Below are 144179 nucleotides of genomic sequence, written 5' to 3' on the forward strand. Positions count from 1 at the left end.
AGTATTTTCAAACTACTTTTCCTAGTAAGTTGTGAATTTTAAAACCTACTTCCCAGTCATAAGTAAAAAAATCAGCTATCAATAGGAATGAATAATGATATACATACTTGCAATTTTTGACAAGGCTAATTATTAAGACCACATAGTCACAAGGAAAATATTTACATCAGTGTCAATTTTTAAGCATGGGATTCAAAAGTGTGTGTGCAATACAATTATAACTATGCAAAGTAGATATTCATATGGAAAAGAACTGGAAGAGAATATTAATAAAACCATATGGGTAACATTATTTTAGTGATTTTGGTTTTCTGAATTTCTCTTAATGTTGTTATTGCATTATTTACACAAAGAAAATTACTCAAGTTAAAATTAGTCAAATGCACCCCTAAAAATGAGATATTAAGTATAAATATAACAAAATATGTACAAGATCTATATGAAGAAATTTACAAAACTCTGATGAAATAAATAAAAGGAAAACTAAATAAATGGAGAGATATTCCATGTTCTTTCATAGGAAGACTGAATACTGTTAAGATGTTAGTTCTTCCCAACTACTAATGTATAGATTCAAAGCAGTCTCAGTCAAATCCCAGCAAGTTATTGTGTGGATATCAACAAACTGATTTTAAAATTTATATGGAGAGGCAGAAGACCCAGCATAGTCTACACAATACTGAAAGAGAAGAACAAAGTTAGAGGACTGGTATTACTTAACTTCAAGACTTATTGTAAAATTATAGTAATCCACAGGGTGTGGTACTGGTGAAAAATGCAGTAGAACAGAATGAAGAGTCCAGAAGTAGACCCACATAAATATAGTAAACTGATCTTTTTTTTTTTTTTTTTTTTTCTTGTGGTACGCGGGCCTCTCACTGTTGTGGCCTCTCCTGTTGCGGAGCACAGGCTCTGGACGTGCAGGCTCAGCAGCCATGGCTCACGGGCCCAGCTGCTCTGCGGCAAGTGGGATATTCCCAGACCGGGGCACGAACCTGCATCCCCTGCATCGGCAGGCGGACTCCCAACCACTGCGCCACCGGGGAAGCCCAGTAAACTGATCTTTGACAAAGGCAACACAATGGATAAAACTTGGTCGTTTCAACAAACAGTGCTGGAACTGGATATGTGCATGCAAAAAAAAAAAAATATATATATATATATAAACATAGACCTTCTACCCTTCAAAAAAATTAATTTAAAGTGAATCACAGACCTGAATGCAAAATACAAAACTGTAAAATTCCTAGAAGATAATATAAGAGAAAAACTGAAATAAACTTGGGTATGGTAATGACTTTTTAGATATAACACCAAAGGCATAATATCCATGAAAGAAAGAATTGATGAGCTGGACTTTATTAAAATTTTAAAAATTACAGTCTGTGAAAGACATTGTCAAGGGAAAAACAAAACAAACAACATGTTGGGAGAAAATATTTGCAAGACATATCTGATAAAGAACTTATCCAAAATATAGAAAGAACTGTTAAACCTTAACAATACGAAGACAAACAACCCAATTTAAAAATGGGCAAAATAACTGAACAGTTGGCAAATAAGCACAAGAAAAGATGATCCACATCAAATGTCATCAGGGAAATTCAAATTAAAACAATGAGATAGCACTACACAACTATTAGAATGTCCAAAATCAGAACACTGACAACATCAAACACTGACAGCTGGCAAGGGTGTGGAGCGACAGTAACTGCCATTCATTTCTGGTGGGAATGTAAAATGGTACACCACTTTGGAAGAAAGTTTGGTGATTTCTTAGAAAACTAAACACACTATTACCTATTACCATATAATCCAGAAATTTCACTCCTTTGTATTTACTCAAAGGAATTGAAAACTTAGGTTGACACAAAATCCTGCACATTGATGATGTTTATAGCAGCTTTATTCATAATTGCCAAAACTTGGAAGCAACAAAGATGTTCTTCAGTAGGTGAATGAATAAAAATAAATTGCAGTACATCTGGAAAATGGAATATTATTCAGTGCTGAAAAGAAATGAGTTATCGAGACATGAAAAGACATGGGGAAATCTCAAATGCATATTACTAAGTGAAAAAAGCCAATCTGAGAAAGCTATATACTGTATGATTCCAAATATATGACACTCTGGAAAGTAAAAGTATGGAGACAGTTAAAAGATTAATGGTTGCCAGGTTTTAGGGGAGAGGGAGGAATAAATAAATAAAACACAGAGGGATTTCAGGGCATTTGAAATACTCTGTATGATACTATAGTGGTAAATACATGTCATTATAAATTTGTCCAAACCCATAGAATGTACAAGACCAAGAGTGAACCCCATTTAAACTATGGACTCTGGGTGATAATGATGTGTCAATGTAAGTTAATCAATTGTAATCAGTGTACCACTCTAGTAAAAGATGTTGATAATGGAAGAGGCTATGCCTGTGTGGGAGCATGGAAGTATATGGGGAATCTCTTCACCTCCCACTCAATCTTGCTCTGAAACTAAAACTTCTGTAAAACTGAAATCTATTTAAAAAATTACTCCAGTGAACAACTTTACAGTTGTTTTCATATGATTCAAATTGTTTTATATATACACACATATATATTTAAATGTGTGTGTGTGTGTGTGTGTGTGGGTAGATACATACACTTTGGACTCAACTGTGTTCCTCCCAAAATTCAAATGTCAAAGTCTTAACTCCCAATGAGATGATATTTGGAGATGGAAACATTTAGAATGTTGTTAGGGCAAAATTAGATGATGGGGGTGCTCCCTCATGATGAGATTTGTGACTTTATTAAAGGAAGGGAGGGGCTTCCCTGGTGGCACCGTGGTTGAGAGTCTGCCTGCCGATGCAGGGGATGCGGGTTCGTGCCCCGGTCTGGGAAGATCCCACATGCCGTGGAGCGGCTAGGCCTGTGAGCCATGGCCGCTGAGCCTGCGCTCCGCAATGGGAGAGGCCACAACAGTGAGAGGCCCGCGTACCGCAAAAAAAAAAAAAGGAAGGGAGAGTGCTCTCTCTCCACTCCTTAGGGACACAGTGAGAGGTAGCTATCTACAAGGCAGGAAGACAATCTTTGCCAGGAATCAGAATGGCTGGCATCTTGATCTTACACTTCAGAATCTCCAGAACCATGAAAAATAAATGTCTTAAATATCTGTCTTTTAATGTACTCAGCCTATGGTATTTTGTTATAGCATCCTGACCAGAACAGTATTACACACGCACACACAGACACACATGCTCTGAAAGGACGCACAACAAACTGTTAAAAGTTGCTACTTCTGAGGAGTGTTAATGGAAGTGTTGGAGGGAGGAAGGAAACATTGCATTTTATGTCAAACTTGTGTAATGTTTGAAATTTTAATAAAGTTGTTACCGAACTCAGGTTCAGCTGCTTGCCATTCAAAAAATGATAATTTGAGAGGCAAGTGTCAATAGAAAGGAAAGTTGCTTTAGTTAGAATAGCCAGCAATCTGGGAAGAAGATGGACTCATGCCTGGAGACCAACTCCAAAGATTCTGCTCAACCGTGACAGTTTTTAAAGGGAAAAAAGGGGGGAAAGAATTTCAGTGAGTCATCGAGGCAGGAGGTTGGGTTCTGCATCATTCTCCATTGAGTGCAGACCGGCCGACTCTCACTTCAGATGTTACCTTACCTGTGTGATCTTGCCTGCAGGATTGCTAAGGGTGCTGTTTGGGGTAGAGAACTAGTCGTTTCTCAACTGCTTAATTCTTCATTCTTACTAGGAAAATAGTCAACAAGTTAGACAAGACATGGTGTGCATTCAGGAGAGCATAAGTCAGGAGTTAGGTTAAATTGCCTAGTGGTTCATTCCTACAATTAGGTTCTTTCAAGGTTAGAGGGAAACAGGAGCTGGCAAACAGGAAAGGGGCAAAAGAGCTGCTTTCAAAGGATCAGGGAGGAAGAAATTTTTCTCTACCCTTCTAGGTTGTTCTGGCTGGTCTAAGACTTGAATTGACATGAGACAGATAAATGGGAGAAAAATCAAATAAGAAAAATCAAATAAGAGTTTAATAACGTGTATATGGGAGAGACCCAGGAAAAATGAGTAACTCGAGCCAATGTGCAAAAACCTCACTTTATTATTATTATTATTTTTTGCGGTACGTGGGCCTCTCACTGTTGTGGCCTCTCCCATTGCGGAGCACAGGCTCCGGACACGCAGGCTCAGCGGCCATGGCTCACGGGCCTAGCCGCTCCGTGGCATGTGGGATCCTCCCAGACCGGGGCACGAACCCGTGTCCCCTGCATTGGCAGGCGGACTCTCAACCACTGCGCCACCAGGGAAGCCCAAAACCTCACTTTAAATACGATCTTCAGCTAATGACATAAAAGCCGTTGTTGGGATAGTGGTTGTGGACTTCAGAGGGGAGGAAGGCAATGCACGTGGAGAAGCAAATGTTTGGTAAACAAGCATTTGCTGGGCCAGGCAGAGACCATGGGACACAGAGCTGTCTCTGACCGCTAGGCCCCGCTGAGGTTCCCCAACCGCAGGTAGCCCGTGTTCGTTGCAGACATCGCTGGAGAGGAGCACCAGGACACAGAGGGATAGTTAAGGGGAAAGGCAGTCCTGCTGGAAGAGAACGATGTTGGTTCAAGTCATGCCATGAAAGGGGCTTCTTGCTGTATAATTTTACGCTTATGGCCACATATGACTCAATACAAGTAGTATTCCTTAACTAAAAATATAACAAAAAAGGAAGATTAAAAGGAGAAGGAAGACTACAGTTTACGTGTGTATGAATGTATGAGCAAGAGTACATTATATAAAAACTCAAAAGTTCTTAACAAATACATGCATATATATATATATACATATATATACATATATATATTTCAAATTCAGAGACACACAGTCACTTAGCAAATGAATATGGCACAAAGACTAGTGTCTGATTGCACACTCCATGACAGACAGAGTGCACTGTGTACAAAGTGGTAGATTTTAGTCACAGTCACTCTACACCTCTTAAAGCTTCCCAAGCTGTCTGTGGTACAGTAATAATGGTGTCTGGATAGTAATATCAACTTTACCCATTTTCTTTACAAAATACCTAATAACTTTTCTCAAAATAAGCTGGATCTGTTTTCTAGATTTGATAATATAGAAAAAATAATAATATTTGATACCAGCATAAACCTTGTTAGGCTTGAAAAGTGTTTTCATTTACATCTTCCCATTTGGTGATCGCAACAATCTTCTGAAGTTTTTTAGAGACCAAAACCAACAACAACAACAAATCTAAGGGAAGTTAAATGATACTATTTTTTGCACAAAAGGTCAGTAGCAGGGCTGTGATATAAATGCAGATATCCTGATTTCAAATCCAGCCTTTTAAAATTGTTATGGTGGAAATTCCATAACTGTTTTAGAAAACTAGAGAGCAAAAATATTCCAGGAAGGAGAGTATTTCCTGAGTCTTTTGTCGCTTTATTTATTTACTATCTCAAGAGTTAGCCAACTGAAACTGTGAATAGCTTTATCTTTTTCTATAAAAGCAGCATTTTATCTATTTGCCCCTCTATACTGCATGTACTTGGTAATTATAAACTTCATATTTGAGCTAATTAACTTAATAAAAAGCATTTCAGCCCTAGTTTAAACTTTAGAAGCCTCAGGATAGGGTGCTAACATCATTTTGCATATTTAAAGGTTCACAGAATTGACTTTAAACTACCCAAATGAACCTCTTAGCACATAGAGAACTAGAAGAGTTCATTAGAGCAGGCACATATAAGAGTTACTGAAACAACATTTTTAATAGCTGAAGCTTATATGATTACAAGTCACTTTCTTTTATTAAAATGACCAATTAGGAGTCAGCAATCTATTTTATCAAGGTGGAAATGTAGGCTGGATTTTTCTTTTTAATGAAAAGGACAAGATGATGCTTAAATTTAAGTTTAATGGTCTGAAAATTTCCACCCTCATTTTGCATCACAGTAATTTAGTCCAAGAAAGGAGAGGTGTATTTATAAAAACTGGTTTCACTCCCTCACACAACCAGGAGGCCCAAGGAGGATGGACAATAATAGCAGTTCTCCAAAGAAGATTAAAATACACTACACCGTCTCTTTATTTATTTATTTATTTATTTAAGCAGATGTGCAATGAATTTTTTGTGTATGTGTATGTGTTTTTTTAACATCTTTATTGGAGTATAATTGCTTTGCATTGTTGTGTTAGCTTCGGCTGTATAACAAAGTGAATCAGCTAAATGTATACATATATTCTCATATCCCCTCCCTCTTGCATCTCCCTCCCACCCTCCCCACCCCACCCCTCTAGGTGGTCACAAAGCACCGAGCTGTTCTCCCTGTGCTATGCAGTTGCTTCCCACTAGCTATCTATTTTACATTTGGTAGTGTATATATGTCCATGCCACTCTCTTACTTCGTCCTAGCTTACCCTTCCCCCTCCCTGTGTCCTCAAGTCCATTCTCTATGTCCGCGTTTTTATTCCTGTGCTGTCCCTGGGTCCTTCAGAACCATTTTTTTGTTTGTTTGTTTTTTAGATTCCATATATATGTGTTAGCATATGGTATTTGTTTTTCTCTTTCTGACGTACTTCACTCTGTATGACAGACTCTAGGTCCATCTACCTCACTACAAATAACTCAATTTCATTTCTTTTTATGGCTGAGTAATATTCCATTGTATATATATGCCACATCTTCTTTATCCATTCATCTGTCGATGGACACTTAGGTTGCTTCCATGTCCTGGCTGTTGTAAATAGTGCTTCAGTGAACATTGTGGTACATGTCTGTTTTTGAATTATGATTTTCTCTAGGTATATGCCCAGTAGTGGGATTGCTGGATCATATGGTAGTTCTATTTTTGGTTTATTAAGGAACCTCCGTACTGTTCTCCATAGTGGCTGTATCAATTTACATTCCCACCAACAGCATAGGAGGGTTCTCTTTTCTCCACACCCTCTGCAGCATTTATTGTTTGTAGATTTTTAGATGATGGCCATTCTGACCAGTGTGAGGTGATACTTCATTGTAATTTTGATTTGCATTTCTCTCATGATTAGTGATGTTGAGCATCCTTTCATGTGTTTGCTGGCAATCTGTATATCTTCTTTGGAGAAATGTCTATTTAGGTCTTCTGCCCATTTTTGGATTGGGTTGTTTGTTTTTTTGATACTGAGCTGCATGAGCTGCTTGTAAATTTTGGAGATTAATCCTTTGTCAATTGCTTCATTTGGAAATATTTTTTCCCATTTTGAGGCTTGTCTTTTTGTCTTGTTTATGGTTTCCTTTGCTATGCAAAAGCTTATAAGTTTCATGAGGTCCCATTTGTTTATTTTTGTTTTTATTTCCATTTCTCTAGGAGGTGGGTCCAAAAGGATCTTGCTGTGATTTATGTCATAGAGTCTTCTGCCTATGTTTTCCTCTAAGAGTTTGATAGTGTCTGGCCTTACATTTAGGTCTTTAATCCATTTTGAGTTTATTTCTGTGTATGGTGTTAGGGAGTGTTCTAATTTCATTCTTTTACATGTAGCTGTCCAGTTTTCCCAGCACCACTTATTGAAGAGGCTGTTTTTTCTCCATTGCCTGATAAAAACTCTCCAGAATGTAGGCATAGAGGGAACTTACCTCAACATAATAAAGGCCGTATATAACAAACCCACAGCCAATATCGTTCTCAATGGTGAAAAACTGAAACCATTTCCACTAAGATCAGGAACAAGACAAGGTTGCACAGTATCACCACTATTATTCAACATAGTTTTGGAAGTTTTAGACACAGCAATCAGTGAAGAAAAAGAAATAAAAGGAATCCAAATCGGAAAAGAAAAATAAAACTGTCACTGTTTGCAGATGACATGATACTATACATAGAGAATCCTAAAGATGCTACCACAAAACTACTAGAGCTAATCAATGAATTTGGTAAAGTAGCAGGATACAAAATTAATGCACAGAAATCTCTGGCATTCCTGTACACTAATGATGAAACATCTGAAAGTGAAATTAAGGAAACACTCTTATTTACCATTGCCATAAAAAGAATAGAATACCTAGGAATAAACCTACTTAAGGAGACAAAAGACCTGTATGCAGAAAACTATGACACTGATGAAATAAATTAAAGAAGGTACAAACAGATGGAGAGATATATCATGTTCTTGGATTAGAAGAATCAACATTGTGAATATGACTATACTACCCAAAGCAATCTACAGATTCAGTGTAATCCCTTTCAAACTACCAATGGCATTTTTCACTGAACTAGAACAAAAAATTTCACAACTTGTATGGAAACACAAAAGACCCCGAATAGCCAAAGCTATCTTGAGGAAGAAAAACAGAGCTGGAGGAATCAGGCTCCTTGACTTTAGACTATACTACAGAGCTACAGTAATCAAGGCAGTATGGTACTGGAACATAAACAGAAATATAGATCAATGGAACAGGATAGAAAGCCCAGAGATAAACCCATGGACATATGATCACCTTATCTTTGATAAAGGAGGCAAGAGTATACATCTTCTCTTTAATCCCTACATTTCTAGTGAGAAGTTGGAGATCAGAATGAAAAGCGAAAGTGGAAGGTGAACTTTATACTCTACTACGGCAGTTGGAGTCTGACTTCAGGAAGCAGATGTTGAGACAGAGTTAGGAGGACAGAAAGTTCTTTAGGGAGTGACACCTGAAAGCAAAAGAGCAGAAGCAGGATCAGTCCAGGGAGCCATGATACAGCAGTACAGATCTGACAGAGTCTGTGCTTCCCCAAGGGGGCACCGGAGCAGAGGTTACCCCTGTAAAGGATTACACTGGGGTGGAAATGGCTAAGCTCTGGTTCCACAGACTTGCTTGATCATTGACTGGCTCACCTCAAAAATAGTGTGACCTTGACTCAACAACTGAGGAGGATCTGAAGGGGTTGACAACAGGAGGCTCTCAGCTGGCTGCTCTCTTTTGAAGGGGATCTCTGGGGCACAGGGGCACATCCTCATGCTTCCACACATGGTATACATCTATTGGTTACACATATGGATAGGGATATGGTATGGTTGATATCAGTTATATATTTATTATGTATAATACAAGGACAAAAGCCCTCATGACTTGAATAAAGACAAGTATTCATTCAATTTATCATAAGAAATCACTTAATTTTCTTATAATCATAGAAGATTATAAACGTAAACTCACATGCACCTTACCCTGAATCGTCAAACTGCTTAAGAATGAAAGTATCAAAGAAAAAAAGGACTGGAATGCATATATTCAGTACTATGCTTAAATGTATTCAATAAGTTATAAAGAAAATTAGCATTAAGCCTATATAAAGAATTGCACAGGGGCTTCCCTGGTGGCGCAGTGGTTGAGAGTCTGCCTGCCAACGCAGGGGACACGGGTTTGTGCCCCGGTCCGGGAAGATCCCACATGCCGCGGAGCGGCTGGGCCCGTGAGCCACGGCTGCTGAGCCTCTGCATCCGGAGCCTGTGCTCTCCAACGGGAGAGGCCACAACAGTGAGAGGCCCGCGAACCGCGCAAAAAAAAAAAAAAAGAATTGCACAGCTAACAGCCTTGCAGGGCAGGAAGCCTGACCCTTCTGAAAGCCTGCTTCAGTGGTGGCATTTAACTTGTTCACACACTGTGTAGATGACCCTGTTCCATGCACAGGACAAGACAAAGCAAATTACTCAAACTAGCCTCTGATACAAAGATTATTCTAGCATTGGTCATTGTCAGTTGCAAAGGACTGTATAGAAGCCATTGCTCAGCTGCTTCAGTATAGTTTGTAGTTTGTGTCTATAATACTCATTTTTCAAATGTGCAAAATAATTTAATCATTAACACTTGGTAGCTATTTAATGAGCTGACCTGAAAAGAAATCTTGGTATAAATGGTATTTCAAGATGGGGATTCATCCATTTCCTACTGGGAAGCTAAAAAAACAAAGATTTTTAATCTAAGCATCAATCAACAAAGAATTAAAGAGGGTAGCAAAAAAGTAAATGACTATCAGGGAAATTCAGGGGCAAGAGAAACATTGTTTGGGTTTAGGATATGTGAAAATACCTAAGGTAGTTAAAGATATGGCTTACAGCACGGACCTCCTGGAATTCAGCTGAGAACAGAGTTTGTGTGGTGAAATATTGAAACAAGCATCATATATGCTCCCCTTTTTGTTCTTTGTCTGCAGCCCTTCTTCTAACCGTCCCACCACGGCAGACACAGCGTCTCCAAGCCTCATACGTCAACACCCTCGCACTCAAATCTGAACTGCCTACCTCTCCCTGACCGCCCCTTCTCCCACTGCCTCCGTGACCGCACACCAGTGTATTAACACGAGGGAACAACTAGCTGTTTGGTAGCAGAAGAACCGGAGTTTAAATTGCCCCTTCAATTATAACTGCAGAGAGTTGCCTAGACTGAGGATATCGTATGATAGTTGCAGGCAATGTTCTTGGCTGAGTCCACTTCCCAGGTAAGTTCATAGAACTTCACATGAAATCATCTTTTCACAGCTGGCCCTGACCCCTGGGCACCAGTTCTGCTCATATCTCAATAAAATGCAGAATGTTCCCACATCCCTTCTTGATCCACCCTTTTAATTCCAATTAATTGACATTACAATATGTTCCAGGTATCCCTGACTTTTCCAAAGTTCATTTTGGCATTTCGCTTTTTTGAAAGGCTTACATTAGTACCCGTTTTTGTTAACTGAATAAAAATCCGAAGGAGATTTTCACTTTTAAGAATAAAGGTAAAAATCAAAAATAGTGTTCAGCATTTGCTCTGCAGTGAGCTGAGCCATTATAGAGGCAGCTCGCAGCCCGAGCAGGGAGAGTGGCGCCACCAAGCTCCTTTCCAGGAACTATACTCAGCATCTAGCCGCCATAGCTCTGAGCTGTGTCTGGCTGCGTATCTGCTTTTTCTCAATTTATTTTGTGTATCCGTTAGTGGCATGTGTCCTTCTCTTTATTCGATTTCAACTTACAAAAGGTTTCATAGGAACTCTCTACTTTCAGAAAGCGTGGGAAACCTGTAGATGGATCATTTGTTTTAAACAAGACATTTAATTGAAATTGGATTAGTAATGTATTTGGATTAAAAATAAATTTGCCTGGTTCATTATTCTATTCCAGAGTTAGGCACACTGGAGTAATCTTAACTCAAGCAGATGTATGTCTATGTCACTTTGAATTTAAAAAAGATACCAATACACTACACCCACACACAAAAATATTATTTTTATAATCAAGTAAAATAGATTAATACCCAAATACAGCACTATCAGGAAATATGTGTGTGTATACTCGTGTATATATATATAGGACAATATATGAAAGGTCTAAAAATAAAAGAATAATGTAATCACTTATCTAATCAGTATAAAATACTTAGAAATAACCAGTTGTTTTACTAAATATTCAGTTTTCATCCAGGTATTTGGTTTATGTACCTCCATCCACAATCTGACAATTTTGAAAAGTATAATGTTTCAAAGGAAAATCAGAAAATAAAAGTACATAAGAAATTTATATATAAGCATTCAAAGTGGAATCAAAATGATAATCAACTTAAATTGTTCTAGAGTTTACTTTTCTTTAAAAGGGACAAAATAGCCATAGTAAGACTAACAAGACTAACATGGTTCTGATCTCAGCTCCTCCGCTTCCTAGTTATGGAAACTTGGGCAAGTTGTAAGATGGAAATATAAATGTGTTAATGTGTAAGGTTGTTGTGAGGATTAGATAGGTTAATACATGTAAAGCACTCAATAATCAATCATTATTTATTCAGGAAAATAAGCAAACTGCACAGTGTAGATGTAGGAAATGGCCTATTTATTGCTATATATGAATAGAGTTAATTATGCATGGTTTATTAGAGACTGGACATGTTATAACGTATGTGTTTAAAGCTTCTCTGAAATCAGTTTTCTAAAAGTACCTGGGCAATTTGACTTGTTTGGTGGGAATAGTACCCATACTGTTTCAGTACATAATTTGTATACTTTAATACACGTGGAGGGGATTATTTTGTAATAAGACAGAAGGAGGAAGTAGCTTCGTTAGGTCAAGTTTAGTGAAGGAGAAAGGAAAAAGGATAGTTAAAAGAATTTATTGTATCTGTTACCCATCAGGCTCCTTCAGACCAGTTTGAATCATATTGATTAGAAAAGTAAAGGCTAGAAGCTGATGGAACTGTATTCATAAAATATTTGATGAAATTTTATGTGAAGAATGAATGCCAGAAATTAACCTATTTTAAGAGAGACTTTGGGAGAAACCCAAGCGTATTCTCCCTACCTCTGCACAGAAACCAACAGGACGTGACCACTCTAGCAGTCATGAACTAATGTCCTTGGCAAGAACTGTGATATTTTCACCATGAGTGCCATCCACCTTGTCAGAGGGTTTGTGGAGTGAGTTTATACACAGTGGGTGTCAAAAATGCTGGATGCTATATGATGAACTGCAGGTGACTCACTGGCATAAGACTGGTTTATAGGCATATATGAGATATGCCTTTGGGGCTTCCCAGAAATAGCTGAGAAGTGCTTTGAGACACTGCTTGACTATGAAGGGTATTGTTGAGAATCATCAGAATTCTGATAATTCAGAAAATAAATGTAATTTCACTTGTGCCCCAAACCTAGTATTCCTGGAGAAATTTAGGATTACATATGGTTACACATAGATCCAAGCATCTTGTTTAGAGAATAAAACTATATACTGTCAACTAAATGATAAATCAATTATTTTAGTGGTTTAAGATATAAGGAATTTTTTTTTTTTTTTTTTGCGGTACGCGGGCCTCTCACTGTTGTGGTCTCTCCTGTTGTGGAGCACAGGCTCCAGACGCGCAGGCTCAGCAAACATGGCTCACGGGCCCAGCCGCTCTGCGGCACATGGGATCCTCCCAGACCAGGGCACAAACCCGTGTCCCCTGCATCGGCAGGCGGACTTTCAACCACTGCACCACCAGGGAAGCCCTTAATTTTACTTTTGAAGGAAATTGCATTATTGTACAATCTTATTTCGTGTCCTAGATATAAAATCATATCACAGGAAAATCTCCTCCCACATGCCATTAAAACCCCTGCCCCAGAATTTCTACTTTCATCCATTAAGTAGTAACAGGAAATAGATTTGCCTCCTCCCACCTAAAATACTAAAAGGCTAGACAAAATACATGAAACAACAGCTTTCCAACATTATACAACAAGCAGTGTTGAGAGGAACGAAAGAAGAAAGGTGAGGCCTAAAAATGTCTGGGTTTACTGCCTAGAGAGGTTCTCAAGCTGCAGTGCAGGGAGGGGGAATACAAATCAAGCCCATTGGTTTCCTTGAGCTGAGAAGACAGAGTTCAGGGTTCAGGAAGACCAAGATGGCCAGAATTGTTAAGGCAGAGAACTGAAAAGGAGAGGGCTGCCCAGACAGAGATGTGGAGATATGCATAGGGTCTTCCTTGAGGCTTCACCTGATCTGTGCATGCCATAAAAAAACCAAAAATTCTGGAGAAAGAAATACTTTGAGGGAGTAGAAATCCCCAGAGCTTAAAAAAAACCAGGAATAGTTCATGTTCTAACCAGCCAAGTGTGTAGACTTTCTAACACATAAGTCATCACATAGAATCTTCAGAAGAATGTGGTGCCACTGTAAGCCTAAGACTAAAGACTGTCCTGGGTCATCTAACAGAGCTTATAAGTAAGCCTTGACAGGGTCATACTGCTTCCAAATAACTTTGTTTCACCCCAGAACGAAGCCAAAATATATTTAAGAAATACAAAATAAAAACTCTGGCACCCAAAAAGGTAAAATTTGCAGGATCTAGTTTAGCATACAAATAGAAAATAACAGATATGCAAAGAAGCAGAAAAAATGCAATCTACTATAGTTTATGTACTCATTGTATATTGCATTTTTTTGTAGGACACACAAAAATGATACATATGATAGGCTTAGTAGACAAGGATGCTGAAGCAGCTATTATAAATATACTCCATATGGTTCAAGAAGGTAGAGGAAAACATGAGCATAATAAGAGACATTGAAAACATCGCAAAGAGTTGAAAGACCCAGATTAAACTTCTGTAAAAAAAAAAAAAAAAAGTAGGTGAAGAAAAATATACTTGATGAGGTTAATAGATTAAACACTGTATAAGAAATGATTAAGGGCTTCCCTGGTGGCGCAGTGGTTGAGAGTCCGCCTGCCGATGCAGGGGACATGGGTACGTGCCCCAGTCTGGGAAGATCCCACATGCCGCGGAGCGGCTGGGCCCGTGAGCCATGGCCACTGAGCCTGCGCGTCCGGAGCCTGTGCTCCGCAATGGGAGAGGCCACAACAGTGAGAGGCCCGCGTACCACAAAAAAAAAAAAAAAAAAAAAAGAAATGATTAATTATTATGAAGACATTGCAGTAGAATCTATCCAAAATGAAACATGGAAAGAAATGACTAAGAAAAAAAATGAACTGTGGCATGAACTATGGAATGAGAAAAAAATGAGCTGTGAAATTTGAATGGGGGCAGATAGAAAAAAATGGAAGAAATAATGGCTGAAATCTTCCCAAATTCGATAAAAATTGTAAGCTCTCAGATCCAGGAACCTAAATAAACCTCAAGCATAAGTTATATGAAAAAAAGTTGCATCAAGACACATCATAAACAAATCTCTTAAAATCAGGGATAAAGAAAAGTAACTCCAGAAGTACCCTCTCTGACCCCCAAAAGACACATTACATAGAAAGGAATAAAGATAAGTATGACAGCTGAATTTTTGTCAGAAACAATGACCATCAAAACAAAATGTTGTGCCATCTTTAAACCATTGAAAGAAAAAAAATCAACCCCAAGTTCTAGGCACAAGTAATAAGTCTTTTAAGAGAACAGGAAATAAAAACTTCACACATATAAAAGCCAAGAGAATTCATCACCAGCTGATTAATACTATAAGAAATGTAAAAGAAAGTCCTTCTGGTAGAAGAAAAATGATACCAGATGGAAATTTGGATCCACACAAAGGAATGAAAAGCCCTAGAAATGCACCTAAAATATTGTCTGGAAAAGAGTAAGCCCTCAATAATTATTTGGTGAATGAATAAATCAAATTTCTCAACAGCAGTACCAGAGGCAAAATACAATAGAAAAATAACTTCTAAATTCTGAGGGGAAATTATTTTCAACCTTGAGTACTATATGAAGCCTAGAAGTCAATCTAAGATAAAGAGACAATAAAGGCATTTTTAGACATACAAAGTATGAAAATTTGTACCTCACCTTTACCTTTTCCAGTGTGACACTGGAGGCATATTTTCTCCAAAGAGTGATTAATCCAAGAAAGATAAATACAGAGGGTCCAGATGCAGGAGAGTCAATCCAGGAAAAGAACCAAGGGCAAGTGGAAAAAACAACTATACACCAACAAATGGATAACCTAGAAGAAATGGATAAATTCCTGGAAACATACAACCTACCAAGACTGAATCATGAAGAAATAGAAAATTTGAACAGACCAATAATGAGTAAGGAGATTGAATCAAAAACCTCCCAACTAAGACCAGAACTAGAGAGTTTCCCTCATGAATTCTACCAATCATTTAAAGAGAATTAATGCCAATCATCCTCAACCTCTTCCAAAAAAATGAAGAGGAGAGAACACTCCCAAACTCATTTTACAGGCCAGCATTACCCTGATACCAAAACCAGAAAAGGACACTGCAAGAAAAGAAAACAAGTCAATATCCCTGATGAATATAGATGCAAAAATTCTCAACAAAAATACTAACAATGTAGGGCCACAAAACAAGTCTCAAGAAATTTAAGCAGATTGAACTCACATCAAGCATATTTTCTGACCACAACTGTATAAAACTAGAAATCAGTTTCAAGGAAAAAAGTGGAAGAAACATAACACGATGTGGTGGCTAAACAATATCCTACTAAAAACCAATGGGTCACTGAATAAATCACAGAGAAAATAAACTACTTGGAGACAAATAAAAAATGAATACAATGATCCAAAATCTATGGTACTCAGCAAAAGCAGTCCTAAGAGGGAAGTGTAGAGCAATACAGGCCTACTTTAGGAAACAAACAAACAAAAAATTCAAATAAACAACCTAACCTTACACTTAAAGTAGCTAGAAAAAGAGGAACAAACAAAACCCAAAGATAGTCGAAGAAAGGAAATACTAAAGATCAGGGCAGAAATAAATGAAATAGAGACTTGAGAAAACAGTAGATAAGATCAATGAAACTAAGAGCTGATTATTTGAAAGGATTTAAAAAATGGATACACCTTTAGCCAGACTCATCAAGATACAAAGAGAAAGGGCCCAAATAAATAAAATTAGAAATGAAAAAGAAGTTACAACTGACACCACAGAAATGCATAAGATCATAAGAGATTACTACAAACAATTATTAATATGCCAGCAAGTTGAACAGCCTAGAAGAAACGGATTAATTCCTAGAAACACAAAATCTCCCAAGACTGAATGAGGAAGAAATAGAAATTCTGAACAGACTGATCACTAGTAATGAAACTGAATCAGTAATCAAAAACAACAACAAATAAAAGTCCAGAAACAGATGGCTTCACAGGTAAATAATGCCAAACATTTAAAGAAGAGTTAATACCTATGCTTCTCAAACTATACTAAAAATTGAAGAGGAAGGAACACTTTCAAACTCATTCCATAGGTCAGCCTTACCCTTATACCAAAACCAGATAAAGACACTCAAAATTTTTCTAAAAATAGAAAATTATAGGCCAATATCCCTGATGAACACAAATACAAATGTCTTCAACGAAATATTAGTAAACTTAATTCAATGTTTAATTAGTAAACATTGAAAGGATTGTACAGCACGATAAATCATTCCAGGCATACAAGGATGTTGCAATATTTGAAAATCAATCAACATGATATACCATATGAATAAAACAAAGAATTAAAAAATCACATGATCATCTCAACAGATACAGAGAAAACATTTGACAAAATTAAACAGTTTTTCAGGATAAAAAAAAAAACTCAACAAGCTGGGTATAGAAAGAATGTATTTCAACATAATAAAGGCCATATTTGACAAGCCCGTGGCTAGCATCATGCACAACAGTGAAAAGCTGAATGCTTTTCTTCTAACATCTGGAACAAGGATGACCACCCTTGTCACTTCTATTCAATGGAGTAGTGGAAATCCTAGCCAGAGCAATACATCAATAAAAATAAATGTATGGCATCCAAATAAAAAAGGGAGTAGTAAAATCATCTCTGTTTTCAGGTGACATAATCTTATATAGAGAAAGTCCTAAAGACTTCATCAAAACACTGTTAGAACTAATAAATGCATTTAGTAAAGTTACAGGACAGAAAATCAAAATACAATAATGAGTTGTATTTCTAAACACTAAAAATGATCACTCCAAAAAAGAAGTTAAGAAAACAACCTCATTGATAATAAGATCAGATCAAATTGAATCAAATACAATATTTAAGAATAGATTTTCAGCAAAGAGGTGAAAAATCTGTACACTGAAAACTATAAAGCATTCATGAAAGTAACTGAACAAGACACAAATAAATGCAAAGACATCAAGTGTTAGTAGATTGGAAGACTTAAGTCTTGTTAAAATGTCCATACTGCCCCCAAGCAACCTGCAGATTCAATGTAATCCCTATCAAAATTCTTATTCCTATCAAATTTTCACTGAAATAGAAAAAAAAATATTAAACTTCATGTGGAACCACAGAAGACTGTGGATAGCCATAACAATCCTGAACAGAAAGAATAAAGTTGGAAGCATCACTGTATCTGTTTTCAAAATATACTACAAAGCTTTAGTAATCCAACAGCATGGTACCAGCATAAAAACAGACATATACACCGAAGGAAAAGAATTGAGAGTTCAGAAATAAATCCATTGAACAATTTATGGTCAGTTGATCTTCAACAAGGGTATACAACAGTTATAATAATCTTATTTAAGCTGTCAAGCATATTGGTCCTATTATTATCATCATACCCTACCACCCCCTTCTTAATCCTAACACCTCCCTAGCTCTGATCAGTCTACTTGTCATGTAAGTTATAAAACACAAATATAGTGTATCTACAATAGAAACACTCATAGCACTGTTCCCTAAACAGAGACTAAAAGCCAAATGAAATAGTAATAAAACCAGCATGTAGAATATGTCAACATTTTCTATTTGATATTAGGATTTTTGGTTTGCTTTTGTTGTTTTGCAGACTGATTGGTTTTCCTCAACCAACTTTGTCGACCAATGCTTATTTACCCAGTAGTGTTATAATTTTTTTTCCTATTTGCTTTTTTTTAACGTTTATATTGGAGTATAATTGCTTTACAATGCTGTGTTAGTTTCTGATTTATAACAAAGTGAATCAGTTATACATATACATATATCACCATATCTCTTCTCTCTTCCATCTCCCTGCCCCCACCTTCCCTATCCCACCCTTCTAGCTGGTCACAAAGCACCGAGATAGCTGATCTCCCTGTGCTATGCGACTGCTTCCCACTAGCTATCTATTTTACATTTGGTAGTGTTTATATGACCGTATATACACTACCACTCTCTCACTTTGTCCCAGCTTACCCTTTCCTCTCCCCATATCCCCAAGTCCATTCTCTAGTAGGTCTGCGTCTTTATTCCCTTCTTGCCCCTAAGCTCTTCATGACCATTTTATTTTTTTTTTAGATTCCATATATACGTGTTAGCATACAGTATTTGTTTTTCTCTTTCAGACTTACTTCACTCTGTATGACAGACTCTAGGTCCATCCACCTCACTACAAATAACTCAATTTCCTTTCTTTTAATGGCTGAATAATATTCCGTTTTATATATGTGCCACATCTTCTTTATCCCCTCATCTGTTGATGGACACTTCGGTTCCTTCCATGTCCTGGCTACTGTAAATAGTGCTGCAATGAACATTGTGGTACATGACTCCTTTTGAATTATAGTTTTCTCAGGGTATATGCCCAGTAGTGGGATTGCTGGGTCGTATGGTGGTTCTATTTTTAGTTTTTTAAGGAACCTCCATACTGTTCTACATACTGGCTGCATCAATTTACATTCCCACTAACAGTGCAAGAGGGTTCCCTTTTCTCCACACCCTCTCCAGCATTTATTGTTTGTAGATTTTTTGATGATGGCCATTCTGACCAGTGTGAGATGATATCTCATTGTAGTTTTGATTTGCATTTCTCTAATGATTAATGATGTTGAGCATCCTTTCATGTGTTTGTTGGCAATCTGTATATCTTCTTTGGAGAAATGTCTATTTAGGTCTTCTGCCCATTTTTGGATTGGGTTGTTTGTTTTTTTGATACTGAGCTGCATGAGCTGCTTGTAAATTTTGGAGATTAATCCTTTGTCAGTTGCTTCATTTGGAAATATTTTCTCCCATTCTGAGGCTTGTCTTTTTGTCTTGTTTATGATTTTCTTTGCTGTGAAAAAGCTTTTAAGTTTCATTTGGTCACATTTGTTTATTTTTGTTTTTATTTCCATTTCCCTAGGAGGTGGGTCCAAAAGGATCTTGCTGTGATTTATGGCATAGAGTCTTCTGCCTATGTTTTCCTCTAAGAGTTTTAGTGTCTGGCCTTACATTTAGGTCTTTAATCCATTTTGAGTTTATATTTGTGTATGGTGTTAGGGAGTGTTCTAATTTCATTCTTTTACATGTAGCTGTCCAGTTTTCCCAGCACCACTTATTGAAAAGGCTGTCTTTTCTCCACTGTATATTCTTGCCTCCTTTATCAAAGATAAGGTGACCATATGTGTGTGGGTTTATCTCTGGGTTTTCTATCCTGTTCCATTGATCTATATTTCTGTTTTTGTGCCAGTACCATACTATCTTTGTTACTGTAGCTTTGTAGTATAGTTTGAAGTCCAGGAGCCTGATTCCGCCAACTTTGTCTTTCTTTCTCAAGATTGCTTTGGCTATTTGGAATCTTTTGTGTTTCCATACAAATTTTGAAATTTCTTGTTCTACTTCTGTGGAAAATGTCAGTGGTAGTTTGAAAGGAATTGCATTAAATCTGTAGATTGCTTTGGCTAGTAGAGTCATTTTCACAATATTGATTCTTCAAATCCAAGAACATGGTATATCTTTCCATCTATTTGTATCATCTTTAATTTCTTTCATCAGTGTCTTATAATTTTCTGCATACATGTCTTTTGTCTCCTTAGGTAGGTTTATTCCTAGGTATTTTATTCTTTTTGTTGTAATGCTAAATGGGAGTGTTTTCTTAATTTCACTTTCAGATTTTTCATCATTAGTGTACAGGAATGCCAGAGATTTCTGTGCATTAATTTTGTATCCTGTTACTTTACCAATTTCATTGATTAGCTCTAGTAGTTTTCTGGTAGCATCTTTAGGATTCTCTATGTCTAGTATCATGTCATCTTCAAACAGTGACAGCTTTATTCTTATTTTCCGACTTGGATTCCTTTTATTTCTTTTTCTTCTCTGATTGCTGTGGCTAAAACTTCCAAAGCTATGTTGAATAATAGTGGTGAGAGTGGGCCACTTTGTTTTCTTCCTGATCTTAGTGGAAATGGTTTCAGTTTTTCACTATTGAGGATGATGTTGGCTGTGGGTTTGTCATATATGGCCTTTATTATGTTGAAGTAAGTTCCCTCTATGCCTACTTTCTGGAGGGTTTTTATCATAAATGGGTGTTGAATTTTGTCAAAAGCTTTCTCTGCATCTATTGAGATGATCATATGGTTTTTCTCCTTCAATTTGTTAATATGGTGTATCACATTGATTGATTTGCATATATTGAAGACTCCTTGCATTCCTGGGATAAAGTCCACTTGATCATGGTGTATGATCCTTTTAATGTGCTGTTGGATTCTGTTTGTTAGTATTTTGTTGAGGATTTTTGCATCCATGTTCATCAGTGATATTGGTCTGTAGTTTTCTTTTTTTGCGACATCTTTGTCTGGTTTTGGTATCAGGGTGATGGTGGCCTTGTAGAATGAGTTTGGGAGTGCTCCTCCCTCTGCTATATTTTGGAACAGATTGAGGAGGATAGGTGTTAGCTCTTCTCTACATGTTTGATAGAATTTTCCTGTGAAGCCATCTGGTCCTGGGCTTTTGTTTGTTGGAAGACTTTTAATCACAGTTTCAATTTCAGTGCTTGTGACTGGTCTGTTCATATTTTCTATTTCTTCCTGGTTCAGTCTCAGGAGGTTGTGCATTTCTAAGAATTTGTCCATTTCTTCCAGGTTGTCCATTTTATTGGCATATAGTTGCTTGTAGAAATCTCTCATGATCCTTTGTATTTCTGCAGTATCAGTTGTTACTTCCCCTTTTTCATTTCTAATTCTACTGATTTGAGTCTTCTCCCTTTTTTTCTTGATGAGTCTGGCTAATGGTTTGTCAATTTTGTTTATCTTCTCAAATAACCAGCTTTTAGTTTTATTGATCTTCGCTATCGTTTCCTTCATTTCTTTTTCATTAATTTCTGATCTGCTCTTTATAATTTCTTTCCTTCTGCTACCTTTGGTGTTTTTTTGTCCTTCTTTCTCTAATTGCTTTAGGTGTAAAGTTAGGTTGTTTATTTGAGATGTTTCTTGTTTCTTAAGATAGGATTGTATTACTGTAAATTTTCTTCTTAGAACTGTTTTTGCTGTATCCCATAGGTTTTGGGTCATTTTGTTTTCATTGTCAGTTGTTTCTAGGTATTTTTTGATTTCCTCAGTGATCTCTTGGTTATTAAGTAGTCTATTTTTTTAGCCGCCATGTGTTTGTATTTCTTACAATTTTTTTTCCTGTAATTGATATCTAGTCTCATAGAGTTGTGGTGGGAAAAGATATCTGATATGATTTCAATTTTCTTAAATTTACCAAGGCTTGACTTGTGACCCAGTATGTGATCTATCCTGCAGAATGTTCCATGAGCACTTGAGAAAAATGTGTATTCTGTTGTTTTTGGATGGAATGTCCTATACATATCAATTAAGTCTATCTTGTTTAATGTATCATTTAAAGCTTGTGTTTCCTTATTTATTTTCATTTTGCATGATTTGTCCATTGGTGAAAGTGGGGTGTTAACATCCCCTACTATGACTGTGTTACTGTCAATTTCCCCTTTTATGGCTGTTAGTATTTGCCTTATGTATTGAGGTGCTCCTATGTTTGGTGCATAAATATTTACAATTGTTACATCTTCTTCTTGGATTGATCCCTTGATCATTATGTTGTGTCCTTCTTTGTCTCTTGTAGTAGTCGTTGTTTTAAAGTCTATTTTGTCTGATATGAGAATTGCTACTCCAGCTTTCTTTTGACTTCCATTTGCATGGAATATCTTTTTCCATCGCCTCAGTTTCAGTCTGTATGTGTCCCTAGGTCTGAAGTGGGTCTCTTGTAGACAGCATGTTTATAGGTCTTGTTTTTGTATCCATTCAGCCAGTCTATGTTTTTGGTTGGAGCATTTGATCCATTTACATTTAAGGTAATTATCGATATGTATGTTCCTATTACCATTTTCTTAACTGTTTTGTGTTTGTTATTGTAGGTCTTTTCTTTCTCTTGTGTTTCCTGCCTGGAGAAGTTCCTTTATCATTTGTTGTAAAGCTGGTTTGGTCGTGCTGAATTCTCTTATCTTTTGCTTGTCTGTAAAGGTTTTAATTTCTCCGTCAAATCTGAATCAAATCCTTGCTGGATAGAGCAGTCTTGGTTGTAGGTTTTTCCCTTTCATCACGTTAAATATGTCCTGCCACTCCCTTCTGGCTGGCAGAGTTTCTGCTGAAAGATTAGCTGTTAACTTTATGGGGATTCCCTTGTATGTTATTTGTTGTTTTTCCCTTGCTGCTTTAATATTTTTTCTTTGTACTTAACTTTTGAGAGTTTGATTAATATGTGTCTTGGCATGTTTCTCCTTGGATTTATCCTGTATGGGACTCTGTGTGCTTCCTGGACTTGATTAACTATTTCCTTACCCATATTAGGGATGTTTTCAAGTGTAATATCTTCAAATATTTTCTCAGTACCTTTCTTTTTCTCTTCTTCTTCTGGGACCCCTATAATTCGAATCTTGGTGTGTTTAATGTTGTCCCAGAGGTCTCTGAGACTGTCCTCAATTCTTTTCATTCTTTTTTCTTTATTCTGCTCTGCAGTAGTTATTTTCACTATTGTATCTTCCAGGTCACTTTTCCGTTCTTCTGCCTCAGTTATTCTGCTATTGATCCCTTCTAGAGAATTTTTAATTTCATTTATTGTGTTGTTCATGATTATTTGTTTGCTCTTTAGTTCTTCTAGGTCCTCGTTAAACGTTTCTTGTATTTTCTCCATTCTATTTCGAAGATTTTGGATTATCTTTACTATCATTATTCTGAATTCTTTTTCAGGTAGACTGCCTATTTCCTCTTCATTTGTTAGGTCCGGTGGGTTTTTCCCTTGCTCCTCCATCTGTTGTGTGTTTCTTTGTCTTCTCATTTTGCTTAATTTACTGTGTTTGGGGTCTCCTTTCTGCAGGCTGCAGGTTCGTAGTCCCTGTTGTTTTTGGTTCTGCCCCCAGTGGCTAAGGTTGGTTCAGTGGGTTGTGTAGGCTTCTTGGTGGAGGGGAGTAGTGTCTGTGTTTTGGTGGATGAGTTTGGATATTGTCTTTCTGGTGGGCAGGTCCACGTCTGGTGTTGTGTTTTGGGGTGTCTGTGACCTTATTATGATTTTAGGCAGTCTCTCTACTAATGGGTGTGTTTGTGTTCCTGTTTTGCTAGTTGTTTGGCATAGGGTGTCCAGCATAGTAGATTGCTGGTCGTTGAGTGGAGCTGGGCCTAGACGTTGAGATGGAGATCTCTGGGAGATTTTCGCCATTTGATATTACACGGGGCTGGGAGGTCTCTGGTGGACCAGTGTCCTGAACTTGGCTCTCCTACCTCAGAGGCACAGCCCTGATGCCTGGCTGGAACCCATAGAACCTGTCATTCACGTGGCTGAGAATAAAAGGGAGAAGGAAAGAAAACGATAAAATAAAGTAAAATAAAATAAAATAAAATAGTTATTAAAATAAAAAACAGAAAATAATTATTAAATTTTTTTTATTAATTAAAAAAAAGAAAGAAAGAAGAGAACAACTAAACCAGAAAACAAATCCACCAATGATAACAAGCACTGAAAACTAAATTAAAAAGAAAAAACAAAAAAATGGACACACAGAACCCTACGACAAATGGTAAAAGCAAAGCTATACAGACAAAATCACACACAGAAGCGTACATATACACACTCACAAAAAGAGAAAAAGGGAAAAAATATATATATATATATATCGTTGCTACCAAAGTCCACCTCCTCAATGTGGGATAATTTATTGTCTATTGAGGTATTCCACAGATGCAGGGTACATCAAGTTGAATGTGGAGATTTAATCCGCTGCTCCTGAGGCTGCTGGGAGAGACTTCCCTTTCTCTTCTGTGTTCGCACAGGTCCCGGAGTTCAGCTTTGGATTTGGACCCGCCTCTGTGTGTAGGTCACCTGAGGGCGTCTGTTCTTTGCTCAGACAGGACGGGGTTAAGGGAGCTGCTGATTCTGGGGCTCTGGCTCACTCAGGCCGCGGGGAGGTAGGGGTACAGAGGCCGGACAAGCCTGCGGCGGCAGAGGCCGGAGTGATGTTGCACCAGCCTTAGGCGCGCCGTGTGTTCTCCTGGGGAAGTTGTCCCTGGATCTCAGGACTCCGGCAGTGGCGGACTGCACAGGCTCCCGGGAGGGGAGGTGTGGATAGTGACCCGCGCTCGTACACAGGCTTCTTGGTGGCGGCAGCAGCAGCAGCGTTAGCGTCCCATGCCCGTCTCTGGGGTCCATGCTGATTGCCGCGGCTCGCACCCGTCTCTGGAGCTCCTTTAAGCAGCGCTCTTAATCTCTTCTCCTCACGCACCCGGAAACAAAGAGGGAAGAAACAGTCTCTTGCCTCTTCGGCAGCTCCAGACTTTTCCCTGGAGTCCCTCCCGGCTAGCTGTGGTGCACTAACCCCCTGCAGGCTGTGTTCACGCCGCCAACTCCAGTCCTCTCCCTGTGCTCTGACCGAAGCCCGAGCCTCAGCTTCCAGCCCCGCCCGTCCCGGCAGGTGAGCAGACAAGCCTCTCGGGCTGGTTAGTGCCGGTTGGCACCAATCCTCTGTGCGGGAATCTCTCCGCTTTGCCCTCTGCACTATTGCTGCGCTCTCCTCCGTGGATCCGAAGCTTCCCCCCTCCGCCACCTGCAGTCTCCGCCCGCGAAGGGGCTCCTAGTGTATGGAAACCTTTCCTCCTTCACGGCTCCCTCCCAGAGGTGCAGGTACCGTCCCTATTCTTTTGTCTCTGTTTTTTCTTTTGCCCTACCCAGGTATGTGGGGAGTTTCTTGCCTTTTGGGAGGTCTGAGGTCTTCTGCCAGCGTTCAGTAGGTGTAGTGTAGGAGTTGTTCCACATGTGGATGTATTTCAGATGTATTTGTGGGGAGGAAGGTCATCTCCACGTCTTACTCTTCCGCCATCTTGAAGCTCCTCTATAAATTCTTAAGTCCAGATGACATAGAGTATGCCCCCTAAAAAGGAATTATCATTATTTTTTCAAGATATCAGACGTCAATTCTAATTGTAAGTTATCCTTTTATTGGCCAAGATTCAAATGAGAGTATCAATAACTAGAGATATTCTCACAACCTTAGCCAGCTCTTCAATTAATCGGCTGGAAAATTCATTCTGTTTAGTAGACTTCTAGACTGTAGTGATCTAAATTGATCACTTGTAGCTTTTGGTATTGAGAAATCAGTTACATTTATTTTGTAATCTCTGCAAGAGATAGTCTTTAGACTTCCTTATAATTTGTTAAATGAAGAGAATAATAGTAGATTCTTTTTTTACTTCCCACCAACAAACCTTAATATATCTTCACATATCCCATAAATTGAAATACTTTATAAATAGTTGTTTTTGCAAAACTCAGTCTATGGAATCCTCCTCCCAGGAGTTTAGCAGAGAAATTTTTAAGGCTCAGGGATTTATTTAAAGCGTTTTTCTCATTCCAGATAATTTACTATCATCTAGAGTTTAGCTAACTACAGCTCACAGGCCAAATCCAACGCACCACTTGATTTTGTAAATACAGTTGTATCAGAATACAGCCATGCTCATTTGTTTACCTGCTGTCTGTGGCTACTTTTGCATTATAACAGCAGAGTTGAATAGTTGTATTACAGACCACGTGGTCTGCAAAGCCTAAAATATTTATCTAGCCCTTCATAGAAAAAGTCTGGCAGCCCCTACAAGTCACAAAAGTAAATAGGGAGAATTGCTATTAACTTGAGTTAAGACACCGTTACCTAATTTCAAGATCTGGGTGTATTCTTATTGTATTGAACCATGTGGTGACATCATGGTAACAGAATTGAGAGTTAAATGTCCCACCAGATTCTTACTTATTTAAAAAAAAATTTCCGGATTTAAAAACCACAAAAATATTGCATTATAGAAATAATTGGAAGGTAACAAGAAAAAAAATTAAACTGACATTTGAGCAGGTTACTTGGAGTTTTGAAGATTTCCAAACCACTGACTTTGGCAAGTTAACTTCCTCAGTAATATATTACTTGAGTCATCATGCGACTGCCTGTAATCAGAATCATATTAAACAGTAAGTATGGTCTCATGGTAACCAGGCACGCAAGCCACTAAAAATGGCAAGTTTTAGTCAGACAGCAGCTGAAATTCCAGCTTGACTTGAGGATGTCAGAGTCAACTCTGGTTCCCAACAAGTACTTCCTATAAGAACTGCTCTTTATTGAGAAGGCAAAGTATAACTTAGGCTAACGACTCTTCTGTGGCATCTAGTGGTCCTACCCAGTATCATTTCCTGCCAACAACTTCTATGGGCCAGATTTGTCACAGTCTATCTGACAAGGCAAACTTGAGGTGTATCAAATAATACATTTGTAATTCCAGGCAAAACACAGGCTATTACCCTTGCCATTAGCATTTTTCCACTTAGCTCCAAGTGACCATGGGCTAAAACATAATTTTGGTGTGCATTTGCAAACTCTTTTAAGTACATTTAAAACCAATGTCATGTTAGGTAAATAATAAAGAAAACTTGTGAGGTGAAAAAATAAATAAAACATACTGACACCAGCATTGTTATTAAAACAATTCACTGAAGAAACAATGATTCTAACCAAATGCATTACTTGTTTCTTTTTAAATATGCTAACCTTAATTAAAAGTGTTTAAATCACTCCTTAATATCCTGGTGTCTCTGATGGAGAATGTAAAAGATAGTCAGACTATGGAAATTAGTGACCAGCCACATAAAGTGGAGAAAACAGAGCCAGAGTCTTAGCTTAGTCCATCTCATCACTTCCCCAATAAGAATTTCTAAACCATATATATGTGTTAGCATACGGTATTTGTTTTTCTCTTTCTGACTTATTTCACTCTGTATGACAGACTCTAGGTCCATCCACCTCACTACAAATAACTCAATTTCGTTTCTTTTTATGGCTGAGTAATATTCCATTGTATATATGTGCCACATCTTCTTTACCCATTATCTGTCGATGGACACTTATGTTGCTTCCTAGGGGCAGGACAAGGATAAAGACACAGATGGAGAGAATGCACTTGAGGACATGGGGAGGGGGAAGGGTAAGCTGGGACGAAGTGAGAGAATAGCATTGACATATAGACACTACCAAAAGTAAAATAGATAGCGAGTGGGAAGCAGCTGCATAGCACAGGGAGATCAGCTCGGTGCTTTGTGACCACTTAGATGGGGAGATAGGGAGGGTGGGAGGGAGACACAAGAGGGAGGGGAAATGGGGATATATGTGTACATATAGCTGATTCACTTTGTTATACAGCAGAAACTAACACACATTGTAAAGAAATTATACTCCAATAAATATGTTAAAAAAAAGAATTTCTAAACCACTTTCTGTTGTGCATTTTGTAACGGAGATACTGACAGCTTGTGTACTGTTGTTTGGCACTTGCCATGGAAGCAAGGAAAATGTATAAAGAATAAAAATGTTTTCATTTATTTAAAAGCAGCAGGTGTTAACTTAAGCTTCCAAAATCATTTGGAAAACACATCCTATGGAGGTCCACAAAGAGTTCTGAAAATCACAATGTAATACTTTTATATTTACTTCACACAATTAAAACAAATCCTGATGCCTCAGTAGTGGGTTGTGAAAGCACTGGGCTAAGAACCAGGAAATCTTCACTTCTATCTCAGCTCTGATACTATCTGTCTTCATGACTTGAGACAAATCACTTTAACCTCTCAAGGTCTCAGATCTAGGATTTGTTGATTGCTAAGGTCCCTTTCAACTATATAATATTATATCTGCATTTGTATTTATACAAAGTAAATGTAGGATGTGAAAAATACAAATCTGGTGTCATGTCTGCCCACCTTCCACAGAGCAAAACAAGGTAGAGACAACGAGTCTGTAATTACATCACTCCGCTGTTTACTGACAAGTCACAGGAAATTATCTAGCTGATGAGAAAGATTAGGAGATTCTCTAAACATATATTTGAAACTTCTCTGCCATTTCAGTTGTCAATTCCCATTGAAAATATTTTCAGGACAACTTCACAGGCAGCAGAGTATACGGAGAAGGTTGAAAAAGAACACAATTACTGACTTTTAGAATGGGCTGGCTGAGAACCTCATTTGATGAATCTTACTTCTAAGTCCTGTAATCAATAACTTTGCAGACCATGTCCATGGCTTGATATCTGATTGAAGGTAATTAAGTGATTTCTAAATAATTTGATGGTTATTTCAATTTCCAACAGTTTTTTAAAAGAAGAAAAATATTTTTGTGTGGTCTGAAATTAGGCTTAATTTGATGTTAAAAGACATGTTTTTCTCAAACTTAGTAAATTTTTTCTTGAATTATTTTCTAGAAATATATTTAATCTTCAGTCCTCTTTTCCAGTTTATGAAATTACCTCTCCCTGAGTGTTAGGTAGGCTGTGAATCAGTCTAAAAATAGAAGTTAGATGGACTACCAATAAATAAATTTGGTTGGTGAATTTGCCACTGTAAGCCATGATACTCTTATATTCAGGCAGAACAAGCTAACCACAGTTAAGTGTTTCCAATTATTCTTTCTCTTCTTGACCATTTCATTTACCTTCCTGATGCTTTTATCTACCAGCAACATAGAAACCCGAGGCAGAGAATATAGTTACATATTTTTTGAGTAGCCTGTGAGCTTCACTTTTGAAGAAGAGCTTAAAAACAGCTATGCCTTATTGGTATGCAACCCTGTCCACTGACTGGATTTAATGTTTTTTTCTTTTACTACAGAATACCAACAAAATATCTAGTGCTATTAACAACATATTGTGCTGCCCATAACTTATAATTAGAGCAATATTAGCATTTTCACTCCTAACCAAAATGTTTGATCCTTCAATTATTAGTATAGTAATTGAAAATTAGGGAATTCAATGGCATGTTTGCTTTTTGAAATCCTTATCCTTCTTATATTCCCTAGATAAAGTATTCCATATAATTTCTAGTAATTCACACATCTGGCCTCCTGTAATGTTTCCTTTGTGGGCAGATGCAGAGTTCAAAATGGCTGTCTTTTCCCCGTAAAAAGTTTCCTGTAGAAATTTAAACCTTATTGATCATTAGAAATCTAGTTCCTATAGTTCTTTCTTAGTATGATTCCAGTGACTACGGCAAAATAATGATTAAAACCATTGATTTAAAAGTTACATTTAACTCTTTATGTTAAACTAAGGAATGAATTTTTTATTCCACACTTATTTCTATTGTTTTATGATTAAGATTAGTTTAAACTATGGTTGCAATCATTTGAGAAGTTTTCCAAGAGAGAACTTAACAGCTTGAATTAACAAGCCCTAACGTAGTCAGCACAATAATGAGTAAAATATTGTGCCGTCAGCATAGGCCTTGACTCACAGAGCAAAGATAAATATGAAAGGCATGTCTGAGACAAGCAAGGAATAAAATAATTGTTCACCTATTAGTTAACTATCTGTAGTTCAGTTGCAGCTAACCCTCTGCAGTGCTCTGCTTGCCCAGCAGATGGGTTTTGGATGACTTGGTTCCTGGGTCCACACCCCTCTCCCCAGCCCCTGGATGATGTGGACCTTTGGAAGGAGGAGGTGAGGAAAATCTCCAAGAGCACACAACTCCTCACCTAGGAAGAGAACACATAAAATCCGCTTTGGGATAGTTTCCCTACAGTAACTAACCGCAGAAGAATTAGTCCCCTAGAGAAGACACACAAGGCCAATCCAAAATAATATTCTCCTCCATTTTCAGATGCCTTTTCTCTTCATTTTCGACTCTGAGTCTACACAAGGTCCTGTTCCTAGACACCCACCATTGTTATGTGATAGTATTTCTGCAGGTCAGAACGCTCCAGTTATTATCTCCTCCTTGTCCCATCTTGCCTCTCCTCCACACTTTACAAGTAAATTATCCCCAGAAGATCACTGCAGAGATTCTAGCTAGTAGTTCCTTTGGGCCGGGAGAGGTGGCAGCCTGGCCGGCAGCCTGGAGGCATCACTCAGGCAGCCTGTGGCAGGCGCTGGAGGAGGCATCCCCAGCCCTGCCCCAAAGGGGATGCCGCGGATCGAAAGGTCTAAGGCGGCGGGGCTTAGCTCAAGTTCCAGACACCCGAAAATTAAACAAGAATGTGATAGTTTAGCAATAATCAAGGAGTATGATGATGCACCAAGAGTATTTAAAATGCTTGGAGACTCTTTCCTGGCTGGGCACGAGAGGGAGTCCCGTGGCCTTTTAACCAGGCATTCCTGGAACGGGTGTTTGCTGGTTTGTCCAGGATTCCTTCAGCTTCTCCAGTCTTGCCCAGATCCAAAGATTCTGACAACTTCAAATGAAGTTTCATACGCCAACAAGACATAAATAGCAAGGGGGAAAATGGGTGAATTTTGAATGGAGCCCCACCCTACCCCTGGAGAATATTTTCCACAAGACACAAAATCATGGATGTTTTTTTTTGAGCGGAATATTTTTTTCTTTGTTTATTCTCACCATCATAAAGCACAATCTCTGTTCCTACAGAGGAGAGTCTTGAATATGTGTCTTCTCTAAATAAGCACAGGGAAAGGTTGTGGTTTCCCTAGCAACAGATGACTTTCTATTTTTCTTTTGGAGGAAAAATGTACTTTGGATTTATAAAGAACCTTCCATCATGGATATCAAAGCATTCTATGGCCAAATTGTCACCCTGCCCCAGCAAAGTAGATAAATAATATCCTCCCCACTTAACTGGGGCAGGAAAATGGCAGCTGGGACCAGCTGCTGCAGCAGAAACTTCATCCCTCCTGCTCTGGGCCGTGCTTTCCTAACCTTCCTCAGCAGCCCTGTGAGAACTTTGGCAAAGGAGTCTGGCAGACACCCCTAATATCACCCCCCAATAATCTACTCCTGGTAGGATCCCCTCCCCTTGAGTGTGGGAGGGACTTGCGAGTTGCCTCTAACCAATAGAATACAGCAAAGGTGTTGGGCTGTCACTCCTTTGGTTATGTTACATTTGTAAGACTCCATGGTAACACACTGGAGAGGAGATGGGGTCCCTGGGACATAAAAGGGGAGACCTTTAGGACCCCCCAGCCAACAGCAGTAAGAAGCCAGGGCTCTCAGGCATGCAGCTGCAAGGAAATAAATTTTGCTAACAGTTCGAAGAGGACAGCAAACTCCAGAAAGGAGGGAAGTCCAGCTGACACCTTGATTGCAGTTTTTGAGACCCTGAGCAAAGGAGCCAGCTAAGTCATGGTCAGGCTCCTGACCCATGGAAACTGAGATAATAAATGTGTGTTGTTTGAAGCCACTAAGCTTGTTATGCAGCCATAGGTAACTAATACAAGGGGCTCTGCAAATGGATAGTTGCTAGGCTGAGGTGAGCAGCTGGAAGACGATAAAGGAGGTAATAGCACAAAGGCTTGGAACTCAGACGCATGTGGGTTTATATCCAAATATACCACTTAATATCTGACTTGAACCCCTCTAAACCACAACTTCATTTGCAGGATGGAGCTAATACCTAGCCTGCACATAGCAGTAAGGATTAAAAATGATGACTCTGAAAGTATCTGGCACAATTCCTGTCCCATAGTGGGTGTGCAATGAAAGACAGCAAGCAGTAGATGTAGTCATAGTAAAAAAAAGATTTTTGACCCTGTTCCTAGAGCACTAGTAGTTGCAACATGGACGGAGGTGTGGGCCAGGGAGTGATTATAAGCTAGCAATCCCTTAGTGAGAAATCCTGGTCGACAAGATGAGGTCAACGGAGAGGTTCAAGAAATCAGCTCACCTTTCACCCCACTGGGACCTCACGGTACTTGGAGCAAAGGTGGTAGAATTTAAGAGCTTAGTCTACTTGGAAGCTTGACAGTGGAAAGCTGCCTGCCTGTTTGGTGGTTTCCCTTGTGTTCTGTTTGTCTTATTCTATCATAAGGGATACACTGAAAACATTTTCTAACACACTGCGAGGCAGTGGTGCCTGAGGGCTGAGCTGGTGTCAGTGCACTTAACCTGAAAGATGCCCAAATGGATTATCCATCTGCAGGAGTTCCTGTGAAGAGGCAGGGAAGAGGGGTGAGTAAAGGAGGAGCAAGGAATCAAACCTAAGTGAACCCAAATAACAATGTCAAATGAGAAGGTCCAGAGGCAGATCAGAGATGGGTTGTAAAACCGTTCCATCAGGGCAGACCCAGAGAAGATGCAGAATAACAAGGAAGGTGCCAATATTATGGATAGAATGTGCCTTGCATGGGCGAATCTAGCTGCCTTAGAATGTGAGATGTGAGCATAGACAGACGTGGTTCTGGGTTGTGAAAAACTGAAGAGATATAGCCCATCTAATAAGAGGATCACCCAAATATGAACAGTTCCATGGTCCATCAGAAGGCTGCTGCCATGGACGGAAAAATTCTTTGGGTTTTCTCTGTTTTTGTGGAAGTTTTCTAGACAGGATGCCCAGGAAAATGAGCCCGCAGTTGTGACTGGGTTCTGGAAGTGGTCGACCTCCTTTCACATACAGAATATATCAGAGCCTCCCACATCTCTCTGGACCAGAATTGGCTCCTAGAGTGGCCAAGTGCAAATCCCTACAGTAGGTGTTGCCACCCAGAAACTCACCTATGCACTTCTTTTGGAAGATTCGTTTGTAGTTATGAGATTTGCACATGGTTAAATTTGTGAATTCTACAGTTTATCTATGTTTTTGCTTTCATGAATCCACAGAGATAGGTGGTTTTGAGTGAATGGAAAACAAATAGGAATGTGCAAGAGATGCCCTTTCTTACTACCAATGCTTGGTTAAGATGTGTAGGATAACTAAGCACTCAAGAGATGAGGCGCCCTGTCTGATGTAATTCAAAAGAAAAACAATATGAAACTCTAAAAAAGAAGTCAAAATTCTGATTTCCTTCATGGCGAGTGCTGCAATGTTAGTTTCTAAAATTTGCAATACCAAATTCTTTCGCAAAAAATGTCCCTCGTCTCTTTTAGTTCCCATGCTTTGCTGTCCCTAAGTATTTGCTCAGGGCCTTCAGTCATATCCCCTAGAAGCAGAGCCTAAGGGTGTGTTTTTGTGCACGTGATTTTGAGGCCTTGCTCTTGGGAGAACCCTATGAGGTGAAGGAAGCAGAGTAAAGATGGGTAGAAGCTATGCAAAGATGTGGGTTCAGCTGAAACCAGCTTCAAGCTAAGCCCATGAGGAGTTCAAGAGACTGAATGGTAACCCACTGTAGTTCCAGCTTTAGCTGAGTGCCGGGGATTTTGTCCTGTGTTTCAGTCTGCCATTGGCCATGGCCATGGCCATGGGCTGTCCCCGAAGTGAGAATAACTGCCCAGGAATTTTCAAGCTAGGTGCCTTCAATTGGTGGATGGGGATTCTTCTGAGAAGGGTACAGGTGTGAGTCCTTAGCAGCTGACATGATAAGCAACTGGAGGATGACTACACCAGCAGGATAGGGGGATCCGAGTGGGAAACCAGGAGCTCCCGTTACATTTGGTGTGCTTACCTGGAATCCAACACAATCTACTTCATGGTGAGACCTTCTCTAAGGACCCCCAGACAAACAGAGTATGTAATCATCTATATAATCTGGTTGAAAGGACACATTATCCATTCCTGGGTATTCAACTCATATTCCTTTGGGCTGAAGATTGCTCTCTTCCTATGGCCCTCATATATAATGGAAATTAAGAAGTAACCTAACACTTGAATAAAAATTAGCCTCTCAGAGGTAGAAGGATCTTAAAGCGGAGGAAGAGCACTGGCTGGGGAGTGGAAAAGGGAGGAGCAGGCTTCAGGAGTTGGAGGGCTGGGAATCCGAAATTAGCACAAAGGGTACCCAAGACACCTTTACCTCATTTTCTCAATTTGCCCAATTGAGCTGCTCAGAGCTGCCCTACCCTCCACCCTGTCAGTCTCCACCCAGAGCAAATACAACTACAGTGTGAGCAGAGGCCTTTAGAAGATTAACTATTAATAAAGCTGAGAAACAAAGAAGTTGGGACAAAAGAGAAGCAGCAGAATAGTGCTTTTTCATACCAGAAGCAGCAAAACTATCTGCACACGGAATGAACTCCCATATGACATGAGAAGGAAAGAAGCAATTCAAAGTCTGTGCAAAAAATAATAAGAGCCAATGGTGTTCATAATCAAAGGTAGTAATTTCAAACTGTCTTGCAATAAATGGGAAGTCAGAAAAGTTGCTTGAGAAAAGACATGGTTTATTAAGGAATCTGAGCGTTCCTAAAACTATGATTCAAAAAAATAAAAAAGCTTTGACAGAATTCACAATTAATGAAGAAAGAGAGAACATCATCACTGTCAGGGTAAGAAACTGCTGACCTCTGAACTTTGGGCTTCAGTTGTTAGATCAGCGAGGCAGACAGTAAAGGACCCGACAATGAAGTGGGTGCAGAGAGGAAAGGCCAGCTTCTAACCTTGTGCATTCATGAATGATTGATTTGGTGGGAGGCCAAATCCTCTTGGGAACTGCACATCTGTCATAACTTTCCTGGTTGTAATGAACATCTCCACTTGAACTAAATGTGAGTAATGTAGGACCTTTATTTTACACTGATTCCCCAGCAGTAGCAAAAGGAAGAGAGAAAGAGAAAGAACAAACTTTGAAAGGAAGCAAGCCACTTCTCAATAGATGTGAGGAACGGAGCTCTTTCTACCACTGGAAAGGAAAGAGTTGTATCTCTAAAAGTGCCAAGGAAAGCACTAAAAGAAATTTTTTTTCTTTGTGTATTTACCTTGGGATAGATACATAAATGTATTTCTCTTTGGAAAGGTTTAATGGGAATGAGAACACCAGGCAATTTACTAGGAAGCTCTTATCTACATCATGTTTGCTGTTTTTCATGATCACTTAAAATGCCTCATTGTTCAAACAATAGAAATATCTTATACAAGCTATAAAACAGTAGTCATTTTTTAAATACCACTTTAACAGCAACAATAATAGGAGTTAACTTTTGATGAAGGTTAGGTGCCAGCAATGTCCTAAGTGCTTTACATGTATCAAATCATTTAATGCTCAGAATATTCTTTTGAGATGGTGTGATGTTTAGTTTTATGTGGCCATGATGCCCAGATATTTGGTCTAACAGTATTCTGTATCTTTCTGTGAAGGTGTTTTTTTTGGATGACATTAACATTTAAATCAGTGAACTTTGAGTAGATTGTTCTTCACAAGTTGTTGGGCCTCATTCAATCAGTTGAAGGCCTTAATAGACCAAAGACTGGCCTCCCCTTGCCAGAAGGAATTCTGCCATCAGACTGTCTTTGGACTCAAACTACAGCTCTCCCGGCAACATTTCTGTTGTTTCTGATTCACTGTAGAACACTGACTAATACAGATGGGTATTATTTATTCTTATATGAGAAAATTGAAAAATTTTAGTCAAATATGTCTTGAATCAAATTGTACCCCCTGAGTCAATTTTCACAGTTTCTTAAACCCATTTTTTATTCTACTTTTCAAAGCAACTGAAACCAAGGCAATTAAAGAAGAAGACATACCATTTAACATGTGCTTGTTTATTCCACAGACAAGAAATTTACCAAGAGCAATTATAAACTAAAGCATTTATCAGTTTGATTCTGTGTCATCATCAAACTTAGATTTTGCAAATTTATTGACTTCTTTCACCAAAGTTGTATTCCCTAAAATTGTCCCCTCTAAAGCCTGACAAGATTAAAATAAACCATTAACTATTTGAATTAGACAATTCAAAATTGTACACTTTTGAAAAAAAAGTTTTATTTTGTTTTTCTTTTCTTTAGAGTTCCATTGGCAAAGCTTCCTTTAGTTTAGTAAAAGATTCCTACAAGAAATCAGAGTGTAGTTTTCTTATTTATAGATTAGTCTCAAGGTAAAAGGAAAAATCAATAATCTTCATCTTACTTTTTCTTAGAAAATAGATATATGAAACAGTATATTTAATCTGATATACACGAAAAATTTTAAATGATTCTAAGTACTGGGGGGACCTTCAAGATGGTGGAAGAGTAAGATGTGATCACCTTCCTCCCCACAAATACATCAAAAATACATCTACATGTGGAACAACTCCTATAGAACACCTACTGAATGCTGGCAGAAGACCTTAAACTTTCCAAAAGGCAAGAAAATCCCCACATACCTGGGTCGGGCAAAAGAAAAAAGAAAAAACAGAGACAAAAATGTAAGGATGGGACCCACACTTCTGGGAGGGATCTGTGAAGGAGGAAAAGTTTCCACACACTAAGAAGCCCTTCACTGGCAAAGATTGGGGGTGGGCAGGGGAGAAACTTCGGAGCCACAGAGGAGAACAAAGCAACAGGGGCACAGAAGGCAAAGCGGAGCGATCCCCACACAGATCAGTGCTGACCACCACTCACCAGCCTAAGGGGCTTGTGACCCAGCAATTCTACTACTGGGCATATACCTTGAGAAAACCATAATTCAAAGAGACACATGCACCCCAATGTTCATTGCAGCACTGTTTACAATAGCCAGGTCATGGAAGCAATCTAAATGCCCATCAACAGACGAATGGATAAAAAAGATGTGGTACATATATACAATGGAATATTACTCAGCCATAAAAAGGAACGAAATTGGGTCATTTGTAGAGACGTGGATGGATCTAGAGACTGTCATACAGAGTGAAGTAAGTCTGAAAGAGAGAAACAAACACTGTATGCTAACACATATATGTGGAAACTAGAAAAATGGTACAGATGAACCAGTCTGCAGGGCAGAAATAGAGACACAGATGTAGAGAACAAACGTATGGACACCAAGTGGGGAAAGTGATGGGAAGTGTTGGTGGTGTGATGAATTGGGAGATTGGAATTGACATGGATACACTAATATGTATAAAATGGATAACTAATGAGAACCTGCTGTATAAAAAAATAAAGTAAAATTCAAAAATTTAAAAAAAAAGGGCTTCCCTGGTGGCGCAGTGGTTGAGAGTCCACCTGCCGATGCAGGGGACACGGATTCGTGCCCCGGTCCGGGGAAGATCCCACATGCCGCGGAGCGGCTGGGCCTGTGAGCCATGGCCGCTGAGCCTGTGCGTCCGGAGCCTGTGCTCCGCAACGGAAGAGGGCCACAACAGTGAGAGGCCCGTGTACCGCAAAAAAAAAAAATTAAAATTAAAAAAAAAAAAGTGGAAAGACAATGGGAAACTGTTTGCTACTGAAAGCCAAAACATAGACCTTCTAGTGAAGAGAGCCATTTATTGGTCCTTGTAAGGAATCAAGGTTTCCCATTGCCATTGAAAAAGACCCTTACAAGTATATGTAAGATTAAAACCAAAACAAAACAAAAAAGATGGTACCAGAAAACTACTAGAGCTAATCAATGAATTTGGTCAAGTAGTAGGATTCAAAATTAATACACAGAAATCTCTTCATTCCTATATACTAATGATGAAAAATCTGAAATAGAGATTAAGGAAACACTCCCATTTACCACTGCAACAAAAAGAATAAAATACCTAGGAATAAACCTACTTAAGGAGACAAAAGACCTGTATGCAGAAAACCATAAGACACTGATGAAAGAAATTAAAGATGATACAAACAGCTAGAGAGATATACCATCTTGGATTGGAAGAATCAATATTGTGAAAATGACTGTACTATCCAATGCAATCTACAGATTCAATGCAATCGCTATCAAACTACCAATGGCATTTTTCACAGAACTAGAACAAAAAATTTCACAATTTGTATGGCAACCCAAAAGACCCCGAATAGCCAAATCAATCTTGAGAAAGAAAAACGAAGCTGGAGGAATCAAGCTCCTGGACTTCAGACTATACCACAAAGCTACAGTAATCAAGACAGTATGGTACTGGCACAAAAATTCAAATATAGATCAATGGAACAGGATAGAAAACCCAGAGATAAACCCACGCACATATGGTCACCTTATCTTTGAAAAAGGAGGCAAGAATATAAAATGGAGAAAAGACAGCCTCTTCAATAGGTGATGCTGGGAAAACTGGACATCTAGATGTAAAAGAATGCAAATTGAACACTCCCTAACACTGTATACAAAAATAAACTCAAAGCAGATTAAAGACCTAAATTTAAGGCCAGACACTATAAAACTCTTAGAGGAAAACATAGGAAGAACACACTTTGACATAAATCACAGCAAGATCCTTTTTGACCCACCTCCTAAAGAAATGGAAATTAAAAACAAAAATAAACAAATGGGACCTAATGAAACTTAAAAGCTTTTGCACAGCAAAGGAAACCATAAACAAGATGAAAAGACAAGCCTCAGAATGGGATAAAATATTTGCAAACGAAGCAAGTGACAGAGGATTAATCTCCAAAATATACAAACAGCTCCTGAAGCTCAATATCAAAAAAACAAACAACCCAATCCAAAAATAGGCAGAAGAGCTAAATAGACATTTTTCTGAAGAAGATATACAGATTGCCAACAAACACATGAAAGGATGGTCAACATCACTAATCATCAGAGAAATGCAAATCAAACCCACAGTGAGGTATCACCTCATACCGGTCAGAATGGCCATCATCCAAAAATCTATGAACAATAAATGCTGGAGAGGGTGTGAAGAAAAGGGAACCCTCTAGCACTGTTGGTCGGAATGTAAATTGATGCAGCCACTATGGAGAACAGTATGGAGATTCCTTAAAAAACTAAAAATAGAACCACCGTATGACCCAGCAATCCCACTCCTGGGCATATACTCTGAGAAAACGATAATTCAAAAAGAGTCATGTACCACAATGTTCATTGCAGCTCTATTTACAATAGCCAGGACATGGAAGCAACCTAAGTGTCCATCGACATATGAATGGACAAAGAATATGTGGCACATCTATATAATGGAATATTACTCAGCCATTAAAAGAAACAAAGTTGAGTTTTTTGTAGTGAGGTGGATGGACCTAGAATCTTTCATACAGAGTGAAGTAAGTCAGAAAGAGAAAAACGAATACCATATGGTAACACATATATATGGAATCTAAAAAAAGAAAAAAATGGTTCTGTAGAACCTAGCAGCAGGACAGGAATAAAGATGCAGACGTCGAGAATGGACTTGAGGACATGGAGAGGGGGAAGGGTAACCTGGGGCGAAGTGAGAGAGTGGCATGGACATATATACACTCCCAAATGTAAAATAGGTAGCTAGTGGGAAGCAGCCATGTAGCACAGGGAGATCAGCTCGGTGCTTTTTGACCACCTAGAGGAGTGGGTTAGGGAGGGTGGGAGGGAGACACAAGGGCGAGGGGATATGGGGACATGTATTGTATACATATAGCTGATTCACTTTGCTATTCAGCAGAAACTAGCACAACTATGTAAAGCAATTATACTTCAATAAAGATGTTTTAAAAGAATGATTCCAAGTACTAACCAAGACTTTGATTTTTTAAAACTTTCTATTAACTTTTTTCTACCTCCATAATTTTTGCAGATTACCGTAGTCCCGTGGTGCCTGTGGGCATTGGTTCCTGGATCCCCCATGGATTCCAAGATCCTCCAATGCTCAAATCCCTTATATAAAGTGGCAGTAGTGCAGTAATACAGTCGGCCCTCTGTGTCCGCTGGTTCCACATCCTCAGGTTCTAGCAAATCCATCTGCAGTTGATTGAATCTAAGGATGTGGATCCTGTGGATACAGATGGCTGTGTGTATTTTCCAGTATTCTCTAAGAGAGAGAGAGAGAGAGAGAGAGAGAGGAGGGAGGGAGGGAGGGAGGGAGCGAGCCTAAGCAAATTACTTAGGATTAGCAAGCCTGTTCCGAAGTAAAGATGTGTTGTATTAATAGTTTTTTTTTAAAGAACATCTTGTTTTCCCCCCTCAGGGACCAAGATTAGCTCAGAGATATTACTTAATCATTAGGAATACCATTTCCAAAAAGCAAGTCATGTGTACTCTTGTAGTAATTTTGTCAAAATAAAATAAAATTGCTAAAGTAAAATGTCTGACCCAGTACACATGTTGCCACAATAGAAACAGTGTTATGTTTGAACATGGCTCTTGGGCTCATTAAGTGCCTTTTGCTGATTAAGAAAGAGGTCCCCTTCCTCTGATTAAGAAAGAGGACCTCAACCTGGAGGTCTCCATCCTCTATGTAGATGTGACCCACCAAGGGAATGCAGCTTGGAAGCTGGTCCTGGCATTAGAGTCAATCTTGATTTTTCTCCTTACTAGATGTGTGACTTTGGGTTAATTACTTAGCTTCTCTGGGCTTCCATTTGTTCACCTGAAGCATGGGGATATCAGTACCCTCATCTTTTTTGTTATCCATTTTCCCATCCCTGCTGCCAGTACTTCAGATCAAACCCTCATCATTTCTCTCAATAGTTTCCTAACTTGCCTTCCCACTCCACTTTTCACCACTTGAATTTTTTTTCTTTTTTTTTTTTGGCTGCACTGGGTCTTTATTTCTATGCGCGGGTTCTCTCTAGTTGCGGTGAGCAGGTGCTACTCTTCGTTGCCGTGTGCGGGCTTGTCATTGTGGTGGCTTCTCTTGTTGCGGAGCACGGGCTCTAGGCACATGGGCTTCAGTAGTTGCAGCATGCGGGCCCAGTAGTTGCTGCACACGGGCCCTAGAGTGCACAGACTTCAGTAGTTGTTGTGTGTGGGCTCAGTAGTTGTGGCACATGGACTCTAGGGCACGCAGGCTTCAACAGTTGTGGTGTGCTGGCTCAGTAGCTGCTTGCGAGCTCTAGAGCGCAGGCTCGGTAGTTGTGACGCATGGGCTTAGTTGCTCTGTGGTGTGTGGGATCTTCCCGGACCAGGGATGGAACCTGTGTCCCCTGCATTGGCAGGCAGATTCTTAACCACTGCGCCACCAGGGAGTTCCTACCACTTTAATTCTTTCTCCATTCTGCTCCAGGGAGTAATTTTTTTTTTTATTGGAAAAAAAAGAAAGTTTAAGTGAGACCAGTCTGCCTACATTAAAGCCATGAAGATCTTTCCACTGGTTTTGGTGGTAAGAACTCCACACTGTAGTGCTTACTCTTCCTCTTCATTCCCACATCTTAACTCGGGTCTGCTGGACTGGGCAGACCTCTCTCCACCTCTTCTTTCCCTAAATTCCTCTTCTGCTGATCCGTCCCTCACACTCCACATCCTGCTGTTTCACCAACACACCAAGGTGTTTTGATTCCTCAGTACTTTTGCCCGTGTCTTCCTTTTATACTTGGGATGTTCTCTTCCAGCCATTTCCACCAGGTCCTTCCAGCCCCATGTCCACACACACACAGTCTGCAAACTCCTCACCCAAATCAGTCAAGTGTCCCCCTTTTTACTTGACCACAACCTCTCTGTTCCCTTTTTCAGTATCGTCAACCTTTTTTTTACCTACTTCTATTAAAGTACACATCCTGGTTTATTGCTGTTTTTTCATATATATTTGTTCCTCATTGCATTGTGATTCCTTGTGGCCAATGGTTGTTTTATTTATCTTTTCTTTTTTATTTATTTTCTTAAAAAAATTTTTTTACAGTAGGTCCTTGTTGGTTATTTATTTTAAATATAGCAGTTGTACATGTCAGTCCCAAACTCCTAATCCATCCTTCCCCCACCATTTATCTTTATTTTTCAATTCCCATTGCCAATCAGTGTATGTTTTCAACAAACATTTCATGTTTGGAAGAAGGTACATAAAATGCCTAACACAGTACTCACAGTCAGAAAGCACTGGTTTCCATTCCTATCCTATGTAAATGAAGATAGTACAGAATAGTAAAAACAGATTTGGAACACCTGAGCCCAAAGTCCTGCTCTTATTACTGAGCTATTGGTTTGTCCTTGGGTTTCTCCCTCTACTTCTCTGTGCCTTTGTTTCTTTAGCTATGATATGGAGAGAGTAGACCACCTCTTTGTGGCCCTTTACTTAAATGCTTAACTAGATTCAATTGGTTTATGGCTGCTTGGATGTTTCTACACAATGACAAATATGTGAATGAAAAATAAAAGTTCATTACCTGGATGCTCTTAATATATGGTGCCAGACAATTCCAATGGGGAAATAATAATGTGTGAAAATATGTAAAATATATTATTTTTGCATGGTTTGTAAAGTTTATCGGGTTTTTTTGTTGTTGTTTTTTTGCGGTACGCGGGCCTCTCTCTGTTGTGGCCTCTCCCGTTGCGGAGCACAGGCTCCAGACGCGCAGGCTCAGCGGCCATGGCTCACGGGCCCAGCCGCTCTGCAGCATGTGGGATCTTCCCGGACCGGGGCACGAACCCATGTCCCCTGCATCGGCAGGCGGACTCTCATCCACTGCGCCACCAGGGAAGCCCCAAAGTTTATAGTTTTTAACATACTGTCAGATGCATTACTTCATTTTAATTATCACAACACTCTTGATTATTTTCTTCTTATAAATGAGGAATCTGAGACTTAGAGATGTTAAGTGACTTGCACAAAATTGCACAGGTAGCAGGAAATGGCTGGAATGAAAATGCCAGTTTTCTATTAAGATAATGAGTCTTTTTTCAGAGATATCAACTATAATCAAGACATTTAAGCAAAAGAGCAAAATTTCCACTTTTTGTGTGCATTATGGAATCAAAATAGGAAGAACTATAATCTTCATTGTAGTCATACTTTACAGGATTTTTTTTTTTGCATTTTTGAAATGAAGAAAGGAAGAAAGAGAGAGAGAGATACAGGATATTTTAAATTATTAGGTAAAACAGTTGACTATATGTCTTAGAAAAACATTTTTTAGGATATTAAAAAGGTTATTTTTTCCAAAATCCACTTGTAGGCAGTCTGTTCTAAAATTAAATGCCAAAAATTGTATTTCTTATTCATACGTAGATTGTGCATGCCAAAGTTCGTTTACATTATTATTCAGTCTGTTGGCAATCGTTCCTCTTCCAGGTTGTTGAGTTCATTTATTTCTGGTTATTACAATCTGTTCATATTTTTCCAATTCATCCTTTTATTAAATGAGAAAAGCTATCAAACTTATTTAGGAAATGAGCAGTTAGTCCAAAAGAAGCATCTTTAATGCTTCATAATACTGTTCAAAAGTGTTTTGGTGTCCCGCTGTTCATTCAAAGCATTATATCAATTTACTAATTCAAACATAAGATAATTCATTATTTTTATGAATTTTAAAACGTGTACTTTTAAAACTCAAGCATTCTTCTGACGAGTTCTGGTGGAGAAAATATCGCCTTATGGGGAAAAAAGTAGAGTGGAGAGAAAACAAAATGACTATCAAATTAATAATTCTCTGCAAACTTTCAAAAATCTTTCCTGCAGTCCCATCTTAACACTTGGTACACATTTACTTTTCTTTGCCTTTCCTGATTTAAGTTCGTGAATTTATTTTCGCAAATGCTTTTGTAGGTATTTTAGAAACAAATATTATATAAATAGAACTCTTCTAAGGAAGTCAATAAAATTTTCCTACACTTAAAAACCTAGATTATAAATTACAACTCTTTTAATACATACGGCTTATACAGTAAAAGTTAACATTGACATAGGTTCTCTGTTTGATCTCACTTGATCATTATAACAACGTTGGAAATTAGTATTTATTGCCCCCATTTTACAGATAAGAGAACAGATTCAGAGAAGGTAAGAAAGACACAGTAAAACGAGGAAATGTGTTTGAGAGATGCCTAAGTGTGCAGCAACAAGCTTATAAAAGGAGGGACCTGACATCCTCTGGGCCTCAAGGGAAAGACAAGGATAGGAGCAGGTGTGTGAGAAGCCTCTTAGGGGCAGGTCATTGGACAAGGACAAGAAAGAGTGGGGCTGAGAGAAATTGGAAAAAGGGTGGTAAAGATAACGAAATGACCACTATTGGAGACAGGAGAGAGGGTGGCCAAGTGGACTGTGTGCATTTAGATGGGCCCAGTGACATAATACGACTTGATCTAGATTTTTAAAATATGATGAGTGTTTCTTCATTGGTGAGGCATGCTAGAAAAAGACCGCCCACTGAAAAAAGTGACGAAAGAAGGCTAAACATTTTTAGAGTGACCTGTCTCATGATAGAGCAAATAACTTTCATTTATCTTCTGAAGTTTCTTATTTTTATGCCTAAATCTTTTGGGGGTGTGCATGATTATGTCAGTAACTTTATTTTTATTGAAATATATTTGATGTACAATATAAGTTACAGGTATAGAATATAGTGATTCACAATTTTTAAAGGTTATATTCCATTTATAGCTATTATAAAATATTAGCTATATTCCCTGTGTTGTACAATATACTCTTGTAGCTTATTTTATACTTAATAGTTTGGACCTCTTATTCCTCTGCCCCTATCTTGCCCCTCCCCCATCCCTGTCCCCATTGGTAACCACTAGTTTGTTCTCTATATCTATGAGTGCTTCTTTTTTGTTATATTCACTAGTTTGTTGTATTCTTTAGATTCCACATATAAGTGATATCATACAGTATTTGTCTTTAATAATAATTTGTATTATTAAATATTTCATATAGGAAAAACTACAGAATAATATACTGAACAACAATCTTGTCTATCTTAATATTTTACTAAATTTGCCTTGGAGGATTTTAGGAAATTAGACGTTTCAGATACAAGTAAAGCCTACTGTATATCTCTTCTGGTTTCCCTTCTTCTCATTCTTTCCCCAGACGTAACATCTATCTTGAATTTGGAATTTATCATTTTCATGTATATTTTTATAATTTTGCTACTTGTGCATGTATCCAAGAACAATATTTTGATTTACTACACATGACTTTATAATACTGTTAAAATTTACATATTTTTTCTTAATTTGCATTTTTGATTCTATATGTTCTTTATTTTTTTGTAAAGACTTTAATTTTTTAAATGGCCAAAAGGTGTGAAGAAATTTCCTTATTCATTTCCTTTTAGCTGAAAATGCTGATAATGTGCCTGAAAGTTCTTTGCCTCTAGTTCTTTTTATTTTAATTTATATTAATTAAAAATTTATTTTATTTTTTTATTGAAGAATAGTTGACTTACGTAGACCATTATCCTGGTTTCAGGTATACAACATATTGATTCAATATTTCTACAGATTATACTCCATTTAAAGTTATTACAAAATAATGGCTATATTATCCTGTGCTGTACAATATATCCTTGTCTTTATTTATCTTATAAGTAGTACTTTGTGTCTCTTAATCCCATACCACTATCTTGCCCTTCCCCACTTCCCTCTCCCCACTGGTAACCACTAGTTTGTCCTCTACAGATGTGAGTCCGTTTCTGTTTTGTTATGTATGTTTGTTTTATTTTTTAGATTTCACATATAACTGATAACATTTGTCTTCTACTGTCTGACTCATTTCACTAAGCATAATACTCTCTAGGTTCATCCACAGTGTTGCAAATAGCAAAATATCATTATTTTCTATGGCTGAATGACTGACTAATATTTCATTATATATACGTCCATATATATATGGGTACTTAGGTTGATTGGTGTTGGAGCATTCGCTTGGCTCAGGCTGGGGTACACGGTGGGGTGGTCACAAGATACCAGTCAGTCACACATGTGGTTTCAACCGGCCCTCTCTGTCCTGTTCTAGGAGCAAGCGAGTCTGTCTCCTAAAGAGCAGAGTCCAGGCTTCCCACAGCCCTCCTCCGAGTCCCACTAGCCCTCCAACCACTGAAAGGGGTTTATCTTCCCTGTGTTGGACCCCAGGGCTGGGACTCCCAATGTGTGGCTTGAACCACTCACTTCCCAGGGAGGATCTCCACCCATGTAATCTCCTTTTTCCTCTGAGTCCCTTCCACAGGCATAGGTCCTGGTCTGATTGCTTTCCTTCCCTTCCTACCCAATTCTTTGTATATCTTTCTTACAGCCATTGTTGTACGGGAGTCTTTCTGCCACTCTCCAGTTAGTTTTCAATGAGAATTGTTCCACATGTAGATGTATTTTTGTTTTTGTTTTTAATTAATTTTTATTGGAGTATAGTTGATTTACAATATTGTGTTAGTTCCTGTTGTACAGCAAAGTGTATCTGTTATACATATACATATATCCACTCTTTTTAAGATTCTTTTCCCATATAAGTCATTATAGAGTATTGAGTAGAGTTCCCTGTGCTATACAGCAGGTCCTTATATCTATTTTATACATAGTAATGCAGTTTGCAGCAACATGAATGGACCTAGAGATTATCACATCAAGTGAAGTAAATCAGACAGAGAAAGACAAATATCATATGATATCACTTATATGTGGAATCTTAAAAAAATGGTACAAATGAACTTATTTACAAAACAGAAGTAGAGTCACAAATGTAGAAAACAAGCTTATGGTTACCAGGGGGAGGGGGTAGATGTACTTTTGATGTGTTCATTGAGGAAGGAGCTCCATGTCCTCCTACTCTGCCACCTTGAGTCCTGCCTCCTGTCCTATGGTCTTTCTGAGCATTGTCAATGCTGATGCATATAGCACTGTTCATTCATTCTAGCTGCTAAACAGTATTCTACTGTATGAAAATACCACACTTATGTATCTGTTACCCAGCTGATGAATACTCAAGTTGTTTTCAGTTTTCCTTTCTTAAAAACAATGCTTCAATAAAGATTTGTGCCTAGAAGTGAAGTTTCTGGGTTAAATATGATCAAGTTATTTTTCAAAATGGTTGTAGTGTTACACTCTCACCTTCTTCATGCTATGTATGAGTGTTCCTGTTCTTTGCATCTTCAACAACATTTAGTATTTTCATATTTAAAAAAGTTCCAATCTGATGAGTATGAAATATTTTATTTCCTTGACTTATAATTATGTAGGTTTATATTTTTATCACCAGTTTGGGCTTACTAATCTATGAGTTTTGTGTGATGTCTTTTTTCTTATTGCTTTTCATTTCTTTAAATATTCTGGATGCTAATCGTTTGTTGAAAATATTTTTTTCTCAAGGAATGACTTGTCTTTGATTATAGTGTGTTTAGAAATGCAGAAATTTATAATTTTGATATAAATCAAATCATAAATTCTTTTAATTTTTGGTTTGTGCTTTTTGTATCTTATTTAAGAAAGCCTTCTCTATGCTGAAATGACAATGATATTCTTCAATATTTTTGTTAAATACTCTAAAGTGTTGTTTTTTCACATTTAGGCCTTTAGTCCATCTGAAATTAATTTATATATACTGTGAGACAGTGATTTAATTTTATTGTTCTAATACCTGAGTACCATGTATTGAATAGATGATCTTTCCTTCCTGGATTTGTAATGACACCTCTATAATATACAAAGTGTCTTCATATGAATGAGTCTCATTCTTAGCTCTCAGTTGTATTACTTAGCATTCAAACTCTGCATCAATATGTCACATTTTATATTTTTACAGCTTCATCAAAAGTCTTCATATCTGCTAAGGTGAATCCATACTATCTGTATTCCTCAAATTTTTAGGTTTATTCATAACCCTTTACTGATACAAGAGAATTTTTGAATCAGCTTTTAAATTTCCATATAAAATCACAAAAACTCTACTGGAACTTTAAGGGATTTTGTAATAAAAATAAAAATTAATTAGAAGCTAAATTACATTTTGTTTATTTAAATTTTCCAAACTTAACATCATTTTACTCAGGTATTTTAATATGTTTTTTATAGAGTTTTATAATTTTCCCTATAAAAGTCTAAAACCTCTTTGTTAGATTTTACCTAGGCACTTACATTTCCTCTGTCTTTCAAAAAGTACATTTTTAATTTAAAAAATTCTGATGTACGAAATTGCAATTATCTTTTGTATATTTTCTGTGCAACATTAGTTGTGCTGCACTCTTAGTTTTAACAATTTGCCTGTAGATTATTTTCAATTTTCTTGTAGACCATCTTTCTATCTGTAAAGTGTGCATTTTTTTTTAATACTCTCACACCTTTTATTTCTTACTCCCAAACTACTGAATTGATCAAAGCCTCCAGTATAATTTGATTAGCAGTAGAGATAGTGGGCATCCTTTTGTTGCTCTTGACATGAACTAGAATGCTACTAATGATAAATATTAAGTTTATTTTTGATATTTGGTAGATAAATATGAAATTTAGTCTTGATTATTTGGTAGAAATGTAGGTTATCCCTACTTTTAAATTTCTGATTTACTGTGAGTTTTTCTCTTGAATTACATCAGATGGGGAATTTTATCAGATGCCTCTTCTATTTGATATAGCTATATATTTTTTCTTTGTGTCTTTTGATTAATTACACTAACTGATTTTCAAATATTAAAAATATCCTTATATTCCTGGTGTAAATTAAACTTGCTCAAGATGTTTTTAAGTATTTTAATATAAATAATACACAATAAATTGTGTGGCATGGTTTCTTAATATCTGTAAGAAAAATTAAACTCATTTTCTTGTAAATATTTTCCTGATTTTTTGGATCAAATTATATCCCCTCATAAGATGAGTCAGTAATTATTCTCTCACTTTTTATTCTCAGGAAGAGTTTATTTAAGATTAAGATTATCTCTTCTTTGTCACTACTAAAACATCTAGATCTGTGCTACAGACTGAATATTTGTGTGCCCCCCAAATTCATATGTTGAAACCCAATCCCCAATGTAGTGTTATTTGAAGTTGAGACCTTGGGGAGGTGATTGGTTAATGAGTGGAGCCCTCATGAATGATATTAGTGTCCTTATAAAAGGGGTCTCAGAGGGCTCCCTTGCTCCTTCCACCATGTGAGGACACAGGGAGAAGACAGCTGTATATGAACAAGGAAGCAGTACCTCACCAGATACCAAGTGTGCTGGCACCTTGATCTTGGACTTCTCAGTCTGCAGAACGACGAGAAATAAATTTCTATTGTTACGACCAGTATGACAGTCTATGGTATTCTGTTACACCAGCCTGAACAGACAAAGACAGTCCGACTTCTAGTTAAAGAAGATTTGAAGACGTATATTTGCCTCTTCTCCCTGCCCAAATGGATGGATTTATAAAATTGAAAAATAGGTAGCTAAGTGATAACTGTCACAGAAGACTGGAGTAAAGTTAATCCTAGACTGCCTGCAAAGAAAGCCAAGAAGAAACACAATTTCCACCACAGATGGCAAAACTCTCAGGAACTGGTGGTAACAAGTACATCTAGATGTGGGGATGTAGAAGTGAAGTAGGTGTAAACAAGGAACTCAAAATAGATGTAAAATTTTAAAGTAGATTAACAAGATTTGAGTTGCCAAATGGTCTTCTCCACCCCAGCAGAAGACTGTAACTTTATTCTTCGGCAGGAATAAAACAGACCATAGGAAACTATATTCAAAACAGGCATTTGTTTGAAAACTTACATAAGAAATATGGTAACCTCAGTCTCCTGTTTGAACCTAGCTCCAAGAAGGTCGGCAGCAAGGATTCTACACACCCAGGCAGGAGATTATAAGAGGCTTGTCTATAGGGTTGCCAGATAAAATTCAGGATGCTCAATTAAATGTGAATTTCAGATAAAGAATGAATAATTTTTCAATGTAACTATACCCCCATTAATAATTGAGTCACATTTATGATAAAAAATTACTCTTCACTTAAATAGAATAAGGTTAAATTGGGCATCCTATATTTTTATTTGCTAAATCTGTCAACCTACTTGTTTGAAGAATTTGAACAGCCCATGAGGAAAGACCTAAAGACTTCGACATTCAGTGTCCCTGCTAACACTCTACATTTAAAAAGCCCCATGCATGTGCAAAGACTTCCAATCAGCTCTTTAGTGTACCACTTTTTTGTAAACAAATTCAGTAAATGTGTGATCGCTTTATTCATGAATAACAACTGTTAATACTTTGAGTTGTTATGACCCAAGCTTCACTTTCTGGTAAGTATACACCAAATAGAGCACATCTCTAAATATCAATGCTCTGTGCTCTTGTTTCTTTACCATGGAAATTCAATATTTCCCACCATAACATTTATTTTTTCAAGAAATATAAGAAAACAGAGAATGTTATGGAAGAATGTGGAGTGATGTCATGCTACTTTGTTGACTTTATTACTATTTTGCTCTTCAGAGGTTGCTTCTAATCCTGAAGCTTAGTACCTCTTTTTTGAGGTGAAATTTACATAAACATTAAATGAATCACTTTAAAGTGAACAATTCAGTGGCATTTAGTGCATTCATAATGTTGTGCAACATTTATCACTATCTAATTCTAATTTGGGGTTATAACCAAATACTGCTTTGGCCACTGGGAGCTCTTTGAGTTGGCTTCTGTGCCCCTTTGACATACCCTCATCAATGTCTGTAATTTTTTTTCCAATTCTACTTTTAACTGACATTTGAGTTGTTCTCAATTATTATGATGATGAAAAGTGCTGCTAAGGACATTTTTGAATATTTCCTGTGTAGGAGTTTATCTAGAAAATTCATTTAAAATAAGAATTTCTGTATCATAGGGTATATGATAATGCCAAATATTTTTCCCATTTGGTAGCACTGATTTATACTCCCACCAACAGCATATAAGATGTTCCACTGAGTCACATTCTCTGCAACACTTGATACTAATTTCAAGTTTTGCAAATCTAGTAGCTGTAAATTATATTACATTTCATTTCTCTATTTTTTAATGAGGTTGAATACATTTTCAAATGCTCACTTATAATTCATATTTTCTTCCTGTGGAAGGCTTGTTCACATATTTTGTTCTTTTTCCCATTTGATTTTGTGTTTTCTTATTGATACATATGAATTATTTGGCAGTTGTATATATCATAAATATTTTATGTATTTGTTTTGTCACTTTTTATCATGTCTTTAATAAGGAAATAAGTCCTTAGTGTCAACATAGTAATTTTATCTTTTGTTGTTCTGATTTCTAAAATTATGACGATTTTTCTCTCAGTATTTTTCCCTAAAGTTTTGAGATCTTGATTCTACATTTAAGTCTTACTCTTTCAGAAATGTAAATCGAATCTATAAAGTGAAATAGAAATAATGGTTTTATTTACTGATATTGAGTAGTGCTGATATGAACATTTTGCACATCTCTGTGCAGGAGTTTATCAGAAAATACATCTAGGAAGAAATTTCTGTGTCATAGGATAATGCCAAATATTTTACTGAATAGTCTTTTCTTTCTCCCAGTGATCTGCAAACACAATCCCTATTATATATAATGTATAGGTTTAAGTTCTCAATTTTCTTTTATTTTTATTTACCTATCTTTAGGCCAGCACCCTCACTATCTTATTACTAAGTAGACTGCTCTATTTCTCTTCTACAAGTTGTCTTTATCACTGACTCTTTGCTCTTTACATAAATTTTAGAATGTATTTGTCAAGTTCCCCCAAAACCATGCTGAAATGATGTTTTGAATTGAATTGAATCTATAGATCAGTATGAAAATACGTAACTGTATGATGCTGAGCTTTCCTATTCATGGATATGATTTACCTTTCCATCTACTTAGTTCTCTCTTTACGGTTTATCAATTAAGTTCTTATTTTTTTATATTTATTTTTTATTGAAATATAGTTTATGTATAATTCTATAATAGTTTTAGATGTAATATATAGTGCTTTGACATTTTCATGTATTACAAAATGATCAAAAGATAAGTCTATTAACAATGTCTCCATACAAAGCTCTTACAATACTTTTGACCATAGTCCTTATGCTGTATATTACATCTCCATGGCCTATTTATTTTATAACTGGAGGTTTGTACCTCTTAACCATTCACCTATTGTGTGACCCCCACCCTACCCTCCTCCCCTCTGGAAACAACCCATTTGTTCTCTGTATCTGTGAGTCTGTTTTCATTTTGTTTTCTTTGTTTATTTTGTTTTCTAGATACAACACATAAATGAGATCGTACAGGATTTGTCTCTCTCTATCTGACTTATTTTTGTCTTGTTCCTGATCTTATAGGAAATGCTTTCAGCTTTTCACTGTTGAGTATGATGTTGGCTATGGGTCTGTCAATAGGCTTTTTTTTTTTTTTTTTTTTTGCTGTACGCGGGCCTCTCACTGTTGTGGCCTCTCCCGTTGCGGAGCACAGGCTCCGGACGCGCAGGCTCAGTGGCCATGGCTCACGGGCCCAGCCGCTCTCTGCGGCATGTGGGATCTTCCCAGACCGGGGCATGAACGCGTGTCCCCTGCATCTACAGGCGGACTCCCAACCACTGCGCCACCAGGGAAGCCCTGTCAATAGGCTTTTATTATGTTGAGATATGTTCCCTCTACACCCACTTTGTTGAGATTCTTTATCATAAATGGATGTTGAATTTTGTCAGAAGCTTTTTCTGCATCTTTTGAGATTATTATATGTTTTCTATATTTCAGTATGTTAATGGGGTGTATTACTTTGATTGATTTGCAGATATTAAACAATTTTTGTGCCCCTGGGTTAAATCCCTTTTGATCATTATGTATAATCCCTTAATGTATTACTGAATTTGGCTGGCTAATATTTTGTTGAGGATTTTTGCATCTATGTTCATCAAGGATATTGACCTGTAGTGTGTGTGTGTGTGTGTGTGTGTGTGACATCTTTGTCTGGTTTTGGTATCAGGATAATGCTGGCCTGGTAGAATGAGTTTGGAAACATTCCTTCCTCTTCAATTTTTTGGGATAGTTTGAGAAGAATAGGTCTTAACTCTTCTTTAAATGTTTGGTAGATGCTGTCTTGTCCTGAACTTTTGTTTGTTGGAAGTTTTTTTGATTAATGATCTAATTTCATTACTGATTATCAGTCTGTTCATATTTTGGATTTCTTCCTGATTCACTTTTTGGAAATGGTATGTTTATAGAAATTTATCCATTTCTTCTTATTTATCCATTTTATTGGTATATAATTGCTTGTAGTAATACTTATGATGATCTGTATTTCTCTGGTATCAGTAGTAACTTCTCCTCTTTTATTTATGAATTTATATATTTGGTCCTTCCTTCTTTTTTCCTTTTTTATCTATGCGTTTTTCTTTTCAAAGAACCAGCTCTTAGTTTCATTAATCTTGTCTATTGTTTTTAAGTCATATTAAGTTGATCATATGTCTCAGTTAGGCTTACAGTTTGATTAAAAGGGATAAATTGCTGAAGAAGAAGGAGAAGGAAGGAAGGAAGGAAGGAAGGAAGGAAAGAAAAGAAAGAAAGAAAGAGAAAGAAAGAAAGAAAGAAAGAAAGAAAGAAAGAAAGAAAGAAAAGAAAAAAGAAAGAAAGAAAGAAAGAAAAGAAAGAGAGAAAGAAAGAAAGAAACAAACAAACAAACTGAAGGTGAAGCCACTTGCCCCCAGAGCAGCGAACCAAAACTTAATTGCAGTTTCAGTCTCTCCCAAGAATAAAATGTCTGGAATTTCCTGGTCAGCACTAGTGAGATAACCTTGCCAGAAACAATTCTTTTTTTCTTTTTTTTTTTTTTTTTTTTGGCTAATAACCTCCTTGTCCCACACCATTTCTATAAAAGCCTTCCATTTTGTATAGTTCCACAGAGCGCCCTTCTATTTACTAGATGGGATGATTCTGGATTCATGAATCATTAAATAAAGCCAAGTAGATCTTCAAATTTGCTCAGTTGGATTTTGTTTTTAAACAACACCCAAGCTTAAAAGTTACTATGGTACTGAGTTTAGAACTAACACAATGTTTCCATACGGTCAGACTTCATTTACTAAATAATATCTTCATTAAAATCCAAAGAAGAAATCTTAGTGTTCCTCCCAGAGATTCATAATCAAATGATTTCGCTCTGGTTGCAGAGCCTGTTTATTCCTTCAGTCCTTTGTTAGTTGCTTAGCTTTTGCAATATTTTCTTGATGTTTTTGTTTCTTCTTTTGCTCCTCTTCTCTGGTCTTTGTCCAGAGGACCAGTTTCCAGGAGAGCTTACACTTGCTGGGCACAAGTGGGGCAGGGCCAATCTAACTGCTGTAAGGAAGCATATGGGTCTTCCATAATTCATTCTATGACATGCTCAGCAAGTCTTTCTCTTTCTGCAGCTTAGGAAAACTTAAGCTTGGGTAGTGATCTCTGACTTTGTCTTGGGGCTATTGGTGAGCCAATCACAATTTCAATGACCCTTGGGTGTTTGTTTTCTTCTTCCATCTGAAAAAGGTGGAGGGGGCCAGATCTCTGCCCTAGACCTGCGGGGCCTGAAGCTACAGCTGGTGACCCTTTGCTACCAACTGAACTTCCTCCTTTGTCTTTCTCTTCCCTGCTGACTTCTCATTTCCTACCCCAATGGGGCCACCAACCAGGAGAGCCATGTACAATGCAAGACCCTCACCTCATGACACATGCCTCCCTGGGCAGGTGGCTGCCTCTATTGGGCCACGGCAAATCCATGGCCACTGTGCCACCAGCCTCTCTCTGTTCCCCCAAGAACTAGGTGCTTGAACGCCCACTCCCAGCTCACACAGCCATTTATTGTTTATCCCAGCCACGGCAGTCAGGAGGACATTTAGTAATGGAACACTAAAATTTCTTTTTTTGGCTTTCTTTAAAATCCTAGGATAAATAGTTCTTCCAAAAATTTGTCAAGAATAGACCGAATCTACCATTTTCAGGGAATATTCTAGAGCACATATTGGACAGTCCCAGAAAACACCCTTTATTGTAATGTGTCCCAGTAGGATTGATTTCTCTTTGAGCCAACACACATTAACTAAGCATGGAATAACCCATGATTTGTATGGCCCAGGTATTCATTAAGTTATATTAGGAAGCAGAGATTGATGGCATATTCTCCCTTAACGAATGTCCTTGTTTCAAGCAAAAGGTGATTCCAATTCATTCCAGAAACCTAAGAGCTACATCAAATAGTAGGTATTCAAAAATGTTTGTATTGTGCATGATGGTGGTGATGTTTCTTACAGTGAAGAGCATTTCTCAAATGTATTCGCTGGTCCTTTCAGCCTCTCAGCACCTCAGTTTACTCACAGCTGCAAGTGGACTCACTATCTGACCAACAGGGCAGCCCAGGACACAGTGTCACTATTAAATCACTCTTTCCTGGCCTTGGAGGCCAGTGGGGTTTTCTCTGTATTGTTCCGCCAAAAGCATTTTGGTTGTACCATCAAGCATTCACTATATACTCCTTGCAGAAACCAAGCCCACATCCAAAAGTCCAGCACATGTTTCCCTAATCTGCTCAGTTCTCCCCAGGTCTGGCATTCCCATACTATTACACACGATAACCCTCTCGTCTAAAATAAACAATAAGAAAGGATGTATTATTTCTGCATAAGTGTCTTGAGTAAAATCCAAAGCAGAAAGGCAGAATATTTGTTACTAAGTTTGATTCTTGACTGTCATATATCTGGACACTCTTGTTTTATTGTGAAGTTTTAAAAATAATTAGCAGGACATTGAAAGAATATAATTTTTACGCCTCTTTGCCCCCATAATTGACAGTTTCCAACTTCTCTACTTTCTGTACCAAAACCTCTCTTCATCTGCACCTGCGCTCCATTAATTCTGCCAACAATCTACTTCAGACCTCAACCAGTAATTTCAACTCTTTGAACATGAGGAAATTTTAAAGTGTTATAACATTGTTTATTCCTTCCTACAAAAAGAAACATAATTTTAGTGTCTAGTGTTTGATAAAATCTATACTGACAAAAGCTACTATTGATTTATTAATACATTTAAATGATTTATATTTTATTAGTCAAAATAATATCTAGGGCTTCCCTGGTGGCGCAGTGGTTGAGAGTCCGCCTGCCGATGCAGGGGACACGGGTTCGTGCCCCGGTCTGGGAAGATCCCACATGCTGCAGAGCGGCTAGGCCCGTGAGCCATGGCTGCTGAGCCTGCGCATCCGGAGCCTGTGCTCTGCAAGGGGAGAGGCCACAACAGTGAGAGGCCCGCCTACCGCAAAAAAAAAAAAAAAAAAAAAAAAAAATCTAGATAAATGTCCGAAATATTATGTGTGTGTATGTGTGTACGTTGTGGTTTTTGCCCACCTAGCACCTCTCCCTTATTTGGGAAACAGGCTACCCCTTTTTGCTCTGGTTGTGTTTCCTTTGCCATGATAATTGGCCTTGAGTCTTGAGGCAATAACCTTGCATATGTCTGCAAACACCACTCCTCGTGTGAGGGGTTGGTCCAGGGCCTTAGCAAGTGACACAAGCTGGGATAATCTGAGTTCCTTCATGTGACTGGGGTGAAGAGCCCTCTAGGGACTAATGGAAAGGCCATGAGGATACGAGCCTACCTGCTGGCAGCATCTCTTTCCTTCACAATGTGGTAAAGTTGGAAGGAAGCCAACTCATAGAGAAGAGCAGAAATAAAATATAAAAAATATCCTTTCTGCTTTCTACATAAACTGGCGTAAGTTGAGTTTTTGTAATTTTAAACCTCCCACCTTACAGTGCAACACTGAGGAAGTAGGGTCTGAGAAAATCAACTGATCTTTAAAATAAAATAATTCATTTTTTAAATTATAAAAGTAAAGCAGGAACATGAACCAACATTACATAAAAATATAAAAGGCTCCCCACTCAAATCGACAGCCCAAATTTTCATTGGAAATGTCTAAAGTCCCTTCTAGAAAATGGTTAGCATACACAAAGATAAAAGACACAAAGGACAACCTTTTAAACTTTGTTTAAACAATTAGTATTACACAATACATATTAGTTTACCATTTGCTTTCTTCCTAGAAATATGGATCTACTCCATTATTTTTAATGAGTTTTGGGGAGGGGGAAGTTTCCCCCTTGACTCCTCTTAAATTCTTGTGGCCGGACTAATAAAATTGACATGATACAGATTAACAGAAAAAAAAGAAACAAATTTTAATTCATTTGCATGGAGGTCTCAGAAATGCGACCTAAGAAGTGGCCAAAGCAAACAGCTTTTACACTTTTTTAGACAAAGAAACAAATTTGTGAGGAATTAACAGGACAAAGGATTTAGGCTTTGGGTGCTTAATTAGGGAGGAATCTAAACAAAGTTTGGGCTTGGAGTAGTAAAGAGGAAACAAACATTTTTTTATACAGGCTTCTCTGCCCAAATTCCCGATCTCTAACGGTAGGCTGTCCAGATGCAGGGTAAGGACCTTTCACGTGGGATATTTATTTCGTGCTTTCAGGGAGATACTGGGGAGGGTCTGAGTATCCCTCTTGTATTGACCATTTCTTAAGTATCTTTAATTCAAAATAACCTATATGCCATTGAGGGGTGGCCTGCCCTGGACCCCAGTAAGCTACAGAACTTTCCCTTGCAAAGATGCCATAATTTATTTTACCAGCCCTCTGCCAGTAATTAGAAAAGTAAATAGAATTTTAAAGCATTTGGCTTCAATGAAGAAGTAAGTGATTTTTCTCCATATTGTTTGGATGCTAAAAGATTTTTTTTTTTTTTGCTTATTTCACATGGAATTATAATCAGAATGTTAAGTGATGATTCCCTTTTGAATGATGGAGTTGACTGTATCTTAGCTACTCAGCTTTAACTAAGATTTCATTTAAAATTCAAAAATAAAGAAATATCTTCATTATGGTACATTTAAAAACATATACTAAGTAGTTAAGAATAGTAAATCTTTCATTGTGACTCAGAAGTCTACCCATATATTTAAGGAATTTCTTTCCTCATTCTGGATGAACATTGTATAAGTGCTACAGACAAAAAGGACCAAACAGAAATTCAAAATATTTCTGAGCACTATGGAAACTGGAAGAACTGTTAGCTCTATAAATATTTTATATTTTTGATACTTTTAAGAAGTATTCCATATTTCTTTAATATGTATAAAATTGATGCTACATTATAGAGTTCAATCAATCAATAGTTACTTTTCCGTGTGAATATGATGCTATCACTTCTGAATTTTGTTTGATTTCCCCCAGGGCTCTCAGTCCTATGTACATTCCTTCCTGTCCCTGCTGTGCACAATTGGATAAATACAGTTTCTTGATGCTTAGTCTGACTATAAACCAACCACTTTGAAAATGTCTATCTATCTATCATCTCTCTCTCTCTCTATCTATCTATCTATATCTATATGGTAGCTGAACTACCTATTGCAATCTGATCAAGTTGACCTCAATAAACTGCATCTTAACTTATCTCCCTGATATGAAATATATTATTTTGCAAAATAATATGAGAAAAACAATTCAGTGATGTGCCTTACAGAAGCTGGGATTTATGACCTATGAGAAAGCAGTCATTGAAGATAGATTTTAATATAACTCTATTGAATATCAGATCAACAATAGATAACCAAGTTTAATTTTCTATGATTTTCCACAAGATACTCCACGGTGTGGCAGACCTAGGCCTAACTTTAATAAAATAAATATTTAGGAGGCAAAAGGGTTAATGTGACTCTTGCAAAAAAAAAAAAAAAGAAAAAGTAATTAGGTTCAACATCACCAATTTTAAAAAAATTCTTAAAAATGGTCAAATGTGAACTTCTTAGTAGATACTGGTAGATATTCTCTGCAGCAAAATAACAAGCACAGAAAAATGGTGAAATGTTCCCATTATAATGAATATTTCACATTTACTGTGTGCCTTCCTGGAAAAACTCTGAAGACTTTATGAATAATTATTTCCTTCAGTAAATGAGTTTCATTGCAGAGTAAACAAGGTGCTTAACAGAATTGAGTCTTATCTGAAGACTTGTTTCATATATGAACTGCACAAAATATAAATAATGAGACAATACTCTTTGAAAAGATAAATATATTTCCAGAAATGTGGATTAATGTAGAAAACAGCTTAGGGTTTAATAAAAGTTTCTTTCCACTGGAAAAACTAGTTCCAAATTTTCTATATGAGCAACTACTGCCCTTGATTGCCAAAGACTTCTACAGCCTATGAGATATATTTAAATAAATAACTAATAATTATTACTTGGTTCAGTTATGTTTTCCACCTACATAAAAAAACAAAATAATTCATAAGCGAGGGCAGTGTGTTGTTCTCAGTTCAATGTAGACACTTCAGATCACAGCAGAATGTTCTGTTATTGGACAGCAATGATAGCACATTTAGGAACATTAACAAGTAATAGTTCTAGAGAAACGCCAGTTGGTAAAAGCTGCTGCCATATTAGACATGAGATTAGTGAAGTCTTACAGTCCCTCCTGCATTAGAAGTAGAAAAATATTTACATTACATACAATTATATTATTGTTAATGTTCATATGCACAAAGTATTTATATGCATTTATAAAATATTTGATTTTTACTTAAAATTCAGAAAGTGGTTTGAGACACTAATGGGCTGATATGTTGTTATGTGCCATGGGGTCATCCACGTGTAGAACCGAGGAAGTTCATTACAGATAAATGATCTTGCTAAAAATGTAATGCAAACCAAATTGTCCTCATATTGAGCTACAGGGCTCCTAATACTCTTTTTTTTTTTTTTAATTAGGGTATAGTTTCTTTACAGTGTTGTGTTAGTTTCTGCCGTACAGCAAAATGAATCAGCTATATGTATACATATATCCCCTCTTTTTTGGGTTTCCTTCCCATTTAGGTCACCACAGAGCACTGTGCTAACAAATTAAAACTAGAATTCAAATCCAGGTTTTTGAGAGTTCAATACCAATGCCATAATCATTAAATACTTTAAGCAATTGATTTATGAATTATTTATTTTTTCTTTAAATCACTTTATCTTTTTAAAAATTTACATTAAGTTAATTATAGACGTGTTCAAGTTAAAGGCCATTTTCAGCAAGTTAGCATTATAAACTTCTAATTTTATGGTATTTGATGTAATAAATGTATTTTTATTTGCTAATTTTTTATACACAATGGTCTTTCCCAACAGATATAAGAAACCTTATGTGAAAAGTCATATTTACAACAAAAACATATATAAAGAAACAAGAACAAATCAATAAGGTGCTGGATTGGAGCAAAAAACACACAGGTTAAGGTAAACTATGAGCAATGTTTCTAAATGAAAACCCTGTTTCTCAGAGCCTTACTTATATGTGTGGAGACAAGTTCAGACTAAAGAAGGAATCAGAACCCTTTATGGAATACCTGTATTTGGAAAACATGGTATATCTGTACGTCCAAAACTTGAAAAAAAAAAAAAACAAGAATATTACAGCAAACTTTTTCAAATTCATGCCCAGCATTGTCTAATGAGTTCACCTGAGGGGGATCTGATTCCCTGAGGGTTTTTTGACTCCCTAGGAAATGTGACTTTATTTGAATTATTATGTACTAGCTATTAGGGCTCAGGTTCTGAAAAATCAGAGGATGTCTTGTAGAAAATGGATAAATTGCAAATTACTTTTGTTCAGGAGAGATGAAAATGATCTGTATCTATTAGAAGAGATAAGATAACCCAAAGGTTACCATTGTATTGCCCAGTCGGGCATTAACCAGTTTTGACTCAAAATTACTTAGTATTCTTATTCCATCAATAATTTTCTATATGTATGTGTGTGTGTAATCAATTTCATCATTCTGTATCATAGATACAGTTAAATAGAACTCTGAATCTTTAACATGTGCCCACTAAGAGACTTATCTATTTAACTTTTTTTAAATGTTATCTTAACATCTGATAAACTGACAGGTCAGTGATCCTCCAGGTATCTGTTTAATTAGTTTATGTGTATTGGGCAAATACTACCTTTGATATTTTGTGCTTAGATGCCTAGACCAAATTTGAGAGAGAAGAGAACAGAGAGAATAGATGGTTCACCCCTGGTCTCAGTTTGGGGATTAGAAGTGATCTATTATGACCAAGGTGTACAAGCAGCAAGGCTGTCGTGGTGAAGCTCAGAACACAATTAGCGCTACATCTGATCCCAAATGGAGGTCAGTATGTATAGGGACCATGGGGAAGAGAGGGCCTTCACACTGCAGAGAGCATCATTATCATCAGGGAAGCAAGCTGACTGTGAGGGAAGTGGTGACTGGCTTCTAAGCTCCCATTTCTAATGGTTTGTGAGAAAAGGAATTTAGTCAGGAGATCATAGCAGAGGTACATGCAGGGGCTTACTTCTCAGATCGTAGGGGATACCACCTTGAAATTCACAAACGTAATTGAGAAAAATTGATAAAGATACTTTGGTTTCGAAGTAAGGGACATGCCCCGGGGGGTAGGGGTGATGTCTTAGTAAAATTCATGTGTTCATGTTGATGTTACTTCATTTGAATACAGCGTAAGAAGACCTGAAGATAGTTCATTCATTCCAGTTTTAAAATAGACGTTTTATGAAAGTGTCACAACAGACCTTATTCAATTTAGGTACCCAGTCTTAAGGAATTACAGAGTCATCTTTACATTATATTATACAAGACTAAAGAAAACTATCCCATGAATATTTGTATTAAAAAAAAGATATTTAATTGTGGTTTTCAAACTTTGAGTTTTTCTCTCAGCTAACATGCTTATAATGGATAAATCATGGCAGACCTGATGATTGTTTTCTCTTTGAAAGATTTTGTAAACAAAGACATGGTCTTTATTTCTATAAAATTAATTTTTTGTAGAAACTAAGTTAATAAAAGATTATAAGTAGAGGAACAAGGAGAAGCAGAAGAGCATCAGAAAAACAAAATAATTTACATCCAACCAAGTTAGTTTCAAGAGTAAAAGGGAAAGCTATTAATATTAAGCTAGAAATACAAGTATAAACTAGGACTGTGTGGGGCAATTGGGATTTAAGGTCCGTTTAGTAGCAGAATAAATCTTAATTAATATTTTCTAGACACTTTCAGAAAACATGAGGGTACCTGTAGTGGACATAGAGGTGCACTACCCAGATCAGACCTCCTCTGAGAAAGTTCCCCAACTCCTAGGACCACTGTCAATAGGCAGCCTTCACCACAAGCTTCTTCATAAACACCTCAGCTACAGAGGACTGTTTTGCCCAAGATCTTGCCCTCTGGGGCAGCCCAGGCCATTTCAGTCCAGCACAGAACTATTTTCAGGCCGTTTTGGCTCCAGAGCTCCCGTGGGTTGACTTCTTCCTCTGCCCAGTCCTGTCTCGCTTCCCCCAGGTGTTGATCTCAAAGGCACTCCCTAATAGACATCTTGCATACTAAACCCCATCTCAGGATCTGTTTCCCAGAAATCCCATCTGGGACAGTGCTTGACATTGATACATTAAGTAGACTGTAATCACCCAATGGTAAAGTGGTGATGACCACAGGCTCTGAAACCAGACTGTTGGTTACAACCTGGGCTCACCACTTACCAGCTATATGACTGTGGGCAAGTTACTTAGCCTTGATTTCTTTTTCTGTAAAAGGTAGACAAAGACAGAGCTTACCTCATAGGGTTGCTGTGAGATTTAAATGACAATACGTGTGGAGAACTTAGTGCTTAGAATGTAGAAAGACCTCGGTAATTCTTAGCTGTTGTTAGTATCAGTGATACTATTTTTAGTCCATTTTTAGTCAAGTTGGAAATACCCCAGCATCTTCTTTCAAGCATAGGAAGCCAGTAGCAGGTCGGGATTGACTGAGTTCTCTGTGGCGAGGCCCTGCCTCACAAACCAGGGCAACGTGAGCTTCCCAACCAGCACCCAGGTCCTCAGTGACTTAACTTTTATCCAGATATGGGCACTAAGGACACTCCTTCCAGGGATGAAATTTCCTGTCTGGGGTCAATGTCTACCCAAAGTCTAGATTCCTGGAATATCCCAATATTTTCAGGTCCCTGATAGTCATTCTGAGATATTCCCAACATCCCCAAATCCACTCACCCAGACCCCAAACCATGTCTAGTTGAGCAGATATCTGGGCCTCCTCTGCCTGACCTTTTCCAACAGCATGTTCATGCTGCCTTTTCTCTACCACCTTGGGGAAATAAGCAGAGGTAAATTTCCCAGGTTGATTCATGCCCAAAACAACAGTCTCCTATTTTTTTTTCCTGTTTTCATACTCAACTCTGTCAGGCTGCAGAGACCTCAGTTCTTTTGTTCTATAATCTGGCCTTTGCTGATGCCTCCAAAAGCTCAGTCCCCATCAGTGTGATAGAAGGAAAATCTCTCAGGGCAACAAACCGCAAATGACACAGGGATGTTACAAATATGCTCTATAATACCAACCACAGTGAAATTTCAGGAGCCTGGTGTGGCTTTGAAGTACTTCTCCCCAAGTGACTTCATAGAAAGAAACTGGAGAACTGTGTACATCATATGCTATTTAAGATAATCTAGGTTATGATAGTAGTAACTGCTTCTGCAGTTGGAAAATGAACATTTATTTTTGAGATATTATTTATTCATTTTAAATAAAGAAACTGTGAAAGAAAAAGGCAGAATATTTTGTTTTGATTTTTTAGTCTTTAAATAAATAAGACAGGAATAGTGTCTTATTAGATAAGACTAAATAAATAATAAATAAGACTAAATAAATAATAAATAAGACTAAATTGTACAACCCCTTACTTCAACATATTGCTCAATTTATTTTTGTTAATAAAAAGTGCACTTCATACTTACAAAGTATTTTAAAATTTTTAATCAAAATTTGTTTTCATAAAACAAACATTTTTATTGTTAAGGAAAAATACTTAGAATAAAACCTTTTTAGTTTGAGTGTATTTGTTTTGGTGATAGTGCCTATTTGCTCTGATGTTTTAAAAATCCATCATGGATAGTACAAAAGACCTTGAATAGCCAGCGCAATCCTGAGAAAGAAGAACAAAGCTGGAGGCATCACACTTCCTGATTTCAAGCTATAATGTAAAATTATAGTAATCAAAACAGAATGGAACTGGCATAAAAACAGATACATAGACCAATGGAATAGAATTGAGGGCCTAAACCCATGCACATATGGTCAAATAATATTTGATGAGGGAGCCAAGAATCCTCAATGGAGAAAAGACAGTCTCTTCAATAAATGGTGCTGGGAAAATTAGATATTCACATGTAAGAGAATGAAACTAGACCCTATCTTACACCAGTCACAAAAAATAAATTGAAACAGATTAAAGACTTAAATGTAAGGTGGGAAACCATAAAACTCCTGGAAAAAAACATAAGGAAAAAGATCCTTGACATTGATCTAGGCAAAAACTTTTTAGTTATGACACCTAAAGCACAAGCAACAAAATAAGAAATGAACAAGTACTCTAAGTACTCCAGCTTGGGTTATGCTATTACTCCTGTGACTAAGAGAATGAAATGAAATAATTAGTTGAGGTGGAAGGAAATGCAGCTCCCCAAAAGAAGGGAAAAATCTGTTCCTGGGAGGGAAGGGACAAATCAATGCCTTTCCATTACAAAAAACACCACTGTTTCCAACTTTAGCTTTAAGCCAGCTACTGCTACAGGGCAATAAACATTGCTTCTGACTCTTATTTCAAACATCAATAGAGCTGATACTGTTTATCTGTGGCCATGCAGGGTTTAAATGTACTTGGTCTTGATCCTAGAAATGCTGACATGCCTCTCTATTACCAACCTAGACCAATGTCCCAAGTGACCTCCAGAATCTGAACCCAATGGAGCCAATGACACCCTTGGCCTTCTCTTTAACAGCGAACTAAACACTCAGTAAGAGAGATCTTTGATGTTGAAACCATCTTGTTTTCCACAATAGTTTTCCTGAGAACTTCAGGATTCCACTTTATTGTAAGCCAAATCTGTGCCTGGCCCATAACCATGGCATTGTTCTTCTACTCTCCATTGTGGTTCCAAGAGTTGGGAATGAGCAACTGCTTACGGGCATGAAGAAGACCACAAGAGAGGAGGTTTTCATCTAAAAAGACAATAACTGGAGGTGTCAGGTTATATGTAATATAAAACAAGGAGAAAGGCACAAAGCTGAGGTGGATTGGGGCCCTTTCCATTTTAACAGTCATTGGTCATTATTCCATAGTGGCCTAATGCCTAGAGGCATTTATAAGAAAAATGAAAAAGCAATTCCAGGTGTGCAGCAGAGGTAGCATTCACTGGGCATAGCCTGCTAATTGTTCATTATATAAACCTCCCAGTGAATTACCATTCTGGCAACAGCAGAAAAGAGTCCTGACATTGTAGCCCATCTTGTTTCTAAAATACTCAAATTCCTATTAAGATGCTAAATCACAATGTTTCTAAAGAAGTGTGACTAATTCTTGGTCTAGTGGATGAATAATCACTGGATTAAGAGTCTCCAACAATATTATAGATGTAATAATGATTATAGCTCTTTTTAATAATAGGTCAAGAATTCTGAACCTTGCCTTTTAATCCATATTGCTTTCAAAAGCTATTTTAATCCAAGGATATGAAAATTAAATTGACTTTTCTGGGAGATTAGTAAAGAGAATTTATTATTGAATTTAGTGCCAGGAATATGCCTACAGTGGTAACTCAGAACAAAACAAAATAAAAAAACACATTAGGGCCAATAGCCACTCACAAAAAAACCCACAAAGTTTGAATTACAATATTCCCAAACCAAAGGCCCTCATCAATTTAAATGGATTTGATTAATAGTCCAGAAAATCAGTTACTAGTGCTTGACGTGCAGGAAGTCGACTATGTGAAAAACCAGATTAAAAGCTACATCATTTGCCCTTGATGTCATAGACAAAATAGAATGAAATAAAATAAATATAAATAAATAATACATCTATTCTTCTAAATTTAAATTGATGACATGTTGATAGAGTGGATTCAACTTTAAAATGACAATAACTCTATAAAACAGTTGAGTTTTTTTTATCAGTGATGAATTGGTGGATTTCACTCTGGGTTGTTGAATCTGATGGCTGTAATCCAAGCCAACCTTGAATTGCTAATCTGTCCAAGGGCTGCTCATCTGTCGCTCTCTCTATCCTTGTGATTATGTTTTCCATCAGCCAGTGAATTTACCTACCAAAATGAAGTCAATAGGTATGCCAGCTCACTCCATTTCCTTTTAAATAGCTTAGGCTTTTATTAGAGGAAGAAAATAGAGGCTGCTGTGAGATTAAATCCAACCAAGGGTCAAGGCTCATGGTGAAGAGAAGCTGAGATTTCAGGACTCATTGCGGGGAGCTGGTAAAGGTGAATAGGCTTTTTTTCCATCTCAGGGGGACAGCTGCAGGTGATATGTCAGCCTGTTACTTACTCATCATACCTGCCAACCTTGAGGGGGTCTCCTTGTCATTACTTATAACTGCCAATTTAAAAGATGGCCCAGTAGAGAGTGAAGGAACCAACTCGAACAAATAGAGGTTTTACCACAGCTGCAATCTGTCTACTCTAGTCAGCACAAATAGTGAATCTTAAATAGGAAGGAGCAGCCCAAATACTTTTCCTTTCATGTCACCAGACATCATGGCCCTGAGAGATGGGTCCCAGCCCCAGGAGTCAACTTCTGTGGAGTGCTGTGGACCAGGCGTTATGGTTGATAGCTGAGAAGAAAGGCTTGATTCGATCACGTAAAGTCTTTCTTTCCATAATAACTGGTTCAGGACAGATAAGGTTTTTCATAGTAGCTTTACCTTGATTTCAAATTCTGGGGAAGGAGCCACCAATTAAGCAGAAGCATCAGTGAAAAGACAGTGCAGCAATACGAGAAACACAAGAACAGCCCTCACGATCTGACTAGACTGAAATAAGAGCAGCTGAAATTGAGAAAAGGCTTTTGTCTGCCTAGAATATTTCTGCTGCACCATTTCTCTCCCTCTGGTCATGTCTGTGTGTTTAGGCGTTTCAAGCTAGAGGCTGTTCTGGGCATAGTATAAGGCTGGCTCCTCTGTTCACCCTGGTCTTTCTTTGATTTGACCTTTCACTTAAATTTGTAGTTGTTTGGAAACTGCCTTGGGGAGGGAGTTCGAGGTGGTGAGCAGGGAGGGGACTGAAGCAAAAGGACACCTTTAATAACCATTTTGGTCGCTCGTTGACAGGGGAAGTTCGTGCTATGGTGTTTTGAATGCCTTTCTGGGGACTCTGTCAGCCCCCTAATGTGACTGCAAGTTAAAACTTAGCTTGGATGTGGCTTTAAAGAACAATAGAATGACCTAGGGAGCTTTTTAAAAGTACCCATGCCTGGATCTCATCCCTGGACTTTCTGACCTAATTGGACTAGGATGGGATCCAATTCTCAAACTTTTAAAAAAGCTCCCTCAGGTATTTATAATGTGCACATATTTCTAATGTGCAGCCAGGACATAGAACCCCTGAAAAGCAGGGGAAAAATGCCAAATACAAAGACAGGGTATGCTCTGGTCTATAAGGGCACTTCTGCTGCTATTTGGAAAGGATCCATCAAAGCCTTAGTGGCACCTGCTCTGCCATTTGTTGAGATGCATCAGCCTCAAAGATGCTTAGCTCTGTGTTTCCATCAGAAATCCTTGCCTAAATTTATGCAGGTTGGGATTATATACATACATACATACACACACACACACACACACACACACACACACACACACAGCCTGGCATGCATGTGGCAGGTATACCTGTTAATGGCTTAAAACGATAGTGGTGTACAGTGAAGATTCAAACTTAAGGAAATCCTTCTGGAGGAATGCCACAGTGATCATTATAACACTAATGGCATTTCAAAAGTATACATTTTCACTCATTTGGGCTCAAAGTCTTTTTCAAATGTGACATTGAAGAGATCATTCTGTGTCTAAAATTTGATATTCAACCAGAGTAAGAAAGGCTATGGTTTTTTAAATTGACACAATTTCTTTGATAAAGTAAAGGCTGTCAAAATTATATGTAGAAGCCCTAGGCAAAGGGAAAGACACTTTCCATCTCCGTGGTAAATAAATTTATTGACAGAGTCTGAGTGAAAGAGGAGAACGGTACAACTGGCAATCTCCTGATAGCCATTCTTGGCATGATGGAAGAAGGATTTTGGAAGGGGAAACATAATTAGCTTTCATCACAGTGTCATGACAGAATCCTCCCCTCTGTGGGACTAGCCTTATGGAAAAGATTATTATACCCACTGCCATTCATAAATGGGCTGCATTATGCAACCAATGATAAAAAACTGTTTGACATTCCACGAAGCCTAAATCGAGAGAGCACAGCATATGAATTTTGATTTAAGTGGGCAAATAGCCTCGTGGGAAGAGAGCAGTCTAGTCGATGGCAAGCAATTCGGGCTTTATGATTCCTCTGTGTCCCAAGTTTCAGTGGGCTGATAAACTGGAAGTGATGAGTGATTAACTTTGTTGCAGTGTATAAAACTCCCTCTGAGAATTAGAACTGATACTGGATATTTACTCAATATTCTCCCAAAGAGTATTTGCCTTTCAATGTATAAACACAAAACTTGATACTAGGAGTTCTGAGTTCGGATCCCAAATTTTCAAATAGGTACTATAAGCAATTCAGTATCTCTGGATCTTGCTTTTTATCACCTTTAAAGAATGGGATTTTATTCATTCATTTGTTCATTCAAGAAATATTCATTGTTGCCTATTATGCACCTAAACACCTTCTAGGCGCTGAGGATACAGAGAAGAACACCACAACGAGCTTGTTCTCAAGCAGTGCACAGCCTAGACAACTGAAGAAGTAAGTATGGACTATTCAGAAGAGCAGAAACATACACAAAGTACAAAAGGAAATAACTAACTTGGTTGGGGAGGGGAGGTAGAATTTCACAGAGCAAGAAATTATTTTTTTCATTTTTAAAAAAATTTATTTATTTTTATTTTTTTACTTTATTGGGGCATAGTTGATTTACAGTGTTGTATTAGTTTCAGTTGTGCAGCAAAGGATTCAGTTATACATATACATATATCCATTCTTTTTTAGATTCTTTTTTTATATAGGTTATCACAGAACATTGAGTAGAGTTCCCTGTGCTATACAGTAGGTCTTTGTTGGTTATCTTGAGCAAGGTCATGAGCATATAGGCCCATATTAATTTAAGATTCTGTGATCTTAAAATTGAAAATAAAGTAGTTCAATAATAAATGGAGTTATATGCACAGACATAGAAAGCAAACTTATGGCTACCAAAGGGGAACCTGGAAGGGGGGATAAATTAGGAGTCTGGGATTAACAGATACACACTACTACATATAAAATAGATAAACAACAAGGACCTACTGTATAGTACTGGGAACAATATTCAATATCTTGTTATAACCTATCATGGAAAAGAATCTGAAAAAGAATATATATTTATGTGTAACTGAATCACTTTGCTATACAGCTGAAACTAACACAACATTGTAAATCAATCATACTTCAATTTAAAAAATAAAATAAAATAATAAATGGAGTTATGTGGGTCAATTGCTGTCTCTGTATAATGTTCAAGAGTTTTTCCATTAGTCTTGTTAAGCAGTGGTCCCCAACCTTTTTGGCACCAGGGATTGGTTTCGTGGAAGACAGTTTTTCCACGATCCGGGGTAGAGGGATGGTTTGGGGATGATTCAAGTGCATTACCTTTATTGTGCACTTTATTTCTATTATTATTACATTGTAATGTATAATTAAATAATTATACAACTCACCATAATGCAGATTCAATGGGAGCCCTGAGCTTGTTTTCCTGCAACTAGATGGTCCCATCTGGGGGTGATGGGAGACAGTGATACCCAAAGTGTGTTGCTTATGGCCAGTCTACTCCATACGATGTAGCTTAATTGTCACTTGCCACTCACTGATAGGGTTTTGATATGAGTCTGCAAGCAATTGATGGATTATGGTCTCTGTGCAGTCAAACCTCTCTGCTAATGATAATCTGTATTTGCAGCCAATCCCCAGCTCCACCTCAGATCATCAGGCATTAGATTCTCATAAAGAACGCTCAACCTAGATCCCTTACATGTGCAGTTCACAGTAGGGTTCGCGCTCCTATGAGAATCTAATGCTGCTGCTGATCTGACAGGAGGTGGAGCTCAGGCGGTAATGCGAGCAATGGGGAGCGGCTCTAAATACTGATGAAGCTTCGCTCACTCACCTGCCGCTCATCTCCGGCTGTGTGGCCCAGTTCCTAACAGGCCATGGACAGGTACCTGTCCATGGCCTGGGGGTTGGGGACCCCTGTTGTAGAGCATCAGAGAATAATATTTGTTAAGCATCTTGTCATCCTTTCATAGCGCTGTACCAGGCCCTACCTGGAAAGCATCATGGTGCCACAGTCCCTCAATTCAGTTGTGCTGCTTGCCTACCATCTGCTTGGCTTTGTACAACACCCTAGGCAGACAGGAAGGCATAAGACATAGTTCTGCTTTTATTGAGTTTAGTAGGCAGCTGGGGGGAAAGATTTATAAACATATTTTACTTAAAAGTAAGGAGGTTACAGAGTAATGAGCCCCATAAGAGGGGCTGGTAAAAGATGCTATGGGAACTCAGAAAAAGGGGGCGCTTAATTTTGACCAGGGGTGCGGTTTTAGAAGAATAACACCACAGTTCATATTTATTGATCTCTTATATCTTGTGGGCATTTCCCATGATTGTCTCATTTAATTCCTTATTACAATCTTATAAAGTAAATATTATTACCCCTTTTTACAGGTTAAAAAACAAAACAAAACTTGGGCTCAGAGAGGTTACTTATGTAGCCCAAAATCACAGTTATTCTTAAAAAGGTGAGCTTTCAACACAAGTCTGCCTGAAACCAAAGTACTCATGTGCAGCTATAATTAGATACTGCTTCCCAAAGAGAGGTCTCCTAAGGAATTGCTTGCGTTTGTATACTAGGGCTGCTATTACAAATTACCACAAACTGGATGGATTAAAACAACAGAATTTATTTTCTCACAGTTCTGCAGCCCGCAAGTTCAAAATCAATGTGTTGACAGGACGGTGCTCCCTCTGGAAGCTCCAGGGGATAATCCTTCCCTTCCTCCCCAACTCTCAGTTATTCCAGGTGTTCCTTGGCTTGTGGAAGCACAGTCCCAAGCTCTGCCTCCTTCTCCACGTGACTCCTCATGGGTGTCTCTGTATCTTCTCCTTTGTTTCTCACAAGGACCTTGGTCATTGGATTTAGGGCCTAATTCAGGAGACTCTCATCTTGAGATCTTTACCTTAATTCCATCTGCAAACACCCTTATTCTAAACAAGGTCACATTCATAGGTACCAGGGTTTAGGACTTCAAGATATTGTTCAGAAGGCCACAATCCAACCCACTAGAGTACTGCTTTAGTGGACTGTATAGGACAAGTCAGAGTTTGTCAGAACGGGAGAGTACCCCAATCAGAAATAATAGTAGAATCAAAGACTAGGCAGGTAAGAGAAAGCCACATTAGAAACTACTTGTATTGGGTTGGCCAAAAGTTTCATTTGTTTTTTTCTATAAGATGGCTCTATAGCACTTAGTTGTCTTTAACTTCATTCGAAAAAATTTTTTTAGATTGTATGTGACAGCTCTCATATCAGCATGCATTTAAAAAAAGACATCAAAATTGGTGAATTTTTGTGTAGCCATTTTAATATTGAAGATGGAAGAAAAAAAGCAACATTTTCAGCATATTATGTTTTATTATTTCAAGAAAGGTAAAAAAGCAACTGAAAAGCAAAAAAAGAGTTGTAGAGTGTATGGAGAGGGTGCTGCGACTGATCGGACGTGTCAAAAGTGGTTTGTGAAGCTTTGTGCTGGAGATTTCTCGCTGGATGATTCTCCATGTTTGGGTAGACCAGCTGAGGTTGATAATGATCAAATGAAGACATTAATTGAGAACAATCAAATTTTTAAACCCTCAACATATTATGTTTGTGACATCATATTTTAAATCTTTTTATTTTGTGTGTCACTTTATTATTTTATATATAGATGATTTTACTACTTTTGTCTTTTAACCTTCATACTATTGGCTTGGCAAAAAAGTGCCTTTTGTTTTTAAGTAAAGATAAAAGACACATTTTTCATTTTCACCAAGAACTTTATTGAACAACGTACTCACACTTTTGTTTCACTACCTTCTACTATTTTTCAGGCAACTGCATAATTCCATCTTCCCAAAACGTTTTATCTTTTTGAGCAAAGAACTGTTCCAGGGCTTCCCTGGTGGTGCAGTAGTTGAGAGTCCGCCTGCTGATGCAGGGGACACGGGTTTGTGCCCCGGTCCGGGAAGATCCCACATGCCGCGGAGCGGCTAGGCCCCTGAGCCATGGCTGCTGAGCCTGCGCGTCCGGAGCCTGTGCTCTGCAACGGGAGAGGCCACAACAGTGAGAGGCCCGCGTACCGCAAAAAAAAAAAAAAAAAAAAAAAAAAAGAACTGTTCCAGGTGCCTTTTACAGTCTTCCAGGGAATTGAATTTTTTTCCATTAAGAGAATTTTGTAAAGACCGAAATAAATGGAAATCCGAAGGTGCAATGTCTGGTGAATAAGGCAGATGAATCAGAATTTCCCAGCCAAGCTGTAACAGTTTTTGCCTGGTCATCAAGGAAACATGTGGTCTTGCGTTATCCTGATGGAAGATTATGCATTTTCTGTTGACTAATTCTGGACACTTTTTGTAGAGTGCTGTTTTCAGTTGGTCTAACTAGGAGCCATACTTGTTGGAATTAATTGTTTGGTTTTCCGGAAGGAGCTCATAATAGGGGACTCCCTTCCAATCCCACCATATACACATCACCTTCTTTGGACGAAGATCGGCCTTTGGTGTGGTTGGTGGTGATTCATTTCACATGCCCCATGATCTCTTCATTCCACATTATTGTACAGTGTCCACTTTTCATTGCCTGTCACAATTCGTTTTAAAAATGGAATGTTTTCATTACGTTTAAGTAGAGAATCTCATGCAAAAATACAGTCCAGAAGGTTTTTTCTGTTTAACTTATGTCCATTCTCCTCTCAGGTTCAGTGAGAGTCTTTTATGACTATTAATTTGAACACTTTACCTGGTAAACTGCTTATCTTTGCTTTGGTTAGTTCTTTTTCTGAGATTCTGTCTTGTTCTTCTGTTTGAAAGGTATTCCTATGTGTCCTCATTCTGCTTAACTCTCTTTGTTTCTTTCCGTATATTACGTATATCAGTTACATCTACCTATCTTGAAACAGTAGCCTTATGTAGAAGGTGTCCTGTGGGGCCCTATGGCACAATCTCCCTTGGTCACTAGAGCCAGGTGTCCAAGGTGTCCAGGTGTCCAACCCTGTGAGGGTTGTGCACGCCCTCCTGTTGTGGTTGGACTATGATTGCTGTAGGTGTGCTAGTGGCAAGGCTGACCCCTGGCCCAGCTAGCTATGTAGCTTAGCTGTGACTGCTGCAGATATCCTGGTGGGGGGGCTGATCCCTGGCCCGCCTGGCTGAACAGTCTGGTCACAACTGTTTCAGGCATGCTGAAGTGCCAGGTTGGCCTCTGGCATGACTGCCTGTGAGGCCCAGCAACAAATGTTGCAGGCCCACTGGTGTGCATAGCTGGCCCCCAGAGCAGGAGCTGCTTTGAAGGGTTTCCAGGGTCAGCTGAGGCTGCCTTTCAGGTGGGGTGGAGTAAGAGCTGCTTTGGAGAGGCTGACTGGGGTGGAAAGGTTGGGCAGAGCAGGTTCTCAGGAGACTGCTGGGGCAGGGCATGATGTTAACTAGGTTGCTGAAGAGTGACAGAAATGGCTGGGCCAGCTAGGTGGAAGGAGTATTAAAAAGATGGCACCAACCACACTTCCATTCCCAGAGAAAGTTCTACCAGATCTCTACCCGCACACCCTAAAATTAGTCACTGAATCTCCTCATATGACGCAGGTGCTTTTCAAGCTGCTGCCTCAGCACTGGGACTCAGAGTGAATTTGTTCATGAACCCTTCAAGAGCCGGGTCTCAGTTTCCCATAATCCTTTGTGTCTCCAGGTGTAAACCTGCTGGTTTTCAAATCCAGATATTATGGGGGCTTGTCTTCCCAGTGCAGGTTCCCTGGGCTCAGGGAGCCTGATGTGGAGGTTGGACCCTTTTCTCTCAAGGAGTACCTCCACGGTTGTGATACCTGTTGTGGGTCACCGCACTGGGATGGGGGTTCTGATTGGATCATGTCTCTGCCGCTCCCACCTGTCTCCATATGGCTTTCTTTTAATACCTTTAAACGTAGAAGATCTCTTCTGCTAGTCTTCAGGTCATTCTCTGGGACAGTTAGTCTGCATGTACTCGTAGTTTCAGTGTGTCCATGGGAGGAGGTGAGCTCAGGATCTTCCTACTCTACCTTCTTGACTGGGACCTCAAGAGCTCCCCTTTAAACAGAACGGCTTTCATTTGACCAGATTGAAAATATTGTTTGAATAACCAAATTAATATAGATATTCATTATAAATAAAATATTAAAATTATGGACAAACCAATATGTTTGCTTTAAATAATCATCTATAGTCTACCAGAAAAAAACACTATTTTTTGTTTGTTTGTTTGTTTGTTTTGCGGTACACGGGCCTCTCACTGTTGTGGCCTCTCCCGTTGTGGAGCACAGGCTCTGGACGCGCAGGCTCAGCGGCCATGGCTCACAGGCCCAGCCGCTCCTTGGCATGTAGGATCTTCCCGGACCGGGGCATGAACCCATGTCCCCTCCATCGGCAGGCAGACCCTCAACCACTGCGCCACCAGGGAAGCCCCTATGTTTTTTTTTAAAAACTATTTTTGATGACAATCTTTCTAACCCTTTTGCTTTACATACATATATCTTGTTTCTTTTTATACAAAATAATTGTCAACCATAAGTCTATCTTACAAAAAGCTATGATGAAATGTAGTACCATGTCATAAGATATAGTTCAATATCATTTTTTATGACTTAATTTTACTTCTCTGTATTGATAAAAAACAGTTTACCTAATCAATTTCTTGCTTTAAGGCATTTAGATTACTTCCAACTTTATACTATTATGAATACTATTTTGAAGAACATTCCTGTAGCTTAGTTATTGTGCCTATTTATGCCATTTTCTTATAATACATTCTTAAAATTGGAATTTCTAAGGTTTTGAGATATTTTGCCAGGTTTTCTCTCAACTCACGTGAATGAATAAGTGCATTGTCATTATTTAAAAGATTTGACAATAGGTGTGCTGGCATTTCTTTTGCCCTACCAGATCCACACTGTACCCATTGCCACCCTGATCTATGGCCCAAGAAGGCCGACCACTAAGCATCATATTAACCAATTCCCTTGCCTCTGGCTTCCAGTTGGGTTTGGCCAGTGGAGGACACAGCAGGATATTGGAATACTGTTGGAAAGAGAATGTGTTTCCTCCCCTGGCTCTCTCTGTGCCAAAATGGTTGACAGTTGCTGCATATCTCTTTTGTCGGGTGTCCCTTTCCTGCAGCCATAGCCCTCCCAGGGTTCCAGTAAAAACTCCCTTTGTTTCCTCATCAGGCTGAAGATGGTAACGGTTTCCCATAGTTACTATTAAGTTTCTTATTGGTTATCTTAAGCTGCTCACGACTTTAAAACAGTCCCTTCATTAAACTCTCTTCAATTACCCCAAAGAGAGTTTCACCTGTTTCTTGCCAGGACTCTGACCAAAAGATGGATAAGCACAAATTATTTTTTAACATAGAACTAACACAGGGAAGTCTATATGAAATGCCTGTGAACAAAAAACAGCAAAGTAAACACTTTTCACCCACCATTCACATTGTGATAGGCTTGCCTCCACAATATTAACTTTTTTCCATTAACAGTTTGGTTTGGACCACCAGAAAAATCAAGTTACTTTTAATATTCTTAAAGAAAAATTTGTTTTCTCATAAGAAAATAAAAATTAATGGATAGTTTACAGTACACTGAAACATTGTCAATTATGCATTTTTACCATTTTATAAAGTTGAGATAAATAATTGATTTTTAAAACAAATATTCAAAAGTTATTTATCCAACAGGTACATACACAGATGCTCACATCACAAATCATCAGGGAACTGCAAATCAAAATGACAAGGAGAAAGCACTGCTCACCTGTTAGAATGGCTGTTATCAAAAAGGTAAGAGATAATAAGTGTTGGCAAGGACATGGAGAAAAGGGAACGTTTGTGCACTGTTGGTGGGAATGTAAATTGGTGCAGCCACTATGGAAAACAGTACAGCGATTTCTCAAAAATTTAAAAATAGCATTATCATATTATCCAGCAATTCCTCTTCTTGGTATTTATTCCTAGGAAATGAAAACACTAATTTGAAAAGATAAATGCACCACCATGTTTATTTCAGCATTATTTACAATAGCTAAGGTATGGATAAGTGTCTGTCAATGGATGACTGGTTAAAGAAAAGGTGATATCTATATATCTATATATAGACATCTATACGCACAGTGGAATAATATTCAGCCATAAATGAGTTCTTGCCATTTTCAACAACATGGATGGACCTGGAGGGCATTATGCCAAGTGAAATAAGACAGAGAAAGACAAATACTGTATGATCTCAATTGTATATGGAATCTAAAAACAAATGAATAAACAAAAGAGGAAGCTCATAGATAAAGAGAACAGACTGGTAGTTGCCAGATGTGGAGGGTGATAGGGAGGGCAAAATGGGTGAAAGGGATCAAAAGGTATAAACTTCCAGTTATAAAATAAATAAAGCATCAGGGTATAATGTACAGCAAGATGACTATAGTTAATAACACTGTATTGTATAGTTGAAGTTGCTAAGAGAGTAGTTCTTAAAAGTCCTCATCGGAAGAAAAAAAATTGTAACTATGTATGGTGATGGGTGTTAACTAGACTTATTGTGTTGATCATTTTGTAATATATATAAATACCAAATCTTTATGTTGTATACCTGAAACTGATACAATGTATGTCAATTATACCTCAATACAAATTTTTATTTATAAATTGTGAAAATGTATACTGGAGAGGCTGCCAGAATTCACCAACAGTTATCATCAGTTAGACCATTCTCTATTTATTTCATACAAAGTCAGTATATTCAGAAATATTCCAAACTTGGCAGTCTTTTTAATTCTGTGGCCCTCTCAGGTATTTTTCTGCTAAGATCTTGCTAAGGTGACACACTTCACCAGCATCAGTGATCTGTTGTCTTTCTCAAAGGTAGGCTCCTATGGTGACCACCACTCCCTGCTTCTTCATCTGGGATCTGCCTCTGATACTAACAATCATGAAACAACATCCCTGAGCATATTCGCAAACCTTCTGCACACCACAGCGTCATGTGGCTATGGGATAACCGACACCCGCTAAGAGTGCCTGGCATCCTGCGGGGCTGGGACCAAGCTAAGCTTGGTCTCCAGACACTGTCCCTGCAGAAAGTCTTAACATTTCTAGAGCAGCTAGAAACTATTCTAAAATTAGTGCATGTTTATGTCGAAGGTCATTTATTTTGCTGCTACATTCCAATAAAGGGTAAAGTAATAACAGAAATTGAGAGTTTGTAAAAAGCCCATTATGACAACACCTCAGAGCTGCATTAGGCTGGCAAATACACAAGTTCTAAAATCATCAGGAAGAGAAATAATCACCTTTTTGTTGATGGTCACTACAGACATATATAAACAGACTCACTGTCAAGTTGTAGTTCAGAGAGTTTGCTGAGTCCTAAAAAATGGTATCTGGCCCATGCCTAACAATAAAGAGGGTTTTTTCTTGTTTTTTCTTGAAATTAGTTAATTGTCTAGACAGCCCTAAAAAACCCTGGATGACAAAAGTGACAAAATAAGATATCATCATAGTAAGGAAGTTAATAATTTCATATAATTATTAGTTTTTGTTGAGTCTCTACAGGTGCAAGACAATAGACCATATTAGATATTTAACAGTTTATATGGAAAGCTTGAATTACGGTTTTTAAGCTGCCAGAATAATTTTGAATAGTAGTTTTGAAATTAGGGTTAATTCCAATTTATGTTTCTGCTTGAAGCTTCATTGTAGTTCTGAGAAATTTTTTAAGCCTCAAGCTTGTGAACCTGAGAGAACTAGGTATCACTGAAGAGCCCATTGAACATTTAGCAAGTTCTTGTCCTGTGAATCCTGCTGAAGCATGAATGCCACTGATTAATTTTTATTTCAATTCTGTTTGAAATGCTACAATTCTTCAGTCAAGTCTCAGTATAGTGGCAAACCATTGTAATTCGCAGATGTCAGTTTCATCTCTGGAGTATTTAAATGCCAGAGGAGAATGCTGAGAATTAAAACAGCAATAAGAACAACAGCAAATTAAATGTAGGAAGGCTACGGGATACAGTCTCATTTTCTAGTTCCTCTCAGAGTAAATATATGTAAAATTACATGAAAATTAGTTTTCTTTATCATTTCCAACAAAACACAGTGTTTAGTGGAATGTCAAGTAGTTCGGAATGTTACAAGTAATCAAATGTTGCAGAGGGGTAATTCCTTTGAAGACAAAGAAAATTAAAAGTAGGGGGAAATTCATGCACAAATGTAACCTTTTCCCATGGGCTTTAACCTACTTCCTTTTAACATTAGAAATGGATCACATTTGACAGACGTCAGTATTTAACATACTACTGAAAAGAATTTACAGGTGCTAGATTATCACCAATGGCACACACTACTTTCTAGATGCAAATGAAACAAGTGGAGACTTAGAAGAAGAATTAAATCAGTCTTATTAGCAGGAGATCAGTTCAATAAATTTTAACTGAGATCCTACTATATGCAAATCAAAGATAGGACATAATCCCTAACCTCCTGTTACTTACAACCTGATTAGAGGATAATATAAATTTATAAACAATAATAAAGATAGAATAAATAAAGAATAAAAATAAACTGTAAGAATAATTACCATGAGAAGCGCTAAGTACACAGGTTCAGAGGAAGAAAATACATCTTTTTGAGAACATCAGAAAGCTTCACGGAAAAGATAGACTTAGAGATGGAAAGAATGTCCTCAAGATGGGGAAGACAGGAATTTCAGGAGACAGTAAAAGCACAGACAAAAATAAGGAAGAAAAATATATATGTTGCACACAGAAAAAGCATCTAGATTTCACTGCAGAATAGTTAAACGTGTGCGACAAATAATTGAAAGATTGCGTTAAGATTTTTAGATTTCATTCTGTAAGCATTAGGGAGACAAAAATTGTATGTGCAGAAAAAGTGTCTTGGGCAAAGTTATGATTCATATCTCAGTGATGAGTAGGAATAACTGGTGTGGGGAGACAAGTTGAGAAGACCAGTTACAGTACAATCTCAATAGTTCAGGTGAATGGTATGTAATTAAACCCAATTCTTCAGCCAAGATGACAACTATTGAAGAATTGAGTTGTTCTACATGCAGTCAACAGATCTAATGCTATGGAAACTAGTCTTGCTTGAGCATCATAGTGTGTAGTCAACGTGCTGTAATACCTGCAGAAATAGAGTCAGGCAAGACATGTCATCACAGCTCACTATCATAATATTTAAAACAGCAAGGTTAAAGGATTTCCAGGAAACTGAACGCAAATAATCCACCATTGCAGTAAATAGGTGTTTCTGACGTCTCTCCCAGTTACTCTGGACTCTGCGTAGAAGCACCGTATGTCTGGAGTGGTTCGGAATTGGGCCAAGGGACTCTGCTCCTTAATGGCAGCTGAGACCAAAAATGCTGCTCGTAATTCTTAACCCTATGCTTATGCCTTTCAATAGTTTAAAAAATTGTGCCTCTTTTTTGTTCATCTAGAATGTGATACAGTGTTGGGGTCCTCCTTATATTCCAAAGCTGGCTTCTTCTGCTGACACAAATGCCTTTCTTCAGCAAGTAGTCCGAATCTAAATAAGATAAATGGTTGTCCTCTGGGGCTTATCACAGAGGAGCCTCTGGGCATTACTGAAGACACTCAATTAGGAGGTGTCATTCCCAGGTGTGACAGTAACAGGAATTAAATCCTAAGAAAGTGCAATCCAGGCACTTGAATTCCGGGTGACTAATTTGGTTGACTCCACTTGCAAGGTTTGATTGGCCACTGCAGGTGAAAGGATTTGATTGAGCATAGATCCAAAATCTCCCCAGAGCTGAGTGACCTTGTTAAGCAACTTTGCTCCATCTTTTATTCAGTGAGTTATGCTCAGCAAAGCACGGACATTTTCCATTAACCTCTGAGGCAACAACAAATGTATCCATTTCCCTTCCCTGCTTACTCACCTCACTCCAGTCCTTCAGCAAAATGCCCCTCACTTTTCTCATTTGCCAACTTGTCATGCAGGCTGCATGGACTAAATCCCCAAGTAAGACTGCTGTCTGTACCAAAGCTATAGGGTCCTTGAGTTTTAAACTGAATTCCTGGAATTCTGACTTCTCAAAAGGAATTCCAAACATAAGTTAAAGTGCCTAGAGAAACAGAGAAAACTCTTCAGACTAACTGAATATCTGTGTGGAGCTGGATCAAGTCACTCCAGACATATTTACCATATGCCTAAAGCATCAGGCACTGTACCCACCACTGGATGTACAATGGCAGATCACAGTCCCTGGAGAAAAAGGGAGGGTGGCTTGAGGAACAGGTTTTAGAGTCTGATAGACCTGGGCTCACATCCCACCTCTAACTTTCTCTGTAGTTTTGATAACATACTTAATTTCTCTGAGCCTCAGTTTCTGCATCTGCAAAATGGGGGTAATGTGTTCATGATGATATCAGTGAAATGCTTAGTTTTATTCATGCAGATAGGAAGCATGCCCAAATGTTAGCTGTTTGTTGTTGTTGCAGGGTTTTATTTGTCTTGTTTTGATTGGATTTGGTTTGGGTTTGTTTAGTTTTAGAAAATCGTCGAGGGGAGGGGAGCACATTAAACCAATGATTGTGAAATAATGTCCAGACAATCACACCAATGGACCTCTCTCCTTTTTCAGTAAATATTTAATCATTTATGGAATTAACATCTTAAATGAAATATAAGAGGATCCCTTTTATCTTAATATCATAAGGTATGTTTCATGTGTATAGACATAAATAATAACAAAGACCCTTAAACACAAGTTTATTCTTAGGAAGAGGGAAATGCTTTGAAGCAGAGTTCTGTTACCGTTCACGTTATTAGCGCCGCCCACAGCAAAATCAGTCAAGGCCAGGCTTTAGTCAGATGTCGGCTCAGCCACGAGTATCTTACAGGAAAGCACTGAACGCGCTGCTTTGCTGAATGTGCTGAGGAGCCGTCATGCCTGGAATTGTTGCTATGCTACCAGAAAGACTGCAAGCTCATGATATTCCCACGGCAACCTATGTAATGTGCATAAAAATCTGTTGGGGTTTCTATCAGAATTTCTAACAGCCAAATGGCCATTTGGAAAATGTATGATTCTTTCTATAACCTAGGCCTTGGAGCACACATGATCCACAAATGGCAAACATAATCAAGAGACTGCAGGAAAATTTTTAAATGTTAAAGATCTTGTTAGTTTCAACCCCTTGTGTTATTCTCATTAGCATGGGTTCAGTGTGCCATGTCACATCACCAAAGGCTCAAACCAAGCAAAGGGTTGAGTAATAAGATGGACCAAGGCCATTAGAAACTCAGAAGAGGACGGTGACCCAGGGAATCTACAGTTGCTATAGACCCAACATATGCTAAGATGCTATGTTTCTCCTGGCTTCATCTACAGGGACACTCTGCTTGTGAGATAAAGGCCACAAAGGTGATCATACTCCAAGTCACCCTTCCACTCCCAAACCAAGCCCCTATGTCCACCTTTGTAAGGCTTCCTTGGAGGCCTGCCCCATAGCATGCCACGGGATCACAAAAATCTGGTTTAATGTAAATATAAAAGAAAAAAGAAAAGGGATTTCCCCTGTGGGATGTCTGTCCTAAGGATATACTGAATGCAGAATTTGGGGTTAGCAATGAGGGGATTTCTCTTTTAACTTAGATTCAACTTTTTAGTCTGCCTCCCTTGATCTGGTACACTGTCTTCAGGGCATTAAGCCTCGTAGGTTTACTCCTGAGGGGCATGTAGGTCTAGCTTCTGTGCTTGCTATTGCTTGCTGCTTTTATTTTCTCTTACTGTGAATTTAACTTTGATGTTAATTAAGCTGCCGTTAGTGTTATGAGCACTCAGTATCTGATCTAAAGCCTTTCACACATAAAAAATAACAAGTTGGAAAGAAAACAGTTCAGTGATAAAAGAGATGTGGAATCTGTTCAAGTTGCTACATTATAAAAAAGGTCAGCCCTTTAAGTGGTTAAATTAAATAGGATGAAACTTGGGTTAAACCATCCCTCTGTGAGAGTTAGAGAACCCTTCCACAGGCCCCTCTCAGGCCTGGGAAGGCTCCTCAAGCTTTCCTTTCTCTCTAGTGGGTGTTACATTTCAGCAGTTGAACCACTTTGAAAGTGGGAAGTGCTGGGGTTCTGAGTGCCCCAAAGTCAGATGTGACCCAAACAAAACTTCATTTTAGGAATTAAAGAGCAGAGAGTCCATAGTGACAGTCCAAGAGCACATATCAAGGCCAAGACTTTAAAAGGGCCTTTTAATACTGATAACCTTGATTTTTTTATAACAAGTTTGGATCTTGTTTATTTTGCTTTGGTTTTTTTTGTTTGTTTGTTTGTTTTGGTTTTTTTTTGCAGTACTCGGGCCTCTCACTGTTGTGGCCTCCCCCGTTGCGGAGCGCAGGCTCAGCGGCCATGGCTCACGGGCCCAGCTGCTCCACGGCATGTGGGATCTTCCCGGACCGGGGCACGAACCTGCATCCCCTGCATCGGCAGGCGGACTCTCAACCACTGCGCCACCAGGGAAGCCCTGCTTTGTTTTTTTAACGTGACATGTCAGGTCAGAAAAGTTAAAGTCTCCTAGGTAATGACACGCTCAGGATGCTCGAGGATGGTTACTTCCTGCTGACTGCAGGTACACATTTCGTTTCTGCAGCATTTGTGAGTATTGGTGTCTCCCACAACATGAGAGCAGAATTCTAGCTCCACCAATTCTGTAACCTACCTTCCAGGGTGCAGCGACACCTGTAACCAAGCAGGACCATACGGGGCCTTCCTGGGACAGATGCCTTCCCCATACCCTGTACCGTAGCTCCTCTGAAGGACCTAGATAACAGTATCTGATGCCCATTCCTGAGTTGTTTTACAGATGCTAAAAGCCCCAGCAAATGGAAGAAGTTAACTACTTGAGGACCATGAGCCCCAAGACCTACTGGTGCCTAAGGATTGATAATGTTAACCCCTGTGACCCCGTTACCTCACCATCAACCAATCAGAGAATTGTGCAAGAGCTGATCACATACCCTAGGACTCCCCTCCACCCCTGGCCTTTAAAAATGCTTTGCTGAAACCCAAGTGGAATTTGGGTGTTTTGAGCACTAGCTGCCCTGGACTCCTTGCTTGGTGCCTGCAATAAATGCTGCACTCTCCTTCACCCCAACCCGGTGTCAGTAGATTGGCTTTACTGCCCAGGGGCAAGTGGATCGAAGTCTGGTTCAGTAATACACCAGCAAGTTCCCCCAGCAGTATTTACAACAAAGATGATGTCCTCCAGGCACATAAATATTTTATTACTAGCCAGGACTCTGCTCCCTGAACCTCAGAAAGGCCACAAGGACCCAATCTGCTTGTTTCCACTCTAACTCAAGACCTGCCCTAGATGAAAACCCACCTAGATACAACACCCTGCCTACTTTCTTCTGAGCCCTGGCCTGATTTTAGCACATCTTCACAAGCTGGAGAAGACTTGCTTTCATTTTAATACCCCAATCCTACAGGAAAAGACTGTAAAAGACACAAGATCTACAAGAGTGATATTCTTACACAAAGATAAAAATTTCCGTCTCTTCACAACTCACATAAAAACTTCACTGTCTGAATACCTGACCCAACAGATAACATGAGGACTTCCTACATCTTTCTATAAAGGCCGAATGAGGGGGTTTGGAATGTAACATTAGTTAGGGGGTTTTCCACACAGCCTTTTGTACAAGAATTGTCTGATAAATGAGGTGAGACCCAGGAACACACACACACACACACACACTCACACCCTTACATATGAGGGAGGGAAAATACATACATTAAAAGACTGTAATTTCTGATGTAGTCTCTTGCAGAGTACTTTTGGGAACCATTGCTTATAATAAGACACGCTACAGTCTCTATAAGGTGACTTACTTGAAGAATGACAGAGGATTTTTTTAACCACAGAAGTGGAATAGTTAACAGAACTAAACAGATAAATAGCAAAATATTCACATTGATCAGAGGGAAGAGGTTTAGTTTATAGAAAGGAAAGCATGGTGATATTATTACAGATTTTAGGGCATATATATCATAAGGAGAGGTTCAAGTGTCTGCATATACAGTTTTCTCAAATGATCACAGGAGTTCTTAGTTTTTCCCCCAATATGATGCTAACGATATAATTTTTCCCAACCATCATCCCTAACCTCTTACCTTGACCAGAGATAGAGGAAGCTCCCATGTTCATTTTTCTATAACACAGGGGTTCAAGAAGAACACCTGAATTCCAGGAACCATTGATATTGTCTTTCATCCCCCCAGGTACTAGTTGCTCAACTGCAAATTTAGCACAAAGGTCTGTCTCACCATGCCACCAAATGCTAGCTCCAGCCTCAGGGAGTTCTCCAATTCTGAAAGGAAAGAAAAATTCTATACTAACCACTAATAATATAAATTATTATTTGCCTCTTAAAAAAAAAGCTAAAAGCAACTTAGGCACTCTTAGTCAGCCCTGGAAGAATTTGGAACCAAAATATCCAAGAAGCTTTTAAAAAAATAACTTAAAATATAGTCAGCCTATATTGTAACCGTGAGTAATAGCCAAAAAAGTGTATATAAAACACACCACCCTCATCAAGGAGCCAGTAATGAATACTTAGTGAGGCCTATATAGTAAATAGTTTAATAAGGAATTGAAAAATAACCATAAATATTGCATATACCCTTTTGAATATTAAATGCCCATCATTATCAGCAGAGCTTCAAGATGCCTCTTCTGTTAGCATAAGTACCATGTTACCAAGTCCAAGTTCTTACTCCTCACCACATGACAGGCCAATAAATCAAGAGATGAGTTGTTGGGACAAGGAATAGTAACTTTATTCAGAAAACCAGCAGACTGAGAAGATGGTGGACAAATGTCCCAAGGAACCATCTTCCCTGAGTTAGAATTCAGGCTTGTTTTATACTAAAAGGGGAAGGGTTGTGGTTGGTTGCTGCAGACTTCTTGGCGTCAGAATCCTTTGTTCTTGCAGCTGTCCAGGTAGGTCCAGTCACAAAGTTCCTGTAAACCTCCAACAAGGCAGGTGTTATTCTCTGTTCTGCAACTTTTTATCTCTATATGAATGGAAAAGTATTATAGCTTTAAAGGTCACAACATTGAGAATGGGCTATCCTGTATATTTCAGGCTATAGGCAACCAACATTCTTGCAGCAAAAGCAATAGAACACAAAGGTTAAAGTAAAAGAAACAGATCCAATATGGAGTCAGATTTGTTCTTCCCTATGACACCTGCACACTACTTGAAAAAAATTTGCCTTCCAGTTAGCTGGTTTGCTAAGAGACAGCCATAGAGGTCTTCCTCACTTAATAGTCATATTGCTAGGGAATTGAAACCACAATGCAATTTTAGAAAATCAAATAAAAACTTGAAAGTGCTTTTCATTATACATTTTAGAGGGGCAGTCAATTGATAGTTTGCTCTGTTAACACTTTTTCCCCACTTTCTTTCCTCTGGTTTTTTAGACTGAATAAACAGAGGAGTAATTATGGGATAAGTCATTAATTTAGTTATGTCCAGGGTCTGAAGAGTCAGGAAAAAGGATGAATCAAAGAACTGAGAAATGGAACAAGCAAAAGACCACAGAATGCACAAACAAGCATGCCTAGACCATCTTACGTGTGAGCGCTGCCAGAGGGGAGCACAAATTAGGAGCCTTTGAAGACCCTCCTAGATCTGCAGACCTACTAGGGATCAGCTTCAGAATCCCTGTCACCCAATCTCCATCCCATAACCAAATTCAGTACTGAGCTTCTGCTTCTTACTATGTTTAGAATCCAGTTCCCTCATACAAATATAGTTTTTTTCTTAGAAGTGTTTAGCCTCTTGTGCCTTCTTATGCATTAAGGGTTATTGATTTGACATCCATCAAAAGACATGTCAGGAAGCAAAAAAATAGCATTAACTAGGGCTTCCCTGGTGACGCAGTGATTGAGAGTCCACCTGCCAATGCAGGGGACGCGGGTTCGTGCCCCGGTCCGGGAAGATCCCACATGCCGCGGAGCGGCTGGACCTGTGAGCCATGGCTGCTGAGCCTGCGCGTCCGGAGCCTGTGCTCTGCAATGGGAGAGGCCACAACAGTGAGAGGCCCACGTACTGCAAAAAAAAAAAAAAGCATTAACTGAAGGCACACACCTAGGTAGAGTGTGTACCCTCAATTTCCCCTCCTGCTCAGCCCATAAGCCAAGCAGCTTTGCTCATCTACAAGTTAAATATGTATTTATAAAAATTCTTACTTATAAATAATAACTATGTGTCTGGTCGTAATTGTTTGCAATCATGGCCAGACAGTGGAAATAAAGAGAGAGATAACCTGATTTTTTAAAAACAAAATGAAATAGGAGGAATTTACAGCTGTAGAAGTGGTGGCTTGCCATTTGTTTATTCACAGTCATGGTAATGCACCAAAATTCATTATACTCAGTGGACTATGTTCTTGGCCTTTAAGTAGGAATCCATTAGCATCAGCTTGTTTCTCAATTTTGCAAGGCAAAGAAATCATAGTGAAAATGTCATTTGTATGTAAGATATTTGAAACCTAAATCTATTTCCTCAAGAATAAAAGATGCAGATACATGTTCACTGTGCTCTTTCACGTCTTAGTTTCTTTTGAGCAGTTTGCAAATTATCTGTAGTAATCATGGGGCATCTACAAAGATATACACACCTGAATCTTTCATGGAAAAAAAGTAATATTTATATTAGGAGTGCATCTGCTCTGCAGCTTAAAAAATGATTTCTTTGATGGTACTGAGGAATTTTTGTTTTGTTTTGTTTTTGTTTTGGTTTTGGTTTTTTTTGCGGTACACGGGCCTCTCACTGTTGTGGCCTCTCCCGTTGCAGAGCACAGGCTCCGGACGCGCAGGCTCAGCGGCCATGGCTCACGGGCCCAGCCGCTCCACGGCATGTGGGATCTTCCTGGACCGGGGTACGAACCCGTGTCCCCTGCATCAGCAGGCGGACTCTCAACCACTGCACCACCAGGGAAGCCCCTGAGGAATGTTTTATGTGGGTGAATGCAAAAAGTCACTTGTAGAGAAGACAAGCAGGGGATAGTGAGGGACCCATAGCAGTGGTCCAGCATGTTGGCCTAAGGTGATAGTGGTAATGATTGAGAGTATTGGGCAGAATATATTTTGGATGTAGAACCAAGAACCATTCTGATGGATATACTGGATATGGAGAAAGAAGACAAGAGATGAATCAAGAATAACTTAAGTACTCAGAGGATGCTGATTTTATTTACTGAGATGAGAAGATCAGAGGAAGAACAGGAAGAAAAAAAAAATGTTTGAGGGCTTCCTTGGTGGCGCAGTGGTTGACAGTCCCCCTGCTGATGCAGGGGACACGGGTTCATGCCCCGGTCCGGGAAGATCCCACATGCCATGGAGCGGCTGGGCCTGTGAGCCATGGCCGCTGAGCCTGCGCATCTGGAGCCTGTGCTCCGCAACGGGAGAGGCTGCCACAGTGAGAGGCCCGCGTACCGAAAAAAAAAATAGTTTGAGACATTTATTATGAGACAAATGACATGTTAAGTAGGTGAGTCGATTCTGGAGAAAGATTGGGCTAGAGATAGTTTGAGAGCATTCAAAGCCATTAAATTGGCTAAGCTAGTGCGTGTAAATGGAAGAGCCCAAAGGCAGCTCAACGTTTATAGGTCCAGTGGAGAAGCTAAAAGACACAGAGGGTCAAGTAGGAGAAAACCAAGAAAAGGAAATGTCATGGAAGCTAAGAGAAGAAAAATAGATATTTTTCAAAGAAGACATACAGATGACCAAAAGGTACACAAAAAGGTGCTTGACATCACTAATCATTAGGAAAATTCAAATCAAAATGGCAATGAGATATTACCTCACACCTGTTAGAATAGCTATTATCAAAAAGACAAGCAGTAACAGGTGTTGGGGAGAATATAGAGAAAAAGGAATCCTTGTCCCCTTTTAGTGGGAATGTAAATTGATACAGCCATTATAGAAAATAGTATAAATATCCCTCAAAAAAATTAAAAATAGAACTACTATATGAATCAGCAATCCAACTTCTCTATATATATATCCAAAGGAATGAAATCTGTATTTCAAAGAGATATCTGCATGCCCATATTCAAAGCAATATTATTCAGAATAGCCAAGATATGGAAACAATCCAAGTGTCTGTCAACAGGTGAATGGATAAAGATGAGGTAGATATATACAGTGGAATATTATGCAGCCATGACTAAGAAGGAAATCCTGCCATCTGAGAGAACATGGGTGGACCATGGATGAACCATGAGGGCATGATGCTAAGTAAAATAAGTCAGACTGAGAAAGACAAATACTGTATGATCTCACTTACATATAACATATAAAGAAGACAAATTCATAGAAACAGAGTAGAGTGGTGATTACCAGGGACTGGAGGCTTAGAGGAGATAGGAATATGGTGGTCAAAGATTTCAAACGTCCAGTTATATGAGGAATAAGTTCTGGGGATCTAATAATATAAAGTATGGTTATTATAGTTGATAATACTGTATCATCTACTTGAAAGGAACCAAGACAGCAGTTCTTAAATGTTCTCACCACACAAAAAAGAAATATTAATTATGTGACACGAGGGAGGAGTTAACTAAGGCTAGGCGGTTATCATTTTGCAACATATGAATGTATATATACATACTTATACAAGGTCATATGTCAATTTTAACTCTAAAAAGCTGGTGATAAAAACTACATGAGCTGATTTATAAGGAAGCCTTACTTTCTTTGCTAATTGCCTGAAGCCAATAATGTAAATACCAGAATATTCTCTTTCTAGTAGTTGAACACTGGAGCTACAACCACACAATAAACTACAAATAATTACTCAGATTGTCTAGGAAGACAGTGCTTCCCCCTTGCTCCCCCTTTCCACTTGATTAAAAGAAAAACACTGGAAAAATTAAGATCTACCTCTGACAATCATTCAAATGTCCAAATACTCATTTTTAAAATTTGAGAAGAAAAATGACTAAATATGCTCCATTTTTAAGAAAGTCCTTGTCATTAATGTTTTACCTGTAATCTGTCTTCACCAAGGCCTAATGCCTGGAAATGTGATTTCCTCATAGAGACAAACACAAAACTGTTCCAATTTGCTAACAGGACACTGAAGATTTATCAATTTTACCTACCATTTCTCTTCTCACTTCAGGTCTTCTTGTCATGCTCCTCTGAGATTTAATCACACACACAACAAAAATTTGATGTTCTTCTCTTGCTTTCTTGGAGCTATAATTTTAGTTTCTTTGTTATCTGCAGCATTTATCTTTTCTAGCCCATCAAATTTAGTCACAAGGATTTCTTTTTTGCTCTTCATGAAGTTACACATTTCATTTGTAATCATGTTCTGGTGCAAAGCAGTAGCAAGTTAGCATTATTCTACCATGTTCCTGAAACAGGTTTTATTTCCTTCTCTCTGAGGCCATGAATTTCTGATTTGTCCTCCATGTATGTGGCATTGATGATGATTGGATTGGGTTAGGGGACCTGTTTACAAAATATTTTCTTCAAATGTGCCGTTTTCCTGCTTCTCAGCAGTTTTCTGGGACCTGGGGTTACAAAATTTAAGCACAGTAAAATCTCCTTTCACAAGGCCCAATCATAGCACTGACTTACCAGGACCCTGGATGTGTCAGCCTCTTTAAACAAACTGTCTCTGTTCATGACCACAGTCCTCCTACAGAGGTACTCTTCCATGCATTTTCCAGGAAGGAAGACAGAGAATTGGGAAAATTAAATGACTTGCTCAAGACATCATGTAGTCAAATCCTGGTCTGTCTTATTTATAAAGCCCATTTCACTGCCTCACAATCCTGCCTATCTAGTTCCCAGCAAATACTCCCCTGTCATTTTCCCCTTACCCTATAATATCAGTCATATCCATCAACTCTGACACCATACTGAAATCTGTATTCCAGGTCTCAAACTTGAGTACATCAGAATAATTTGGGGGTACAGATTAAAAATGCAGATTTTTGAACACTCTCTGCAGAAATTCTGACTCATATCTGCATTTTAACAAGTGTATCACTTGATTATAATACAGGTGGTCTGATAATCATACTTTGAGAAACACAGGCTGTTTCCATTTATATCCCACCAGACCATACCTAAGCTTGCCTCTTATTAAAATGTCTCCCTTTTTTCATTTATTTAAGCCACAGAATTTTGGATTTTGTTTAATTTTGTTTTTTTGCTTGATGGATGACATACATTACTTATTGAAACCTTAATGACATATTATAATGTGGGTCAAAATCAAGGTATTTACCTTAATATTTAGGTAATTCCATTGTGGAGATCTAGAGTATTCAATACCATTTCTTTTCTACCAATTACTTTATCTATCTTTCAAATTCTCTTGTCAATGCTGCTGTTCTTTCCATATTTGGGTTCACTCAGGCTAATAGAAACCTACTATTGCTGTCATTCAGTTAGTGGAACAATCAACAACATTAATTAACTACCCTTCTACTAGACTCTGTGAGGAGTTCCAAGAGTGGAAAACCTAGTAGATCCCTCCCCAGAATTACCAATTTAATCTAATAGGAGTAATAAGAAAACAAAAACCAAACAAAAAACCATATGTTTACATTATAAAAAAGAAATGACAGAAACACCAACCCATATGGTAGCTACCAATTTATGCATACTTGCAGTTAAAAACCATTTTATTTTATTTTTTTATTTTTTTGCGGTATGTGGGCCTCTCACTGTTGTGGCCTCTCCCGTTGCGGAGCACAGGCTCCGGACGCGCAGGCTCAGTGGCCATGGCTCACGGGCCTAGCCTCTCCGCAGCATGTGGGATCTTCCCGGACCGGGGCACGAACCCGTGTCCCCTGCATCGGCAGGCGGACTCTCAACCACTGCGCCACCAGGGAAGCCCTAAAAACCATTTTAAAAACCATAAAAACCGATGAGACGAGAGACCATTTCAGTCAACTGGGTAGCCTTTGTAAAAAATGGGACAAAGTCGAAAGAGAAAGTTTCTTGGAAACACAAGCTAACGTTTCACGAGATAAGAGAGCACATAGACAAGAAGAGAATTATAAAGCAAGTCAAGAGAACTGAAATCTAGAGTTTTAATTTAATTCACATTACAATTGTCAGCCATTGTAAACAAATGGTAATAATTTAATGGAGTCTCATGTTAAGAAGACTCTCTCAGACCCTTAAATGATGCAGCACCTGCCTCTCCAGTGTTTTGATAAGTGGCTCTTCAGCATCTTCTTAACATATCTTAGGTAATGAATTTCTTTCTTTATTAAGAAGGACATTCCTGTTATAAAACTGTTAATTATTAGAAGAGCCTCTTTTTGGTAATAGTCACTCACCTTTGACAGTAGTAGCATGTGGAACACACAGCAGAAAAACTCCTACCTCCACCTGTTGCCCTTGGAGTATTTAAAAGAAAAAAGCCTAATGAGCCCTTCCCCTAGGACAGTGAATATTCTTACCCTTTCATCATCTAGGCTGTGCTATGATTAAAAATGTCTACACTCCATTTGTTATTTTCCTCACTTTCTGTTTATCCCTCAACCCAGTAACATCTGATTACTGATAGATTTTTCTCACCAATCTATTTCCTCATGCCTACCTTTGGAATTGTTCTAAAAAAAGACATTTAGGATAGATATGCTAACTATCAGACCAATGGACAACACTAAATTCCTACATTACCTATTTTTCACATTTATCACCAATTTCCTCTAATCTGTCACCTTCACTGGCTTTTCCTAGTGCTCTTCTACCACACTAGCCCCTTTACAGTGTTATATGTATCTTATTCTTGTATCACACCATCCAATACCAGTATTTTTCAGGTTTCCATGTTACATTCTCTTCTTTTTTCACTCTTACCTCTTCTTGACAACCTCATGGGCTCTCATGATTTTGATTACCATTCTTAGGCTAACAAATTACAATTCTTTACTACTCAGACAGACCTCTTTCCTAAGCTCTGTAAATTTGCTTATTTTGTATCTCCACCCAGATGTTCCAGAGGCTCTTCCAAATTAACAGATAAAAAACTGGTCTTTTACTCTCCCCAAATCTATTCCTCACCTAGTGCTCAGAATCATCATAGAAGAGTGGCCAAGATGGCAGAGTAGAAAGACCCTGAGCTCACCTCCTCTCATGAGCACACCAAAATCACAGCTATCTGCAGAACAACCATCAATGAAAAAGACCAGAACCTACCAGAAAAGATCTACAGCTAAAGACATAAAGAAGAAAACACAATGAGTCTAGTAGGAGGGGAAGACTCACGACATTATCAAGTCCCATCCCCCTGAGTGGGTGACCCACAAGCTAGAGAATAATTACAATGCAGAGGTTCTCCCACACTGGGCTCCCTAGCCTGGGGATCTGGAAAGACAAACCCCCAGAACATTTGGCTTTGAAGACTAGCATTCACACTCCCACAACCTAGTTCTGGACTTCTTTATCACTTGTCTAAACTCTTAACTGATCCTCTTCTTTTGAGTTTCGGTCTTTCTAGGCAGTCTTCCACATTGCCACCAGAATGACTCTGCCAAAAGACAACTAAGATTATGACATTCCAACTCCTTGAAGCTCTTCACTCGTTTTCTATCGCCTAGCAAAGCCCAAACACTTAGCATGGATCAAAGGCCTTTTACAATCTGGCTTCTGCCTATGTTTTCTGCTTTCTCTCAAGTCAGTCTTTCCATACTTTTCAGGCCTTAGCAGTTCTAATAGTTCCATCTGTTTATAAGGTACAAGTCTCTCTCACTTGGCCCCATCTTCTTAATCCCTGGTAAACAATTCACCATTCAAAATCTATTTTGAATTTAACTGTTACCAAAAAGCATTTCCTGACTAACCCAAACTCTTCTGTGTTACTTTTCTCCTGCATACTTATACTGTGGCATTATGTCACATCATGTTCATGTATGTACACCTGTGTATCTACTCTGTGGGACTCTGAGCTCCTTGTAAAAGATCATTTCTTCTAAATACTCTATCCTCCTCATCCCCTCCTGCGCATAGTAGTTTAATAAATATTTATTATATAAACAACTGTGGTTAATAAAATACAGAAATTATCATAAAAACTAGCAGTCTAGTAAGGAGAATATGTTAATAAACCATTCAAATGTGACATATTCTGCATAATCCCAGGTCTGTATGGATATCACAGAAACACAGGCTTCACAGACACCTCAGTTGTGTGTCGTAACGGATGTCACCTCAAGGCATGACATATTCCTCTGTCCATGGATGAAAGCTATGAGAGTCTGGGAAAATATTGATAACTCCTACTTCCCATCCTGAGATACAGAAACAAAGAGAAAAAAAGAGAGAGTATAAAGGAAAGGGAGAAGGCTAGTTTGAGAAGCAATGAGGCAGGACTGGGAAGGAAGAGGTAGTCTCTGAAATAATAGAGAGCCTGGCACATGTAGGCACTAAGCAAATATTTCTGAATCAATAAATAAGCAAATGAGTGGTAGTGGATAAAACAGAAGTAGAGTAGGAAAAGTGAGGTCCAATAACACAAAAGTTGTGATTTTAGCTACTAGCTCTGTCTGGTGTAATTAAGCTACCACTGAGTGGATCTTCTTGATATACCAACTTTCATTCCCTGTTATCTTAAAACCACTAATAAGGTATAAACCTCATGCTCAAGGCTATGAACTGTGATGGAAGGAAAGTAACCCATTCTTAAAGACTTTTGGAAAACTGCCAGAAAAGGTAACAATAAATATCTGATTGTTGATTGATTCCACTATAAATTCATAAACATCACCTTAAATAAGCCCATGGTCTTGCCCTGCAGTGGTGACGGTTGCTCATATCTGCAATACATTAAAAACTGCTGAATCATACACCTTATATGGGTGAATTTTATGGCATGTGGACTATACCTCAGTAAATCTATTTTTTTAAATTAACAACAATGATAACAACTATATGGAAATGACCCCAAATTTTATGTCCAACTTAGATTTCTGTTCTGAACTCCAGACTCATACAGCCAATCTCCACATGCATTTCTCAAATGCATCTCTGGATCAGCGCATTAAAAAAGCCATCCTGGCCTCCCTTCCCAAGTGACCTATTTCCAGTAGTATCTCCATCTAGCACACATGCCACCTGCCTTTGTCCTCTTACGCAAGCCTCAAATCCATCAGTTACTCTAAGACTTCCCTTCCTCACTTTCCTTCTCAAACCCAAGTTAATGCTCACATGCATTCACTTCCTTCTATCTCAGCTACCACCCTCTGGTGCCAGACCCTGTTGTCTGCACTGGACCACTGCCACAGCTTTCCAATTACTTGTCCATATCCACCTGCCCACCCCTGCCCACTTCAATTCATTCTCTAATTCTATTCAGAGCTACTGCATCCAAATATAAATATGGTGTGTGGCATCCCTTTTCTCCATGCCCCCTTCCAGTTTAACAACCTTCACAGGACTTAAAGACCAAAGCCCTTGACTTGGCCCACAAGGACCCGCGAAGACCAGCCCCTCATTCTCCCTAGCTCACCTCATACCACGCTTCTGCTCACCTTCCAGCCACACCCATCTCCTTTCGTTTCATTGAATATTGTGTTTCTCCTTTGCCTGTGCTGTCCTCACTGTCTGAAACAACTCACCACTTACCCCTTCCTTTGCTTACTTAAATCTTACTCTTCCCTCGTGCCTAAGCTTCTTAGAGAAGACTCCCCCTGCCATCCCTGGCCAGGTCAATTTTATGTGCTAATAGCACAGTGTGATCCTCTCCATCTTCATTCCTACCACCATCATGATTGTACATACATCTGTGTCTCCTTTTGCTTAGTTACTATCTTTCCTACCAAATGGCTACCTCTATATGGGCACCAGCCTTGTTTCTGGTTTTGCTGTATTGTTACTGGTTGTTATTTTGCCATACTCAAATGCCTGACTAAGTGTCTGTTCCCCAAGACTACGTTCTTAATAAATACTTTTTGATTGGCAATAAGTTACAGGAGAAACACTTTATCTTACTTGGGGACTTTTTGTGCTCCCTCCTGAGCCTCCCAGAGTCAGGACTTGCCAGGTCGTGGTAGGGGCAGTTGACAGCTCCCTGGGACAGGCTTCTCTAAGCACTGACCTGCTTTCCAAAGACAACGTTGGGACATCTCGGGCTTCTGTTTGGCTTAAACAGGGCAGGCAGCGATGACCCGGTTGGCTATGTGGAAACTGTTTGGAAAATGCAGCTTTACTTCGGGATACTGAGGAATTGTGGGAGAAGGAGAGGAAAATGATGAAGCAGCTCAGAGTGAGAGAGAACTGGGGAGGGGAGGACATCCAATGGGAACTTCTTCAAAGTTTGCCTTGTGGTATCCAATTTAAACACCCTCCATATTCCCCATTAAACCATAGGTAAAACTTAATTAGCTTGCTAATGAGCAGTGGAATTTTGTCTGGTGTGGGCAGGGCCATGCCAGAAGAGGATTAGGCAAATTGCTGAGTTCTACTTCAAGGTAGATGCAGGATAAGAACACAGCACTTCCCTGTCATTCAAACACACCCAAGAACTCCAATGGGCGTCCTATCCTATCCTCCACCTCACCTGGTCCTTTTGGAGATTTAGAAGATAGAGCTGTGCATCTCTTTGACTTTCCACTTACCTCCTCGTATTGCAGATTGGTACTCCCATATAAGATAAGTGAAGTATTTCAAATAAAGTGGCTTGACCGTGTACGTTTTATTTTTCTCCCCATGATCAGAGGGCATTTTCAGGAATGTTTTCTAAACATCATTTAGCTTGTGCTTTTAGTTTTGTTCCAATAGCAGTGAAAAATAGGAACTACAAGTTTGTGAATTCTCTAGGTTTATGGAAATGTTAAGCAAAGGTGTTGCACATGTACAGTGAAATGCAACTGTTATCAAACCTTGAAAATCTGAATGAACTATTTCAGGAAGTAAGAGCATTTTTATGGCATGGGCAGGAAAATGACATTTGCTTACTCTGTACTAAAGCCAGTGCATTATTTTGTATTCATGAATACATTAATCCCAGAGGCTATGATGGGAAGGCAGAATTATAGCACTGTTGTGTAGCATTTATGATGTCTTTCCTGATTTTTCTAAATAATTGGTTATTCTTCACAGTAGTATTGTAAGACAAGTCAATCTCCTTATCTTGACAGTATATTTGAAACCACTGACAGAGAAGTGAAATAAACTGCCAGTATCACTAACAAGTGAGTGAGATAGCTAGAGTAAGCACTTTTGTGTCTGGATTACCAGACAGTTTTAATTTATTTTCAACTGCATCACATGGGCTTCACAGGTCACAGAAGAGCTATCATGTGAAGATATGCAAAGTTAAAGGCAATCTCAATTCCTGCCTTGGGAAAGAGCTACATACCGCAAAATATTTTTCATTGATTACTTTATATTCAAAACCCTGCAAATTAAGGCCAGTATGGATTCCAGTTCTACCAGTGAGGAAAACGCGACCCAGATGAGTGAAATGATGCCAGAATGTGCAGAGCTGTGGCTGGAATCTCACTAACCAGTTGTACGAGGTTACAGTTTATATGCATTCTTTACACTAAAGATTGTGCATTTCTAAAGTCATCAGCTCCACAGCATGACTTTCAAAGAGACAGAATTGTTCTTTTTTGTATCGTGCACATTGAAAAATGAATTAAACCAGGTCTCCTGGTCCTGAAAATGAAAAGAGAGGCTTTTTTCCTCATACAGGCACAGTATCAATTTTTTATAATACATAAGTGTAGAATGAAAACAAAAGAAAACAAAATGATTTACAAAGTGTATCAGTTTTTGTAATATCCAATTGTATGATGGAAACAAAAGAAAACAAAAACTATTTACAAAGTTTTTTAATACGGTGCATCAATGAAAAGAATTAAATATCAAATTTTTACATTCCATTATCTCTAAATACATATTCAGTGAGCTAGCTTCATATGTTTTGGATTTTTAAAGTGTAGTCAAAAATATAAAAGCCAAGGAGAAAGGAATGAATTGGTTTTTTTCATAAAACCATAAAAACATATTTTCTCAAGCACAGGACCAATCAGCTCGATAAAAACATTTACTAAACTAAAAGAAATTTTTGGAAGGAATCACATAGCCTAGAGCAGAGGACGTTTTCCAGAAAAGCAAAATATTGATACATGTTTCAACAAATAGTTAGCAAAACAACAACAAACTTATTTTAAATACTCTAAAATGTTTGTGTTTTTAATTTGGGAAAATCCTATCTCCAGTGGGAAATATGTCTAATCAGTTCCAAAACATTAAAGTTCTTTTTTCTTCTTTCACTCTCAATTAAAAATTGGTTGGGCACAGGATTATGTATTTTCAGAGACAAAATAGCTGCCTTTTCCTTTAACTGTATAATGTAACAGTGGATTCAGGGTCAGTTGTAGATTTCCATCAGGACTGTTCTCAAAGCTTCCAACTCCATTAAAATGAAAAATAGCATTAAAATGTAAAGGTCCTGACACTGAAATGTTTTACAATTATCACCCATCCAAATAGATGCCAAGCAGAATTGTTTAAAGGAGCTGCAAAGTTACTTCTCGGGTAAAGCAGGGTGACAGCTGATATAAGTAGCTCCATTATTTACATATCTCTCCTACACTGCTCTAGAAATGAACAAATAAGAATTCCATGTTGTTTTGTTTGCTTCTCCCCCCATTAGAGACTTTTCACCAGCCATGTTTCTTTCACTTGAGGAATGAATTCATATCCCAAGTCAATTAGTAAGTAAATCTTCGGCAATGTAATTGAAATTATAATTCAGACTTTTGATCAAGAACAATGTCAGTAGGTCACTAACAGCCACGCAGAATCCTGTGGCAGTTCCTGAGATAGAGTTTTAAAGGAAAAAGGAAAACTAACTCCAAATAAATGCAAGGAGTACTTAGAAGCATAGAGGTAGAAAAGAGATAACAGAATACATAGGAGCAGATAAAGAAAGTTTATTGGAATGAAAAAAAAGGAGATAAAGTGTACTGGAGCAGGATTGTGATGTAAGCAATAAACCAAGTGGAAAAAACCAGAATATATTATTGTTCTTTTTTTAAATTTTTTATTTTTTTGCGGTACGCGGGCCTCTCACTCCTGTGGCCTCTCCTGTTGTGGAGCACAGGCTCCAGACGCGCAGGCTCAGTGGCCATGGCTCACGGGCCCAGCCACTCTACGGCACATGGGATCTTCCCGGACCGGGGCACGAACCTGTATCCCCTGCATCAGCAGGCGGACTCTCAACCATTGCGCCACCAGGGAAGCCCCTAAACCCCGCTTTTTACTAACCTAATACGGATGCTAACATTCATTGGCAGGAGTTCCTCCATTGGTAGGAATTGACTTAAGTCACTCGAGAGCTTGATTTTAATGATGACTGCCACCTCAGTGTCTCTCTAGCAAGAAAATTTCCTGCTCTGACATTCAAAAATCTATGTCTGTGTCGCAAGCTCCAAGAAAATGTGCCAGATGGTAAAGACCAGCAGGGAATTGAAGGCTGCTAAGGGCAGCTCTGCCCATTATTAAGTGAGATTTTAAAATTGCAGGGTGTGGAGAAAACACCTCCAAAAGATCAAGTCTATTTATTACATAAGAATATGAAATAACTATTTGACTTTCTTTTATACAAACATAGTTATGTTTGATAAGAACACGTACTGAGTACAAGTAGGACCAAAGCTAAGTAATTGCCTCGTTGTAAAAGAAGACAATGAAGAACAAAGAAAGAACAGAAAACATTATCCTTTCTGTTGATATTTCTTTTCATTACAGTGTGTAGGCTCATATCCTCCCAAAGTTTAAGGTGTATTTACATGTATCTATATGAGATGGGGGAAGAGTAACAGGAAAGATGGAGCACTGTGTGGAAGAAGTAATTCTTTTTGTACAATAGGAATTATGTGTTTCCAGATGCATTTTTTACCTGTTGCAAATACCTGGAATTTTTGTTTATTCTACGTCCATGAGAGTTATTATAACTGCCATTAAAAAAAATTCAGTTTAATTCAACAAATATCTGTTAGACCCTATATAAAGCTCTACAGGGGACACAGAGAGGGGTAAGGGAGGTTAATTTGTGAAAGAGTTTGTGAGGGGGAGAGAAATGTTGAAGAGCAATCATCTCACAAGGAAGAAGGAGGGGTCACTGGAGCCTGGCTGCAGGGGTGCTGATTCCTGGCTGGCGTTTCGCCTGTGCTCTAAGTGCGGGCAGGTTATGTGTCCTGGTGGTGGTTCCCTGCCTCCATCTGGAAAACGGGGGAAACAGGAGAGTGTGTATCACAGGTTTCGTGTGAGGATTAAATGAGTGAACACATGCAAGTTCTTAATACTGGCACATTAGAAAAATCCATGTTAGCTGTCACTATGATTAGTGATACTCCATTTAAATGCTATGAGATATCAAAGGAAAGAGATACTGAATATCATTTAGAGGATAAAAAAATGCTTGGGGAAAGAAAACGTAGCATTTGGAGAGGGTCTTAGACAAATGGGCATGATTTTGAGAATGGGGTGAGGGCACGGTGTAAAGAAGAGCTTCAAGTGTGAACAGTAAAGCATCACTGAGTCATAGGAGGCAGGTCCTGGACAGGAGAAAGGGCCTGAGTCCGAGAGGCTCGCAAGTGCTGATGGGAGAATCCACGTGTCAGGTCTGGAGGGTGGGAGACTGTCAAGGCATTCCAACCACAGATACCGACGAGAGGCGAGAAAACCCAGGGCATCTTCCAGACAGAGAGAGAAGGCAATGGATAGTGGATGTGTCTTGGGAGAAGCAGAAACTTGGATTTGAATAACCTGAGAGTCAGATGTCAGTAAGATATCCACATAGGCAGTTGGAAATGTTTCAAGCTGACCCATTTAGAAGTCTAAACACCATAATGTGATCAGGAACAACTTGTAGGCATGTAGTTTTTGCTTCTGAAATGTTTTGGAAACTGAAATGCTAGTCTATTAAATAACTTTCCTATAATCGCATAATTCATCACTTAAAAGAGTGAAACCATAATTCATGATTTCTGATTTATTTTTTTTATCTAGCTTTAGAGATTCCCTTCATAAAAGTAAAGTAAAGAATGTTCACCAGTACTGCCAAAAAAAAGGTGATTTCCAACCAGAGTGTCACCATAGATGGAGTCCCTAGATACCTGAGTCTCTCTCTCTTTCTACTAAGTGATGTTACGTGGTCCTTTTACTTTGGGAGAGGCACCATCTGAAGGGAAGATGAATGTAGATGACCTGCTTGAGTTTTGATCCAGACTTGTGACTTCACAATTACTATCAGGCAACAATAAATATAACCCCCTTGACTTTTTAAGAAGAAATGGGTGTGAAGAAAATAAATTGCCACATTAAATCATACATCAAATCATTAGACCAAGGCACTGTGTGGCTTTGTGCAAGATACCAAAACAGAAAGTAACATTTGTTTCCTTGTTTGGAAAATGGAGATAATAATAGTGTCCCCTTCATAGGGTGGTTGTGAGGATTAAATGAGATAATCCATGTAAAGACTGAGTACAGTGCCTGGAAATAAATATGCCCAGCTATTTCAACCTGCTATTTTGGTTTGATGCCAGCTGACTAGGATATATGTGGCATGGAAAATTGTCACCAGAGAGGACCACAAGCTAACTGATTATACACTAAAAGGAAAAAAAATGAATAAAACTGCTGCAGAAATGTAAGGAAATGTATTTCTTAGTTCAGACATTGGTATGTTTCTACATTGCATGTGTGGTAGTATAAGCAATCAAATCAAGTGTTTTTGTTCTCTTTTCAGAAATGTAAAAGTATTTTATAAATGCAAATAATGTCTTTCTGATCTAAAAGTTTTGTGAGGTTAGATGATTCTATGTTGAGAGCATGTTTGTTACTATTGTGACTAAGATTCGTATAGGTTATTTTCCACCTGAAAAATAAATTTGAAATATAAATTGTCTTCCAAGTCAGTTGCGTTTTTTTTTTTTGCTGTATGCGGGCCTCTCACTGTTGTGACCTCTCCCATTGCGGAGCACAGGCTCCGGACGCACAGGCTCAGCGGCCATGGCTCACGGGCCCAGCTGCTCCGTGGCACATGGGATCCTCGCAGACCCGGGCACGAACCCGTGTCCCCTGCATCGGCAGGCGGACTCTCAACCAACCACTGCGCCACCAGGGAAGCCCCAGTTGCAGGTTTTGAAGCTATTTTGTATGGCCAGATTCCTCCCTCTCCCAAATTGTAAGCAACCAGCAACATCATTTTGCAATGCAGTGACCTACTTCATTCAAATCACCCTACATCACTTTGATTTTTGAATAAATATAACAGTAGAATTCTATTTTGCATCAATTTTATAGCAGTGTCTTAGAAATAACCCTCAGTTTTGCATCATTTAAATTTGAGTCTTAGTACTGTTATAAATATACCTTCAACTAAGATTTCTCTCATACAATAGCACTACTAGTGTTTTTGATCTACATAAAGTGAAGAAGAGAAATGACAGAGAATTAAGCAGCTGAAAATACCCCTAATTTAGCCATAATGCAAATAATGGTGCTATTTAATCACACTAGGATTCTATCTTACTTCTGTCATACTTTGGCTACAGGAATCAATATTATCAATGAGTTTCCCATTCTATATTCTCTCACACACATTATTTTCATTGTAAAGCAATGCTTAGCACAATTTCCCTTTCTTTTTACAGGTAGGAAGTAGAGGACGATATCTAAGCAACTTATTCTACTTGATAGTATTTTTTTTCTCATCCTCCTATTATTATGAATTTTTATAATTAAACTTCTAATTTCAAGGTCATTTAGATTCACATAAATTGTAAGAAGTAATGGAGAGATCCCATGTAACCTTTACCCCATTTTCCCCAACAGCAGCATCGTGAAAAATCACCACACGGTAATTGCAATCAGGATGTTGACGTCTATGCAATCAAGACACAACATTCCACCTCCACAAGGACCCTTCTTCCCTCCCTCCGCCATTCTCTCCTTAACTCCTAGTAGTTTGTTCTTCATTTCTATAGTTTTGCCATTTCAAAATGTTACGTAAATGGAATCACATAGGATGTGACTTTGGTAATTGCTTTTTTTCAGTCAGTATAGTTCCTGGAGGTTCACGCAGGTTGTGTGTATCAATAGTCTGTTCCTTTTTATTGCTGAGTAGTATTTCGTGGTGTGGATGTATGACATTTGTTTAACTCTTCACCTGCTGGAAGATATCTTGATTGTTTCTGGTTATTGACTTTAAATTCTAAGTTCACAGTTGTAAAGCTTCTACTGTATAATACTGATCCTCTACTGCTTCCACAGCCTCCCAGGGCTTTAGATCATCATGTTCTACAAAGGCAGTGTCTTCTATACTTGTCAAACATGTGGTTTTTCTCATTTAATAGCGTCTCTCTTGACTTACATCCCATTGGACTATCCTTTTGTATCCCTGTGGGTGTTATTTTAGTGTATCCAACTCAGAAGTAAGGATGTTCATGTTGTCCATTGCAGCTTGGCCTAGACTTGGAGAGCAGGGGGGGAATCATGACCACAGACACCATCCAAAGGAAGGCTCAGCTGGTCCCACAAGCAGGCCTCTGTCTCCTGTCTCGTCCTCCTCCTAAGTTCACTTTTCATGCTTTAGTCCTAGATGCAAAGATAGCATCGCTCAATTATAACTCCAAGGCCTCCCATTTTGCCAAAGAGGACACAGATATTGGTTGTGATCCACCAATGGAAAAAGCAGAAAGAAAACTATCCATGCTTATCCCAGAGACAAAAACAGTAAAAGAAATGAGCAGTGGTTTCTTGTGCTGGACCAAAGATTTCCCAAATGTTTTCATTCAATAAACATTCACGGAGTGGCCAAATGCCCTGCTGAATATCATGGGTGTGGGGTACACAACACCAAGATGACATAGTTCTCTAACCTGACCAAAGGGAACTCAAACGGAAAGAGCAGATGCGAATAATGATCTTACTGGCCAGTGATTGAATGTCAACAAATGCATTGTCTGATGGCCTGCGAACACCCCTCCGCCTTTAAAAGGGAGCTCCTGGGCTTCCCTGGTGGTGCAGTGGTTGAGAGTCCGCCTGCCGATGCAGGGGACACGGGTTCGTGCCCCGGTCTGGGAAGATCCCACATGCCGCGGAGCGGCTGGGCCTGTGAGCCATGGCCGCTGAGCCTGCACGTCCGGAGCCTGTGCTCCGCAATGGGAGAGGCCACAACAGTGAGAGGCCTGCGTACCGCAAAAAAAAAAAAAAGAGCTCCTGAGCCAATGTCACCTCGGGGGGAGGGGACATATATAAAATTATCACTATTCATAACTGCTCTCTGACAAGTTATATGCTCATCAGGGAGACTATTCCTTAGCTAGGATATATATAAGTATCTAATATGTGATATTTGCAAGGTATTACAAAAATGCTCTCTTTAACCTTTCTTAAACAAAGTTCAAAACCATTGAATACGAATTCTATGTAAGTCCTTATAGTGACTTATTTCATTTAGAAAATACTGAAATGGTCACATGATCTTTCTTAGTTTCAGTCTTTTCAAATTACCTTGATTCATTATTATTCAGTTGGTTTAAATACAAATGGACAACTCTGATGATTGCAGTACCTGATTCATCCTGAATCAAGTAGTTTGGCTGATCTGTATGTATTTAATGATTGCAATATCCAATCAGGAGGCTGAAATACTCTTAACCTAACACTGAGCTGAGTCTCTGTGTTGGTTCTCTTGAATGTTGTGGAGAAATACACCCTGGGGAAGAACAAAGAAAAACCGCTAAATGGAAATATTTTCCCACAAGACTTTTTATGTCTTTTATTTTATTTTATTTTATTTTATTTACGTCTTGAATATATTATGACTATTAAAACTGCTTCTTGGAGATTTTTAAGATCCTCTTCCCCCATGGCTTTTAAATGATCCATTAGTTGGGGAAGAAAGTGGGGAAAGAATAATAGTCTTCTAACTCCATTTGTCTGAAGAAGAAATCCATCCTCTGCATGATTGCATAATGATGGAACATTATCAAGCCCACTCTTTAATGGGCCATAACAAAATAAAATACTCAGAGGGCTCATGAGCATAAGATCCAGCAGAAAATCACAGCTACCTGCTCTGAGCACCATTAAAGCAAATGAGAAAATAGCCTGTTTTTGGAGGAATTAATTTGTGTGATAGACAGCCAACCAGAATTCTTTTGGCAGGGTTATCCTTTCTTTAAACATCTAGTTATTGCTTTGGGCACAGAAAACATATTTGCATGCAGCAGTCATTTAGCAACAGAGTCAAAAAACAAAGAGTAAGGCTCAGAGATACTGTCTACTCTCACATATCCAGGTTGCAACTAAACAAAACACTATTCAGGTACAAATATAGAATTTTCAAACCACATTAGAGAAGACCATTATCGTTCTTACAAAATTGCAGGAGCTTGCAGAAACTTTGTTACTTCACTTTGATGGGCAAGCTAATTTTTTTTCTTTTCTGCTATAGATCATGGCATTCTTACCAGATATCAGACTTCCAACTGCATTTTTTAATCTGACTGTGTCTAAAGCACGTTGTTTTTATTGTCTCATTTGCCTATAATAATAATAATCAACCTGCAGTGCTTACTGGGTAATTCCCATGGTCAGCACGGTGCTAAGGGAAATAGGAAAACAGAGGAAGCTCAGGCAGGATACAATTAAACACCAAGCACGTAGTAGAGAAAGTTTTCTAGAAAGCAGGGTTGTATGAAAGCTTCACAGGGCAGGTGGGGACTTGAGCTTGACCTTGAAGTTCAGGTAGAACAAGCACCGTGAGAAAGACGGAAGGCTTTCTAGCCCAAGGGAAGACACAGAGGTGAGAATGTACATGTCTGTGTGCTCATGAAGTTATGCCCATAGCCAATATAGTGCCTGCCACTCAGTAAGCATCAGAGGACTGTTAAATGGTTATAAGTATGTAGATAATATTGATATAGGGATGGCCCTGGATCTCACAGTCTTCTGAAGCCACTCAGAATTCTTTTTTTTTTTTTAACTTTTCAGCACTGCTTTTTTTTTTTCTCATTAAAAATTTTGGAATGGTTCAAACATACAGCAAACTCTACGGAGTAAAATAAACACTCATGTACCCTTCACCCAGAAGAAATATGTGTTAACATTTTTCCTTTACATGTCTCACGCAGAATTCTTTAACATGAGGCAGTAAGCAAGGAAGGGCACCACTATCAGCGTCCACTGTTCTGCATCTTAAATAGGTCAATTCGCCCCCAAGAGTGGCAGTGATATTGCTGCAACATGACACGGCAAGAATCTTAAGTCTCATTGCAAGAATTTTCCACCGGATAGGCCAGACAGAGCTGGGGAAGGGGCAGGTCTGGAAGTGGGGTTGGGGGACCTTCAGCCCATCTGCTTTTTCCAGCCTTTGTCTTGACTCTAAGCACCCTTAGCAGGTGTCCCGCGATGTAGCATCGCTGTATCAAAATCAATGTATCTAAGAGAGCTCTGCCTTGAGCTTTGGCTGAGTGGAGCTATTCTTTCCAAACCAACCTCTCCATTTAAGAATAAGATTAGTTAAAGGACTATGAGCAAAGTTTGGTGAGAAAGCTATCAGTTTCATCTTCCTGGATACTAGGTGATGCTCAAATTCCAGGCCCAGCCGGCTGGAGTGAGAGCACTCACTGTTCATTAGGCATCTCAGAGCCTTGGATCTTCTCTGCATTTCTGTTGCTCTTTCTCACCTTTAAATGGTACCCACAGAGGATCGAAATGTGCTTTTTAGCATTTATTGGATATATTGGCTAAAGGCTTATGTTTCTGCTCCTTGATTTTAGAACAGATGGTTAATGAATGTGCTTGTGTATGCACGTGTGTGTTCAAACAGCTTTCTCTAAAATGTGAGCCAGAAATTAAATAGCTTCATTTAATTTATCTGTAGCTCTCAGTTATGTCATTATATGTGCACCCATAGCTCTCCAAGAGGGCCATGATCTCTCAGATAGTTTTTAATTTCTCTACTATATTTAAATCTTATTTAAATACATGGTAAATATTATGTATATGGAAATATAACAATTCCACTTGGCTTCTGCAAAAGGCATCCACCAGAGGAACGACGTCACATACGGTCTGCCATCTTCCCCATTTCTTCTCCCTTTTCCTCTCACTCTTCATGATCAGAACTGCTTCTCTATAGGTTTATTAGGGAAAAAATAAAAAAGGACACAGGGGCTTCCCTGGTGGCACAGTGGTTGAGAGTCTGCCTGCAGATGCCGGGGACATGGGTTCGTGCCCCGGTCCAGGAGGATCCCACATGCCGCGGAGCGGCTGGGCCCGTGAGCCATGGCCGCTGAGCCTGCGCGTCTGGAGCCTGTGCTCTGCAATGGGAGAGGCCACAGCGGTGAGAGGCCCGCATACTGCAAAAAAAAATAATAATAAAAAAAAGGACACAGTATGTCCTTTATACCTTCTTTCCCACCTGTACTTATCAGCATGAGCCGAATTTATTGTTTTTATAATTCTAGTACCAAGGGACAGGACAATTTCAACATAATGGACTGTATTTTATTGCTCCGTCCCCCAGGACCTGATCTAGGCTGCAAAGTTTCTAACAAACTGTTATCTGGACTGACAGGAATGTAGGATTAAAAAGCCCTTTAAAACCTCACTGGAAAACCCAAAAGCATCCCTGGTGACAAATACAGGAGAAGAGAAATACATTTTTATTTCACATTTAAATGCTTCAAGGTAGTATTATAGAATGATACATTCTTCCCAAATGTCAGTATGACATTGAGGTGTGGCATACATTGTAGCATGTATTCTGTCACACTTCAGACATTTTTAGGATTATCACTGAGATGGAGGGATATACATAGATAAAGAGACAGCGAGAGAAGAGCAGATAGATAGTCCCTCACCGAAGATACGATAAGTCAACCTGAATAGAAGCGCTTACCTGAAAACCGGCCAGAAGGCATGTTTGTGGGAGACACTTCTCATCATCATGTCCTTGATCCACACCCACGCCACTTCTTACCTTGAAATCTCATCACCCACACAGTAAACATTTTCTAATATGTTCTCTTCTCTACATTCCTGCCTAGGAAGGCCCAACCTGTGAGGGCTCTGTTCTTTTGGTGTTGATTTTCCGTAATTCAATTTTTGTCTTGGCAAGGATTATCTGCAGGTTTTTTTTTTTTTTTTAAACCAACTGAATACTCAGTGGTGGGAAGCCATCCAGAAACAGAACACAGCAAGCACCAGCACGAGAGCCGAGTACGCCTAAAATGAGTGAATTCAACCACTGGAGGGCGCTATTGCGGTATTTTACAATTGCCATTAAGAGTGGGAAATAGGCGACACCAGCTCAGCTGCCATGGCAAATGAAAAAAATTACCTCCACAGTTTACCAAGTTTCTGTTATATCTCCAGATCTGTTATATCAGTTATACCAAGTGCACATGAAAACTAGTATTGCCTATATAGAGCGTACTTCAAGTTAGCTATCCCAAATTGGTAAGGTATAAATGTGCGTGGAACCAGCAGGACACTCCCTGTCTATAATACATTTTCATAGCTTTAAACCTTCTCACTGTGTACAAGATGTTGTATATATTTAAATGCAGGATTATTTAGAAGTCACTTTCTTTTTTACTTTTAAATATTCCTACTCTTTCTAAACGAGACATGGGTTGGTAACTTAATATAAGAATAGTGACAGAGGCTGTGTCTTATTCACACTGATACCCCCAGCCTGGCTCCGTGCCTGGCATTCAGTATAGTTTACTGAATAAAAACATAAATGAATGAATTCATGAATAGATGAGTGAATGAAAGCTAATGAAGGAAATCACTGGGAAGTTAGTACAAAAAATTAGAGAAGATGTACTCTAATGAAAAGCTCTCCCTCTGCAATTATTTTAACACATTAAAGTCACGGCCTATAAATGGGGATCCTTGCTACAAAATAGTTTTATTTATATAATTCCGTAAATGTTTCTTTCAAAAAACGATGGCAGAAACATCACAAGATGGGGAAGTTCGTACAATCGCTGCGACAATCTATAGTTAATTAAGATACTTATCCAAGATTAAAAAGTATAATCACTAGGGCAAGGAGGAATGTTCACTTTCAGGGAGCTGGTGAGGATGGGCTAAACGGAAAAGCATCAGTTTACGCCACGTAACAGACAAGCCCCAAATCTTAGTTCCTTAAAACAACAAAACGGAGAAATTATAAAGAGTTTTCCGCTTTACGTCTTCCCATGCTGGGGTCTGGCTGATGGAGCAGCCACCATCTCGAATGTGACCAGTCACCATGACAAAGAGAAAAAGAGCTCACTGCAATGTCAATTCAGTGCTCTGGGGCAGAAATGCACAATCTTACTGTGCATCCAGAAGAGAAAGGAAGCTCAAATACTTCATGAGCGACGACTGACCACCACATTTAGAAAGTAAATCCTGACTGATTTCCATTAAAACAATAAAATCCTGTGTACATCTTAAAAGAATAATGTATCCAAATCCTAGGATCTTCCTTTTCTTGGTTTGTAAGTAAGTAAAAGGTGCGTGAAGGCTCAGCATGGACTCTCATGCCTTCTGTGATGCATGCAGTGTGGGAGGGCCGAGTGCAGGCCGGGTCTCCGTGCCCACAAAGAATGTGCAACTGTGAATACGGGGACTTAGGGTGTACAGGTTTTTGCAGACTACAGGGGCACAGGCACTCCTCTAAAGGACAGAGTTTAAATGTTAATACAGATGTTCAAGGCTTTCTAGAAGGGAGAGTGCTATGTGTGTGTGTGTGTGTGTGTGTATGTGTGTGTGTGTGTGTGTGGTGTACGCTCACAATTCACCTGGCTGCCCTTTCAAGGCACCGAGAGAGATTATGTACAGCCCAGTAAAGAGAAAGAAGAGGGTGGCCTAGATTGTAAATTCAAGGAACTTCTGGAAGGATATTTACATATTGAATATTGACTATCTCTTTGCAGGAGTCAACAAAGATTGATGAGGAGACAGTGTGAAGGGGACAGGATGTATCATCGGTGAAGGTTTCCAGCCTCCACCCACCCCACTGAGGAGAACGAGAGCCCTCCCGCTCCCCCTCCTCTGCCTTCTGACAGGCTAGTTCAAGGGCTCTCATGGGGCTGAATTAGGAAATGGGCCAAGAAGGACTGAAGCTAAGAATGCAAAAGAGGAGATGGAGAGAGGGCCTACGGAGAGAAGGAAACGTAAGTAGTAGGGTGAAAAAGAGACAAAGTCTGGGGTGGGGGGGAAGACAGCAGGTGTGAGAGGAGAGTAAGTCGTAGGGTTTTGAGGAGAAGAGGGTTTATTCTGTGACCTTTCGCCATGTACTGGGAGGGCGGCAGGGTTGCAGACGAGGGGCTCCATGTAAAGTGGTATGAAAAAGAATTCTGAGAAAGAGAAACAGAGGACCTGAGAAGCATCCCCTGGGTTTATGCATTGCATTCCCTTTATTGTTTTCCAGAGGCTGAATGTTTTCGTTTCTTTTGGTTATTTGGACATGCTTGTTTGAATATTACTCTCTAAGGTTTGCATGGGTTTTTTTGTTTTTTTTTTTAACATATTTATTGGTGTATAATTGCTTTACAATGGTGTGTTAGTTTCTGCTTTACAACAAAGTGTATTTTAAAAATACAGATAAGAAACTGCTCTACTTAGAAATGCACAAATTAATATGCCAGAGTACACTGAAGAAATATCAAAGTTTTGGAGTCTTTTGTCAACCGGAAAAAAGGGTTGTTTGCCAGCATCTTCTTAAAGGCTCTCCTGTTGCAGACAGGAAAGAGCCCCCGATCGTTTTTGCAATGCTCTTCACCATTCCTGGCTTCTGTGTCAGTCATCAGTCTATTGCCTCACGAGTCCGAACACATCCTTGAATATAATGCTTTATGACCACGAACTCCTTTCAGCACGTCTCCTTTGCAGAGCACGATGTTAAGCGGAAGGGGCTTCTGGCAATTCCCACCGCAGGTCGGGAGGCGGGCCACGCCTCCCGCTGTGGAAGGAGCCTGCCCAAGCCGCGGGGCCAGACCACAATCCCTCTGCAACCTGGCCACCGTGGCCTGGTGAGAGCCTGCTCAGGACCTTGTGCATCCCACCCTCCGAAGGCCTCTGCCCCCCTGGCATCCAGACCCCCAATGCACCCCTCCCCATCTGCACTTGCAGGGCTGCCTGCTGTTTCCCCCAAATCCACTCCAGCCAACCTCTCTGCTACTGGGGGACCAAGGCACACTTTATCCAAGAAGTCTGCACTCTTTCCAAATGTGGCCTTCTTTGGGTTTTCTCCCTCAGCCCTTTGGTACTAGATAGAGTTTCCTTGTGTCTTACAGTTCCTCTTTTTTTTTTTTTTTTTTTTTTTTTTTTTGCGGTACGCGGGCCTCTCACTGTTGTGGCCTCTCCCGTTACGGAGCACAGGCTCCAGACGCGCAGGCTCAGCGGCCATGGCTCACGGGCCCAGCCGCTCCGCGGCATGTGGGATCTTCCCGGACCAGCACATGAACCCGTGTCCCCTGCATCGGCAGGCGAACGAACTCTCAACCACTGCGCCACCAGGGAAGCCCTACTCTTTAATTAGAGTTAAAATTCTTATACTAATGTCGACTGAAAACAATGCACAATCTGAAAGTTGAGAATTATATTTTATTTGGCCGACAAAACTGAGGACGTAAGCCCAGGATGCAGCCTCTCAGATAGACTGCTCTGCAGAGGTCAGGGAGGGGCCGGGATCTATAGGACCAGGTAGTCACAGTTTCAAAAGATGACTGTTAATTAAAGAAAACCAGACATCTCAAGTTAAGGAATTTAGTGCTTTTCTGTGTATGGGAAGATGCACGAGTCTGGTCTCACTGGTACCATTCCTTTGATATGCACCTCAGCTCTCTGGGGCCAGTGTCCTGTTCTTTCCCATCCTGAATCCCCTCAGGTGCACCATCTGGGTGGCTGCAGTGCCTGAGGGCTTGGCAGTGGGCAGCCCATCTGTCTCCATGCTGAGTCCCCTCAGGGCTCACAGTCCCTGGGGCAGCTGTAGTGGCTTGAGGGCTGCAACATCCTTTGGTTACTGATATGGCAGGCAGCATTTTTCACTTCCTTTGTTTCACCCGCTCTGCAGTTTCTGTCTCCCAGTTAGACCCAGGCTGCTACAGACCCTTCGAGTGGTTTGGTGGGCCAGCTCCACTCCTAATACCATGTTCCTTGAGGGAAAGTGTGACTGGCTCGCCACTTGGAAACATCCATTTTATGAGTGACGAGAAATGGGCAGATAGAATAACTTACGTAGAACAACAGGGGTCTAAAATAGGTTCAAACTTAGACGTTAGATGGCTAAAGAATTCCCTTTCATCCACTGTTGAGTAAACAGTAAGGGATGAGTCTTAGATCCATAGCAAACCATGTTCTATGGAAGTCAAAACACAGAGATGAAATGACATATCCAAAAACATAATTGGGCTTTGAGTTTGAGTCTTGTGACTTTCACTAAATCCCGAGTCCAGAGGACACACCTCCGTGGCATCAGTATGTTTGTCAGCCTGTCATCCATTCCCAGGGAGCACTCAGGCTCTGGTTCTTTCTTCTCTAGGCATCCTGTCACCGTTGCTTCAGAAATTTGATGTTTCACCCTGAAAGGTTAACAGCAAAAAGTTCAAATGTCCTTTCTCACCCGCATCACCGTCACACACACGCACAAATGTTTTGTTGTGTTTATTCCTACATCCTATCATTTTTTCCCCTTCTCTCATTTGCAAATACCACCATTGCTTTTGAAAATCAGGCTATAATTTACTAAATTCAAAAATGTCTTAATTGCGGGTCTTGCATCCTCCCTAATCCGTATCTCCTGGGCAATTATCTGAGGGGTTTCTCCATGTTTGCCATGCACATGCCTAAGATTAGAATTTACATTAACAGTTCCCAAGACTATGAGTCCCAAACTGAGAAGAGAGAGGCCACAGTTACATTAGCTTTTGACAGACAAAATAATATCCTATCGCAGATACCTTTGAATCAGATTTGTCATGCTCCAGAGGGCCCATTTCCTTCAAAAGTGCAAAACCCAGAAGGCCAAGGAATGGAAGGAGAAAGTGTGATCTTGAGTGTTAAATATCTGATGGCAATGACCACATTAAATATTCATACATTTCAAAGAAAATGAAATTTCCCTATTCATCACCTGGTGGTCACAAACTAATATGTATCTTATTAATCTCTTAACAAGAACGGGACCAAATATATATTTGAAACATACTAGTCGAGTTATTGTCTGATCTGCTTTTCTTAAACTTGTTAAAGAACATAACAAAAAAAAATTCAGCGTAGGAGAAAAAATAAGCATTTATAAGAAAACACAGGCTGAGTCAAACCCTGGAAGATACTATCAATTGAAAAATATTTAAATGCATTTTCAGCAAGATGTATGATGTGACAAATGGAAATCAAGTTACCTGAAAGGCACAGGATGTAGAAATCAAAAAACCTACTGCTAAGAATGTCAAAAATGGAAAAATATTAAACAAAGTGGAGCCGGCGTAATTCCTGTGTTAACATATTTGTCAATCACTAGTTTCATATCAACCGCAAATCTCTGTTCTTTCAAAGTTCTCTACAATTTTGATTTTTTTTTTCTGAAATTTTACTGTTGTAAAAATTTCCACATAGTCTGTGGGCAGCCTATTTTGAAGTTCACATCCATTCACTAATTTTTTTTTTTTGGTACATTCATGTAATCTTCCTCCCCCAAAGCCTCCTTCCTTACATCAGCCACTTGGAGACAATGGCTTGGCTTTCTTCCCCACTGTCTCCTAAACTGCTCCTAAACAAGCTCCCCTGCCTCCTCTGCTGCTGCCGCCCTGGTCCTAGTTCCAGTAGATTCTGTAGTTGTCTTTTCCCTCCCATCCAGTCCTTCAAATTACCTCCTGAGTTATCTTTAACACTCTTGATTGTGTCAATTCCCTGTCAAAATATACAAGTTCAACATATAAAAATGAATGTGATAATACTTCCATGTACCAGCAACAAACAATTTGTATGTGTGTCAGAACTTCCCAGGCTCATTGTAGATTTGCATGGGAATGGAAAAGACCAGGAATTGCTAAGACTCTCTCTTGAAGACGAACTAGGTGTGAAGATATACACTACCAGACATCAAGACTTACCATAAAGCCATGAGAATTAGGAGAATGCGGCCCTAGTGCCAGGATAGACAAGTTAACCAGGGTAGCAGAATAAGAAGGCCAGAAATGAACACATGGGTATCTGAACACTTGAGTTACAACTGAGATGGCAGGACAGGGCAGAGGAGAAATTGTGTTCTTTTCAATTAATGGTTCTGGAACAAGTGTGTCTCCATATGGAAAACAATGAAATTACAGCTTTATTTCATACACGTACATGAATTAACACCTGGTGTGTTACACATTTAATGTAAGAGACAAATCTGTAAAGCTTTTAGGAGCTGATATAAGAGACTATCTTTGTGACTTCAGGGCAGGAAAAGTTTTCTTAAATAAGATATAACAAGCAACCAGAAAAAAAGACACATATTAATAAAGAAAAAAAGACACATATTAATAAAGAAAAAAAAACCCAAACAGGAAAAGCTATTGCAACACATAAAACGAGACAAACTTTCATATTCAAAACATGTTTTACAAAGCATTGAAAAAGGTCACACGATAGAAAAAAAAAGAAAACTTGAACCAGCATTTCACAAAAAAGAAATCCAATGGCTAAAAACATATTTAAAAATGCTCAGCCTCATTAATAATTAAAAAATGCAAATTAAAATCATAAGGAAATTTTACCACACACCCACCAGACTGGCAGAAATTAAAAGTCTGACAAAATCAAGTGCTGACACGGATATGGAACATTGGAAACACTCCTGCTATTAGCCTGCAGCCGAAATGGTCTCGCCACTTTAAAAAATACTTTGGCCTATTTTACTAAATTTGAAGAAACATTTATCTTATGGCCCAAAAAGGGCACTCCCTCGAAAAGTGTGTGTGCATGTGCACAAGGAGATGTGTAAGAACAGTCACAGCAACACTGCCTGTAAGACCCGAATGTTGGAAACTACGGATGTGTCTTTCCACAATAAATTCTCCGGCGTATGCGTAGAATGGAATACTTGTCAATGAAAATGAATAGGCTACAGCCACACAAAGCAAGGAATAAAGAGCACTAGGCAAAAAAACCAAGACAAAAAGGAATATATAGAGAATGACTTCAATTATATAAAATTTGAAACAGGTAAAATTGAACTGTCGTGTGTCGGGATGCACACATAGATGGTTAAACTCTGCAGAGGCGGTGAAACTATCCAGTTAAGCAGGGGTTTGATTGCATACAGGTCAGGGTTGTGGTTAACACTGGGTGTGATTGGGATGGGATGCTGGTGTGTGAGCAAGGCTCCTCCTCGGACCTGAGTGTGGTCACAGAGGTGTTTGCTTTATAATTTTTCAATAAATGGTACCTCTAGGTTTTGTGCACTTTTCTCTATACGACCTATATTTCACAGTAGCACCAGATTATGAAAAAGTACTTGCTCACTAGACAAACATGAATCAACATACACAAATCTATCACTTACAGACCCAATTGGGTCAAGTACATTTTTAGCTGAGGAAGAATTTTCCCCCGTTTTGAACACTTCTAGTTTGACCTTGCATTCCTTGTGTTGTCACAGACTAGAAATGTTTTTCCTTATCTCTATATTGGGCTCTCAGAATTTTTTTATTATGGACTCTATGTCTATTCCCATGCGACTGATATTCAGATAAAATCCAGATATGCTGAGTATTTTTAAAAAGAAAGAGAGGATAAAAGTCAAATGACTGAGAAAACGTTAATGTCACAGGGAAAGACAGCAGTTGGCAATGTCCTTCTGACCGTGGCGAGAAACTCGGGGGAGTTTCTGCTGGTCAGCCTCAGACAAGAGAGGCCGCCGTCCCGGCCTCCGTCCACCCAGGGCCTCCGCCTGCTGCGCCTGCCTCGCCTTCCTCCTCTCGGCTCTGCCCTTCGGAGCCTTGCCGGTCACAGCGCAGTCATCAACCAGCTCTTTCCAGCAAGGCCATGGGGGTAGGCAGGGCCTATGTTGTTACTGCTCGTTTATGATTTTTAATTCGATTTTGCATCTGTTACCTTTTGCTATGAACAACCCACCCCAGACTTAGTGACTTAAAGAAACAACCATGTATTGAGCTCTAATTCTGTGAATTAGCTGGGCAGGTTCCTCAGCTACTTTTAGCCGGACTGGCTAGTGAGGCAGCCAGCAGCCGCTGACTAGGATGACCTCTCTCATATGTCTGGCCCAGACGGCAGGACACCTGGCCACGCATATGTCATCGCCCTGCAGGCCAACCTGGGCTTCTTCACCTGGCAGTCAGAGCTCCGAGAGCAGCAAAGGCAAGTAAGTCGCATCTGCACGTCTGCAGTGTCACCTTTGCTCAAGTCCATCATTCAAAGCCAGGCATGCAGTCCAGCCCAGGACCAGTGTGGGAGGGTACGACCAAAGGATGTGAATGCAAACGGTGGTGACTCTGGCCATCTCTGCCGTCCACGCAGCAGCAGAGTGCCTCTCCTAGGTCATGCAGGCAGTGTGTAGCACTGGAACCATGGCCCACGGTTCCCCACGTCCTGGGCAGTGTTCTTTCCACCAGGGCAAATAAACACGGGGGGTGGGGGGGACCGGCGAAGGTGACTAGGGAGTCACACTTTATTCAATTCAGGGGTTTCGGTGGTGAAATTAACTGAGCAATTGCTATGTGATTGCTCTGTTTTATGTAATGTGAATCACTGTTAGAGTATTCAAATCATCAGCAACATCAGTGTGAAAATAGACATTCACCTCATCTTCTCATATCCGTTCACCCTCTTCTCATCTCTCAGGGTCACCATCGCAGTATAACTTTCCAGATGTCAAACAGCGATCCTTTATTTCTCTTGCACGTACGTGCAATATTTAACTGAGCTTCGCAAAGCAGATGTCCTCTAAATTTGGTTGACTAAATGATCGGTAGCACAGAGAACACATTAAAATATCAAACTGTTGCCCCGGGAATATTTATTTTGTTAGTCGTACTGTTAATGCTTCAGTGTGTTCAGTCCCAGCAGGCCAGGAGGCTTCCTCGTTTGTAACTTCGGTTTTTCATTACAGCCACTTCACCCTCAGGCACTGCAGCTCAGTCCACGGTTTGGAAAAGCCAGCCAGCCAAAGGGAGGGGGACCATGTCTAGTTTGGTTCACACCCCTGCACCTACAGCTCTTTATCCTTGAGCAGACTGTTAGCTCTGGGCTGCAGCATCCTCATCTGGCGCCTGCCCCACAGGCTACGGGAAGGATTGAACGGGATCGATCTACATGCAGCATGCTTATCACGGAGCCTGGCTCCTGCGGACACTCTGTAAATGATCATCTGTCCCGTCGCTAATCACTTGATCATCCTAAGACAAAGATTTGATTTAAAGAGTGATTTGTTCACAAACTACGATAACAGGAGACACTAGAAGATCTCTCGCTAGGTAATTCCCAGCTTTTTCATTTGTTTCCTGAAGTTGATTAAATCTCTCACAGCACACCAGAGATGCTATTTCCTGGCGTCCTCCCCTGAACTGATCAGCTCACCCCGACCCCCGTTTCCATCACCTGCATCTCCCTGACCCTATTCAGGGGACAGATTTTGTGGACTCTCCTTCACTCCCAACAGGAAATGGCACTGCATTCTTCTCAGAGTCACTGACCATCTTTCTACATGTATTTAAAAGCACCACAGGGGTGAAAAAATCTTGCTGATAAAGATGCAGCCTAGTTCTTTAATTTTTTTAAAAAGTCATCTTTCTGAATAAAGTTTAGAGATTTCAGTGCTAACACTTTTCTGGAAAAAAGTCGTGTTTTCTTGCAGATGTAAGGAAGAGAAGGCAATCTCTTTGCCAGGGACAAGTCTTCTTCCTCCTTGGGCCCCATGGTTTACAAACAATAATATACACACATGCCAGGAGGAGAAGATATTACAGTAGAACAATAAATGGCCCCTAAGAACCTCAAAGTGCTTTGAAGACATTGCTGTCAGTTTCCCTGGTCACCATTTAGCAATAAAAATCACAGATTCACGGAATTCAAGTGAGATCTCAAGAGTCAGGTGGCAATTGCAAAGTAATGAGGTCCCAGTGGTTTATTTTCTGAAAATTATTTTGGTCATATCCATGAAGGGTTATTTTGAAAAATGAATACCAACAGTTCAAAAACTTTGTAAGCTATTCTGAAGAAGACTTTTCAAAGAAACTAGACACGTCTGAATTTCCTTTCAGGGTTATTTGAAAAATTGACTGGAATGGATGAAAGAAAAAATGTGGAAAAAATAAAGCAAGATATGCAAAAAAAAATTGTTAGAGCTGTGTCCTCCTAACACATAAGCAATAGATGTGACCTCGTAAAGAGATGGGGATTCGGAGGATCTTCTACGTAAAATTGTTTGGGTGTACCAAAAGGTCTATTCCAATGAAAAGTATTTTCTTCAACAATTCCTACCATGTTTCTCATTCGTTTACATTAATTCACCAACTCCTACGATAATTACTCTGGGAGGAGTAACACAGTAAGTCACTGTTAGTGTGAATATTTTCAGTGAAAATTAATTCATCCAAAGAAAACTAAACAAACTGGATTTTTTCTTTTTTTATGTCAGAGGGTGTGGAAAGAATTCAGAGCATACCTGCTGGGACATCACAAAGGTGAGTCCTAAGCAAGCAAGCAGGAGGATGTGGACACAGGGCATATTGTAGAACAGGATGCCCAGTCTGTAGCTAGGCAACTTTCTCTAAGCTTCAACTTTCTCCTTGTAAAATAGGAATAATTCTATCTTGTTTAGCATACAGAGTTACTGTGAAAATTGAATTCAACAATATTCTGGAAACATTCCAATGTTTCATTCAAATATAGAAAATGAAGGAATGGGTCCTAGGGGCAGAGGGTCACAAGGACAAAAGCCTGCATTACGATGGGAAAGACTGATGACATAAATAAATGAATGTGTAGATAAATAATACAAGAGATGTCAGTTACTACATCCTGCTTCAAATTACTCTGGGAAAACAGTGTAGATATTTTATTCAAGGACATGACATAAGGAGGAAAAAAGGACAAGTTGCTGCATTAAATGAAGATTTTCTAACATTCCTAAAGAACCCTGGAGACATGAAAATCAGTCTCTTCCCTTGATCTCTCCTTAAAGAAAAGGCAACTGCTAAAAAGAATGTGGATTTTCAAACCCTGACATGCACAGATGCCCATGAGATATGAAATGAAAAAAAAAGCAAGCCGCCGAACCCCTTCGTAGATTCCATTACTTATATGTATGTTTGTAAATGCAGATAAAAAGATGTAGAGAACACACTGAACTATTAACAGTTCTACCTTGAGGGAGAAAAGTGAGAAAGGAAATTACACTTGCATAACATTTGGAAAGTTTCCAGTTACGCACTCCATGATTTCAAAAATTTACTATAGAAAATAGTGTGATGGATATCATGATTGACATATGCACATTTTCTTACCATGGGGGATGGGGTCAGCTGAGTCTTGACTAAGTAGGAATCAGTCAGATGAAACAGCAGAGAAAAGTCGTTTATGGCGGACAGTGAGCCTGTGCAAAGGTGCAGGGGCCGGGGAGAGGGGAGGTTCCCAACATGCGCAGTAGTTCAGTAAAAGTGAATCCCAGGTAGATGCGGGAGAAGAGTGGGAGGGGATGGTGGAAGGCTGACCCATGTGCCTAGTGTAAGATGTTGAGGAACCTGAGCTTTATTCCGAGCCACTAGGAGCCATTGATGGATTGGGCGCATGGGAGTTATATGCTCTTGTTTGTGTTTCAGGGAGATGCCTCTGGCAGTGGTGTGGAGAGTGGTCAGGGTGGAAGAAAGGCAATTAGGAAGCACCTGCCATGAGAAGAGACAGAATTATTGAAGGCTTGAATAAATAAAATAAATATAACTGAGAGTGGTCAATTAGACTACTGGCTCTTTGAAACTGAAGTTTAGGAGGGTGAGCTATTCTGGAGATATGGCTTTAAGAATCCTCAGAGTGAATAGCATAAACCAGAATTTCCCAATTCCATTTTTCGTGTTTCCTGTCACAATCCAAGAAAAACCCATATTATTATTTACTGAATAATTTTTTGTTGACTCACATTAACCCTCATCTTGAAGCAGTGAAATCATAGGTTTGATGGACCACGTTTTTCTAGTACACGTTAATATAAGTACATAACAAAATTAAAATAGTACCCTTTTTGTATAGCATCTAAATCCTTCTCAGATACCACCAGTGAAAACCATACTATGCCTTAGGGAACATAGGATCAGTTGTTTCCAACTCTAAAAACTTATGAGTCTATGATATGTAGTCAAAACCTTCCTTTGAAAATTGAGCCCCAGACAATTTATTAGTAATTAGCCCAAGACTTGGCTTAGATCAAATGTGGTCTCTGGACCTAGTTACTCAGAAATGCAAATTCTTAGGCCCTATTGAATCAGAAACTCTGGAGATGTAAGGCTATATCTGTGTTTTAGAAAGTCTTCCATGTGAATCTGACGTCCTGACCCTGAAGTTTGGTAACTGCTGCTTTGGACCACCTGCAAGATTTCTCCAGCAGAGACACTGAGGCACTTAGGAGAATCCAAGTCAGTGCTCTTATAGCTAACAACACTCTGTAACTCTTTGTATTATCAGTATTCATACTCTGCGTTTCAGAACTCATGCTCCACTCATTGACAATCATTAAATAAACCGACTGAGGATTAAGATATAGGAGTGGGGCTTCCCTGGTGGCGCAGTGGTTGAGAGTCCACCTGACGATGCAGGGGACACGGGTTCGTGCCCCGGTCCGGGAAGATACCACATGCCGCGGAGCGGCTGGGTCCGTGAGCCATGGCCGCTGAGCCTGCGCGTCCGGAGCCTGTGCTCCACAACGGGAGAGGCCACGACAGTGAGAGGCCCGCGTACCACAAAAAAACAAAACAAAACAAACAAAAAAAAGATGAAATAAGAAATGTTTTCTAATGAACATAGCTATCGTGCTGAAAGAGACTAATATGGGCCTTGAATTTTAGAACCATTGAATTAAGCAGCAGGTAATGAAAAGTGATTATCCTAATTACACACAATGCTTTTCTCCTTCACCTCTGAGATATCCTAGTGTGTAAGCATCAAACCTCCTGCTATGTGAATTCTATGCTACCCTCCAGAAAGAGCAAGAACTTTGCTTAATTTCCTGTGTAATGTCAAATAATGCCTTTTCCCCTCTTAGCCTCTCAGTTTTGCACACCAAAGAAAGACATAAATGAGGATAAGATTCCCTAGTTATAATTCCATGGAGTCTTTAGAAGAAAGATTGTGTAAAGGCACATCAGTCTTAAAGGAATCAAATATGTGAGTTTGGGGTTTCTCACTCAATGTACAATCTCAAAGGCCGGCATCAGGGTGTGTGCTGGTTGGTGGCTCTGGCATCCTGGGGAAAGAGCTCAGGGCTCGGCTGGGGCTGAAGGGACGCAGATGCTCTGGCTCTTCTGGAGTGTGGTCCAGGAATGTTGGTGCAGATGGGCTGCCTTGCCTCCTATTTCATTTCCATCTGTGAAGTCAGTGAAACCCCTTCTCAGACCTCAACAGAATCAGCATATCAGAAAAAAAAAAAAAACGCCTTTGGGTAAACCTCCAAAGCAAATAAGGATTTATGGTCATTAAATAGAAATGTTGTATATTTCATTCTGGAACCTGACATTTTTATGTGGTTAATACATGAAAATGGTCCTAGAAATATCTTCTTTTTTTTTTTTTTGAGAAGATAACAAAATTTTTTAGGTCTTGTACATGTCAGACACTGCGCTAAGTGCTTTGACATTTGACATGTTATCTAATTTAATCCTCATAACGCTGTACAGTAGGTGTTTCTTTTTAATTTTACAAAGTGAAAAACACTGAGCCTCAGAGAATAGCAAAGGATAAAAAGATGACGATTTCTTGAGTTAGGGTTTAAATAGGGCATGAGCTTATTATCACCAACATCTATAAAAACAGCTGTTCCAAATATAAACAAAATAAAGTTTTCACTTTCACAAGATCACAACCAGTGAAAAGTGTCCCTTCTAAGCAGCTGGCTGCCCAGTCCAGAACTGGTGACAGTTCTTACAACTTGCTTCTTGGATCTTTCTCTCTAGTCACCGTGGTTAACAGCTCCATCCCTTGGATTAGACTGCATTTGAATCCTAACTGTACATTTGGGGTAAATCCTAGCAACAGACTTGCTGGCTGTATTCCCTTGTGCCAGTCACTCAACTTTGGAGTTTCTAATGGGCTATTTAAAGGGATGGTGGTGGGATGGTACAGTTTAGATACAGCCTGGCATCTTTCTGCAAAATGACAAGTGAACACTGTGTCAGCAGCTAATACTGATAGGACCCTCAGGACAGGGTCGGCACTGTCCCAGTCCCTTAACCCTGGTGGCAGGCAGAGACTCCCTCAACAGATGGTCAGCGATCTTCAGGGGATTGGTTTGGTTTCCAGCATTGGCCAAACTTCTGTTTGAAGCCCCCTGATACTGACCCTGAGCCATTCCTCTAGCTCCTGCCCAGAGGCCAGCGGGGGAGGTGACCCCAGTCTATAGTAACGTTATCCATCCACTGTCAACTTCTTCATCCACTTTCCTCCCGCTGTGTGAACTGGTGGTTCCCCACGTGCACCAGCTCTTCCCTCGTGCAGATCAGTGCCCTGTGCTAAAAGTCAAGAAAACTGAACACTCACTCCTTCCTGTCTTTTTACTCCTTTTATAATATTTCTTCTTCTTGGAGCAAAGGGACGTCTCTGATTGACTCTAAGGGGAAGTACATTGAGAGAAAGACCTCAACAAATAATATCTCAAGAAATAATCTCAGTTCAGGTGTATATAGAATAAGCTGAATTCAGACTTATTTCTGACATTATTTATAGAGGCAAGGAAAACAGAAGTGCCAAGTTCACTCAGTAATGATCGCCACTCCCTTGCCGTCCCCTTCCTTTTCTCCCTCCTGTGATTTTGCGCTTAGTGCCCTCCAGGGATGCTACTCTGAAATGAGGGCTCTTACGGAAGTAAAACTTCTGGCAATTGAATGGTATCCATTCTCAGGACCGGCCTTACTATCATGTCCCTCCCATAACCCCACACACCACCACCAGCACTGCCCCTTGGTCATTTTTAACATCTGGCCAATGTTTTTCCATCTCTCACACTTGTATCAAATGAATATGGGAAATCTGTTTTGCAAACCAAATGAGAGTAAGATCTAAATCCCAATGCAAGAAATTACCTCAAATAATGAAAATAAGAGCATTCACATATGTAATGGAGTGCTGGACGTATGTCATAATGCAGAAAGTGTTATTCTGTTATAGCTTTAGGGAATTGCTCTACTGCTTATCAAGCACCTTCCCATGCACTATTTGGTTAAATGTAATAGCTCAATATCTCATTCAAAAGAAGTATTCCAGTGAAAGGAATATTAGAGGTTTGTATGTGTTAAGGAAAGCTGGCCTTCTCTCTTATGCTGAATACTCACAGAGCAAGCCCACCTGGCCTTTCACCTCATAAATGAGACACATGCCCAGTTTGGAGAAGGTGGACTACAGGAGGCTTATCAAATGAGATGGCCAATCCTTTAAATGCAGTTATATCTCTGGGCACTTTTTACCTGGTCTGAATATTCCCATTATTTCTGTGATGCCACCAAATAGGCACCTTAATTTTTTTTCAACAATTTTTTCTTTTAAATTTTCATCACTGGAGCTGTTAAAATCAGTCTGTCCCTGCTACTGACAGCCTGTGGCACTACCTGCCCCTTTGCACTTGCCAGCAACGGCAGGAATGTCCATGGTGCTTGTGAAGGCCAAGTGATGGTCAAGGGGAGGTCAGTGGTTGTTTAGGCAGCTAAACCCCTTTCAGGAGGCTTCCGTAAAGCAAGACTTGTGAAGACTTCTTTGGTGTCTTAAAAATCAGAATTATTAGGCTTTCCTGGTGGCACAGTGGTTGAGAATCCGTCTGACAGTGCAGGGGACACGGGTTCGTGCCCCGGTCCGGGAAGATCCCACATGCCGTGGAGCAGCTGGGCCCGTGAGCCATGGCCGCTGAGCCTGCACGTCTGGAGCCTGTGCTCTGCAACGGGAGAGGCCACAGCAGTGAGAGGCCCGCGTACCGTAAAAAAAAAAAAAAAAAAAAAAAATCAGAATTATTTAAGTAAATAATACCAAGGCAAAAAAACCTGTGAGTCTTTTTGCCACCAGAATATGGTGTCAACATGGCATTAAGGTTCAGGTCACGTTCCTGATTCATGAAACAACAGTTTACATCAGAATTATCATGTGGTTGATACCCTATGACTTGCTAGAGTATAAAACATCTCTATCATTTTCCCTTTGTCATGTACGCACCATCTTCAGGGTCAAAGGAGAACGTAGCCTCATCAGTGAGACAGAGTACAGGAACCAGCCCTGGAAGTCCAGTTACACTAGGGGGTGAGTAAAGTTCAGCTGATAGGACCATGGACAGCTCTTTGCTAACAAAATGGTGACAGGAATGGTGACTTTGATGTTGATAATATAAAGTAGGATGACAACAAAGGACAGCATTTCTGGTCTTTGTCACTGAACCATGTCCATCATTTCCTTTAAAACTCAGCTCAGATGATATCCCTAAACCAGCCAACTTAGATTGGTTTTAACTGTTCATTGCTTCGGCATTCACATATTCTATATCTGTTCCACCATTTGAACCAGCTATTTCACTTCGTGATTTTTCCAAAATCCTTGCAGTTCTGCATATGTTGGTTTCCTATCTCCTAGCAAACAGGAACTGTGACCAATATGTTTTAGTCCTGCAAGTTAAACCTGATTCAGGGCTCTATATATCATAGGTGCTGCTTTTAGTGATTAAAGTCAAGTTTGCAAATATATGCACATTGGGTACCTATTTGATGTGAATAACAACAGGCTGTGGAAAATGCAGGGTTGAAGAAGACATAGTCTTACCTGGCACTCATGAAATTTAACACAGAGTAGCTAAGAGGCTTGTGAACAATTAACAGTCCTGCCGGGTGGGATGCATGAATGCTCACACAAGAGGCCTGCCAAAGTGATTACAGAAGATACTTCCTCTACACTTAAAGGACTGGGGAAAACTTCTCAGTGAATGAGGTAAAGTTTCTCCAGAGAATAAACATGAGAGGATTTTATTCCAAACAGAGCCTGACCAAGTGCATGGGAGCTAAGAGTGAGAATTATGCTCAAAAACATTGAGAAGGGGCTTCCCTGGTGGCACAGTGGTTGAGAGTCCGCCTGCTGATGCAGGGGACGCGGGTTCGTGCCCCGGTCCGGGAAGATCCCACATGCCGCGGAGCGGGTAGGCCCGTGAGCCATGGCCGCTGAGCCTGTGCATCCGGAGCCTGTGCTCCGCAACGGGAGAGGCCACAGCAGTGAGAGGCCCGTGTAACACCCCCCCCCCAAAAAAAACCACTGAGAAGTATAATATGACTACATACTATGGGAGTGAGGAAAAATGTGAGAAAATGTGAAGTTTTAGTTGAAATCATCATGAAGTATGTCAGAAATCATACTAAATAGTTGTGCTTGATTCTGTAGGCCTCTATTGCTCAAAACTGTTATCCAAGGAATCCCAAGATATTTTCTGTTACTAAACAGATGTGTGGTCAGAAATTTGGGGGAAATACGCACAGTATGCTCCCTTCTTGAATATTCTTTATGTACAACTAAAATTTCTGAAAAGTCTGATGGCAAAGATGTATTTTTGAGTATTTTTAACTCTCAGTTTCTCAAGCTCTAGAATTCCTCTAATTATTTTTTTCCATGACATTTATTAACACCTTGTGGATCTAATTTTCAGGAGAATAAGGTCTGCAGAATGCTACTAGGCAAAGAGGATCACTTATTTACCTGGATGGAAGTGAGTGTTGGGCTCTGATCAATGTTTAATAAATACTCATAGGTTGCCCATTTTACAAAAGGAATTTCAAGCAATATACAATTATTAGTGAGATCCCTGAGACCAACCCATCAACAGATCATTTCTGCAAGGGGTGGTGGCATAGGGTAAGTTAGTATGGTTCTTTTCTTTTTTTTGTTTTTTTTTGCAGTACGTGGGCCTCTCACTGTTGTGGCCTCTCCCACAGGCTCCGGACGCGCAGGCTCAGGGGCCATGGCTCATGGGCCCAGCCACTCTGCGGCATGTGGGATCTTCCTAGACTGGGGCACAAACCCGCGTCCCCTGCATCGGCAGGCGGACTCTCAACCACTGCGCCACCAGGGAAGCCCGATTCTTTTCTTTTAATCATGATAAAATATATGTAACATGAAGTTTGCCATCGTAATCATTTTAAGTGCACAGTTTAGTGGCATTAAGTGCATTACATTGTTGTACGACCATCACCACTAGACAGCTCCAGAACTTTTCCATCATTCCAAACTGAAACCCTGCACCCATTAAACAATAATCTCCATTCCCCCCTTATCCACTCCAGCCCCTGGTAACTATTATTCTACTTTCATCTTTATGAATTTGACTATTCTGGGAATCTTATGTAAGTGGAATCACACAGTATTTCTCCTTTCATGTCTGACTTATTTCACTTCATGTAATGTTTCAGGATGACACATTTTGAAAAGAGGTGGCCTGAAGTCCAGGAAGAAACAAAACAAAGCAAAGAACCACACACTACAACAAGCTCTAGTAAGAATTATTAGCAGAAAATCAAGCTATACACATCAAAATGTAAAGCACTGGAGGATATAAAGGCATTAACTTCCCTCAAGAGGGCAATCCTCTAATAGAAAGGGCAGAAATAGAAAGAGCTTCAGGTGCATCCTGCCTGTTATGTAGTTCCTTGGGAGATTGGGTCATACCCTGTCATTTTCTGGAGACGAGTTGCCATCATCCAGGCCTTCAGAAGGCTCTGTTTATGTTTAAATATCCAGAGTACATCAAAAATCACAGAAGCTGGGACTTCCCTGGTGGCGCAGTGGTTGGGAATCCACCTGCCAATGTGGGGGACACGGGTTCGAGCCCTGGTCTGGGAGGATCCCACATGCCACGGAGCAACTAAGCCCATGCACCACAACTACTGAGCCCATGTGCCACAACTACTGAAGCCTGCGCACCTAGAGCCCGTGCTCCACAACAAGAGAAGCCACCGCAATGATAAGCCCGCGCACTGCAACGAAGAGTAGCCCCTGCTCCCCGCAACTAGAGAAAGTCCACGTGCAGCAACAAAGACCCAACGCAGCCAAAAATAAAATAAATTAAAAAAAAAAGATGATTCTTTAAAAAAAAGAAAATCACAGAAGCTGTTGAAGGTACTGAACAGGGTCTGCCATCAGAGAGACAGACTGAGGATCAGGCTTTCAGTTGTCCTGCATGGTTGCTTTCAAGTCATAAACAGCAGAACAGAGGCTGATGAGCCTCAGGTATCAAAGGAAAACACAACCGTTTGGCTGCCCTGGGAAACTCTCATAGGAAAGAAAACAGAAAAATTAAGTGTGTGGTAAGGAAGAAAAGCTGAGGAAAAGGGAAAGTATTAAGGCTGATCTTTTTATCTTCCCATCTCCTGAAATCACGTTGTCTCAAGCCCAAATCACTGCACACCTAGACAATGGTGAGACTGGTCCAAACCCCTCACCCCCATGCCTGGATCTCCCCACTAACCCTCCCTCCCAGGCTACCAAATACTCTGAGCATCTGAAGCATCGCTGTGATAGCTTTTCTTCTTTGCTGCAAACTCTCTAATCCTCAAGTGGTCCCCGTGGTCTAACAGTTAAATTCAGCATTCATGGTCCCCAACAGTTCAACCCTATTTGAGGCCAGGTCAGACACCAGGAAATCAGCCATGCTTTCTCTCCTTACCGAAAACCACCCTCTGTGTGTGTGTCATAAACTGCTGTTTGATGTGGACACTTCTATTGTAGCCTTTGGGGCGAGAGCAGAGTCCAAGGGAAGGCACCGGAGTCTGCATGCTGAGGTTCACACCCTACTTCCGCCCTGTATGGCCCAGGGCTGGTTGTTGAATTCCTCTGTGCCTCAGTGTCCTCACCAGAAACACAGGAACATAAGAGTGCCATGAGGTCGAGCAGATCAGGCCCTCAGAGCAGCACAGGACACCGGGGGCAGTGATGAGCCTGTGCTGACTCTCACTCAGCAGACAAAGCTCCATATGCATCACTCATCAACATCTTCTGGAGGAAAGAATCAATGGAAATTAGCTAGTACTATGGCCAAATGAAAGATTCTTGTATTCAACACAGGATATCCCATGAAAATTGAAAATTCCCCAACTATTTAGGGATGGCTATCATGTTTATGAACTATGAGAGGATATAAAATTCTAATCTGCTCACTTTTTACTTCTAGTAATAAAATTGAGTCAAACAGCCAAGAAGAAGAAAGCAAGCGGTTGGTGGGAAAGAAAAGTGAACCATCTAGGGATGTCTCTTTTGTTTATTTGCATTCTTATGCAAATTCCACACAGCCTCTCTGCAGATCCTTGCATCACAGAATTATGAACAACACTCCTCTGAAGATCAATCACTGTGCTTCCTCACCATAGATGGAGCCTGGGTTGTCCCTGGGGACACAGTGTCCCTCTTAAACTCTTCCAGTGAAAGTGGACAGATCTCTGAGCCACTGAACAATAGAAAGGGATTCACACATACTTTAGCACCCACCTCTGGCTTCTGTGATGGCTGTTGTTTTGTTTAGGCTTATTAAGGTCTTTTTATGAATTTATGTCAACCTCTTCTGTCACCGTTGCTCTGTCCCTTGACCTCCAGAACCCTCTGTCACTTGCCTGGATTTTCTTGTGTACATCTCCCACCCAGTCCTTGTATTTTACTCTTGGGCCTTCATTAATATATTTGGAACTACCTTTTGGACTGGAAATAGAGAAAAGTGATCTGCAAAAATAAAAGAGTAAAACAGATACACAAAGGGGGCTTCCTGGGTCTCCACAGCACTCCAGTCCACTATCGCCCTCCAAAGGCCACACAGAATCCCCACCCTTAGAGTCAAGACACCTTAGTGTCCTCCTTTAACTCAAGTTAGTTCAAACTGAGTTCCTATTCTAACAGAACAACACTTTTCAGGGATTATTTATTTGCCTAAATTGAACGTGGCTTTACTTATGGCATGAAATCAATGTCTTACAAGGTCTTTGTCTCATTTTTCACTTTAGCAAAATGAGAGGTTGTATTTAACTGCTTCCTGGAGTTGTCAGAAGGAAGAAGTAATCAGTCAGGATGCTGTGTCTTGGAGGAGAATGTGGGCAACTTTCCCCCGCTGTGTGGCCCAGGGTTCTTTCAGGAGCACTATGACCCTCTAACTGGAACATTTCTCACCAGCTCTTTAACTCAGGGCGGGGAAATCCCACTAGCTTTGGATTCACGTTTGACTCTCTTTCCTAACTCAAGTTTCCTAGGGGGTTCAGGGATTATCTGAGCAACTCAAGCTAAAGACTTGGGTGACTGAAAGTAGATTGGGATGTTGACTGTCAGAGACCCGAGTAATTGTACACCCATAGGCTCATCAAACTGGGCAATTAGGGTCCCAGCTAGAGTAAATATCTTATTTTCAGTGCTTTCCCCAATTACTTTCTACTCCTACTCTACTCGTATCCTTTTTTTTTTTTTTGGTACGCGGGCCTCTCACTGTTGTGGCCTCTCCCGTTGCGGAGCACAGGCTCTGGACGTGCAGGCTCAGCAGCCAGGCTCACGGGCCCAGCCGCTCCGCGGCATGTGGGATCTTCCCAGACCGGGGCACGAACCTGTGTGCCCTGCATCGTCAGGCGGACTGTCAACCACTGCGCCACCAGGGAAGCCCTCCCTCTTATCTTTGATGCATCTGTTTTCTTTCTAATTTTAAGAATTTAGCCTTAATTCTCTAACACATATGTATTTATTTTTTTAACTATTCAAATAAATACTTTACAGATGGCCTAAACCTTGAACCCCTTCATGTTTTCTTAAAGAGTAAGATTTTGTAATGATTCTCCCTTAATAATATAACTGCCGTGTAGGACAACTAATCATCTTTGCATGGCCTCTCTCCAAATTTGATCCAATGATAATCCGACTCCTGATAAAAATTCAGAGTAACATCAAAAAAAAAAAAAAAGAAAAAGAAATTCCGTTTGATTTTATAAACAACTAATCAAATTAAAACCTCTATGTTCCCTTCCTCTGATTTGTCTTCCGAGGGGGATTTGGCTATCTTGGTGAAACAACCACTAACTTAGATTTCATCTGATTTAAGAGTCTCTATAGGGCTCCCAAATGACAAAGACATAGGATCTTTAGATATTCATTCTAAAAGAAAAAAAAAACAATATAAAAGAGTTTTGATTGAGCCTGAGGTGAAATCATACTGCCGCTGATTGGTAGAGGATGTACTCCATCCATACCCTCCCCTCCCCCTTCTCTTATTGATTTATGGCTCCTAAAATTCTGCTCCCTCCTGTTTTACTCTTCTATGGTGTCCCCTTGTGAGCAGCCATCTTTACTAAAGCTGAAATATCATGACAGTGGATCATAGCTAGACACTCCATTTGGGGCTGGATGCCTGGGATCTGTCATTATGTGCAAATTTGCTTCTCACTGAATATGGGGGAGACAAATAAGGAAGATGAAATTGCACATGGTTTAATATTCTGCTAGGTAAACGAGCGTGTAGCCCTATTAGAATTAGGGTCAGATATCACGAGACTCCACGTGTCCTGTGAGTTATGGAAGTGAGACAATAAGGTCCCCCTAAGCCCTGCTCCCACCTTCCTCTGGATTTTCAGATGCTCAGCGGTACCTAAAAACCACATAAGGCCATCTGACTTGAACTCTCTATTTCCGATTTGTTCACTTCATGCTGGAACCCCTGCCCTACTCCCCATCTCCTCGAACTGACCCAGATCCTGATCCAAAGCTGATCCCTTGGATTATTGCAGGTGGAGCCATTTCTGTCTCCAGCAGGGGCCTTCGGGAATGCTTACTATGTCTGCTTTGTCTCCAGGGAATATCAAATCATATTTCAACGTAGAACAGTGAGAAGGACTTTATCAGTTTTATTAAAGCTGTACATTTTGTTTCTAAACCTGCCAAAGAACCCTCTAAGAGCAACTCAACTTCGTTCTCCTTCTTCCTCTACAGAATCCTCCAGCAGGTCAGACCACCAGGACACTCCACGTGGAGCGCGCATGGAAATCGTCCTATGATTCAAGTCAGTGACGTCTGTCCGGTGGGATATTTCTGTTTAATCTATCTGGATTCATACTTGGCGCGATGCTGTGGATCCAAAAGGAAAACGGCACGTCTGAGGCTGCAGCCAGGAGGTCTGTGGTGGCTCTGGTCTCGCAGACACGCAATGGTTACTTGGAATTGCTTGGCGGTATCTACCTGGGAACCCCGCACATGCCTTCTGTCCCGCTGCTTGTCACAACCTCCTTCTCCATCCTCTGTAGCATAAGCTGACCCCAGCCCGGCTGGATCTTCGCTGCCTTTCCCTTTCCACACCGTCACTCCCCTTACAGGACCCTCCCAACACATAAGAAGTACCTTCACACCCCTCAAGTTACTCTGAATATTCCACCGGACTGGTACTCTCTTTATCTTCTTTTCTGCCTGGTGAAATCTACCCATTTTTGAGGATCAGTCAAATACACATGTCCTCATCTCCTCAACTTTCCTCCTTTCTCCGCATTCCTTAGAGTCTGGGTCTCATTCCTTGTCTGCTTTCTTCTCTACATCGATGCTCGTGATCGCCAGGACTGTCCTAGCACCTGACACTGTCTTTCCAACGTTAGGCCTACAGCAAACGTGCTAAAGAAGCTCACTCAGAATGGAGAGAAAGGGCTGACCGCATACAGGGGGAGGCATGAAGTTTGTGTGCAGATCATGGAGCTGAAAGAAGTCTGAGGCATGTTCTAGGGGAGACTGAGTGAGTCACAACAGCTCTGTCACAGTGATGCTCTGAGGCTACCCTAACAGGGGGCTCTCGTGGATTTAAAGTTTTATTCATCCAGCAGGTGAAACACCACCCTTTGGGGATTTGAGGCCATATTGCAAATCTGGACAATTTGATTTTTTCATTATTATTCATTATTGATATTAGGGGACTATATTTCAAAAACCAAAGTTAAACTCACATGACTCACTCATACTTGCATTTTCAACATTACTAAAAAAAGAAAAAATAGAAAAGAATTCGAAGACTGGACCACTGATCGTGGTAGAAATGTTAGCCGTGGGGATATTTATTTTTTCCTGTCCCAATTATGAATGATAGCACTGGGACAAAGACCACAGGAGCTGTGCCTGCACAACCCTTGTCCCCTCAGTACCTAGAACACTACCTGGGACATGATAGGTCCTAGATATAAGTGGAAGAACTAACAGTAAATCCACTATAGCTGCACATGCATGAGAAACCATGCTTTCTGAGTCATGTCCAGAAAGTAGTCCTGAAGGTGGAGATGTTGGTCTGTTCTGTTCATTGCTGTGCATTAGAGCTCAAAATGTGCCTGCCAGGCACTCAGTAAATATTTGTCAAGTGAAGGATTGAATGGTGTTCGGATCTTGGAAGCCCTACAAACCAGGTTAAACTTTGGACTCCATCCTAATAGCAACCAGAAGTCATTAAAAGGTTTCAAGTTCGGAAGTTACATGATCAGATTTCAGGGTAAAGGATGATGCTGGTGGGAGAGTGAGGAAGGGCAAGTGGAGAAAGTCAGGGAGCTGTGGCACACGTCCAGGTGGAGGCAGCCCCGATGAGTGGGGATGGAGAAATGAGCACTAGTTGTCAGAGTTTTAAGAAGAAGAATTAACAGCGTGGTTACTGACCACATGTGGGTGGCAAGGTAGAGGTGTCCAGAGCAACTGCCGATTTGAAGCCTGAGCAACTGAGGAGATGGGGCTGCTGTGGATCAGATGCAGTAACAGCAGAAGAGAGGGTTTGCCAGGGAAGACTGTGGTTTGGTTTTACATGTATGTCAAACTTATGAGGACTGTAAACATCTCAGTAGGGAAGTCTAGTAGGTGATTGATGACTCTGGTCAGGAAGTTAGGACACACATCTGTCCCAGAAATTAAGGCACAGCTAAGTGACTGCAAACCAGTGGCCAAATTTCTGCCCACAGACTTACTTAGCACATTAAAATTTTTTTTGTGTGTTAGTTGAAACCTTAAAAATGAGAAGACTAGGGCTTCCCTGGTGGTGCAGTGGTTGACAGTCTGCCTGCCGCTGCAGGGGATACGGGTTCGTGCCCTGGTCCAGGAAGATCCCACATGCCGCGGAGCGGCTGGGCCCGTGAGCCATGGCCGCTGAGCCTGCGCGTCCAGAGCCTGTGCTCCGCAACAGGAGAGGCCACAGCAGTGAGAGGCCCGCTTAACCGCCCCCCCCAAAAAAAGAGAAGACTGCACCGAAAAATCCAAATTTTCAACTTTTTGAAGAAAAGTTGAAAATCAAGAAAAGTTGAAAATCTAGTAAGGCTGAATCCACATTCCTTTGAGCTAGCAAAGGGTGAGGGCTGGGAAGTGGCTCCCCCTTAGGTGGGAATGTTCAGTCCAGATCACCATAACCCTTATTCCAGGCTGGAATTCTGGGCTTATCCCACGCCTGGAGTTCCAGGCACCACTGTCAGGCTGTTTGTGTGCTTGTTCTTCCTAGAACAGAGCTAAGAGAAGAGTGAAGTCTTTCTTACACAACAGTCTCTCTTGAAAGTTGGAAAATGAAAGCTACTAAGAGGAGTGAGTATTTCACAGAAACAAAACAAATTCTTACGCTTGTTCCACATCATCATTGGGTTATCTGTCTAGCACCTAAGGCATTTGACGTGTGACCTCTGACTTGGTTTCTAAAGGTAATTTGAGCTACTGTCATGATATTCAGCTTGGAGGTTCATCTCCCAGAAACTCTGCAGCAGATGGTTCTCTCATAAAGCTACAGTGGTCTGGGGGTCGAATTCTGTTCTTCATTCATCTTGATCTTTGTTGCCTTAGCAAGCTGTTTTCACATCCTTGTTAGCTGGCGGTAAGTAATTTATTTATAATAGAATTGTGTGTATTGATACTCTTTTCTGATGATATCAATGAGGAATGCAGATTAGACTCTTACTTTCGTGAGGAAGCACTAGTCATGAGCTAAAATGAAGTCCTGCTTATTTTAGCAGTTATAGGGCTTGTTAACTTTCAAGAAATGTGGCCTAGGCTTGTTTACAGAATTCTGAAACCTCCTTAGGTTGAGCAATAAAGCATATTGCACGTGTAGTTTCATGGATTTAAAAAAATCAGCAACAACAAAAAAACAAAAACAAGAACTTATTCTGCTTCAGCGCAGGTCCTAATTCTGCCACAAACTTGTTAGTCTTCGGACAAGTTAATTAACTTTTCGAATTTTTCTATGAAGTTGGGTTAAAAATAGCTGAATAATCTACTCTCAGAACAGTGGGAAGTACTATGTAAGATGTTTTACAAAGCCATATATAACATTTTACAGATTTTACTTGTGGTTATGTTTTCTGATGATAATATAAAATAGCATATGTTAAATCTGCCTCACGTTCAGTCCAAACTTTCATCAGCTTTCTTCTGGTTTATTAAAACTGCATTGGTCGTTGAACTCATTAGTAAAACTGGAGACTTTTCACTGGCGTTTGATATAGATATGAAAGAAAAGTGTTTTCATACTGAATTGTCTTCAGAGCCGTCACTTTCCGGCTTCCCTTTGGTATTCCTTAATGCTGACTTTACATCTAGTAATTTGATACATTTTTCTGAAAAGCCTGCCCCTCAGAGGATGGGAGTTTGTGCAATTTAGTAAAAGATGAATAACAACCACGAGCATTGCCGGTGTCAAGGCGGTGAGAGCAGAGCAAGCGCGCCCTCTTGTGAGGATGTCCTGCCAGTGCACCTCACGGAAGGATGTAATTGGTGGCTCTAGGAGAGATATTCTCAGCACTCATTTGAGGTAGATGATTCTGCTGCTCTGTTTTATTTGCTTAAGAGACCTTCATACGTGGGAGTCATTGACCCTGATTTTGTTTTAATTTACATGTATAAGTGAACTCATATATTTTATCTTTCTCTGTCCTACTTATTTCACCAAGCATAAGTACTCTTTAGGTCCAACCACGTTGTTCCAAATGGCAAGATTTCATTCTTTACATGACTAAGTAATATTCCACCCTTAAGTCTTTCTGATGACTCAGCGATGGGGATTACAGCTGCACCCTTAACTATGTTTTTACCTTGACACCAGTGTTACTATTAATGTCCTAGATTTGGTCTTTACCCAGAAGCCCTTTCTTATCTTGAGAAAACTTAAGAGTACCTCTTTTTACTTCAATTCTCTCTATCCTTTACGTTTAGCCTATGTAGCTAAAAGAAACAGGAGGGACTTTCAACACCCTCCATGGAATGTCCTGGGCCAAATCCATTAGCTCATTTCTACCTGCCGCATTTCTGGAGGCAACGTTACTGCCAATCTTTCTGAGACTACATAGCAAGAGTCCTTCCTTCTCCAGCTTCCAATAAGAATTTCCTAACTGCCCCTCAGATTTCGTTAACAGTGTCCTCAAGGCCCTTCCAGTATTTGCTTGCTGCCTGGTCCCAAAGCCAGTGCCACAAGTTTTAGGTCTTTATTACAGCAGAAACCCAGTTCCAGCTAACTTCTGTTGCATGTATCTATTACTGTGCAACAAATCAACCTAAACTTAGAGGCTTAAGACAAAAACTTATTATTACCTCTCATAGCCCTGTGGCTTTTCAGGGCCCAGCTATGTGGTTCTTACTTAGGGTCACTCATATGGCTCCAGTCAGATGGCATCTGGTGTTGGAGTCATCGTGTGGTCTGAAACCCTAAACTAGCTCACTTATAAATGATGCTGACTGTGAGCTGGGAGCTCAGCTAGAACTGTTACCCAGAACACCTGCACAGAACCTCTCTGCATAACCTGGGCCTCTCACAGCATGATAACTGAGCTCTAAGAGGCAACATCCAAGGAGCAAGCCTTTCAAGACATCCATGTGGAGGCTGGGAAGCTACTTGTGATTTAGCCTCTGAGACACCAGAACATCCTTTCCACCTCATTCTATTGGTGAGGCAGTTCATCACTGCCAGCTCAGACTCAAGGGAGGAAAATTAGATTCTACCTCTTGATGTGAGAAGCAGCATGCAGTGTGGTACAGGAGGATTTGGTGGTGGCTGTCTCTAGACTCTACCATAATAAAAAACAAGGTATTTATATAGTCTCAACATCTCCTTCCGGTTGAAAACCTGTCAGATACTACCTTAACGAAATGATCAATGTTAATATCACTATGAAGTACTCAACATTACTCCGTATTCCAACCCCAAAAGCATAAACTGTGTCTAATCTAGAGGAAATGTCAAACAAACCTCAAGAGAGAAAATGTACTCTTCAGAGTGTCAAATCATAAAACACAAAAACGGCTAAGTGCTTGCTTCAGATGATGGACTAAGTGGGGATGACAACTAGCAGGGCACATTCCTGGGTAGATCCTGGGCAGGGGACTTCTTTTTCTTTTTCCTTATTGCTATAAAGTAAGTTATTAGGAAAATAGGCAAAATTTGAGTAAGGTCTTTACTCAAGATGGATGCATTAAATCAATACTAATTTCCTGCTTTTGATTACCTTATTGAGGCTATTTAAGATGTAGGAAACACACAGTGAAATATTTAGGAGTAAAGAGTCTTTGTGTGTACAACTTACTCTCAAGTGGTTCAGAAAATAATAATAACAATAATAGAAAGATAAAGCAAATGTGGTAAAATATAAATATTTGGGGAGTTTTTTACACTATTCTTGTAAACTTTATGTGTTTATTGCAAAAAACAAAGCTATACATAAAACAAACAAACAAAAACACAAGCAGATCAAACATACCAGAGAATTCAGAAATGGAATCAAAGAATGAAAACAACTGATACATAGGAAAAGATGTGATCAAAGAAAATTTCATGAAACAGCAAGCACAGAGTCATACAAAATGCAAACCAAATAACTTTCTGAGGAAAATTTTTGCAGCACAAAAGACAGAGAGCTCATATTCTGAATTTACAAAAGAAATCACAATCAAGCAGCAAAAGAAGAGCAGCCCTAAAGAAAATTGAGCACAATGCATAAGCAGGTGCTTCAAAAGACAGTAAATACAAGTAGCCAAAATAGGTAAAGCCATGCTTTAGGACTTCTTAAATTACACGAGCTGAACACATATGATTTTCTCCATCCTTTCCCAAATCCCTACTAAAATTACAGTGGAGGATTTTTTATGACATTTGTAAAGATAAAGAGGGCATGAAATGAGACAACAAAAGACCAAAGAGATCACAAAATTTGAGAATCAAAATGCAGGCAAGAAAGTGGTAAATGAGTTAGAACACAGACGTCTAAAAATTCACTGACTATGGGAAGCAGCAGGTGGAAGAGGGTTAGCTAGGAAGAATCAAGCCTATTTGCTTTGCTCTGGAAAGACCCAGGAGTCGAGGCGCCAGCTGCTACTAAAAGTGCAAACGCAGGGCACACATGAAATGCAGATCATTCTGTTTGCCAAGTACTCCTGTTCTGGAAAGACCCAGGAGTCGAGGCGCCAGCTGCTAGTAAAAGTGCAAATGTAGCGCAGACATGAAATGCAAATCATTCTGTTTGCCCAGCACTCCAAGCACTCCTGAAAAGTGTGAAATGAGGAGGTCAAAAGGCCTGCCCTCATGAAGCTAATCTTCTAATTCTTCTAATAGGGAGCTTACATTCTAATTTATATATATATATATAATTATAATATATAATTATTTATATAATTAAATATAATTATAATATATATTAAATATATAATAATAATATTATATATATATATATATATATATATATATATGTAATGTCACAAGGGCTGTGAAAAAAAGTCAGAATACATGTAGGTAGTCATGGTCTGGGGAGTGTGTCTTAACGTATGGGGATCTGGAAAGCCCTTGCTGAAAACGTGTCATTTGAGCAAAAACTGAAGGAGCTGAGGGGCCAGTCATGCGAAGATCTGTTGGAAGATGGCACAGAAAATGTGAGTGTCCTGAATTGGGACTGTGCCTGGCTTGTGGGAGCTAGTTTGGGGAGGCGGCTTAAGGACAGGCATTAGGAGGTAACCAGGAAATAACTAGGACACCATTGCAAGGTTTTTGGAATAAGACAAGGAGACGTTCAAGTGTTTGAAGCTGAAATCTGGAGAATTAACTGAAAGTCATCTTAAAAGAGCAGTTTGACTTCCAGAAACTGTTCCTCTTCCAACACAGCTAGGAAAGAACCTCTCTCCAGCTACAGGGGCAGACTAGAGGTTTACATGCTTGAAAAGTTTGAACTACAGAGCATTTAGTCTCAGAGACACAGCAGAGAGAGTGAAGCCCCTGCTTGAGAACAGGGGAGTCCTGGAAGCCCGCTTACCAGAACGTTCTGCTTACTGCGTCCTCTGCTCCGAACCCTGCTCCCCCAGAAGGGCAGACTCCCAGCAGCACATGGAGGATTTCTGTTTGGGAAAACTGGCCCGCCTACGCATAGCACAGGGAGATCAGCTCGGTGCTCTGTGACCACCTAGAGGGGTGGGATAGGGAGGGTGGGATGGGGGGAGACGCAGGAGGGAAGAGATATGGGAGCATGTGTGTGTGTGTAGCTGATTTGCTTTGTTATGGGGCGGAAGCTAACACACCATTGTAGAGCAGTTATACTCCAATAAAGATGTAAAAAAAAAAAAAAACCTGGCCCGCCTAAAAAAAAGGGGCTCTCTAGGCTGACAGTTGGCAATCTCACAGTGATATGGTAGGTCCCTCCCCAATCCTCTCACAGTAAAACCCAGCGGCTGACAGACCCCGCCAACCTCCTAGAGCATCCAGTCCATACTCACAAATGTGATCAGCCTGTTACAAGACATTTGTGAAAAGTCTCCAACGCAAAGGAGAGACTAAAATAAGTAAACCAGAGGAGCTCAAAGGAAGCAGAGACAACATAATACTATGAAAAACAAAAACCTTTTAAAACAAAACTTATCATTAATATTTGCAGAGAGGAAAAAAAATGATTGCAACGAAGAAAAAAGAAAAAGCTGCTACCAAAAAAGAGTATCCAGAGGTAGGGTGACCACCACCCTGGTTTGTCCTGGACTGCCTCCGTTTTAGCACAGAATGTCCCCCATCCCAGGAAACTCACAGTCCCAGGTAAACCAGGATAGTTGGTGGCTGCACTAGAAAAGGAGAAAGCTCTATAAAATTAAAAATATGACGGCAGCAATACGGGGTGAGACTAGAAAACTCCAAAATCCCACAGGCTCACTGAATCATGCCATGTGCCCTGCTTCCTCTCCTTCCCTAGTCTTTCCTGCTGTGGCATCAAAAAACCAGCTAAGAGATGGTGCAGAAATTTATTCAATAGAAGGTAAGGTCCTGACCTCAGGTGGTGAAAGTAGGAAAAGAAAGGAAGGAACCAGCTAAGAGGTAGAATCCAAGGGGTTTGAATCCAAGGGCTTTGGAATTTCAGAGGGAGGAAAACACCTCAGACACCGTCTGGTTCAACATCCTCTTCTTATAACCTGGTGCCTGATTCATAGTAATAGTTGAGTACAGTATCTGCTGAATAAATTAATGAATAAATGGGAATGAGACCCAGAGATGTGCTGACACCACTAATTATTGGCTTACCTGGCATCGGAACGTAAACCTCCTGACCCCGAAGCCAGCGCCCTCTCCGTTAAGCCACACTGGGTCTCATAAAGCACAACGAATGACTAAAACGTTAATCTGAACCTTATTGTATTGCTGCGGCTTGATTCACCTCACTTTCATCCACAGTCTCATTTATTATATGGCACATAAGAATTAATAAATTTTAAAAAAGAGATACGACTGCAGAAATAAAAAGCCAGAGGGTTAGAAAATAAAGCTGAGGACATGAAGCAGGAATAGAACAAAGAGACAAAGATAAAAAGAAATAGAAGAGAAAAATACTTTTAAAAATGTAGACTCTGTCTCATAGGATTATTAATCTGAATGATAGGAATTCTTGAAAGAAAATGGAGGGGAGGAAATTATTAAAGAACTAATCAGGAACATTTGCTAGGGGGCTTCCCTGGTGGCTCAGTGGTTGAGAGTCTGCCTGCCAATGCAGGGGACACGGTTTCGGGCCCTGGTCCGGGAGGATCCCACGTGCCACGGACAAACGAAGCCCGTGTGCCACAACTACTGAGCCTGCGCTCTAGAGCCCGCAAGCCACACCTACTGAGCCCGTGTGCCACAACTACTGAAGCCCACGCTTCTAGAGCCCGTGCTCCGCAACGGGAGAGGCTACTGCAGTGAGAAGCCCGTGCACCGCTACAAAGAGTAGCCCCCTCTCGCCACAACTAGAGAAAGCCCATGCACAGCAACGAAGACCCAAAGCAGCCAAAAATAAATTAAAATAAATTAAAATAAAAAAAGAACATTTGCTAGGAAGAAGGACTGAAAGGGCTCACTGAGGGCCCAAAACAATGTTTGGAAGAAAAGAATGGCACCCAGGGACATGGTCAAGAGTGTTCAGAAGAAATGGTCCCTAAAGCCGAGAAAGGGAGTGGGATGGGCAGAGAGAACACATCAGATTCAAAGGGGTTAAATGGAATCAGGAATAAGAATGGCCCATTGGACTGCTCGACAGCAAGGCTAGAAGCTTTAAGTCAAGAAGATCATGCCTCTAAGTTTCCAAGAGAAAATGATGTCAACGTGGACTTCTACAGCCAGCGCGCCAGGATAAATGCGCAAGGATGTTTTCTGCACTATTGTTTGGATAAGCAAAACTTCAGAAACAGCCTAAGTATCTATTATGAGCAATGAAATCAATAATAACAAATAAACATATCATGAAATAAGTATAATAATTATACAAGTAAAATATCATAACATTTTATAATATTCTGATCATTTAAAACAATTTTCTCGACACATTTTACTGAAGAATGAAATTAATTATATGTACTGGCATGGAAAGAACTCCATTATATATTATTAGGTTTAAAGAGGTAAGTTTCAAAATAACAATGTGTGTATGAGAGTTTTTATTAAAGAATATATAGATAATTGAGAAATTAATATATAGATATAGATAGACAAGTATGGATAAAATAACTGGGAAGAGAGTAAAGTCTCCATGTTATCATTGACTGCCTTTGGAGAATAGTACTTAGAAATTTAGCCTATACTTTTTGCTTTGTACAGTTTTATAGTAGTTGGGTTTTTTCCTTACAGTGTGCAAATTATTTTTAAAATACTATGTATATTTTTCATTTCTTTGTGAAGACAGCACCATCTAGTGGTCTATGTTAACTTTTAAAATATTTTAACTTTAAGTTATGTGATATTGAATAATATATTAATATTAAAATAAAAACAAATAACTACAGCAAGGGAAAAGCTTACTTTTAATAAGGCATTTTAAAATAACAAACCCTCTATTATGCTAAGTCAAGTAAGTCAGACAGAGAAAGATAAATACCCTTTGATTTCACTTATATGTGGAATCTGGAAAACAAACAAACAATGAAACAGAAACAGACTCATAGATACAGAGAATAAACTGGTGGTTGCCAGAGGGGGTGGGTGGGAACAGATGAAACAGGTGAATGGTAATTAAGAGGTAAAAACCTCCAGTTATATAATAAATAAGTCACAGTGATGTGATGTATACATAAGGAATATAGTCAATAATATCGTAACAAATTTGTATGGGGACAGATGGATGATAACTGGACTTTTTGTGGTGATTATGTTATAAAGTATAAAAATATTGAATCACGATGTTGTACACTTGGAACTAATATAATACTGTATGTTAATTATAACTCTGTTCTTAAAAAATGATAAGGAGTGGTCAGCCTTGAGTTGATAATTGGTTTGAGTTGATAACTGACTTTGAGTTGATAATTGTTGAAGTTGGATAGTGGGTAAATTGGAATCTGTTTGTGTACATGATTTAATTTCTCAATTATCAAGAATTTAAAATAATTTAAAAAATAAAAAGAACAAACCCTCACAACTTTATCTAAAAAAATTATATCTTGGGCCTCCCTGGTGGCGCAGTGGTTGAGAGTCCGCCTGCCGATGCAGGGGATACGGGTTCGTGCCCTGGTCTGGGAGGATCCCATATGCCGCAGAGCGGCTGGGCCCGTGAGCCATGGCCGCTGGGCCTGCACGTCCGGAGCCTGTGCTCCGCAACGGGAGAGGCCACAGCAGTGAGAGGCCCGCATACCGCAAAAAAAAATAAATAAATAAAAAATAAAAAATAAAAAAATTATATCTTAGAATAATCTCCAAGATATATGAAATGGAAAAAATCAAAGTACAGAAAAATATATGTAGTACTCTATCATTTGTACTAAAAGTAAAGCAGAGCATTTTTGCATATTTGATTGTATATGCATAAAATATCTCTGAAATCACAGCCCCCCAGTGAAGTTGGTTGTCTTTAGTGAAGATAAGTAAATGGCTAAAAAATAGGGATGAGAGGAAGACCTTTGTGTATGTTCCCTTTTGAAACTTTAGAATTTTTTTTTTTTTTTTTTTTTTTTTGCGGTACGTGGGCCTCTCACTGCTGTGGCCTCTCCCGTTGTGGAGCACAGGCTCCGGACGCGCAGGCTCAGCGGCCATGGCTCACGGGCCCAGCTGCTCCGCGGCATGTGGGATCTTCCCGGACCGGGGCACGAACCCGTGTCCCCTGCATCTGCAGGCGGACTCTCAACCACTGCGCCACCAGGGACGCCCGAACCTTTAGAATTTTAAACCTTAATATAAAATGCTAATTAAAATCAAAGTCTATACCTAAGGAAAATTTGCTCTTGCTCTGTGTAACTTTCAGAGTAATGATGTTATAAACACATCCCTAATATTTATATATCTTATCTGCACCACACGTTAAAGTAGGATTTTCCTTGAAATGAAACTCAGAGGTTCACAGAACCAAATAATCTCTTTAGGGTCCAAGTCTAGAAGACAACTTAAACACTCTGAGAAAAACCAAACTACCGGAAGTTCTCTACTCTGAAAAAAAAGTCATAGTTTGCTCCCCATCCTATATCTTCACCATGGTTTAAGAGGTCCAAGGTCCCTAATCAGCAGCCAGAAGTATCTTATCTCCAGAGAGGGTTCACTATTAAAGGGAACAATTGTCAAACCCCCGAAGAGAAAACTCTGGTCATTGAGACCACAGGGTATCATCAAGGACAGTGGTCTTGGACCAAACTTATTTCCCTGAGTTAATTTAGAGTAATCAACAGAAGAGCATAGGGACTTCCTTGGCAGTCCAGTGGTTAAGACTCTGTGCTTCCACCGTAGGGGGTATGATTTCAGTCCCTGGTCGGGGAACTAAGATTCCCTCATGCTGCGCAGTGTGGCCAAAAAAAAATTTTTAAATAAAACAAATAATGATTATTAAAAAAAAAAAGAACATAATGGCTGTCAGCAAGTCCTTGACAGAGTCCTCATAATGATCTGATTAAATAGAGAAGCTTAAGTGGATGGCAATGTTGGTATGAGGATTAATAGTTAGTTGAACAACATAACCAAAGAATATTGATTAATAGATTTCAATCATTTTGCAGATTTCAAGTGCTATCTTCAGCCCGTGCTTTTCAAGAGTGTTACCAGCAACTAGACAGAGAAAACAATATGATTATCAATTTTGTGAAAGACACAAAGCTGTAGTATACATTTTACGACAGAAATAGATGGCCCTGAGGTTGTGTGAGAACTAATAAAATGGAAATTAAGAGAAAGAAATGTAAAGACTTACACCTATGCTCAAAGAAATTGTCTTCACTAGTGCAGGATACGGAAGGTCTGGTTTATCTGCAGCAGGTGTAAAAGAGACTTGGGAATGTTAGCTCATAGTAAGGATGATGTTTCTGTTTATGGAAAGATCATTACCTAGAATGCAGAGGCAACATTCCTGTTCTACTGTGTACAGAGCTGAAGTCCTGTAGATGTGAAACCCCAAGACACCACACTTCCTAGATGGACCATTGACAAACTAGAAATGATTTAAATGAACACAAGCAGGCTTCTGAGGGGATTTGAATTCATGACGGAGAGCAAATGCAGGGAAAAGAACTAGCAAACTGAAGTCTCAGATGGAATGGTAGCTGTCCTCAGATATCCCAATTGCTCCAGGTGGAAGAGGAAGTAGAAATGTTCAATGTGCCTGAAAGGATAAAAATAAACTCTGTTGGAAGAAATTTCAGGGAAACCAAATTTGCTGTAATATAATTTCATCTTTTCTAACAGTCAGAACTCTACAAACATGGGACGGAATACCTCCAGATGTAGTGTGTCTCTAGATGCTGGAAAGCTCGAGCAAAAGAAGGAAATTTCTATGTGCAAATATTATGAAGGGGACATCCTGTACTGGCTAGAACTTCCAGTATAACGTCTAAAGTGGCTGGATTGCCTTAGGGGAAAAGCATTCAGTATTTCACCTTTAAGTATAATGATTGCTCTAGGTTTTTATAATGACTTTTATCAGATTGAGGAAGATTCCTTCCACTCCTAACTTGCCAGGTATTCCGGTCATGGAAGTATTGCTGAGGAGTGAAGAGGCTGACTTAGAACCCGATGGAATG

Source organism: Mesoplodon bidens (assembly GCF_964165515.1).
Source record: "Mesoplodon bidens genome assembly, chromosome: 1".
Lineage (NCBI taxonomy): Eukaryota > Metazoa > Chordata > Mammalia > Artiodactyla > Ziphiidae > Mesoplodon > Mesoplodon bidens.